The 101,957-nt window shown below is 53.0% G+C and overlaps 3 protein-coding genes across 4 annotated transcripts; 1 reads left to right on the top strand and 2 right to left on the bottom strand.

Moving 5' to 3' along the window:
• Positions 1-829: 829 nt before the first annotated feature.
• GFOD2 (Gfo/Idh/MocA-like oxidoreductase domain containing 2) lies at positions 830-34,597 on the top strand. Its single transcript, XM_061571913.1, has 3 exons — positions 830-1,761; positions 18,625-19,286; positions 26,471-34,597. The coding sequence occupies exons 1-3, from the start codon at positions 1,509-1,511 to the stop codon at positions 26,819-26,821; spliced, it is 1,266 nt and encodes a 421-aa protein (XP_061427897.1). The 5' UTR covers positions 830-1,508; the 3' UTR covers positions 26,822-34,597.
• A 4,360-nt stretch (positions 34,598-38,957) lies between these two features.
• On the bottom strand, positions 38,958-49,499 carry LOC133354892 (uncharacterized). Its single transcript, XM_061572052.1, has 3 exons — positions 49,018-49,499; positions 46,734-46,841; positions 38,958-43,665 (listed from the first exon to the last, which is right to left on the bottom strand). Exons 1-3 carry the CDS (start codon positions 49,477-49,479, stop codon positions 43,147-43,149), a joined length of 1,089 nt encoding a protein of 362 aa, XP_061428036.1. The 5' UTR covers positions 49,480-49,499; the 3' UTR covers positions 38,958-43,146.
• A 145-nt stretch (positions 49,500-49,644) lies between these two features.
• On the bottom strand, positions 49,645-77,159 carry LOC133354893 (embryonal Fyn-associated substrate-like). Of its 2 annotated transcripts, none has more exons than XM_061572053.1 (5): positions 76,948-77,159; positions 52,430-52,882; positions 51,621-51,761; positions 50,912-51,287; positions 49,645-49,797 (listed from the first exon to the last, which is right to left on the bottom strand). In XM_061572053.1, the coding sequence occupies exons 1-5, from the start codon at positions 76,960-76,962 to the stop codon at positions 49,772-49,774; spliced, it is 1,011 nt and encodes a 336-aa protein (XP_061428037.1). In that variant the 5' UTR covers positions 76,963-77,159; the 3' UTR covers positions 49,645-49,771. The 2 variants fall into 2 exon arrangements, with proteins under 2 accessions (XP_061428037.1, XP_061428038.1); XM_061572054.1 differs by lacking the exon at positions 76,948-77,159 and adding an exon at positions 63,043-63,168.
• Positions 77,160-101,957: the final 24,798 nt, after the last annotated feature.

Genomic DNA, 101,957 nt, shown 5'->3' with positions numbered 1-101,957 from the left:
AATGATTATTAATAAGGGGGGCTGTTCGATGTGGAGTGACGTCACCTGCTCATGATTATTAATGAGGGGGGGGGGGGGGTTTCTCCATGCGGAGTTACGTCACCCGATCATGATTATTAATGAGGGGGGTCCATTTGGAGAACGTAACAACCTATTCGTGGTTCTTTCGGTAAAGTCACGTAGAAGGGAAATAGTAAAATGATAAAAAATACAATTTATATATTTTTAATAAAAATAAGCATTAAATTGAATTATTATTTTATTATTTCCCTTATACGTGACTTTACCGAAAGAACCAAGAATATGAATCCCTGCAGTCACGAAAGCTTTAAATCGAAATAGAACGTAACCTGTTCATGATTATTAATGAGGGGGGCTGGTCGACGTGGAGTGACGTCACGGGCGGGGCAGACATTCTTGGCTTAATTTATATTTACGCGATCTAACCCAAAATAACTTTTACTATGAATAACATGGGTCGCGAAAGCCTACGTGTTAAAATATATTATGGAGTTAACATTAGTAGGTGTTGGTCATGCCCGAGGAACCTGTATGACTACTTACAGACTGACTCAACACAATTAAATGATGCAACTGTAGACAATGATCCTCGCCTCGCGATTGGCAGAGCCGCCTTCTTGTGGCCCCGCCCCTCGGCCGGTGGCGCGCGCTCGTCTCTGCTCTCGCGCCTCTGATTGGCAGCAGCCGCGGGACGGCTCCGCCCCCCCCACCCCAGTGACCAATGGACGCGCGTGTTGGCCCGAGCGTGGTGGGGGTGGGGTGGGGGTGGGGTGGGGGGAGGAGCGCGGCGCTGCTGCTGCTGGACGCGCGCACCTGGACACGGGCAGCAGGGGAGGAGGTCGCTGCTCTTACTGCTGCTCCTACAGCTGCTCCTACTGCTGCTGCCCCGCGTGTTGGCTCCAGGACTCGGGGAGTGTTTTGCTCGGCTGCTGGGGCTTTCATGGGGGGGTTTATCCCTGCAGCAGCAGCAACAGCAGCAGCAGCGCGACATGAACTTGCAGCCGAGGCCTAGCGCGGAGGCGGCGAGGCGCGGGGGTGACGCCGCTCGCCTAGCGGCCCCGCCGCGCGGGGCGCCTGCCGCTCGTTAGAGCAGCGCCGAGCCGCCCGAAGGCCGACAGACTAACACGGGGGTGGTGCTGAGGGAGTCGGCCGCCTGCTGCTGCTGCTGCTGCGGTGGTGGTGTCGGGGTCGCAGTGCGTGGCCGAGGGGAACGGGGAGGCACCGCGGGAGTGGCGAGAGAGGAGACGCGGCCACGGGATAGACGGAGCCGAGGGCAGACGCGGCCTGCGGAGATTGGGAGTTGAGCCGCGGCGAGCCGCGAGCGAGCGCCTGGTGGCGGTGGAGTCGTCCCGAGCCGAAGGGGGCGAGCCGCCGGAGAAGTGAGCCGGGCAGATTGCGGTAAGCCCCTGCTCATGGCTGGGCGCTTCCTCGCGAGAAGTCGCCCCGCGTGAGACGTCGCCTTGCCGAGGGAAGCGAGGGCAGTCGTCATGCTGCCCGGCGTGGGGGTGTTCGGCACGGGGCTCACGGCCCGCGTGCTCGTGCCGCTTCTGCGCGCCGAGGGCTTCAGCGTGGAGGCGCTGTGGGGCCGCACGCGCGACGAGGCCGAGCAGCTGGCGGCCGAGATGCGCATCCCCTTCTCCAGCAGCAGCATGGACGACGTGCTGCTCCACCATCTGGTGGACCTCGTGTGCATCTTCATCCCGCCGGCGCTCACCCGCCAGATCGCCGTCAAGACCCTGGGTGAGCAGCGGCGCAGTTGCACCACCTGCGCACCCAAGTAGCTGCGTTGTCTCTGTGCTGTTCGCCTTGTCTAACACTGCTTGAGACGAGGCTCTATAGAAAGCTGTCCCTGGTGTGGACCATCTTATACCACCAGAGCATGGTTTTTGTTTGCATGTTCGCCGCACAAGTGTGGGTAATGCAGACAGGATTCCTTGCAAACGGTTTCAGTTTGGTATTTTAACATCTTAACACAACTGTTTTATTGCCAGAAAAGGTAAAACATTCTCATAGCTTCTTGTTGTTCATGTTGTTTCGGCTGAGCCGGTGGAGGATGTCGTGAGTAGTCGTAGTGGGAGCAGTCCCGTCGGTGAATCTCTGGAAACGTCTGCGGCTGAGAGACGCGGGCACCTCCCATTCACACGGTTGTCTACGCACGGTGCGAAAGAAGTTCACACACTGTATATACACACACACTGTACATACACACACAATGTACCAGAGGTGGGACAAATTCATTGTTATGCAAGTCCAAGTCGAGTCTGAAGTCATCAAATTCATGACTCGAGTCTGACTCGAGTCCAAGTCACATGACTCGAGTCCACACCTCTGCAATGTACATACACACAATATGCATGCATACACACTATACATGCATACACACTATACATGCATACACACTATACATGCATACACACTATACATGCATACACACTGTACATGCATACACACTGTACATGCACACACACTGTACATGCACACACACTATACATACATACACACTATACATGCACACACACTATACATGCATACACACTATACATGCATACACACTATACATGCATACACACTATACATGCATACACACTATACATGCATACACACTGTACATGCACACACACTGTACATGCACACACACTATACATACATACACACTATACATGCATACACACTATACATGCATACACACTATACATGCATACACACTATACATGCATACACACTATACATGCATACACACTATACATGCATACACACTGTACATGCACACACACTGTACATGCACACACACTATACATACATACACACTATACATGCATACACACTATACATGCATACACACTATACATGCATACACACTATACATGCATACACACTATACATGCATACACACTATACATGCATACACACTGTACATGCACACACACTGTACATGCACACACACTATACATACATACACACTATACATGCACACACACTATACATGCATACACACTATACATGCATACACACTATACATGCATACACACTATACATGCATACACACTGTACATGCACACACACTGTACATGCACACACACTATACATGCACACACACTATACATACACACACACTATACATGCATACACACTATACATGCATACACACTATACATGCATACACACTATACATGCATACACACTATACATGCATACACACTATACATGCATACACACTATACATGCATACACACTATACATGCATACACACTGTACATGCATACACACTGTACATGCACACACACTATACATGCATACACACTATACATACATACACACTATACATGCATACACACTGTACACACACACACTATACATGCATACACACTGTACATGCATACACATGCGGTCCATGGTTTGAGATGTGCGACTGTAGGCATGCTGTCGGCTGATTATCAATTCGGGCGCCACGGTGGCCAGGAGATGTTAACTCCCTCGCCTGGTGGTCAGGAGGTCGCCGATCCGCACGCCTGCTGTATATTTCGAATTTGCGTCTCTCTCTCATCATCATCATCACGGTGGCTAGGGAATGTTAGCTACCTCGCCTGGTGTACAGGAGGTCGTGGGTTTTAACCCGACCCTGACGCCTGCTGCTGTATATTTAGAGTTTGCGTCTCTCTCATCATCATCACGGTGGCTAGGGAATGTTAACTACCTCGCCTGGTATGAAGGAGGTAGTGGGTTCGACGCTTGCTGCTCTAGATTTGCAGTTTGCGTGTTGCCTCTCTCTTTCTCTCCCCGTGGTCGTGTGGGTTTTTATCCGGGTCCGGTTTTTCCCTCCACATTTTGAATCGACATGTGTTTGGAGAATGCGGCTGCTATTATTGTCCACATTTATAGCTCGTAGTCATAGCCCCGATGACTACTAACTCAGTGGGCCTTACCTGGTAAAATAAAAAATAAAAGTTTAGTTTGATTTAATTTTATTGTCCATCAGTGTCAATTGTATAACAGCGGCACGGCGTGAAGATCGTCGTTTTTCCAGCAGCTCGACTGATTTATCAGCGAGCAATCACCATCATTGTCAGCTTGGTTCTTCATCAGATCATCAGCACCACAGCATTGCCAACAAGAGTATACCAGCGGTCATTGGCAGCAGTCCTGTCAGAATCAATATGATATGTAAAGCCACTGTCAACAACATATTAGAATCAATATTACCGGCGTCATCATCAGCAGTACAAATGTCTTCAACCTGAGACGCAGTATTATGACCAGCAGAATACGTACTGCAGTGCTATTGACATCATGACAGAGATCAGCATTGGCATGAGTAACATCGGTGTGGACTGAGTATTATATTTGTATGGGTTTAAGACGTCATCATGATGGTTCACAGCAGCAACATCAGCGCGATGGCAGATATCATCAGCAGTCACCATTAGCATCAACGTTATCATCAACATTAGCATCAACATTATCCTCATCAGCGGCATTGGCAGCATACTGTGAGTGCATAGTGGCAGCGAGATTGTGGTATTGACGTGAGAGCTCGACTGCTGTGGGTCGCGCCAGTGCTGCTTGGTGCCTTGTGATGTCGTCAGCAACTGAGTGCCGTCGTTAAGCGGCACTAAATCCCTCGGCTGTGTTCGTGCTATCGGCCGGTGCCATGGGGAGGAGGATGGCTGGCGGTGGCGTGCTCTGTCGAGAGGCGCCTCCGCTCACGTTGAGGAGTGCTCATTGTGTTTCAGGAAGGAAGGAAGTGTTTTTGTCGTGGCCACCAGCGGACATTGTCGTTGGCATCTGTGCGCTTGAGAGGGGGCAGCTACTGCCAAAGGCGACAAGGAAACTCCATAATAAAGGTTATTTGGGTTAAATTGTGTAAATATAAATGCGTCTACACTATGGGGACCTCATTTGCCAGTAAAAATATGATAATTGGTTCTTTACCCTTCTATCTGGCAACAAAACTGACACCTTTTTGCAAGGAGTCATGTTTGCATAGACCGCAATACCTGCAGTCATAATACAAACAAAAGAACATAACTCTGATAATGTGCACTGTCCCTGAAGTTGATTGGTCCACACCCGAGACAGCTTTCCTTCGAGCCTAGTCTCATATGGGTTGGACCAGATGACGCCAAAAGGCGCACAACTCAAGGACAATGCACCATCAGAGTATGAGAGCTCGGGGCAAGCATCTACACTATGGGGACCTCATTTGCCAGTAAAAATATGATAATTGGTTCTTTACCCTTCTATCTGGCAACAAAACTGACACCTTTTTGCAAGGAGTCATGTTTGCATAGACCGCAATACCTGCAGTCATAATACAAACAAAAGAACATAACTCTGATAATGTGCACTGTCCCTGAAGTTGATTGGTCCACACCCGAGACAGCTTTCCTTCGAGCCTAGTCTCATATGGGTTGGACCAGATGACGCCAAAAGGCGTGCACATTATCAGAGTTATGTTCTTTTGTTTGTATTATGACTGCAGGTATTGCGGTCTATGCAAACATGACTCCTTGCAAAAAGGTGTCAGTTTTGTTGCCAGATAGAAGGGTAAAGAACCAATTATCATATTTTTACTGGCAAATGAGGTCCCCATAGTGTAGATGCTTGCCCCGAGCTCTCATACTCTGATGGTGCATTGTCCTTGAGTTGTGCGCCTTTTGGCGTCATCTGGTCCAACCCATATGAGACTAGGCTCGAAGGAAAGCTGTCTCGGGTGTGGACCAATCAACTTCAGGGACAGTGCACATTATCAGAGTTATGTTCTTTTGTTTGTATTATGACTGCAGGTATTGCGGTCTATGCAAACATGACTCCTTGCAAAAAGGTGTCAGTTTTGTTGCCAGATAGAAGGGTAAAGAACCAATTATTATAAATGCGTCGTTTATATTTATGCGATCTAACCCAAAACCATCTTTATTGCGGATAATATTGACCGGGAAAGCCTACATATTAACTGACAAGGAAATGAATGAATTTGTGACTTTGACATTGTGAAGCCAACCATCATAGATTGGGCAGACTGGGCCCCAGCGTGAGGACGTCAACCCCCATGGATGGCTCAGGCCCTGAGTGCCTCGCCCGCTGTTGAGCAGGAAGTCACTGAATTTGAAATTCCGTCGCGCACTCGTTAAAGGAACACTTAAGATGCAGTGCTTAATCATTGTAATTCCTACATGCATCTTTTTTATGTTTCCACGTCAAGTACAAATTGTCCATCCATCACCTTACGCGAGGTCACCGATGTCAGCGAGCGATTGCGCTCGGTGCATGACACGAATGAGTCCGGGTCATGCAAGGCCGAGTGAGCCTGGATGTGCCGGGGTGCACTGCAGGGCACGCGAGGTCAAGAGGCTGGTCCGTGGAATTTCACGGGCAAAGTCCGCCCGTAGGGAGGGAGGGAGGAGGCGTTCGTTGTGGTTGAGGCGGTGGCGAGTGGACTGCGAAAGATGACTGTCAAAGGCTTGTCGTTGAAGGTCTTCAAAATGGGCTCCAAACTGCACTGAAATTAACACCTACATTTAAAAAGCAAGGCAGGGGGTGGGGTGGGCTTGAATAGTGAACACCTTGGAAAGTGGGATGAGAGTGAAACATTTGTTTTTGGCAATCTTTGGAACCGTACGTGTATAGTGCACTGCAACTTTACTTTAATGGGGAGCGTATTATCAGGCTAAAAACATCTCTGCGTTCATAAGTTGGCAGGGCATTGCTCATGGAAGTAAGAGGTTTGGAGTATAGATTGAAACAACAAAAATACATATTAACACGTAGGCTTTCGCGGCCAATATTATTAATACCATTTTTTGGGTTAGATCGCGTAAGTATAAATGTGTCGTAACCTTCCACCACCCGACACAGCCAATAAGATTTGTAACGTAAACAAAACGCGCCAATTAGTTACTAATTCATCGCACCTGTGTGTTGGAGAGTAAACCCACAACATTTACAATTCGAGTACGACGTTTCGCTGGTAATTACAACCAGCTTCATCAAGCGATTTCTGTCTTAAATAGAGGGGTTAAGATGAAGTAATTCACTGTAAGTCTACTTTTTACTATTAGGTAAGGCCCATTGAGCTATATAGATGTTTTTAAGAAGCAACCAGGCTACACCATGATTCCTGAACGAAGTGGCTTATCACGTGGAAATTTAAAGCAGCCAAATAATCTGAACGCATAAATTTTGATTTAAAGTTTTCGTGACTGCAGGGATTCATCTTCTTGGTTCTTTCGGTAAAGTCACGTAGAAGGGAAGTAATAAAATAATAAAAATAAAACATAATAAAATTATTCTCACGATGTTTCGGCTGCTTGCGTTGTGGCCGAAACGTCGTGAGAATAATTTTATTATGTTTTATTTTTATTATTTTATTACTTCCCTTCTACGTGACTTTACCGAAAGAACCAAGAAGATGAATCTGAACGCATGTTTATAAATGTGGAGAGAGGACCTGGAGAAAATGCACGCGACCACGGGCAGAACATGCAGGGAAAGAAAGCAGCTTCTATCAGGGTGAAACTACGACAAAGACACACACCGTGCGTGTATCAGCAGGGTACCGTGGAGGGGAGAGATCTAACCCAATCGGCCTTGAGCTGAAGGCGAGAAGGAAGAGAGAGGGGACTTTAGACCGCGAGGGAGCCACGGGGAGGCAGCGGAGGAAAATGAGCCACTGCCATGGAAGTGAAGATCCTTCAAAGCAGTATTCAGAGCCACCTTAGTAGGAGACAAGCCAATAGCACAGAGGTGCAAAAGAGAGAGAGCAATGAGCAGAGCTATACATGAAAGATAGAGATACTTAGTTGCCTGTGGTTATACTTGTATATGTTTGTGGGAATCTCTTTATTATTTTGTCATGTTTATGGATGTATGTATGTTGTATTCTATCAGTGTGTTTTTTTTATGTATGCACGTGCTGTAAGCCATCTCAGTTTAGTTTCCACTTTCATATTTAATTTCCACTCGCTGAAATTCGACCGCGCTCTTTGTAGTTTGTTATGGAGCTGTTAAATGTCTTGGGTGACCACTCTGGTGTTTTGACAACACGTTATGGAAGTAAATTGCGGTGTTCATGTTGTTGGGTTTTTTTTCTCACCGGCAGATGCCACTGTGTGCCCATATATCTCTCGATAGCCTCCTTCAACGTCAGCTCGGATGCTCGGTTAAAGGTCTCGTGAACTCAGCCCATCGTATTTTCGCACTTTGTAAAACGGGGTACCACTTTGTAGTCGGTAGTGATCAGCGGTTGTACTCGGGAGATGTTTTGCCCTCGCCGTGTAAATGTCTGCGATTGTGGAATCCCCTTCCTCGGCCCATTAGGGATTCCGAGTCTGTGTCACTTTGTAAATCACTGTCTTAAAACTCACCTATTTGTACTGCAGGCTTTCCCTGTCACTAAATATTTTAAAACCAATTCTGTTATCTGATTGGTTTACCCTGCAATTATTATGATTTGCTTTTATCATACTTCATTTTATTGGAATTTCGAGAGTGATTGATATTGTTATTATCAGCTTTCTATTTCGCTTAGATTTGATCTTTATTTGTGAGCGTAGATTTAGTTTTATGTTTCAGCGCTACCCGGCAGCAGCGGCCTCCGCCAGTCGCCACGTCAAAGCGCTTGCCACATGAACCGCAATCACCTCGTTGCTGATCGCGTCAAGGAGCATAAACCATCATCACGCAAACTCCCGTCATCCTCGCAGCAGCAGCAGCAGCGGCGGCTTTTGGCTAACCGTCAAACAAAGATGGTCACCTCATTGCCTGCTTTCAGATGCGCTTCTGCGGCCGTCTGGAGAGCTCTCCCTTACATTAGGAAGCCACTGGAGGTATGCACGTTTAAATCATCTTCGAACTGCTTTTTGTGTTTAGTCTGTTGTCCTTCCCCTGTACACTCTGATTAGCACGGTTGGCTAAATACGGGCTAAAGAAGTTCAACATCCACTACATACTTATGTCACCGTGAAAACGAGGCGTCTACCTGGTGACATCACTCACCTCTCTCAAGCAGAAAAGTTTGTCTCAGTGTCGTGCCTCACTTGTCCATATCTCAGGTAGGTTCCTTGCGCAGCAGGGATAATCATGATGATGATCTCTTCCCAGGTCGGTTTGCCAGGCTGCGATGGGTTGCCTAAGGGGTGGGGGGGGGGGGTGTGGCTTGTGGAGAAGGAATGGGTGGAGGGGACTGAGTGGCAGAGGCTCGGGCTATGGATCTGCATTTGCACAGGGGGTGTGTCCGGCACGGAAAGGTCACATCCCCAAGGATTCTCGGACATTGCTGATGGAGAAACGTTCCATTGCAGCTGCGTGTTGCAGCTTCACTTGAACCCTCGTCACCATGATCCAACTCCATACACAGCGCAGGGGGTTTTAAGTTCCGTGATGGAGTGCACTGTTGTGACTTCTTCCACGCGTTTGTCCCACTCACGTGGCGTCTGCTGCCCTTGCCAACCTTCTCCATGCTGCCCTGTCCTGCGCCATCTCTCTTTCCGCTCCTCGGGCCACCATGTCCGATCACGCCACATCGCCCCCCCCCCTCTTCTGCCTATCCCTTGATCTCTTACCTTCCAATTGCATTACTTGCACCTTCTGACTCACGTAATGTTCCTGTTTCCTCTCAACATGACCGAACCACACCAGCCTTTTCTCTCTCATCTTCTCTGTTGTGAATCTTAATCGTTATAAGCATTTCCCTTTATAAATCGATTAAAACAAAAGCGTGTGGGCACAGTGGTCCGTATTTGACTGCAAAGCTGTGTCGCAATAAACGCCTACAGATATCCATTCCAGAATTCCTTCCAGAATCTTCCTGCATTGTCCAAACACCAGGCCCTGAAGCCAGGTTTCTCGGAACAAAGTTGAGTGGCAAAGTTTCTTTGTGGTTCCCATACATTTTCAGAATCATGATCAGAATCTTTATTTACACTGGAGAAATCCGATGAGCTATGAAGCTCTTTTTTACCAGCGCAGACTGTGAACTTTGGCAAGGACACTATTCACGGGCCAGGAAATCAAATAGCCATGCCCGGCCACGCATCCCCTGTTGCTCATTCCATGAGCCCCGTGACGCTAAACCCAAGCTGCGTTTTGGCCAGGAATAGATGTCAATTACGGAGAACTGTTTCCAAACAACGTAAATGGGCAACCGAGTGATATTATCCCCGTCCCTTAACAAGGACGATGCGTTGCACACGGGGTGAGCAAGGAACCCTGTTGGTTCAGTCACGGCCGGTGGTGCGCAGGTGGCCGTGGTTGGTCGTGAGCTGACCTGGTGCCGCTCCGTGTCTGCGGTGGCTCACTCGCAATGCCGCGTTAGCGTCTTCATCGCTTTGCGAGTGGCACAGGTATTGTCAAACGTTCATGAACATTTCTTTCCCCGTGGTCACGTAGATTTTTTTTCTCCAGGTCCTCCGGCTTTGCCCTCTAGAAACATGCATTGAGATCATTTTGATGATTTTGCTGCTGTAAATTTCCACGTGATAAGCCACTTTGTCGAGCTGTCGTTTGCGGCCAGGTTGCTTCTGAAAAAATAAGCTAATACCTCAATGCGCTTTACCTGGTAAGATGAAAATAATTTAGTTTTATTTATATATTTTTAAGTGATTTTTTTTACCTTACCTAAAATTAGCACTCCGATCGTGTTTTTATAGTTTGTTGTTGGAGCGTTCTTACCTGTCCCGACTGGACAATTGCGAAAAAGAGCCTTAGAGCTCATTGGACTTCTCCTGCAGTATAAATACAGATTCCGATTCTGAACATTGTTGTCCAGAAAATACTCGCGGACTTTAAATACTTCCAGAATGGTTCCACCTGTTTGCCTAATTAGTTTTGAATGCTTTTAAATGTGGGAAGAAAATTGAGCACTTTAGAAAGTGACACATATGGCAAGAGGGGAATCCTCCTGCTTTATTTTCCCCAATACTGACAAGAAGTTGTAGTAAAGTTATAAAACAGTCCAGTGTTGTTGTGGAGGATTAGCCACATTCGTGAGAGATTCCATTCACGACTGTCACACCGGTTGAATCCAGCCGGATGTGCGCATTCAATGGGGGGGACCCTCTGCTGCCTTAATAATAAACTCATTGGCAATTTTTCAGACCCCATTTCAGATCTCTCTTAACCGGTCACAAGCCGATTAAACTAAGCTATGAACGAAAACTAAACAATTTAAATTTTACCAGGTAAGGCCCACAGAGTTATATCGCTCTTTTTCAGAAGCGACATGGCCACAAATCATAGCTCAACGAAGTGGCTCATCACGTGGCAATTTATAGCAGCCAAATACCCTAAACGCATGCTTCTAAATGTGGAGGGAAAAACCGGAGGACCCAGCGAAAAATCCACGCAACCACGGGGAGAACATGGAAACTCCAAATATATAGCAGGCGTCAGGGTCGGGATCGAACCCACGACCTCCTGTAGACCAGGCGAGGTCGTTAACATCTCCTGGCCACCGTGGCGAAAATGATACCCCCAGACTGTAAAGGGCCTGCAGACTCGTAATTCAGAAGCCCAGCGTGAGATGAACGACAGCACCTGAATGGAATGGTTCATACGCGTTCAAAACAAATACCGGTTTTGTTGTTGTTGTTGCTAAATGGCAGCTGTGGGGTGGAGGTATCAGAATCTGTATTTAGACTGGAGGAGGAATACCGATAAGTTGCGAAACTCTTTTTCACAGATGTCCAGTATGGGCGGGTCCGTATGTAATCGAGTCTTCACCTCCTCACCGCTAAATTGCTGAATTTGAAAGACCGGGTTTTCTGGTTAATGCCCGGCGTGGCTGTTTGAGCAGATACCCGAAAGTTGAGAAATCTGCATAGTTTACCGAACTTGTCTGATGCTGGTGAAGAACACGGAACTGAATGCAGGGGCACCACGGTGGCTCGGTGATGTTAACTACCTCGCCTGGTATACAGGAGGTCGTGGATTTGATCCCAATCCTGACGCCTCATATATTTGGAGTTTGTGTGTCTTTCTCCCCGTGTAGGGCATGGATTTTTCTCTGGGTTCTACGGTTTATCCCTCCACATTTACAATCAACATCACGCGTTTAGAGTATTTTGTTACTATACATTTCCACGTGATAAGCCACTTCGTTGGGCTATCATTTGTGGCCAGGTCGCTTCTGAAAAAGAGCTACATAGCTCAGTGGCCCTTACCTGGTAAAATAAAAACATAGTTTATAGTTTAAATAGTTTATAACATTGGCTACTTTAAAATAATAAGACAACTTTAGTTTACCTCAGGATACTGCGATGCAGCAATTGGTTTGCAGCATCGACATTATTAGATACAGGAGCCACTCATCCACCTCCATCTGATGCACGACATTCGATGCAAAAAAAGCAAGTCTATCTATGGGACCTCTTTGCTACTATCAAAAATGACGAAAAATAAGAATAGATTTCAAACATTATGCATACATTATATCTATCCGAGGGTGTTAGTTTGCATGTTTTGCCACAAGTACGTGTGGATAATGCAGACTTGATGCCTTGCAAAAGGTACCCATGTGGTGTTTGAACATCTTAAGACTTGTTTTATTGCCAGAAAGGGTAAAACCTATTCTTAATTTTCATCAAGAAGTTCTGTGTTTAGTTTGTTGTCCTTTACAAGAAGGGTACTGTTTCCTGGTGTAGTTCAGCAGTGGCTGACGAATTCAAGGAATCCAGCCCAAAGGTAGTCTGGCCAGAGTAGGAATTCAGCAAGTAAAGAGACTTTCCAGTTCTCTTCTTCAGCATGGCAGTGTGTTCGGGAGCTACATGCCAATGTCGACGTCTGCTCGCACCCCTGATTTGCACGGTCGACTTCGTACGGTCGACACACACGCGATTGAGAGGACCTCAGGAGACAGTTCGTGTCATTTGCGATTCCTCTTCAGTGGAAGGAGCACAGTCCCTCGGTTCGGTTGCATGGCCACAATCGCGCTACTATGGCCTCTGCCATTCGTTGTCCATTCATGAAAGAGGTGCGGTGCATCGGCCTGTTGGTGTTCTGGTGTGGTTGCCCGGGGTTCCACCGGTGTCTTTGAGGGGGAGGAATGTCAAAGTCACGTGCGATGTTTGGGTTTCGAACGAGGTGTTTTTTCTGGACGTTCATGTGAGTTCCAGTCTGTTCACAGTGATTCACTTTGTAGTCATAGGTAAATATTCAGTTGCGAACGAGGTACACAGTAGCAGGCACACACCAAGACTCAGGGAATTTGGGTGTGGGCACCGAGTTGGCAAAGAGCATATCTTCGGCTTGTAACGATTAATTGTTTATTCAAGTAAAGTCGGGTTCACACGCTCACAATATTTTCATTTGATCACGCACGTGAGAACCCAGTTGATGTAAATGAATGAACTTGATGATGATGTTTTGTTTGTTTAACACGTAGGCTTTTGCGACCAATATTATCCATAATATAGTCCTTTTCGCGATCTAACCCAAACACCTCTATTATGGATGTACTGTTTGTTGTTGTAATGATCTTACCCTGTGCCCCTACTGGACATCTGTGAACAAGAGCTCATCGGATTCCTCCTCCTGCAGTATAAATAAATATTCTGATTGTGATGAATCCTTCAAAGTCAGTGGTGTCACAGTGCCAGCGGTGCCACTTGGTAATGTTTCTGTGCCGAGTTAAAACTCACGATCCCGGTCGCGCGCGGCGACCTCGAGGTCTCGCCCCACGGCACAACCACCGTGTAGAAACTCAATCTCTCCCGGATGAGAACAAACAATGTCCTTGTCATTGAGGGCGGCCAGTGCATTCGCGGGGAGAGGGCTGTGTTCTGTTGCAGCATCGCTGTAAGCGCGGCCAAAACCCTGCTGGTGTTCCTATCACCGAGAATAAATCTCAGTAGGCTGTCGTTTATTCGCTTGCGTGAGAAGCGAAAGGCTTTAGCTCTTCAACTCGGTCCCTCTATTAAACTGCGTTTTGTGTTTAGTTTGTTGTCCTTTCCCCGATCCTCAGATTAGCACGGTTGGCTACGTACGACTCAAAAGAAGTTCTACATAAATACAATGCCTGGGATCGGCCAGAATTGCTTTTCTGGCCATCTAGAATCATGAATGCTTTTTGTTAAGCTCAATTCACAACAGGTTCTCGGTGGAATCCAATTTTCTTGTACAAATCCCGGTTCGGTTCCTATTCACATGAAAGTCGATTTTTAATGTGGGAATCGCCCACAGAGAAATTGTGATTCGTGCAGGAATCGTCACGGGAAACCCCCAGCTCTTGTGTAGCCCCGATTATCATGGTTGGCTACGTACGGTGCGAAAAGAAGTTCAACGTACGTACATTGAGCCACTGCCGTGTGTGCGCTGTGTGTGCACTGTGTGTGCGCTGTGTGTGCGCTGTGTGTGCACTGTGTGTGCGCTGTGTGTGCGCTGTGTGTTGGAGTGCCCGACGGGTTTTGCACCGCTTACACCCCCCCCCCCCCCCCCCCCGTGTTTGGCTTTCGCGGTAGCAAGAGTTGCCTTTTCCCAGCCATAATAACAGGGCCATTGTGTTTTAACAGCATTGTAAAACTGCCGTAAAATGTAACCACAAGGGGTGGGAGTTGAGCATATGGTTCGTGTGGCGACGACAATGAGGATAACGACGATGATGATGATGATAATAACGACGACAATGATAACGACGACGGTGACGTGGACTCGCATGTCGAGGCCATCGCACTGTCCAGGATACCCAGAATGCAACTCTTGTTTTGTCGGAAGAGCGACCGCACAGCCCAAAAATCGGCACGTGTGCCACTGATTCATCCCCGCTGATCAAGGTGGAACTGTGAACCCGCGTCGTCATGTTTCATTCCTATTCTAGTTCAGCAGAGTCATTGGAGACTCTCTGTTCCATGCCAGCCAACCTCAGGCACATTCTTACAGGGTGTAAAACAAGCCTCACCCAAGGACGCTACACTTGGCGTCACAACCAAGTCCTTAAAAACCTTGCGTCCGCCCTGGAGGACAAGCGAGCTGCCACCAACTCCCTACCACCCCCAGCAGCATCACACCCCTTACGGACGACCTTTGTCCGCGAAGGGGCTAAACCACCGAAGAGCGGCTCTACACCAATAGAGCGAGACCAGCTGCGCTTGGCCCGCGACTGGAAAATGCTAGCTGACATTGGCCGGCAACTTGTGTTTCCTCCGGAGATCGCAACCACCACCCTAAGACCTGACATGGTGCTCTGGTCCCGTTCGCTCAAGAAGGTCTTCATCATTGAGCTCACAGTACCCTGGGAGGACTCAGTAGATGAGGCTTATGAGCGAAAACATCTGCGCTATGCCGATCTAGCTGCCGAAGCACGGCATCATGGCTGGAACACAGAAGTCCGACCAGTGGAGGTGGGCTGCAGAGGTTTTGTGGCAACATCTACAACCAGACTGCTTAGAGACCTGGGAATTAAGGGCCAGAGCCAGCGTTCGGCAATCAAAGCTGTATCGGAGGCGGCAGAAGGCAGCAGTCAGTGGCTCTGGATGAAGAGGAAAGACCCCAGCTGGGCCCCAAAGTGAGAGGGCCAGGAGGTATGCAGTCAACAATGCTTGACTCAGGGAGGAGGACGCCCCTGCCATGCATAGTCCCATGGGATGTTGGCTACCAACAACAAGGCAACTCCTATGACTAATTGGGAATGGGACGCAAGCGTAGGATTGATCACCCTGTCGCTGGCCGCCTTTGGGGAGGGTGTATAGTATGAAAGGCCGAAACACCCTAGGACCCAAAGGTTCACTACTGACGATGCGCTCCCCAAATTTCACCAGGCTCACTGTTCATGAACTCTTGGAAGTGCTTGCACAAAGGATAATAACATCTCATCCTGTGTTCTTTGGAATCTGATACGGTGTTCTTCACTCATTTTCAGAGGGGGGCCACTTTTGCTGATAATTCATCATCATTGCAAGGGCAGCCACACATTTAAAACCATTGGGGTTTGACAGCAGCACGATGATGATGATGGGGGGGAGGGGTTCACTATCTGTGTATTGTCGGGGGCCGCCAGTGACCCACGGGCCTTTAATTGAAGAGCAAGTGATCGCCAGGCTGCTGTAGACACAATTGAGATTCAATTTCATTTAAACGCCCTATAACTTGAAGTCCACTTGGTGAACCACCGTAGTCTGTGCTCCGACAATGGAGGAGGAACAGCAAAACTACGCAAACCCTCTCCTGAAGCCCTCTCTGACAGCGCACAGGCCTCGACATTGGCATCTAGCTCCCGAGCATAACTTGAATTTGTGATTGTTTGTTTCCCTGTCAAAGTTACACCCGTAAGCGCTGTTCATCCTGCGAGTGGAGTAAGATCCACTCGTCAAGGACTCCCAGCAAAGTGACTCAGTCCTGAGTTCACCGGCTACTAGGGGACATTCAGCCGACTGAGCCGGTGCCATTTTTAGCTCCGTGAAGTTGGTACCGAATGGCAACGAATCCGTTATCGAAATATCTCGGGCTACGCAACACAAATACGCACTGCATAGTAGCGTGCAAGCGTGTGTTTGCGCAAGTGTTGTGAGGGTGTGTGTGTGTGTTTGAGTGCTGTACAGGGCACACTTTATCAGCACCGTGCACGGCTCAGGAAGCGTGTGCAGTTTTGGAATCCCTGTGGTCAGCGCTGGGGAAATGTCAGCACTACTTGCCTTCCAGATAAGAGAGGCAGCAGAGTGTTTTCGCAGTGATAAGTTAAACGGGCAGCGTCAGGCATATTAACTCCACGTGTTTTAAATATGTTTACGCCCAGACAAATCTGGAGCAACGCATGATTGTAAATCGATAGCCGTTATTGGAGATTTGTGCCTGGCAAGGTGTTTGGTGGCCGTTGCATCGGCTGATAAGCCCCATGGCCCAACAGCGGTCGGTATTTGTTCGTGCCAAATGCGGTCACAAATGTGTCACCGAAACGCTGAGCATAAATAAAATGACCTAATCCGGTGTGGTTTTAAGTAGCATTGAAAACAGCCTCGCTTAATGGCTTGGCTCGGCAGCTTGTTGGATATCTTAATGAGGATGGAGGTGGATCTCAATTCAAGCCGTCTTCCACGTTTCGAACGAGAGTAATGCTTTTAAATACACATAGGAGCTCAGTGCAGCTGCCTCACCGTGTGTTGATGTATAGTCTGTTGTGCAGCTGTATATACTCAGTTATTAACATTACGATGAATATAGTCTCTTTTATGAATGCACTGATGGATGAAGGCCTCCACACGACTGTGTCAGTATGTTTGACCATACTTCACCACGTGGGGTCAGTGCCAGTTGGTAGAGAGGGTGGACCTAGGACCCATTCAGATGTCACTGTGCCCATAGATGGTGATGAGATGTTAACTACCTCCCCTGGTATACAGGAGGTCATGGGTTCGACCCAAACCCGGACGCCTGCTGTATTTTTGGAATTTGCGCATTCTCCCCGTGGTCGGGTGGATTTTTTTCCCGGGTCCTCTGGTTTTTTCCCTCTGTATTTAGAATTGACGTCACGCATTTAGAGTGCTGTATTTGACCGCGATAAATGTCCACGTGATGAACCATTTCGTTTTGGCCAGGTCGCTTCAGAAAAAGAGCTACGTAGCTCAGTGTGCCTTACGTGGAAAAATGTAAAGTTTAGTTTAGAATTTAATAGTTTAAGATGTTAACCATGGCCGGGAATTTAACTCAGGCCTCCAGCTTCATAGTGCACTATGCTAATCTCTCCACCCCGAAAATAACAAGAATAATAATGTCAGGGTGTAACTTTGGAAGCTTGTCTCCGGGCAGGAACAGAACGACACGCTGGCAGAGAGCAAAGTCTCCTCGCAGTCCGTGTCAAATCCACAAAGCTCGCCCCAAGAGCAACAGACATTCTGGGAAACCGATCAAACATCTCTGAAAGAGAGACGCTTTCAGCTTCACACAGCGACAGTTGCTTGTCCCCGTTGGGGGCTGGTTACTCCATTCCAGCAACAGCGTAGCAACCATGCTAATCGCACCTCCGATTAGCACGGTTGGCTATGTACGGTGCGAAAGAAGTTCAACGTACGTACCTACAGCGTCCATGGTAAAGCTGTCGGGCCGAGCCTGCACAGTCACGATGTTTGCTCGGCCAAGGGAAACGTGCACACCATGCAGCAGGAGACGTCTTGGGCCGTGCAAGATGTTAACTCCCTCGCCTGGTATACAGGAGCTCCAGGGTTCGATCCCGACCCTGACGCCTTCTGTATATTTGGAGTTTGCGTGTCTCTCTCTCCCCCATGGTCGTGTGAAGTTTTCTCTGAGTCTTCCATTTTTTTCCCTCCGCATTTAGGATTGACATCCGTTTAGAGTATTTGGCTGCTATAAATTTCCACGTGATGACAAGGCACTTTGTCGAGCTATAGTTTGTGGCCAGGCTCCTTCAGAAAAAGAAGTATATAGCTCAGTGGGCCTTACCCAGTAAAATAAAAATAGTTTAGTTTATATTTTAGTTTTATGTATCTTGAACTTCTTTCGCACCGTACGTAGCCAACCTGCTAATCGGACAACTTCGACACACGATGCTCAAATGTGGTTTAACCGGAGGACACATCTTAATTACAGTCCAAATCGGTTAATACATATATATACTGCACCCAACTAAATAACCCGAACCCCCTTCCCCGCTTCCGCCTACAGGAATCGGCAAGAACGTTCTGTGCGAGAAGGCGGTGACGGCGGAGGCGGCGCTGGAGATGGTTCTGGCGGCGCGCTACTACCCGCAGCTGCTGAGCCTCATGGGCACCGCGCTGCGCATGCTGCCCGCCTTCCAGCGCATGCGAGAGCTCATCGCCGCGGGCCGTGTCGGCCGCGTCATGGTGTGCGAGGCGCGCGTGCACTCGGGCAGCGTGCTGGGCCGCCGCTACAGCTGGCTGTGCGACGAGCTCATGGGCGGCGGCGGCCTGCACGCCTCGGGCGGCTACATCGTCGACCTGGTGACCTTTCTGACGGGCCAGCGGGCCGAGCGCGCGCACGGCCTGCTGCGCACGTTCGTGCGCCAGACGGACGACATCCGCGGCGTGCGCCGCGTCACCAGCGACGACTTCTGCGCCTTCCAGCTGCTGCTGAGCGGCGGCGCCTGCGCCACCGTCACGCTCAACTTCAACCTGCCCGGCACCTTCGCGCACGAGGTGACGGTGGTGGGCTCGCTGGGCCGACTGACGGCGCGCGGCGCCGACCTGTACCTACGGCTCAACGCGGAGGGCTCGGAGGAGGAGCTCATACTCCGGGATAGCACGGCCGTGCCCACCTCGGAGCTGCCGGAGCGAGCGCTGCAAGACATTCCCTCCCTCTACCTCAAGGTACGCGACTAACGACGACGACAGAGCTTGCTTGATGCTCACGTGACCATTCAAAGGCGATGTTGTTCAGTGTGATCCCAATTGAGTAATTTGCAGGTAATGTTTTATCGTTTTGCTAATTTGGACCGCGACGCCGGAACGCCATGGGCCGAGTCGTTTCGAATGCCCCTCCGTCGCGAAGCAGACGGCACGTAGTGCATTGTAGTTGATACACACAGCAATAATAACCATTGCGCCCTCTCTCTTTCGAAAGTCGATGAAGATATGAACCGCAGACATTTATGTTCCTGCATTGCGGAGTGACTGCCGGTCTCCTGCCTGCGGTTGAACCAGCGCTTGCTGTCGTCCACGCCGAGTTGCCCGGCCACTCTGACGGCGTGAGCTCACACTGGAGCCGTGTTTGCGTTTTGGCTGTTGTGCGCGGTGGCGTGTCGTTGGCAGTGGTTGTTTTGCGAATTTTTTTCTCCAGAATGCGGGGAAAGTATTGTGCGTTGATTCAGGGGCGACTAGGCTCGTAATGGGCCTCATGAATTCCCTGTCCTGGGTCTCGTCATCGGTAACACGTAGCCTCCAGCACGTGCAGGAATCTTCAGCAGTGCGTAGCCTCCAGTGTGCGGGGACTCGTCAGTGCCACGTAGCCTCCAGCACGTGGGGACTCGTCAGTGCCACGTAGCCTCCAGCACGTGGGGACTCGTCAGTGCCACGTAGCCTCCAGCACGTGGGGACTTGTCAGTGCCACGTAGCCTCCAGCACGTGGGGACTCGTCAGTGCCATGTAGCCTCCAGTGTGCGGGGACTCGTCAGTGCCACGTAGCCTCCAGCACGTGGGGACTCGTCAGTGCCACGTAGCCTCCAGTGTGCGGGGACTCGTCAGTACCACGTAGCCTCCAGCACGCGGGGACTCGTCAGTGCCACGTAGCCTCCAGCACGTGGGGACTCGTCAGTGCCACGTAGCTTCCAGCACGTGGGGACTCGTCAGTGCCACGTAGCCTCCAGCACGTGGGGACTCGTCAGTGCCACAGCCTCCAGCACGTGGGGACTCGTCAGTGCCACGTAGCCTCCAGCACGTGGGGACTCGTCAGTGCCACGTAGCCTCCAGCACGTGGGGACTCGTCAGTGCCACGTAGCCTCCAGCACGTGGGGACTCGTCAGTGCCACGTAGCTTCCAGCACGTGGGGACTCGTCAGTGCCACGTAGCCTCCAGCACGTGGGGACTCGTCAGTGCCACGTAGCCTCCAGCACGTGGGGACTCGTCAGTGCCACGTAGCCTCCAGCACGTGGGGACTCGTCAGTGCCACGTAGCCTCCAGCACGTGGGGACTCGTCAGTGCCACGTAGTCTCCAGCACGTGGGGACTCATCAGTGCCACGTAGCCTCCAGCACGTGGGGACTCGTCAGTCCACGTAGCCTCCAGCACGTGGGGACTCGTCGGCGGCGCGGAGCCTTTAGCACGTGGGGTTTTCTCAGGGCTCGGTCACCCGGGATTTTCAGACATCTCGACGCCACCCTGAGATAAATGCAGACTCATTCCCAGCGATGTTGACACGACGACGGCTCACGTTTAGTGTTTTTGTCGAGTGCCTACCAAAACAAAGATCCCTGACAGAGCCTATACAGACTGATGGGTGCAAGTGCTGTTAGCGAGCACCAATGAGAGGGGGTGGTTTGACCAGCACCGTGCCTGCTCGCCTTTGTCTCCCCGGCGCTGATATTTTATCACCACGCCAGATATTAATTTAAGACTCAATCGACCTCGGTCAAGGATCAGAACCGGTTCAGTGAATTGAACCCAGGTAGCCATCTTCGTAGCACAGTATTATTAGCTATAACCACTGGGTTTTTTTTACCAGGTAAATGATAGCTCAACCAAGTGTATCGCAGCCAAATACCAGAGGACCCGGAGAAAAATCCACGCAACCACAGGCACCCGGGTTGGGATCGAATCCACGACCTCCTGCATACCAGGCGAGACGGTTAACATCTCGCAACCGTGGCCAACCAGTATGCCGCCACTGGCCACACGCATCAACACCTACCCCCTCCACGCAAGAATGCGTCTTGCGCACAGCAGCAGTAGCGCCCGGCGCCTGCAGCTTTCTCATCCCCCCCTCCCTGCGCCCCATTGCCTCTCCCACCCACCTTCCCCATGTACGAAGCGGCTGGGGGCTGTGTACGGTGCGTGACTGGACGTGGTGGATCCTGGTCAGGGAGCAGGATCCGTTGCATTCCTACGTTGAAGCTTCCTCCCTTCTGCCACTGTAAAAGGGACTTGTGGTCTAAATAGGGTCTTAGCCGCCTATAGCTGAAGGTCATCTGTCTGTTTGGGTGGCTGAGAGGCCTAGGAGTTGGTGTGCTTGCCGCTAAGCTACTGCATTTGGAGTTTAACTCTCACTACTGCCATGTTGTGGGTTTACTCTCCAACACACCGGTGTGCTGTACTTGTAACGAATTGGCATGTTTTGTTTACGTGACAAACCTTACTTATTGGCTGTGTTGGACGGTGGCGGGTTTAACGACACAATTATATTTACGCAATCTAACCCAAAAACCTCTATTATGGATATTGGTCGTGAAAGTGTACATGTTAAACTCACTACTCTCCACAGTACTTTTGCTGTACGTATGTATGTTTAACTTCTTTCACACCATATGTAAGCCAACCATGCTCAACGGACGTCTTGGAAACCACCACCAAAGACCTTTGGTTAGGTGGATGTCAAAGACCCTGTGATATACCAATGTCAAGGATCAGGCTATTGTGAGCGAGTGTTCTGGCAGCATCTCTACAATCTCCCACCATTACAACTGCGAAAGTGCCCTGCGTAACGCCGTTTCCTTCGCGTAGATTGTTCGTGGAAGTCTCGCGTAGTTTCAAGGATCCTTCGTCGGAATGGTTTTGGGCAGAGTCGCTTTGAGTGTGCCTTGTTTTGCGAGTGCCTGGAGAAACCTCAGCGCATTCCAGGGGATGATGCTGAAAGGCGAACCCGGATCCAGGGTTTTTTTTATTGGAATAACCCCAATGCTGCTGAAATAATTCACTCCCAGAAGGCCGTGTCACCGATGACAGGCTATGTGCACTGGCGGAGCCAGTGGTGGGGGGGGGGGGTGGCACGTGCCCCCCCAGTGATCCGATCGAAATCCCTCATTTTTATCGGATCATTGGGGTTTATTAGTAATACAGCGGCATTTTGTGACCCCCACTGCCACTGTGTAGCATATTATTAAGTGCCAGGTCCATAATTGGCAATAAGTAACGGCAAATCAGTTATAAGTGACTCACAGAATTGTGCGCAGTTGCGTATACAGTTCACGACTTCCCTAAAGACAATTATCTTCAGCGAGCGCGAGGCCGATCACACTCGGTTTGAATTCGACCCTCGATGGCTGCATTATCGCCGCACACGCGTGGAATAAAAAGCAAGGGACAAGTCCAGCCATTGGTTGTGTGTAAAAACAAATGAAAATAATTGTATATCTCACCCGGAGGGACAGAGATACGGCGAGAGGCGTATGTTCCTCTTATTTTATTTTATTCCTCATTCTCTCCACGACAATGCAAATGGTCATTAAAGGTCCACCGCACGAGTGCGTTTCACGCACTCACTTGCAGTACTGCCATCTCCTGGCCAACGTGAACCCAGTGGGTTTAGAAGTTCCATGGGGTTTGCGTGATCCTTGGGCCCTCGCCTCCAAAGCGGTGGCTGCCAGGCGAACGTCATCGCACCTCGCTTGTAGCAAGACTTTGTTGTCACACGACCGTGGCTGCTCGAGCAGTGTGTGTGTGTTAGTTTATCTGTGTGTGTGTTAGTTTATCTGTGTGTGTGTGTTAGTTTATCTGTGTGTGTGTGTGTCTGTCTGTGTATGTGGGAGCGGTAGTGTAGCGGTTAGCACTGCGCTACGAACCTGGCGACCCGAGTTCGATTCCCGCTCATGGCCAAAATCAGTGACGATTATTTGAACCAGTCCTAGGCCTCCTCTAGGTCGACTCAGCCTCGAGTACCTGGTGCAGTGTGTAAACATCACCACGAGGGAGACAAAGGCGGTTGGTTAGGCGTGGTCCTGGCCACCCATCCACATCGTGTGCTGTGACGGCCTTCATGAGTGCTCGCTAACAGCACTTGCCCTAACATTATGTTAAGGCAATACGGGATCTTTGTCTATTTGTCTTGTGTAGCACAGTAGGGGGCACAGCTGGTGTATCTGGCAGTAAGCTCAGTTGGTCAACTCATGGCACCTGCAGGACCTGTCCCGTGACCTCCTGTCAGCGAGCCTTCGACACTTCAAGTGGCCTCAAAGTGCACCTGGCCTGGCACAGGCACCGTGGTGACGTCATCGTTGCTTAGTGGCGAATGGTGGCTGTTGGTATTGGTGGTTTAATGTTGTACCGGTGAGGCGATGCGTGCATCGTAATTGACAGCTTGTGGCCAGGCATCTGTGTGTCACGAGGCATCTTGAAGCAGTATTTACAAGAAAGGATGTGGTGTGTGATTTACACCGCAACTCCCGTTAGATGTTGCGGGGGGGGGGGGGGGGGTGTATTGATTAACGTGGCTCTAATGCGTTAGCTCCGCTCTTGCTGTTGGGTTTGTTAAGTTGCCCCACTTAAAGGAGATGTTATCAAGTTTTTGCTTCGGTGAATGTATCAGTATCTTAGAGGGTTAATTAAATATAATAGCGTTTTAAGACTGTCGGGCACATAATGAGAACTCCTCAATGCAATTTGTTCAGTCGAAGTCCACATTCACTCCGTGCCTAACCCCACCTAACGAGACGGCTCAATCCAACACTGGTGTGTGTCGCTGTATCGTAATAATTTGGTACAGGCACTCCTCGACTTACGGACGAGTGAGGTGGTTCCAGAGGTCTGTTCATAATCTTAATTTTGGAGCTTTCGTGACTGCAGGAATTATTCTTTGGTTCTTTCGGTTAAGTCACGTCTAATGATAAAATAATAAATTAAATAATAGCATATTACGACGTTTCGATTGCAACACAAGCAATCATCATCAGGCATTAAAGAAATAGCAACAAAAATCTAACTAGAAAACTATAGACAGACATACAAGCAGACAGACATCACAAGGACACACAGAGAGAGAACACATATCGGCACAAAGAGAGAGGTCGTTTCTGTGACGGGGCCTTAAATAAGCTTATCTTTTTTCTCTCTCTCTGGCTATTTGTTCTCTCTGCCTGTGTTCTTTCTTTGGAATTTTCACACTTAAATTCTAACTTAGAAATCTTTGAAATACGTAATCAACCGGGCTATGCGTTAATTGTGTGTTGACCGACTCTCTGTGTTGCATTACATTACATTTCGATATTTTACTAGGTTATTTAATTTTAGTGTGTCTTTCTCCTGATTTTCAAGCTTGCGTGCCGTGCCGCGTCGTCATCTTACTTGCAGCATCACGTTGTCGTCCACTCATTGATATGCTAATTTTTTATCTGCCCCCTACCTCTCTCCGCCCCCGCCCCCCTCTCTATATTTAAGGCCCCGTCACAGAAACGACCTCTCTCTTTGTGCCGATATGTGTTCTCTCTCTGTGTGTCCTTGTGATGTCTGTCTGCTTGTATGTCTGTCTATAGTTTTCTAGTTAGATTTTTGTTGCTATTTCTTTTATGCCTGATGATGATTGCTTGTGTTGCAATCGAAACGTAATATTCGCTATTATTTAATTTATTATTTTATCTTTAGACGTGACGTAACCGAAAGAACCAAAGAATAGTCTTCATAAGTCGATTTGTTCGTTTGTCCAACTTTACTTCTGTCAATTCCAAACATGTTCTACGGCATGTACAATAAACACGGGGAATGGCTTTAAAAGTTGTACAATCTCGTGTAGATGTAGATGCCACCGGTTCTTCATGTTCTGTAGACGTAGATGCCACTGGTTCTTCACGTTCTGCAGACGTAGATGCCACTGGGTCTTCACGTTCTGCAGACGTAGCCACTTGTTCTTCATATTCTGTAGATGTAGATGCCACAGGTTCTTCACATTTTATAGATGTCGATGCCACTGGTTATTTACGTTCTGCAGACGTAGATGCCACTGGTTCTTCACATTCTGCAGACGTAGATGCCACTGGTTCTTCACGTTCTGTAGATGTAGATGCCACTGGTTCTTCACGTTCTGTAGCTGTAGATGCCACTGGTTCTTCACGTTCTGCAGACGTAGATGCCACTGGTTCTTCACATTCTGCAGACGTAGATGCCACTGGTTCTTCACGTTCTGTAGCTGTAGATGCCACTGGTTCTTCACGTTCTGCAGATGTAGATACCACTGGTTCTTCACGTTCTGCAGACGTAGATGTCACTGGTTCTTCACGTTCTGCAGCAGTAGATGCCACCGGTTCTTCACGTTCTGCAGATGTAGATGCCACCACAGCCGTCTATTGCGCGGCGGTTGAACGGGCAACTTGACGTGCTGACCAGGTTTGTCCGTATCTGTGAAAGTTCAGAAGTCGAATGTTCGTAAGTAGAAGAGTACCTGTACAGGCCTACCTCTTTTCGTGCTGCCTCTTATAGCGCTGTTTCGTTATGACGCTCTTTGTCCTGCAGGAAAATTCCTGCGCGGATCAGCCCCCATATACAGAAGGAAGTAGACGTGGCATTGCCTGTAGGGGCGGGTCTCTGCCCATCGTGGTCTTGTGGAACCTGAATGGAGGTGTCTGTTGTATCGATTCTACTCACAGTTGATCCGATTGCCACGTTAGAGTATCGATTCATCGAGGGTTAATCGCTGCTTTTATCAATTGGCGATCAATGGATCGAGTAATCCCATGAGTATAGCTTCCCGCAGATCGTGTGTTTATGGCCGATGTCGTCATTAAAAGCAATTTTTTTTTTAAATGCTTTAATACATTTATCACGTGTATAGTATCATTATGAAGGCTATCACCGACATCCCATATAGATATTGCTCATAGGTAAAAAAAATAGTGCTCTTGGTAACGCATCTCCATTGGAACCACGTTATAGTGGCCTCCTAGAGCGCTGTCTCGCACAGTGCTCCGGTTACCAACAATGTATCCTGAGCACTATAAGAGGGGTACGCCTACACCGTATTGTGCCGTATTGTGTTGTATTGCAGCGTATCACGCCGTATTGCGCCGTGTCGTATTGTGCCGTATTGCCCTGTACCGTATCGTGCCTGTACCTTATCGTGCCGTGTGTGCGGTGCAGGGCCTGGTACAGACGGTGCGGGCGCTGCGCGCCTCGTTCGAGGTGCGCGCCGAGCGGCGGGCGTGGGAGCGCGGCCCCCTGCACTCGGCCGCCACCTTCGAGGACGGCCTCTACATGGCCAGCGTGGTGGAGGCCGTGCGCCAGTCCAGCCGCCTCGGCGAGTGGGTCGCCGTGCCGCCCACGCCGGGCCTGGAGGGCGGCGCGGCGCCGGCGGAGGCTTCTGCGGCTTCGACGGCTTCGGGGGCGCTTGCGCCCACGTCGACGTGCGCGAGCTGCGACGGGGGAGTGAGTGTGAGCGACGGAGGAGGAGGAGTGGGCGATGCGGAGTCCGAGAGGGACGGCCTCCCTTGAACGACTTTTCGAGCGGCCGGAAAATTCACCTTTGGAACCCATTGGTGTCGATCTGATGGCTGAGCAATGGCGGTTCACGTGACTCGTTCAAGAATATTCAAGTTTACGTAATTTAAACACGATAGTTCCCATCTTGAATTTGTTATTTTATAAAGAGGACGTGGATAGCCGTACTTACCGATGGCCGATTTTTTTTTGCCTTTGTAAGTTTCAAGGTAAGCGTCTTGGGTTGTGACTCAAGCAGACGGACCTGCGTTTATTTGTGAACGATCTCACAGGGTGTTTAACGTCAACTTTACAACAGAATATTTTTGTCTTGCGAACAAAAACTTCCCGAATCTGTTTCGCATTTAGCTGAGTGTGGGCAGCCACTCACCAGTCGGATCCTCGTTAACCGCCCAGTAATTTATGCACGGAATTACCAATACGTGACTTCTGTTGCCAGATTGGCTTTTAAGATGCCCTTGACATCACTCTCAAGAGGTGTGGATATTGTGTACTGGTGTCATGGCCACCAGCTCAAAATCTATTTTTTTTAACAACTATTCAGAATTTAAAAACTCCTTATGCCGGCGCTAGATATCCACTCACACGAGACATTGTGTCCAGTTCACTCTCCCAGTGTATAATACGTTTAGTAACTAATGGTGTCGGAGACGAGAGGCGAGGAGGCGCCGCTGCAGCCGGTGTGACGTCGCGCCGCGGCTTACATCTGCGAAACCGAACGTCCGACGCGGTCTCGGCACCCCAACTTCTCGCGTCGACCCGCGTTCTCCTCCTAGCCCACGCGGCTCGACCTCACCCCTCCTCACCCCTCCCCCCGGCCCCCCCCCCGCCCTCCCGTGTGGAGCGTGCCGCGCGGGAATCCGGGGAGCTGCCGACGGAGAGAAACGTTTTTGTCTTTTTTGGTGACAGTGGCAACAGAAGGAAGTGTCCTCACCTGCTGGCTTGGGGTTTGGGGTGGCCTTTCCAACTACTGAACTGCATGGGGGGGGGGGGGGAGTAGGACAATGAATAGAAATATGCGAAAGCTTTACTTATATTTAATAAAATATATGAATTTTTCTTTTTTTTCGGCTAACAGGTTTTAACTACTGTAATGTGAAGAGAGTGCAGGTGCTGCCCTCTCTGCCTGCGTGATTGTGATTGGTTGTCAACGCTTCAAAGGTCAGCGCTTGCTGCTCCCTGATTTGCTGCAGGCGATTCGGTGACCGCGCAATGTTTTGTACGTTTCGCGGGTGAACTATTTTTTACTTTTTTCTTTTTGCACGTTTCAGCTGGGGTGGGGGGGGCTGCCGATTGTAACACGATGCTGGCACGTTGGTCAACGGCACGGAATCAAAATTGCCCCCTACGCTTAATGTATGTGATGTCACGAGTGTGTAGTGGGGAGCGGTGGTGTAGCGGTTAGCGTGCCGTGCTACGAACCCGGCGACCCGCGTTCCATCCTCATTCACGGCCAACACCAGTGACGATAATCTGTAGCGATCCTGGGCCTCCCCTAAGTCGACTCAGCCTCAAATGAGTACCTGGTGCGGTGTGTAAACATCGCCACTTGGGAGACAAAATCCGCTGGGCGTGGTGCTGGCCACCCACCCCCTCGTGCGCCGTGCCAGCCTTCATAAGTGCTCACTAACAGTACTTGCTCTAACAGTCTGTGAAGGCTAACGGGGGTTCTTTGTCTTTGTAATGCAAGCTGGAGCTCTCAATTCCGAGCCTGAAGTCATTATTCTTCTCTCAGAAATCGGATACAGTTCCCAACAGCATCGTGGGCTCAGCGTGATAATGGGATTGTGTGGGTGCCGAGCTGGGCAAAGCCTGGTGTGCGTGGTAAAGAGAGGGAGGGTGGCTTGCCTGGGGGTGGAATCGCCTTTGAAACACGCGGCCGATGTCTGCGTGATTCATTTCAACGGCGATTCTGGTCGGGCTGTGCGAGCTCCGGCCTTCACTCGCCCATGCAGCCCTCAAGGACCTTCTGTTTTTTCTTTTGTCAGCGCCAGAATTGGGGTGAGAGCGAAGCGATCTGGCACGGTCGTGTTATGTAGGTACGTATGTTGAACTTCTTTTTCGCACCGTTACGTAGCCAACCCTGCTAATCAGAGGTGCGGGGCTAACTGTATTGCCATTGTAATTAATTGCAATGGCAATACTAATTTCTTTAGAACTGCTTTTTGTGTTTAGTTTGTTGTCCTTCCCCCGCACCTCTGATTAGCACGGTTGGCTACGTACGTCGCGAAAGTAGGTCGCGACGTACATACGTACAATGGCGATTCTAACCCTGCCTACAATTGACAATAATTTATTTTCTGGCCGTCTGGAATCATCGATGTTTTTTGCTCAGCTCAATTCACAACAGGATCTCGGTGGAATCCAATTATATTGCACAAATTCCAGGTCGGTTCCCATTCACATGAATGTCGATTTTTAACATGGGAATCGCCCACAGAGGAATTGTAATTCGTGCAGAAATCGTCACGGGAATCACCCAGCTCTTGAGCAGCCCCTATAGACGTGCTGTCGATTACAGTCCTACTTGAGTCGTTGTACAGATGCGGATACAACAAAAGACAACTGGATTATTTAAACTATTAACTAAACATTTTTGTATTTTACCAGGTAAGGCCCACTGAGCTATGTAGCTCTTTTTCAGAATAGACCTCGCCACACAAATGGTAGCTCAACGAAGTGGCTTATCATGTATAAATTCATAGCAGCCAAATACTCTAAAAGCATGTTGATTCTAAATGTGGAGGGAAAAACCGGAGGATCCGGAGAAAAATCCACGCGACCACGGCAAGAGAGACATGCAAACTCCAAATATACAGCAGGTGTCAGGTTTGGGATCGAACCCACGACCTCCTGCGTACCAGACAAGGTAGTTAACATCTCGCCACTACGGTGCCCTAACTGTTACTCTAATTATTTTATTTCATTCACCTCATTTTGTAAATAAAACCCTCACTGTTTCCTCGCTGTGGTGACGCGGGTGACGTGACTGTGTATACTTCCTGCACTGATGGGCATTAGTCGTGTATCCAGGGCATAACTCCACACTCGGACACGCTGCTGGCAGTCGACCTCAAGTTAACTCCAGGCATCATCTCCTCTGCGCACAAGGACATGGTTATGAAAGAAACTGGTATCCGCGTGTGTTCACGCAATTGTAAAATCATCGTCTTGGGGTTACAGACGGAGATGTGCGTTCTCAATCACCCGGGACAGTCGTGCCGTGTCCTGACACATGGTCCAGGAGATGGCCGATTGTGACGTTGGACCGATTTTTTCAGAGTCTCTCTGCACTCAGAAACTGGAGGGCCTACAGGAAACTGCGTATAAGCTCTGCACGCATATGCATGTATGTATGTATGGGTGAACTTCTTTCTTACCATACGTAGCCAACCGTGCTAATCTGAGGTGCGTGAGGACGTAAGAGATGCGGCTGAAAGCTACCTGCTGGACTACTGCCCATGGGCGCAATACTTCCCAGCATGCCTCTCTCTTTCGCCCAATCGCGCACATGTCACAATCTCACGTGATCGACAAATGTTCTCGGTGTTTCAATTTAGCATCGGGAACTTTACAATGTCGGTGACATTTGTCACCTCAGGAAATCATTTAAAGCTACCCTCATGTCACTATTGGCATGCCGCGTAAACAAGAGAGTGTATATGTGTGTGTATGTATATATAGTCTGTATGTCTGTATAAATATTGTACAGGTGTTCAATTCAAAGTAAGAGGTCAGGGGACTGCATTGGCATTGGTTTATAAGCACAGACTGGAAATCCTTTACCACCGTCGTCGTGAACACTTCTTCTTAGCTATCATGAAAATAATATCTATTATAAAGATAATAGCCCACTGAAATAATATGCAGCACAATCCCTTTCGAGAGCCCACTGTAATCATTGGTAGTAATTAAAACGATTTAAAAGTTAACTTTTTATTTTAGCAAGTAAAGCCCACTGAGCTATATAGATATTTTTCAGAAGCTACCTGGCCACAAATGATAGGTCAACGAAGTGGCTTATCACGTGGACATTTATAGCAGCCAAATGCTGTACTCGAAACGCGTGTTTGTGATTCTAAATGCGGAGGGAAAAAACGGAGGACCTGAGAACATGCAGACTCCAAATATACAGCAGGTGTCAGGGTCGGGATCGAACCCACGACCTCCTGTAGACCAGGCGAGGTAGTTAACATCTCGCCACCGTGGCACCCACAATTAGAAGATGATTTAAATTTAAAAAATCTCGATGTCTAACCACCATTTTGAAACATTTTAACTCCCTCCTTGTAGGCAGGGAAGCCGTAGCTTCCACGATGCTCACTCAACCCGTTGACAAGGTGGGCAAAGGTGCTCATTAGACATAGGCGAGTTCTCCATAAATGGGTCACCTGGTGTAATAATACAAACGGGGGGGCGGGGGGAGGGCTTTTTTGTCTGCTGTGGGCATCGTCTAAAGCGCAAGTTAATTTGGATTTTTGGTGATCGGGGGGGGGGGGGGTGTTAATGTCAACGGTGGTAATGCGTTTACAGCGTGTAGCGGAGGTGGTTTGACACTGGCTCGCTCGCTCGCGGGCACCTACACCGGCTGTTGCTGCACACAGCTGGCATGTGTACTGCGGCGCTATCGTCTATATTATTTACACTAAAGTTCCGTAACTGTGGCCCCCCCCCCCCCGTGCCCCGAGAGTCCCGCTCCCGAGTTATTCGAAGGGGCGTAGGCCCCGTGCTAAAAAACAGGCGGACGGCACGTCTCCTTTGCGCGTTCCGTGGGCCGCAAAGGCCGGAGTGCGTCGTTTCGGCAGCGTTGATTCAATGCAAACAAAAGTCTGGACTCCTTTTGGACGTCCGGTGTCTTTCCTCATCTGGGACGGTGGCACGACGCAGCGGTTCGCCGCTTGTTCGCAGGGGTTCACGGTTTGTCACTCCGGTGGCCGGCCCTGGGAGTGACCACACGCACAGTGTCCGCCGCCATCCTACTTCACAGTGGACGTTCAAGGTCCCATGGCATCATTCACAAGCACAGGCCGCTGTGTTCCAGCATCGTGCTCCAATTTTTGCCGAATTTGAAAACATTACACCGCAAAAATACTCAGTCGGAAAATTCTGTAATCGATTACTTCAAATAAGTAACATAAATAAACAATAGCTCCACGTTAAAGTTTCTACCTGGCAAATTGCTTTACATCGTGATGTTTGGAGTCATGGGACACTGGCCATTCAGCGCAGCTCCTCATGTTAGATAATAGTGTGCTGAAGCATATCCCACAGAACTACTGAGATAACTTCGAAGTGACTTTTATTCACGCCAGTGTGAGTGCCCTTTTCCACGCGTCCTTCTAAAGAGGGATTTTTGTCACGTGGCGATAAAACCAATATATATTTATTCTCTTAAAATGTTGCCAAATTCAGTCGACAACCAAATTTTACGTGATAGGTTTTATTTTTTTGTGACGTTGGTGACCAGGCTGAGACCATCACCTCGCGACACTTGAACCCAGTTTAATCACGAGCAGCTAAAACCTGGATTTGAACCGAGGACCTCGGCAGTGCTGGCTCGTTGCTCTGACTTTGCGAGCCACCCGACCAGGTCACTTGTGTGTTCCACCACACATCCCATTAGCCAGTGATAAACTATAACAATTTGTTTGGATTGGAAGCCAGGATCTTAAAATTAGCCATGTATCTTAAAAGGCCGATGCTCGCCCAGTGCCCTGACGTGGGCATTAACATCAGCCCATTAAGCCAATTTTTTAATCGGTTAATCCCAGATACGTTTTACCAATTTATATTTTCCTCCCCCAGAATTGCAGTTAACTGTTTATTTGTGTGGCGTTTCTAAATGTTTTATTTCGATCACCCGGTAACTAGCTACTGTATTTACAAGTTGCTTTAAAACGACTGTAATGTTTTCCTGTCTGAGCCCGTCGCGGCACTGGTGGTGATTGGTGTTCGCGACACTTCAGGGATTGGTAGTCGAGTGAATGGTGCCCTGTGCGATGTTCTGTGCTTTCGTGGCGTTGGGTGCGCGCTGGCGGCACTGGCTGAGGAGCGCATGGTGCGTGCGCGGCCTCTCGTGACTCACGTTATTAACATTGTGGCGTGCACTTTATTGCTTGAATGAAAAATCGTATTGGTCGCGTGTTGTTTTTATTAATTAAAACGGAAGCGCATTTTAATATACATTCCTGTGGCCCTTTAAAACCATGCACTGACTCCATAGTTTATGCGGGTGCCGTGATAGTCGGCTCGCAATTGATGTGGCAATTCGTTGTGCATAAAGCATGCGCTACGCTGTCGGGTAGCGAACGGTGCTGTCGTAGTGGGCGCGAGTCGTGGTATCGTAGTGGTAGAGTATCAGCGGTGGCGACGAGGCTGTGCAGTAATTCATGGCGACTGTAAGTACGCCACGCTCGCCACAGCGGCGCTGCGACACTCACTGCCAGAGTAATATATTAGGGCTGCGCGCGTTGTTGTTGTTGTCGTTGTCGTGCTCACATTGTTCATTAACGCGGGGTTTTGCCGTCGGCCGTAGAGCCGAGTGCAAGTCGGACTCGTGAGGTTGTCGTCCCCGCGCTCGCTTCGTGCCCAGGTCACGTTCCCGTGCTACCAGTCCTCCCTGCGTCGGCGCCGTCGACTCAACGCAGCTCGTCACGTTGAGGGCATCAGGATGCTCATCGTCTGCATTTGCCTCCAGAAATGGTTTCTGTTCTTCGAACTGCTGCTTGAATCTAAGCCGCCACTGTTCATGTTCTTGGTCACGTGGAAGGGAAATAGTGAAATAATAAAAATACAACTATACAATTCTCGCGACGATTCGATTGCAACACAAGCAATCATCATCAGGTGTGAAACCCACAGGTTACCAAGACGCATCATTGGATGTACTTTGGGCTTGCGACCAAATTCTTCGCATTCTTAAGCGGACAACGTAAACAACTCTTAACAGGAATGTTTATCTATTTACTTTTAACAACAAGGTAACTGTTCCAACTGGTTTAGTCCGACTGGTAGCAGTCCGCAGTCTGGTTTGCTTGGGCAGTGTGTTGTGTAAATCAATGCATTTGCTAGTTTGCAGCAGGCAAACACTCATCTGGCATCAAATACACAGAAGGCATGCCTCCGAATATTCACGAATCTATTGACATAAGTTTTCCCCGTTAGTCCTTTGGGTAATAATGCGCAGCAAGTAGGATGCAAATGCGGCATGCAGCATGTTTGTTGTTGTTGTTGTGTGTGTGTGTATGTGTGCGTCTCCAGTCTCGTAAACTGTGGTGTAACAGTTTCGTTTTTTTTAATCCAACCGAGTGGTGTTTGCTGTAAGGTAAAATAAGGGCGGCAGTGTTTGCGCGCCCATTTTGTTTATTAATTATCAATTCTAGGTGTGGACCGATGTTTTACAACAAAGAGTTCCCAATTATTCACGCAGCACGCTCATCACCCACGCAGCCCAGTCGGGTGCAGGGTTTGGCTCGAGGATGTTAATTCTGTCCCCCCCCCCCCCCCCCCCGAGTCACTTTGTTATTCTGCACCGTCATCGCTGGCAATGAAAGGCGCTCGGATGTCATTTGCAAGATATTTACTCAGACTACACAGATCAGTTCCAAAATAGAAATTGTCTACAAATAATAATAAAAATATCTATTGTACACTTCTTGGACTTCCCAGGTCTTTCTTGCAATAAAGGAATCTCAAACAGGCTGTCACCTGGTTAAATACAGGACTGTGAATAGATCTGTTATTGGTAATAAATAAATTGCATAGCAGCCTGTGCTGTTTGTGAGTCTGTGTGCGTGTGTAGTGACAAGCGTCTTTCTGTGGTCTTTTGGAGATGATGTGATTCCGCATGCTTACAGGACGGTGAATGCGCTCAGTACAATTGCAATGCGCACAGCATTCGCTCGCTCGAAGATGAAACAACTCACAAGTGTGAGGAGCCACAGAGAACAGGACTGACAATTTCCCAAGTTCTGCAGTCCTCTATTTCAGGGGTGGCCAACCTGCAGACCAAGAGCCAAAATTGACCCATGTGTTCTGCAAAGACTCAAGTGTATATTTGTTGACAGTTTTCGGCACAGCACGGGAAACATTAATTATTCTGTGCTCCTACTGTGATGGTGTGTTCTACGTTGTGCCCCTTCGGTAGAGCTGCATGCGGCTGAGAAGACGCCAATTGGCCACCGCTGCTCCATCAAGGTGTGAGATGTCAATGAGTGTTTCCATGTGGAAGGAAACCCACGTGTGCAAGAGGGCAACACTTTTCCATTCAGATGGAACAGGTGGGGTCACAGTTTGCTGAATTGCATTCTCCTTGCGAGCCAGGGTATGGCACCTCGCCACCCGCAGGAGAAGCGAGTTTCTCTTCTGCGCATTATCCACCAACCCCCACTGCTGCCTCCATGCGTGCCGGATTACAGGCCACGTGCACCGCCGCCACCACCACCACCGCCGCCACCACCGCCACCACCACCGCCACCACCACCGCCACCACCACCGCCGCCACCACCGCCACCACCACCACCGCCGCCACCACCGCCGCCGCCGCCACCACCGCCGCCACCGCCGCCGCCACCGCCGCCACCACCGCCGCCGCCGCCGCCACCGCCGCCACCGCCGCCGCCACCGCCACCGCTGCCGCCGCTGCCACCACCACCACCACCCGGCTCTGCTTAGGATGTGTCTCCAACTGATCTGCACGTCGTCACACCACTGCTGAATGACGGCGCCTACCCCCCCCCCCCCGTAACGATGACCACCGCGCCAGCCCGTGTCATCCACACTAAATGTGCATCACTGGCACATGTGTTGGGCCTGCTGCCAGTAACAATGTATATGGCTAACGAGTGGCGAGAGGCGCCAAGGGGAATCCTCCCGTTTGACCAGCGAAGCGATGACACGGCAGGGACGAGTCAGGTTCCAGGTGGTACTGGCAAAAACAGTCGTGCTGCCGCCGCCGTGCTTACAGATACTTGTGCCGCTGACATTCGGAACGCCAATGGTGACCCCGAAGGGAGACACCCCTGCTGAGCTCACCCAGGGGGTGGGTGGTGTGGGGGAGCAGGACCAGGGGGGGGGGGGGCAGGGCGAGTGGGACCCCAACGTCGCCGGTGTAGCCGGCGTGAGCTCACCCGTAATTAATCGCACCTATAATTATAATTATTATAAAGTCACTCGAGGCGCGTGACTTTATAATAAGTGAATGCAAATGGTAATTAGCGATTGGACAGCGAAGGCACGCCGACTTGGTGTTGACTCGGTCGCCCTCCGCTCGCTGTCGCAGATACGCCACTGTCCTCCGAAGAAGACCCTGAAACGAAGCGTCGCCCCCCCCCCCCCCCCCCTGGTGCTCAGCTGTTGTGGAGTCGCCCCACTTCTCCGGAGGACAGAACACAACGCGGAGTCTCTCGGAGCGTCATTATTGTTTCTCGTCGTCGTCGTCGTTGTTGTTGCCTATTGAGCCGACCAAGAGGGTCACAGCGAACCGGATACACAGGGGCGCACTCAAGCACTGTGTCCACGCCTGTGCTCATGTGTCATGAAGATACGTGCCGTTGAAGAGTGCCGTACAAGATATACCTATTGCCTGAAGATACCTGCCATTGCAGAGCGCTGTACGAGCTCGCTCTGCATTAAGAGGTTATTGGCGATACCGTTGGGGAGCGCTGTACGAGCTGGCGCCGTGATTCTTGAGAATCATTGACAGGTTAATCGCTGAAGAGGACTGACCTGGTCAGCGCTGGTTGAGTGGTCGCGTGTTGGAGCGGTTCCCGGGTTAGCGAAATTCGAGGTGCAATTACGAGGCAATAGAACAAAGCGCTGAGCTCCAAGCGCCTTTGTCTCGGCCTGGGTCGCTACTCGTGGACTCCATCGCTACTCCCGCTGATGCTGTTTATCGGCCTGGTAGCTACTGCTGCCTGCCTGCTCCCTGCCTAACTGCTGCCTGCAGCCAGGCAGGCAACATCAGGCAGCAGCAGCAGCAGCAGCGCCACTGTGCTCCAGTAGCCCTGGCAATGGAGCAGCGCAGCGGAATGCATTATTTATGGAGCTGTCTGGAGACCAACGCTTCACCTGCGTGGAATGCTGATGAATAGAGAGAGGGGGGGGGGGGTCCATTAACGTGGCTTTTCCTTGGCAAAACCGGCGATAAATAATGCACGCGCGGCACGTGAGTCAGACAGGAGGCGTTTAGGCTGCAGGGAATCATGGCAATTGCACACTAATCATTTTCAATCCTTCTAGTTTCCCTCTCTACACAATAACTCTGTCATACAGCCACATGGATGGGATGGCTGGGTGATTGGTTGGGTGAGTGACTGAGTATCAGGGTGAGGGGCAGGAGGATGGCTGAATGGGTGACAGTGTGTGTGGGTGGATAAAGAGCAGGGCGGCTGGGGTGGCATTGATGGCGAAGTGGCAGTCGGGCTGAGCAGGGCGCCTGGGCGCCATGCAGCGGGGTATCGGGGCGGCTGGGTGGTTGGATGTCTTCGTGGGTAGACGAGTCGGGTGGCTGCTGGCTGCGTTGATGAATGGGGTGCGTCAGTGGCAGCAGGAAGGGCCAAGCTTCCCGAGGTACCGGAGACCTCCTGGCATCGACATTGCCCCCGGGCGCTTCAATCTGCAGGAAGCAGCCGTCGGTGGCCGTGCAGGCAGCAACAGGCGGGCAGCAGCGGCCCCGCTGCCTTGGCACCACGTGGGAATAGCGACACGTGTGAGAAGAGACTGCACAGTATACACATTGTGCATACACACACACCCGCACCGTGCCTGTACCTACAGCAGTGTGCATGGGGGTGCCTCCGTACGCGTATACGCACATTTTTTATGTGTTTATATAATATGGTATGTGTGTGTGCAGCCGTGTCTGGTATGATGCTGCATAGCGTGCATACTATGCACGTCTGGTTTATGTCCGTGTGAGTATGTGTATATCTGTGTCAATGACTGCGTGTATTGCAGGGGAGCGGTAGTGTAGTGGTTAGCGCGCTGCGCTCACGGGCAACAGCAGTGAAGATTATCCTAACCGGTCGTGGGCCTCCGCTAGGTCGACTTAGCCTCAAATGAGTACCTGGTGCGCTGTGTAAAACTTCGCCAGTAGGGAGACAAAGGCGGTCGGGCGTGGTATTGGCCACCCACCCCTCGTGCCATATCGGCCTGCATAGGTATATTTAATATTATATCAGACAACTTTCATTAATTATTCTTTGCCACTTACTGTGGCAGTTTGTCCCCTTCGAGAGCTGCATGCGGCTCGCGAGACCACGGTCTGTCATTGTCATGAGGTGCAACTCGCTAACAGCACTTTCCAAACTGGCCCCAACAGTCTGTTCAAGGCGATACGAGGGGGATGTTTGTGGTTTGTATGCACAGAACATCGTCGTACACAAGTGTGTGAACGATGTGCGTGTTTGTTGTACACAGAGGTGAAGAAGCGTCAACCCGCTCTCGCAACTGCTGGCGGAAGGGGTCTAAACCAGGAGGAGCAAGGCAGGGGTCTTGGAATAAGTACGAATACCCCCACATTTAGCCTCACATTCGTACTGCTGAGGTTGATGGAGGCGGCGGTGCAGAGGAAATTCACGAAATGTGCCAATGTCTCAACTGCCGCACCGGGAGATGCTTCACCCGAGGTGCGGTTTGGAAGTCCATGCAGTTTTCTGGCCTTGAGCGACCTCAAGGTTGCCTCAATGGAGGCAAAGTAACACTGACATTTGGCCAATTTTCGCGAACAAAAAACAACGTACGGTTAAGCATGTACATTTTTTTTCCACGTGAATTTTTTCGTGTGAAATGTCTCAGTTTGTATTTCATACATAGCGTACTAAGCCTCAAGGCAACGGGAGAGATTTCCCTTTTCGTTGAAAAATAACACTTTGGAAATTTGTCCGATATTCGCAAAAAACGACAAAGGTTGTTGTTAGTTGTCGATTTTTTCCCACGCGAAACAAAGTACGTAAAATTTCCTTTTTTTAATTAACGTATATCGCAGTAAGACTAAAGGCAATGGAGGTAATTCCCTTTCTGTAGACATTTTTTTACTTAAAATGTAATAAATTTTCACACAAAAAACAGGTTAGGTATGTAGATTTTTTTCCCCACACGATAATACAAATTATACCTTGAACAAGTTTGGCATTGACAGAAACTGTACATCATCAAAACAACCATCAACTCCCAACCCTGCTGGCCGCTATGAATAAAAAAAGCCACCTCGGGGCTTCTGGTTAATATCTGCAATGAAATCAGGGTGAGACAGGGTCCTGTGTGCGAGTGTGTGGGGAGCGGTTGTGCAGTGGTGAGCACACTTCACCGTGGACTCGGCGACCCGAGGTCGATTCGCATGCCACTGCTCAGAGTGGCGATATCTGAATGGATTCCTGGCCGAGCCTCCTCTAGGACAACTCAGCCTTAAAAGGAATACTTGACCATGTGATGTGTAAAGACGTGGCCAGCCATGGCACTGGCCACACCACCCACTCATGCGCCGTGGCGGCCTTCATAGGTGCTCGCTAACAGTATTCGCCTCAATAGAAGGTTATCATCGAGGGTATTTGTTTTTTGGTTTGGTGTGTGTTGTGGAGTTCAAAAAAAGGGATTTTATTTTATTTTTTATTTTTCTACAATTGTAAAACATTTTACAAGCATCATCCTGTGCGCGTGCGTGCACACTAAGCGTCTGCATGTTGGTCTGGTCCACGATACTCGTCCCCTGGGGCGTGCGTGCGTGTGCCACCGGCACCATCGCGCGCTCTGCACGGGGTTGAGATGCTCCGATGTTGGCGAGATGCTCGTGGTAGAAGCGGCCGATACGCACCCCTTGGCAACTTCCACTCGGGTGGCAGTGAAGACTGCCACCGTCTCCCCCTCCCCCCCGCCATGCACACCACAGAGACATGTGCCCCGGTTTGCAATTCGCCCCCACCGCACGTGCGCGCGTCTTTGCTCCGCGTGCATAAGGTGCTCGCGAACTCCACTCGGCCCACACGGCCCGTGCAGGCTATGATGCAGGGGTCGTCTTTGTTACACGGCGCAACTTGCAAATACTCGTTGCGATGCAGCACACGCAGGCTGGGAGGTGAAGGTCGCGAGGCTAACGAGCTCGTCGACCCTTCAGCGTGCTCCGATTGCGACTGCCGTCCCCTGGGGCCCACGGGGGCCCTCGCTCTAGAGAAGGTGCCGGAGGTGGATCTATAAACTTCCCAGGGGACGCGGAGCTGAGAGTTCATGCTTGTTAAATAGGGCCCTGTACTAATATTAAAACTCAACGTACGTTCCAGTGAATATCAATAAAATACCTCTTTTGGGAATCTCAAGGGAGAAGGAGGGAGGGCAATTGTCCACATCGGGAGACACCAAAGTGGCACTCGGATTTTCTTCGTTGACCCCGTGACATCCAGACATCAAGATCCAGACATCTAGACATCAAGATCCAGACATCAAGATCCAGACATCAAGGTCAGTCACGAGGGTGGCTTGGGTGAGTGTCGCCTCCTGTGGCCAGCCGAGAGGGAGCCACGTGCCCCGCTAACAGGTCACGTGTCCCGCTAAGGCCACCATGGAAACGATCTCGATAAGCCCATTTGCCTGGATGCTAAACTGGGCCGTCCCGGTGTGGTTTTCACAGGCCTGGGGAATGACCACTTTGAATCCAGCACAATTACTTACATGACACGATTTGCTATTTACGGTGGACTGTATATGACGGCAATTTTTCCTTTACGACACTTTTTTTATTGTTAATGATTAAGAGCGTAGTTCTTCTACGGAACGGTTCCACACCTGGTGGGATCCAATCAGCGGAGAATGATGCGATTTGACCCCAATCAGAGCACATCTCATCCCAAGCACAGTGGAGACGAAACTAACAATGCCACCCTTAATAAGTAGAAAAATACTCTATTACATATATACATACACAGTACATATGCCTGCACGATTACAATAACGTTCCATCCTTCACAGGAAACACAACACACATTACGTTTCAATAAAAAAAATATTAATAATGCCGCTTACATTATTATGTGAAAAACACATGACTGTATCGGACCTGAAAACGCAAATATTGAACATTGACACCGTTCTAGAAAAAACATAACTTAAAAAAATAAAAAATCTATAACTTAAAACAATGAAATGCCATTGCGGGCATCATTGCAGCCTGGACGAAACCTACGCAGGAGACCCGCTGAAAGGCACAGGGGGTGAAGCGGGGTTTGAACCCAGGATACAGAGGTGCAGGCTTGGCTCTCAAGATTTGGGCGTCAAACGCCAGAGCCAAGAGGCCCCGAGGCTCACGGTGGCCAATCCGCTTCCAGAGAGAAGCGAGCCGGCAGTACCGAGAATCCCAGACTCAGAGCCGGGCTTCAGCCGCCCGAGATTGTCACTTCTTTTAACTTATTCCTGCTTCGAGGCCTAAAAATGTCGGTGTGTTATGACGTCGCCATTTCCTGCAGCAGGCAATATAAAAATCTGTGCCACCTAAAATGGGGCAGCCATCACCTTCTGAGGGATGTCTATTTGACTCGGGCTGGTGCAATTGCCCTGCTACGCGAGTTGCGGAGAGTTCCGTCGTATTGCGACGCCGATGGGGGCACTGCTATCAACGTCGACACAGAACGACGAGTTGATCCAAATTCGGAGTCCCCTGCAGGTGGCAGGGGCGGCGTGGCAACCCGTCACGCCATGCGGTGGCCCGGGGAGGGAGACCTCAGGACTTTGGCCTGGCACCACCCACGCTGGGCCGCCTGCTCTGTCCCGCTGCAAGCGGATCGCTCGGTGTGTCTGCCACGCGGCGACCTGTAGCTCGCCCGGATCCAATTAGAGACGAGTGCCAAACAAACACAACAACAAGATCAGCAGCAATGCGGCGGTTTACTTTAGTTTCTTTAAATAAGGAGACTGCCGAATCGCAGGACTTGCTTTTGAATTCCCCACTCTCTGTGGAGAGACCGCCACGGTGCGGTTCCCACCGCGCACCGGCCTCGCCATGACCACCCAGAGAGAAACACCGCACGTGGGGGCCACTTTCCAATCGTCCCTTGCTATTGACTACAAGCTTCAAGCCTGCCACAGATGGCCTGCGACGCACAGCCTAGGTATAAAGACTAACAACAGCGACGTGTTTTGTTCGGGCTGAAGATTTCTGTGGCGTGTTTGCTGCACCGCAATGGGCGGCTGCGGCAAGAAGTGCTGACGCGAGCGCTGAGCGAGCGAGTGGTGGGACGTCTCCACCGGGAGCTCCGTCAATGGCCCGACCTTGTCACGCTCGCTCCGCTGGTCTTGAGTTGACGCTTGCATATTATATATTATTTTCGTGCGATTTGCATAAATTGCATATTCTTGCACGCACGATTCAGTGCGAGTAGCGCGAGCGTGAGAATCACCTTGTAATTATAGAATTGATCCACTGTCGCGTGATTTACTCTGTCGCGTTTTGAGAAACCACGGTGCACTCTTATGCGCCCTACAGAAGTTAATAAATGTCATCGCGACGTTTTACCAAACGTTGCACACGTTAGACTCGATAACCGATTGGCTCTCAACTGTGCGACGGGAGCCACGGCGTGGGGGTCCACGCCACGAGCGGAGAAACACCCCCAAGCAGGACCCTCCTCCTCAAGGAGTCTTGAGACTCAGGTTTTCAAAGTGTCCGCTTGAACTGACCCTAACGAGCCACTAATCTCCGACGATGTGACCCGGCGCCAGAGAATTAGACCGAGTCGCACACCCATAGCCAGAATTCGAATTCACATCCCGCTACACCGACGAATAAATACAACCCGATTTCAGTGCCGGTATATTCCTCTTTAGGGCCGGCTGGCATAGCATTGCATTCCGAGACAGCCACTGTTAACTTTCTTGTAGGTGGTGCTCACCTCAATGACACCGGAGGGATGATGAATGACGCTTACTGAGAGTGGTGGTGGTGCTTGTGGTGATGCTAGAGGGGTGTTGGTGCTGGTGCTTCGTCGACTCGAGCTGTGATGTGAATGCACAATCCCACCACTAGGCGCGCTACTGCTCTACCACGCGAGCGACATTCCATGCAAAACTACTGGGACGAGCAATCGAGGCGCAGCGGGGGGGGGGGGGGGGGCACTCAACTCTCTTCGTTGCCCCGAGCAGGTGGTGGAAATTCACCATTCCCATGGTGGGGGTCCAATCTCTCCCACAACTGTTGACCGTCCACACAAAGTTTTACCAACTTTATCAACCGAGCAGAGATGGGTTTTTTCCCCCCCCCCCACCACTTGTCTCCCCGACATTCAAGAAACACCAAACGTCCCGTTAACCCCCCCCGGGGCGCGAGCCGCACGTCCTCACGCCGTCACCAGCGCGCTCATCATGCTCTCGAACAGCAGCACCTGCTCGGAGAGCCGCACGAGGCTGCGCTCGAGCCGCGCCACCGCGAGCCGGGGCGGCGGCGATGGCGCCGCGCCGGCGACGCCGCCCGCGCCGGCGACGCCGCCCGCGCCGGCGACGCCGCCCGCGCCGGCCGTGGCGGCGTCGCGCGTCGCCTCCACGAGGTCGCGCAGCGCGTCGCACAGCGGGGCGCCGAACGACGCGAAGGGGGCGAGCGGGCGCTCGACGCCGCCCCTGGCCACGGCGTCGCTGGCGTAGGCGAGGCGGTGGCCCGCGATGACGGCCGCCTTGCTGTGCGTCACCAGCTCCTGCGGCGCCCAGCGGCCGCGCCGCACGCACCCCGCCAGCGCCGCCAGCGCGTTCGCCATGCCCGACACGAGCTCGCAGCGGCCGCGCTTCGACAGGAAGCGCGCCAGCTCCGACTTTGCGCTGGCCGGCTCCGGTGCCTCCTGCTGCTGCTTCTTGATGTCGGCACCCTGCAACAGAGGAGGTGACGGTTTAAAACGATCAGAATGGTTCGGTGCACGTTTCACTCCGGTATTCAACTGGCGATCCATATCTACGTCTCGCATGAAGGACAGGTGATTGTTTTACTTGAATAACTTCATGTACCTGTTCGTGTGATATCTAAAAGCTGCAAATTAAAATCTGTCCACGTAAGCTTATTTCAACCTTCCCAGTTTGTTTCGAAGCACCGCACTGCCATGGTGCAGCAGCTCGACCTCTGCCCTGAGCGAGGACGCCTGGTGGCACAGAACGCTGCGACGCGGTCCTCGTGCCCGGCGGGGTTTGCGACGAGCGTGCCGGGTCTGGTCAGTTTCACGTATTTCCAGCGAGCGTTTCTCCAACGCAAAGAAAAGACGCATTTATGGCAATCTGCAGGTCACAGCGAGCTCGAGGGTTACAACAAGCGTCACATGGTCGGAATTCCGATGACAAAAAACTAACTATTAAAAACTAATTTTTATTTTACCAGGGAAGGCACATGGAGCTACGGAGCTTTTTTTGGTTGTGACCTGGCCACAAATGAAAGCTCAACGAAGTGGCTTATCACGTGGAAATATATAGCAGCCAAATAATTTAAATGCGTGATGTTGACGCGGAGAACAATCCACGTGACCACGGGGAGAGCACACAGACTCCAAATATACAGCAGGCGTCAGGGATTGGGATCGAACCCACGAGCTCCTATATACCAAGGGAGGTAGTTAACATCTCACCACCGTGGCGCCCTTGCTTAGAAGGTAAGCAGCGGCCGCCTTTGCCAGAAAAATTGCCGCCCTCCCGCAATGGGCTCTCAAGCCACAAGCGATTGGAAACCTGCAGGAGGGGAGGTTTCCGATTCCCTGCACTCTTCCCAAGCCCCGTCGCCATCAACACTGCGACCGGCAAGCGAGCGCATGCATGCAGCCGCTTGTCTGGGCGTGTTGTAGCTCAAGTTCAACATTTTTTATTTCTGACAGAATTTATTTAGGCAGCCGAACGGCAACGAAGGCGTGACACCGGGTTACTCACGGCAACCCGGCTGCGACTTATTTTGAGTCTCGTCAGCGGGGTGTGTAGCCCCGCGAAACGCCGCCGCTACGCCTCACGTCAAAAGGCACGCCCTGCGGTGGCTGCTACGCTGGACGTGGCCCGCACCCCAGAGCTGTGGAGGCGGCAGCAGCAGCAGCAGCGAGGGTCGGTGGATTGGACACAAACTGCTGAATTCCCTTCCCGTGGGTGTCGTGGAGCAGCCCTGCCCCGGCTTGCCACAGGGCGGAACGGTGGTCACAGTTGGAAAACGGTCACGTTTGGTTAGACCACAGGTTTTGTCAGCGTAGAAAACACTCATTTCCATTTCCGTGTACCTCTGTTACTTATTAAGGACCGCTCAAGTGGAAACATTTTACTGCCGATTTAAACAAATATCAGTCAGACCTCAGGTGCCTCAAATGATCGCCCAACGTAAAGTCACGTTCCAGAGAGCCGCTTGTTCAATGCCGGTCCAGGACGACCGCGGTGCGCAAACAACAGCAGGGCAGAGGGCAGACCGCGGAGACCGCTGCCACGCACGGCAGGAGGCGGTGCCTCTTCGGTTGCTATCGTCCAGGTGGGAGCGGTGGCGCACAAACCGCCGCTCGGCGATTTGTCATCGAGACCGGCGGTGGGCACGCTGCAACTCTTGTTCGGTCTTCTTCGTACGGCTCAAGTTGATGTCGAGCAACAACTGTAATAATGTTACGTGGAGGTGGTCAAGCCAGACGATTGCGTCGGGAGCAGCGGAGCGTCGCTGTGATGGCGCCTCCTCCTTCGTGTTTGTGAAATCGGGCAGCGAATCGTTTTATTTTCTTTGCCACCGAGACATTTCGTCATCCGAGGCCTGCCTGACAACCGACTCGGGGCTCGTTCGGCGTTGGATTAGAAGCTCTGGCCTTGGCTATTGCTGGGAATGCAAACTGTATGACGCTATACCCAGCAATGTACAGTAACACAACACCTTATCAGAGATCTCCAGGGAGAACGAGACGGCGATGGACGAGAGACACGACGCCGAGCGGACCGGGGGTGCAGATGAACAGTGCCGAGAGGACGCAGCGGAGGGAGGAGGGGTGCAAGCCGGTGTCACGGAGTGAGCCGGCTAGTGTCCTCGAGTGAGCGGAGGAATCACGTCATGCCAACAGACGGATCCCAGAATATGACTTCACAGAACTGCTTCTGGGTTTTGGACGTTGCCAGTGAGAGCGCAAGTTACCGGCACCAATGTTCCCGAATGTAATCACTGGCATGTGTCTGGTTGGATGCCGTTGTTTTCCATGGAACCATTTGAGGGTTTGATTAACAGGAAGAGTGGACAATAGGCATCTAGTTGCACATTGGAATTATGGGATACGGCACGAGTAACAAACAATTGGTGGGAAGAAATATGAAATAAAAATGACAAAATGTGTGGCATTAAAACTATTTTTTACTTTACCAGGTAAGGCCCACTGAGCTATGTAGCTGTTTTTCAGAAGAGACCTGGCCACAAATGATAGCTCAACGAAATGGCTGGACATGTGGAAATTTATAGCATCCAAATACTCCAAACGCACGTGGATTCTAAATGTTGGGCGAAAAACCGGAGGACCCGGAGAAAAAAAATCCACGGGGAGAACATTCAAACTGCAAATATACAGCAGGCGTCAGGGTTGAGATCGAACCCACGACCTCCTGTGTACCAGGCGAGGTAGTTAGCATCTAGCCACCGTGGTGCCCCTTGCCGTCCTCAGCCACGGTCAATCCACTGCTTTATGAGGGCCTCACCAGGCCACGGCCATCTTCCCACCACCATGCGATATTTAATTATAACCCTCTACCTAGCATCTGCACACGAGCTGATTTCGACATTGCAGGGGTGCGTGGTCTGCAGGTGAACAGATCCTCCGTGGGGAGAGTCCCCGGGCTTGAACCCCGCGGTCGCCCGCTGGTTAGTGGAATGAGGATCCTCGCCGTGCGTATGCGGAAGGCTCCCCACACGTCATGGTTGCCGCGCGCTGGGAGCGGAGCGGCGGGCCCGCAGTACCTGATCTGTCACGGAGGGAGAAGTGGAGGCCTCGTATGGACTCCACCCGCCCTTCTCCTCCTCCTCCTGCCGCCGCAGTAGCCACGGCTTCTCCAAGTCGGCCTGGCCCTGCGGCACGACACACGGGCCCCCGCACGCCCCAGCCATGGGTGAGCCGGCGTCACCTGGTCACGACGGGGCGGCAACGTGCGGACCGGAGAAGCCCCCGCGAGACGAACCGTGCGTGCGCGATGCACGCACGCATCGTCCTGCCTTCCTGCAGGACGATGCGGGACGATGCGATGCACGAGGCTGCGGTACAGCGGGTAGCTTTGCGGCCGGCTATTCGGGCAGAACTGGCAGAGTCAGCCCTTCCGCCCTCTGACGTTAACACGGCGGTCAACGCGAAGCGAGATCCGCCACCGTGCCACAGAAATGTGGAATTTACAACGAAGGCTTAGGGCCAGAGACGGAGGGGATCACCACCCGACACGCTGCCTGTGCTGCAGATCGTTATCTCCTCTTGCCACGCAAGGGATTCTCCGGGCATATGCTCCGACGAGTTCCTGATTGGTGCTTTTGCATGCGCGAGGGGGAAGCCAGAACACACAAACCGCCCGGAACTCGGCGCAGCATCCGAGTTGACAAGCTTGTACTGTACAAGCAGTGCGATTGTTATCTACATGTTGTGTTGTATCAAACAGAGAAGGTCCTGGCTTAGGAATCTCTGGCACTTGACACCGAATGTCAAAACCGGTCCAGAGTGTGCTCCGGTTGCATCAGACGGCCGTGCGGCTGATGGGATTCGTAGAAAATAAATGGTTTCTTCATGTGGAGGGACAGACGTGAAAAGGAGGCGAATTCTCCGCTTGTTCAATTTGCCTCACGCATTATTCGTAATTTAAATAGGGGAGAGAACTCATAAAAATTCGGAACGTGATTTCAAATGGAAGTCGTGGTTTTCCTCCGAACGGACACCGCTTCATCATTTTCCCCACTCGTGCCAGGACTCGGGCGGCACCTTACGAGCCACGTTCCAGGGAACGTTGAGCGTGCACACGGGCTCAGCGGCGGTGAGGGAATAGACCTCTAACCCTCACTCAGCTGCCCGGGATGGAGCGTCACAGTCCGTGCACGGAGTGCGACCCACGCCACCGCGACCCCCTGTGGCGATCGCGACCACCGCTGTGCCTGTGCTGACAACCCCGGACCGGCCACCGACATTCCACCGACATTCTGCGTCGCTACAGCAGAGACAACGGCGTCTCCTCCCACTCTCGTAATCAGGAGCTCCACTGCTCCTGATGCACCGCAGTAGGGCGCTGCCTTGCCGAGGTGCCGAGGTGTTAACAACCTCGCCTGGTATGGAGGAGGAAGAGGTGGGTTCAATCCCGACCCTGACGCCTGCTGTATATTTGCAGTTTGCGTGTCTCTCTCTCCCCGTGGTTGTGTGGAATTTTTTACAGGTCCTCCAGTTTTTCCCACCACATTTAGAAATATGCGTTTGGAGTATTTGGCTGCAATAAATTTCTACGCTTCGGAAAAAGAGCTACATAGCTCAGTGGGCCTTACGCACGCCTAAAATGGCGAAATCAGCTTGTGTGCAGGTGCTAGGTGGAGTATTATTATTGAATCTCGTAAAGTTATGGGGAGACGACAGTGACCTGGGGATGTCCTCATGAAGCAGTGGATTGACTGCGGCTGAGGATGACAAGGGGCACCATGGTGGTGAGATGCCAACTACCTCGCCTGGTATGCAGGAGGTCGTGGGTTCCATCCTGACCCTGACGCCTGCTGCTGCTGCTGTAGATTTGGAGTTTGCATGTACTCCCTGTGGATTTTTCTCCGGGTCCTCCAGTTTTTCCCTCTAAATTTAGAAACTTGCGTTTAGAGTATATGACTACTATAAAATGCCACGTTATAAGCCACTTCGTTGAGCTATCATTTGTGGCCAGGTCACACTGAAAAGAGCTATACAGTAGTGTTCAGGCCATGTAAATAATAATCTGACCAAATTTGTGTTGTGAGACCCTCCACCACTCGACAAATTGAACAGTGGCACGGTGTACGAGTGTTTGACAACGCGACAATTGTTATCGTCTCACGGCGAAGAAGAATAATTCTCACAACGCGACGAATCGAGCACATTCAGGAGAGAACCCAGGAGGTCAAGGGCACCGTTGACATTTCTTTTCCATTTTTCCACCTGTGCCACGTGCCGAGCCGCCCCTAATCCAGCCACATTTATTTTGTTGGACCCGGCCGAGGACTCGAGAGACCAGGACGAGCAAGAGTGACTGCTCACCTGCAGCTGCGCATAGTTGCAGTCGCTGCCGGCGCTCGGCGCCACGGCGGGCACCACGGTTGGCGCCACGCACGTGAGCGGCGGCACCTCCCTGCGGCGCGGCGAGGTGGGCCCCGCGTCCGCCCGGGCCCGCGGCTCGGCCGCCGCGAGCCGCAGGGTGCGGTGCACGGCGTCCAGCACGGCGCGCGCCGTCTCCGCGATCCGCTCCTCCCCGGCGGCGCCGCTGCCGCCGCCGCCGGAGTCGGCGTCGCCCGCTCGTGGGCGGCCGTGCGAGGCCCTCGCCGCCAGCATGACGCGACCGGCTCGCTCGAGCGACACGCACGAGTCGTCCAGACCCCGGAGCAGAGCCCGCAGCTCCGCGGCACCGGTGCCGCCGCCGCCGCCGCAGGCCCCGCGAGCGAAGTCGACGAACTCCCGCAGGCAGCTGGCGGCCATGCGCACCGCGTCGGGGGAACCCGCCATCTCGCCGCCTGCCAGCGGTGTCACGGCGCTCTCCACGGACTCGCAGAGACGCGAGAGCGCGCCCAGCGGACCCTCGGCGGAGTGGGGATAGGGGGGCGACGACGAGGACGACGACGAGGAGGATGACGAGGATGAGGAGGTGGCTGCCGGGGATGAGGAAGACGAGCCGAGGCCAGAGTCGCGGCCCGAACTTGCGGTGATCGTGGGGCTGGCGGTGGTGCCGATCGCGCTGGTGGCGGTGGTGGTGGCGACCGGGAGAGAGAGCCGAGAGATTTCCGTGCAGGGGAAGCGGTCACGTGCCGGGCCGTCTCTGCTCACCTGCGACGTGGTCAGAGGGGCAGACCGTCATCGCGGTGGCCGCAGATGGCGACGCCGCCGCACGTGGTCATCGCTTCCTTCCCTCTGGAACATTTCACAACTGTGGCCAAGTGATGCAATGCCACCAGACCTCAAAACATGGCGTTAATGCAACCCTGGCGTTGGTGATGGGTTAGGGAGGCCTTCAACCAGCAGTGGATGGATCGTGGCTGATGATGATGAAGGTCAGCAGTTCGGTCCTTAATTTTAGAGCCCACAAAGAGTTTTTTTCTGTATTAAAAAAAACAAGTCTCCGTGACAAAACACACAACATAAACATTAGGCACACAAAACCCGCAGCCGATAGTTAAACATCAACACTTGGAGACGTCGAATGTCGCGGATAAAAGCACTGGAAACTTCTTTCAGACACGCGTTCCTTCCTTCACTCACTCGCACCGTGCTTTATAAAGGAATCGCTTTGCATTCCTTTATAAATGGCCCCCAACTTTAAATCCACAACAACGCCTCCCCCCCCCCCCCCCACATTCCTCGTCCTGTCCCAACACCACCCCAGCCATCGCAGCGACGTACCACGCGGGCGTGCCGCTGTAGACGGAGCGTCGCTGGCGTGCCCGCTGTGGTTGTACCCGCGCCACCGGCGCTCGCGAGCTAAAGAAACATTTGGCTTGCGTGTTGTACACAAGTTGAACTTCTTTCGCACCGTACGTATCCAACGCGTGTTAAAATCGGAGGTGCGGGATCCTTGACAATAACGCTGCAGCACAGAGTCCGTACGGCTGAGCAAGTGTGCCAGGCTGTGTCTTAGCAAGAAAAGCAATTGTGTTATAACCATTATTATGCTGCTCGTTTACCCAGGAAAGCCCCACCGGGTCTCCAGACTCTTTGTGGGGAGGGTCCTGCCAAGCTTCCACAGTGAGGGAGTGGGGGTGGGGGCGATGTTACTGTGGCTCAATCGAGTACATTTGCAAGAAATTGTCCAGCATTGGGATGTGGGGTTGAGCCAACAGCGGTCACACCGGGACGTGGCTGGTTTTTTGCTTTTGGAGGAAGAAACCGGAGGAACCGGAGGAGACCCACACCAGCAGCAGCAGCATCTTCATCGTGATCGTACCTGGGGCGGAATGTCGTACACGTAGCCCGCAGCCGCCCTGCCGCCACCGCCGCCCGCGCCGTGCCCGTTCTCGAAGCCGCCCGCGCCGGGGCACCGTCGCCCGGCCCTGGGGCTGTCGTAGAGCCCGCCGGAGAAGCGGCACGGAGGCGGCGGCGGCGCACGTCCCCGCCGCGGCCACGCGCGCCGCCCCGTCGGGCCAGCGGCTCGGCACGGGGACGTCGTAGTCGGCGTCCGGCCGGCAGCAGCAGCCGCCGGCGCCGCCGTGGTTCCCTGCCGCCGCCATCATCGCCGCCACGGCCGCGGCGGGCTTGGGGACGTCGTACTCGGCGCGGTCGCCGCACGCCGCCGTCCTCGCGGACTTGGGCACGTCGTAGTCCTGGGACGGAGGGAGCGGGGGGAGAGGGACAGGAGGGAGTGGGGGGAGAGGGACCTCGGTACTGCCGCTCAGAGAGGCCGCGGGATTGCAGCCAACCTGCGGTCGGATATTGCACGGCCGAGGCACAAGCGAATGTGCAGAGTGAGTGTGAGGGAGTGTGTGCAGAGTGAGTGTGAGTGAGTGTGAGTGAGAGTGAGTGAGTGTGAGTGAAGGAGTGTGAGCGAGTTTGAGGAGTGAGTGTTTGTGTGCGAGAAGAGTGAGTGTGAGGGAGTGTGTGCAGCGCGAGTGTGAGCGAGTGTGCGGTGCGGGTGCGTGCTGATGCCTTCCACTCACACTCTCGGCAGGGCAGTGGTGCGTCCAGTGCAGCGCTGACGAGGGGACGTCATACATGCGTGACGAGGCGACGTCGTACATGTGTGACGAGGCGAGGCTCTGCGCTCGCACGGCGCCTGGGGGCACCTCATAGTGCGAGTGCTGTAGAGGGGAAACAGAGACATCACCATCACCGCCATCACCGCCATCACCGCCATCACCGCCATCACCGCCATCACCGCCATCACCGCCATCACCGCCTCCGTTAACATTAACAGCACCACTGAATCCACTTGTCATCATCATTGCCACCAGCACCACCACTAGAAGACCACGTAAACACTCATTAACTGGCCGATGACACTTTAATAGAGGACCGCAGAGCTTGGGCAATTATTTGTTGGCCGCACCGACTCCTCACTGCATCGCGGTTGCCGTTCCCGCTTGTCCGGAGTTCCTCCCCCCGGCGTGCCTCGAGTCGTCATCTCTCGCTCTCTCGCTCTCTCGCTCTCTCGCTCTCTCTCCGTGCGCGTTACCAGTTATTATTATTACTACCGACCTGGCCGGATCGTTGCGCATGACCTCTGTGCGGACACGTCGCCCCGAAAGCTACTTTGGCATTTGGCGTCCGTGGTACGGGGGGGGGGGGGGGGGGGGCTCTCGCTCTCTCCCGCCGACCCAACCGGCGCGGTGGGCCGGCACGCTCGTCCGCAGCCAACAACAGCGGCGGACGACAACGACCGGACGCCGAGTTCGCATCGCAGCTCGCACCGTCGCTTCCGCGGCTCCCCCGTCTGTCGAGCGGCGTCGTCCCCCGGCACACGGCGTACCTTCCCGGCGAGGCGAGCGAAGCCGGCGCCGTCGTTCCACGCGGCGGGCGTCCCCAGGCCGGCGTCGCCGTGCGGCCGCGGGCTCGGGGAGTTGTTGCCCCGGGCCCCGAGGCCCGAGCCCCGGACCGGCGCGGGGCCGGCGCCGAGACAACCGCATGGCGAGCGCGGCGAGCGCGACGGCGACGAGCGCGACGGCGACGACGCGCAGGGCGCCGCGATGGCGGCGGACGCGGGGAAGCTCGGGCCGGGCGGGGACGAGCCGCCGCAGGACGGGGCCAGCAGGGCGAGGCGGTTGGCCGGCACGAGTCCCCGGTGGCCGTGCAGCGAGCAGAGCCACCAGCCGGGCAGGGCGGCGCCGTCGCGCGCCACCACCTCCAGCACGTCGCCCTTCCGGAAGTGCAGCTCGTCGGGAGACTCCGCCTCGTTGTCGTAGAGCGCGCACGCCAACACGCGCTGCCGGGGGCGGGGCCACGGTCATCATCAGCACCATCATGATCAGCAGCACCATCATCATCAGCAGCACCATCATCATCAGCAGCATCATCATCATCACCATCATCATCAGCACCAGCACCAGCACCATCATCAGTAACAGCACCATCAGCAGCACCATCAGCAGCAGCACCATCATCATCAGCAGCACCATCATCATCAGCAGCACCATCATCATCAGCAGCACCATCATCAGTAACAGCACCATCAGCAGCACCATCATCATGTTATTGAAGATCAGCGGGAACGCCGTCATCATTGTTTTTACTTCAATCGTCATCATCATGACACTGCTGCAAAGTTCTCTGCCAAGTGCACTCGGCTGCAGCTCCCTCCTGTGGCACCCCCCCGCCTCCTGTGCCCCCCCCCCCCGCCTCCATGGGACTACAAAACCCCGCTCGCAATCCCCGCTCAGTGGGGCTGCAGCGAGCCGAGCCTCTGCGTCCGGGACTTCTCCCCGAGGAGTTTCTGTAGCCCCCCCCCCCACTCCCTATGTCGCGGTTGGTGCTCTGTAATGGAGTAAAAAAATTATTAAAAGATTTTGTGACGTAATTCGCAAGAGGAGGCCGTTCGTTGCGTGCCGACGTCTTGGTTCCAAATTTTTTTTAATAAAATGACTCACGGGGCACTCAGTTGGCCCGTGTGTGGAATTCACTGCCCGCCTCTCTCAGGACCCGAAGGAATCACGACACTCCGAGAGGCTTTCCTGGCGAAACAAGCACGCTACTAGTAGTAGTGGTGGCTATCGTTAGTAATCGTTAGTAATTGTTAGTAATAGTTAGTTATAGTTAGTAATAGTTAACAACAATCTCACTCGAACCTCTCGACTTCTCCATGGTTGTTATACTGAGTGCAGTAACCCCCCCCCCCCCCCCGCCGTGACCACCCCAGCGATGCTGTGCGAGAGTCTATTCACCGCTGCTCGTAACGACTACGGGAAAGACGAAACATCGGAAAACACAACACATCGAAGGCATCACAACAAGCAATGGGAGCTATGAAAGCAGCAACAGAGGAAGTCGATGATTGAGTGAATCACCGAGATGTACGGCCATCAACGTGCGATAAGAGACCGATCATACAACCAGTGGTGGAGTTCACACGTCTACGGAGCCAAACAATTCAAGGCCCTGAGAAAGAGAGCCAAAGTGAAAAGCACATCTCTGTTATCTCATCACGCGAGAGGCAAGAGGGCAAATCACTTGGCACAAGCGACGCCACTTCTCGCTGTGATGTTAGACGGGCATCGTAGGGTGTTGGACGGCTTCCGCGAGTGCTCGCTCCTCCTGCCCGCAACGGTGAACCGGGATGTGGGTGGGCGACTCGGGAGGAATCCTGACCACAACACGGTGCCGGCACGGCCGAGTTACCCCGGGTTCGCGACGGGGTCGCGGCCGAGTTACCCCGGGTTCGCGCCGGGGTCACGGCCGAGACCCGTGCTGACGCGAGCCGATACTCCCCTCCCAGCCCCAGAGCCGGTGGGGTCATTTGTCCGCTCGTCATGCTTAGCGAGGGACCGCTGTGTCAAACGTGCGACCTCTTGTGACAGCATTCCAAAAAACTGCTCTTGATGCCGTACACCGGCGTCTCCAGTGATTTGTTTGATCCACGGATCATGGGGGGGGGGGGGGGGGGGGGGGGGCGACCATGTGGCGGCGCTATTCCGTTGAGAGCCGCAGTTCCACTTCTAACCTCGACCGCCAACTCAAGTGCGCAAAGTGCTGGAGTTTGCGCATCAAGACAGGGTGACGTGTCCACAAAGTGACAGCCGTCTCCCTCGAGCTCTCGATCGCTCGCAGACCCGTCGCAGATGCAACGGTGACATTTCTGGCGAAGTCGAACCATCGCATGCCAAGAAGGCGCCTTTGGGCATTGTCGATGGCTGCACAGAAACTATCACCACATTGGAGTCGGGTTTTCACTTGCTTCGGAAAATTTCCATCTCTGAGATTACGAATTTCGAGGCTCGACTGCTAAGTGACGCACACGTCAACTGACGGATAACCTGGGCTCGTTTACAATCGTAAACGCGTACTTTTCAGCTCACGATGCTGCTTTAATTCTAATTCTAGTTTGGCGTCGGTCTGACGGAAGGTTGGTGCAAGTGCGGACGGCGGGAAATCGAAGCGAGCTCAGAAGTAGCTATATGACGTCATCTTTCACCGCTGAGTGCGAGGAGTTCTAGATGGAAATCCATATTCTTGTAACATCACACACCAACAGCACAACCAGGGTAGAATTTTTTCCAAATAAGACTCTTATTCAAGATTTTTTATATTCTAAATATTCACATGGTGCTCTGAGATCTAAAGGGTGCCTTATAAATTATATATTTTAGTCGAACAAATTTAGATGAGGTCACAGGTTTCGGTTGTAAGGAGTTGTGTCGCTATTCCTCACGGCCACTCGCGTACGACAGCGAGGGCACCCACGCGTTCACCACGACAAGAGGTCCCCACGCGTTCACCACGACAAGAGGGCCCCACGCGTTCACCACGACAAGAGGGCCCCCACGCGTTCACCAGCGAGGGCCCCCACGCGTTCACCACGACAAGAGGTCCCCCACGCGTTCACCACGACAAGAGGGCCCCCCCCCCCCCCCACTTGCCAGAATGTCATTTCCCTGAACGGACGCACGAGCCAAGCGCGCGCGCACGCACGCCGGAGGGCTCTGTGTATACATGCTGATGATGCTGCTGATGCTGCTGATGCTGCTGATGCTGCTGATGCTGCTCAATGCTCCGTGCGCGTATTCCAGATCGGTTTGAATCCGCACTTTTTTTTCGACACGGGCCACGCCGACCCAGCAACTATTTTACGGAGCGTTGTCTCGGTATGCCCCAGATTGGCTCGTGCCACAACATCCGGACACACCTTAAAAAGGAAACTGGACGAGTGTATAACAACGATAATAACGGAGTCGATTTCGTGTTCGCCCCGTTCCTGTAGCACAAGGCTGTCACGAACGAAGGCGCTGTGCTTCAAGGATACGGTCGGCCGTAGTTTTACAGGAGGGGGGACGATGTTACGATGTCCCCGTGCGTAATCCCAATGGAGGAATTTGTAGGCCATCAATCAAATTTGGAAACTTTGGACCATGCCTCCTTAATCCTGGAAGCCCACGTGTCCCACTGCTCCATGTAGCATCTTGGAGACGCGATGGCATTTAGACTCTATTCGAAATCAAAATTGTAAGGGGTCATTGTGCGACGTTCATAAAGTGTCTAAACGCAACCGTATTTCTCAGGAAGAGGTACACGCACGGAGGACACGTGCATCGATGCAGCTCGGGGACGAGAACATTCGAATGTCTTTTTAGGCGAGGAAAAAGAGCATGGAAAAGTTTCGTGCTGGGCAGAGGGGGGAAACGACGGTGGTCGAGTTGCCCAACTTGGCAGAGAGAGAGAAAGTGACCGAGCGGCGTTCGGAAAGAATGCCGCTCGGATTGCTGGGCAGCGGTAATGGGAACTCGACAGCCCACGCTGCACCAAGCGGATTAAGTGGCCCACGCGCCACTGCCAACTCGCCCGGCTACCCGAACGTTAAACTTTCAAGCCTGCAGACACCGGCGCCGCCATCACGTCGCGTTACGGCCAAAATGAGCGATGCCGGTTGGGGACCCGAGAACCCGGGAGCGTTGCCGGGACAACCGGGGAAGAGGGGGGGGGGGGCGGTCGCGGCCGTGAACCATTCCTGCTGCCCGACGTCGCTCGGCCTCCCCTGGCCGGCCCCCCCCCCCCACGGCGGCCCAGCCCGGCCTGGCCTGGCCCAGGCCGCAACACCCGACCCAGCATGCAGCAGCCTAAGTGGCTTTAGACTAAACTATGTGGCCGCACAGCTTAAGAAGAATAACAACAACAACTATGAGGCATTCATCCACTGCCGGATGAATGCCTCCCCCAAGCCACGGCCACTTCTCGTGATCCTGCGCTGTAACAATCCACCCAGCGCCTGAACCGATTTCATCGCTCCATCTCCACAGTAGATGACACTCCGTGGGTGCCGCTATGGCGAGATGTTAACTACCTCGCCTGATATGCAGGAGGTCGTGGGTTCGATCCCGACCCGGACACCTGCTGTCTATTTGGAGTTTGCGTATTCTCCCTGTGGTCACGGGGATTTTTCTCCAGGTCCTCCGACATGTCCCTCCACATTTAGAATGAACGGGTGTTTAGAGTATTTGGCTGCTATAAGTTCCACGTGATAAGCCACTTTCCTTGGAGCTATCGTTTGTGGTAGTCAGGTGGCTTCTGAAAATCAGAGCTATTTACCGTAGTTCATTCGGCCTTACCTGGTAAAATAAAAAGAGAGTTTAGTTTAGTCACCAACCTTAACCAATCGGTCCCGTTGTCCCGGCGCGGCACTTCAAACGCTTTTCTAACAATCCACCCCCCCCCCGACCTTCTCTATCCGCCCAGCAATATTGACGGGGGGAAGGGGGGGTCACCACAGTGAGTCGATTGGCGGGTGGGGTAAAGAGTGGGTACCCCCACCTCTTCCAATGCATCCTAACGCGAGGTCAAGGGCAGGTTACCGCTGGTTAACCGCTTGCCGTGGCTGTGAATTGAACTCGGGATGTGGTACGTGCAGCACAGTGTGCTAACCACAGTGCCACAACTTGCCACGCTATAAACAGTAAACAAAGACAGAGATCCCCCGTGCACCCTGAACAGACTGTGGGAGCAAGTGCTGTTAGCGAGCACCTATGAATGGCTGGCACGGCACACGAGGGGGTGGGTGGCCAAAACCACGCCCGGCCGCCTTTGTCTCCCCAGTGGCGATATTTCCACACCGCACCAGGTACTCATTTGAGGCTGAGTCGACCTAGGGGATGCCCAGGACCGGTTCAGGAAATCGTCACCAGTGTTGGCCGTGAACGGGAATCGAACTTGGGTCGCCGGGTTCGTAGCGCAGTGCGCTGACCGCTACGCCGCCGCTCCCCACTATGTATGGAGTAAACACACACACACTGGCACGCGCGTGTACACATTTGCAGCTGTCATTTAAACATAGCAGCGTGACAACCGTGCGGTTTTATCTGGCGAGAGAGAGAGAAGCATTGCAGATGCATTGCGGTTCCGGCGTTCCCCCTTTGCGCAGAATCTTCCCCCGGCCGTGGCTCTGGTTGCAGCCTCCACTCCCCCCTGGGCTGCAGCATGCCAAGTCCCCCCCCCCCCAACCCAATGGCAGAGTGGTGGATTCTCCGATACGGGGCTCGCAATCCGACGCAAATCATTCTCGCTCCTTTTTTCTCTCTCTCCCCCCCTCGTTTGCACCCCCCTCCCCCTGCCTCGCACGTTCCGTCTCCTTCGTTCGTTCGGCTCGGCAAGCGATGAAAAAAAGGGTTCCTTAGCACGGGGACGCTGCCGGGGTCTAACGGTCCGCGCCCGATGCACGCACACGCGACGTTCAAAGTTTGATGGGAGGGGAAGAGACAACTTGGATGGAGACGGCCAAGTGGGAGGCTGCCCTATGGGCAGGCCGCAAGCCGCACGGTGGAGGCGACTTTAAGAGCAGACCTTGAGGCTTGGGCGTGAACGGTGCCACAGCCGATTAAGCTGGCAGCAGGAAGGAAGCGATGGCAAGGCATGGTGGCATCGGCTCTGGTGACCTCTTGATCTCGCATAGGAATGAGGTGACTGATGATGTATTCGTCCACCTTGATGGAAGACGCCAATTGTGGTTTTCCACGATCTGTTTGTGTCAGAATCATAATATGTATTTATACTGGAGGAATCCGATAAGCTATAGAGCTCTTTCTCACAGATGCCCAGTAGGGGGCACGGGGTAAGAATCTTACATCAACAAACAGTATAAAAACATGAATTACAAAGTACAAGAAAGGTAAACAAATCACCCAAACACATACAACACTAATCCATCGCCATCTTACCAGACAAAGCCAACGGAGATATTACCTTATTTTTGAGAAGCGACCTGGCCACAAATGATAGCTCAACAAAGTGGCCCATCAATTAGACATTTATAGCAGCAAAATCATCTGAATAATATCAATCCACGAATTCTAAAGGAGACGAGTGTAATGAGATTAGGAAGAACACTCGGGTTACACGAGATCACGTACAACAATGCAGATGAGAATTTGGCTCGCGATCTTGTGGCAAATGATGAGGAGCATATCACAGGATCCCAATCCGGTCTGCGCCGGATAGCACGCTGGGCCGGCGAGCACATCGCTCTAAATATTTACAGCAATGCAGTGGCAGATAAATTATTTAAACGCCACGACATTCAGTCCAGTTCTAAACAGTGCACTCTGTTGGAAAATATTTAGACGGGGCACGGAATGCAAATTCAGTAATTCACAATTGACGATGGAATGTGACGGCGATTCTAAACAAAACGTGGCAGCATTTTGTAAATGTGGTTTTGTTTTGGTAAATAAAAAAAATAAAAAATCGGGCCGCGAGTTTGTCGAGTCGGCGCGCCGAGCCGAGCGGCGCGCTCAGCGAGCGCCTGCGCAATCGGCGAGGCTGCCGAGTCGGCAGCGGTTCCCCTCCGGAGAGATCCGTCGCTCTTGGGCGTGCAACGGCTAAGCGGCCCCCGAGATGAACAGCAATTCTCACGCTTTCAATGTCAAAATTGACCATCGAGACGTGAACGAATTTCCTGTACGCATGCGTACAATTACGCGCCAATGTTAGGGTAACGGAAGGAACGAGATGAAACTAAACTATTAAGCAATGTTTATTTTACCAGGCGAGGCCCACTGAGCTGTGTAGCTTCTTGTTCAGAAGCGACCTGGCCACGAATGATAACTTATCGAAGTGGCTCATCACGTGGAGATGTGCAGCAGCCAGATACTCTCAATGAATGTTTCTGAATGTGGATGGAAAACCCAGAGGGGACCCAGAGAAAAATCCACACGAGCATGGGGAGAACATGCAAAGTCCAAATATACAGCAGGCGTCAGGGTCGGGATCGAACCCACGTTCTCTTGTATACCTTGGCGTCGTAATCTGTGGGGTTACACTGCCCATTCAGGCAAAAGCCCAGTATAACTGTAAGAATTGTCACGGGCAGAGTAGGACGTATGTACACCTTTCTGGGGGGGATGGATAAGAGAAACATCGCAGGCATAATCAAGTGTTCACTGGAAATATATTAGGTGTGTGTATAGAAGATATGCAACAAACTATTAGTGGCTGATGGTCAACAATAATCAAAGTGGCATCCAAGGAATGGAAGGAGTCTGAGAGGACGTCCGCCGGTGAGATGGATCGATGAAATCGGCTCGTGTAGGGGCAGTTGCTGGATGGATCGTGGAAAGTGGCTTGGGTAGGCTTTCATCCAGCAGTGGATCAACCACGGCCAGCGAGGCCGTTGAACGTTGAAGCGGATCTCACAGTCGTTGCCCCACGGCGGCGGCCACTGGGCGCCAGCTGCGCTCACCATCGCGAATTCCCGAGGTCGGCGAGGCGGTCGACGCCGATTACCGGTAACTTTCTCACCCCGAATCGGGTGGACGGCCGTGCTCGCCACAGGCCCCGGGGCGCCGAGCCGGAACGTTCGGGCTACGAAAGCCCCCCCCTGCCCCCCCCCCCCCCCCCCGTGAGTCTGCCCAGCTGCGAGCGAGACGGGCATGCTTGGCACGAGGACCGATCGAGGTGGCAGGCAATGGCGAGAGGGCTTTGGCAGCAGCAGCAGCAGCAGCCTTATGGCGAGAGTCGATTAGGGAGCGGAGGGCAGGGAGGACGGAGCGGGCCGTGCCAACAGAGCGCCACGTCCGTCAATAACATTTAACTATCGATATATGGGTGAGAATCAAAGTTATATTCGTCACTGGTGTCGGTCGTGAGCGGGAGCCTGAACTCGGCACGCCGCGCGAGCAGCAGACCACGGCTGCTGCTCGGAGCACTTTTCATTTTGATGTCTGCACCGTCAGTCATGAAATTGGTTAATGGCCGCGAAATTTCCCGTGACCGCGAAAATGTTCATCGGGGGGTGTGGAGAAAGTGGGGGGGGGGGGGGTTGCTCTTTACCACAGCAACAACAATCCGTGTTAGCAGAGGGCGCCGTCTGTCACGACGTTCCGCGCGTCCGACCAAAGTCGCCGTGGTGTCATTTCTTCAGCGCTACCCGAGCCTCGCCAGCGTTGCGCCGAGTTTCCGCTTGCAGGCAACGCGCCCGACGCCTCGGAGCGCTCACGCACGCGCGCCTGCACCGCTTACCCGGCACCCCACGGGACACCTGCAGGCACAGAGACCCTCCCGTGCGAGCCATCACTGCCTCTCCTAAGCAGAGACACCCCCCCCCCCCCCCGTACGCGGCGTCCCTGCGGCACCGTGGCGAGCGCACCGATCCCCACGTCTGTAGCGACGTTGCCACGGGCACGGAGATCTGTGCCCCAGATGGAGCGATGGAGCATCGCGTCACGGCTGGACGAACACGAGCACACGGGCCGCCCTCCCTCCCCCCGCTCTCCCTCCCGCTCCTCGCACGATGTTCTATCTGCTGCTGTGCAATGTCACTAAGTGCGCTTGCAGTTCTGGCGAGATCAGCCGGATGTACAAAATTACCTCATTTGGGCAGCAGTGGGCAGCGCAGCAAAGCCCACTGTTGCGTGTATATCTATGCCCCCCTTCCTCCCCCACATCTATGTTCGTCCCCAGCCCTCACGAACACTCACGGATCAGCGTGGTGAGGCATGGCCAAACGATCCCTACGGACCGCGCGGTGTGGACAGGACCTCATCCAGCGGTGGACTGAGCGTGTGCACGTTGGGCTAGCGGGGGAGGGGTGCTCGAATCAGAATTTCATGAGAAAAACGAATCGCGATATACACCACGCGTCTCCGATGAGCACGGTTGGCAACGTACGGTGCGAAATGACTTTAACGTACGTACACACGGTGCAGAAACTAGGCCCCGTGGCGTCGGAGGAACGCCACGGGGGCCGCCGCGTGCGCAGAGCGGCATGGCGCGCGAGCGGGGTTCTAAAGCGAGCTGCCGTGGGGGGCTTTCCTGCCGTGGGGGGCTTTCCTGCCGTGCGGTGCCACTGCCGTGCGTGCCGCGTGCGGTCCATTTCCGCCCAGGACACGCCGCTTGAAGTTTCATCTCGCCGTGAGCAGACAGAGAGGCATCATCCATTATTAAAAGAAACACAATTAGACAGCAGCTTTGAGGTGGGTCGATAAATCCGCACACACTCACAAGACAAAGACCCCCACCCTCCTATCGCCTTAACAGATCTTTGGGGCGAGTGCTGTTAAGCGAGCACCTATGAAGAGCCCGCTCGGCACACGAGGGGGTGGGTGGCCAGCACCACGTCCGGCCGCCCCCCGTCTCCTCTCGTGGCGATGTTTACACGAGTCACTCTCAAAATACATTCTCAGGTTGGTCACGTTCACTCGCATTAATTGTGACGGTGACCTAAGGCAAGAGGCCCACAATGCAGTCGTTTTTCTTCACGACGCATCGTGGCCGTGCGCTTTTGACGCGAGTCGTTGGATGTGGCCGTGCTGCTGGACAACTCTCTTCAGGACGCGACCGCAGCGGATGGACTGTGTGACCGAGGGGGTGGACTGTGTGACCGAGGGGGGGTGGACTGTTTGACTAAGTGGGTGACTGGTAGGCCATACACCCAGCTCAAGCAATGGGTGCAGTTGTTTTTTAAAATCACAGTCGCCGTGCGTGGCACCCAAAGGCCCTAAAACGCCAAGCAGCGAACAACAAACGGCACTCGTCAAGTAAAGTTTTTTTCTCTTTTACGGAGCAAGGTCGTAAAGAGACGATGGGAGGTCCCACGGCAGGGCAGTGCTACGAGCGAAATGGAAAGAGAAGCGGTTGAACGTTGAGGCACTGGGTAGGAGGCGAGGCTTGTTCCGAGCGGTGAGCCAGAATGTTGAAGAACCGTGAGGTGGCCGCGGAGATGATGGCTCGGGACAGGAGGACTGAGTGGTGGAGAAGGAGGAGCAGGAAGGAAGTCCGCACACGAGTGGGAAGAATGCCAGGAAGGAGATGGCAATGTTAGGGGCATAAACTACTCAACCTCACTGCCATTCATTTAGTCAACAGCCGACTGCCCATTGAAATTCATAACCTATTTAAAGGAGAGAGAGAGAGATCCGAGACGTGAAATTCAGTACAAAAGGTTATTACCATTCTGTGACATTTGCAGGTAATTGTAAACGGTGTGCGGTGGAGGAGGAGATCGTATAGTTGGAAGCGAGGCTGTGAAGCTCGCTGGGGTCGAGGCGGCTCCCTCTCCCTGTGTCCCCGCGGCGTCAACGGGAGCCGAATGTCACCGCCGCCGCCTCCGGCCGCCCACGCACCCGCCGTGCGCGCCGATTTCCACCGCACTCGCCTCTCACTCTCGATTTCCTGGAATATCAGCAGCAGATCGCAGTGCCGTGACCACGATGCGATGGAATGTGCCGTGCGGCTCTGTCGTGTGTATAGAAAAAAAAATCCCTGCCCGCCACCAAAAATACTTTTTTTTAAATTACGTTTTACCGCGATGCGTCTGGGCCACCGCCGCAGAGTAGCAGTCGGCACGCCGGACTGGCGATCCAAATGACGCCGGTTCGTTTACAATTACCTGCAAATGTCACAGAATGGTAATAACCTTTTGTACTGAATTTCACGTCTCGGATCTCTCTCTCTCTCCTTTAAATAGGTTATGAATTTCAATGGGCAGTCGGCTGTTGACTAAATGAATGGACAACAATGCAGAGGTCTCTTCGAGCCCTCCCACCACCGCCGCCGCCGCCTCTGTCCCACCCAGCAGTGCGAATCGGTTTGGGGGGCCGCAGCTCGTCGACCGGCAGGTTGCGTGCGTGGTGGGGTGAGGCGCGAGGTGCTGCCATGCCTCTTCAAATAGATCTGGCCAGAATGGCGCTGGCAAACAATTGCAGGGGCTGCGCCTTTACTTTGTGTCACCTCTGCAGAGTTACAGGTGGCAATGTACGCAAAGAACATTGCGGGTCCTGGGCTTGTTGTTTTACCGCGTGCTGTAATTGTATTTAAGTTCACGACTTTTTTTGTCGCCAATTGTTTTCCCAGTCGGGACGGCTGCCGCTGTGTGGCTGGGTTTCGCAATCGGCCGCTACAGTTCAAATTCCAGCTGGGCGTTGGACAAAGTCATAAAATATATGAACCACTTTGTGGAACGTCCTCCACTGTTGCTGTTTGCAAAAACCGGACCATGCCATGGGAATGTGGAATTTCCTATCCCGGCTCAATGCCTCCAAAAACGAGAACGAGCCCAGCCCCCGCAATCTGAGGGGTCCCTGAGTAACGGTGGAAATTCCACATTCCCATGGCAGGGTCAGCGCGTAGCGAGTCCCACCTGGTGAGGGAACACTGCATGCTGGAAAGGAAAGTGCCTCAGGGGTGGGCCTGTCATAGGAACGTGGAATATTCACCAAGGGATCAGGGTACACGTTAGAGACGAGCAAAATTGTATCATTTGACCGATTAACATTTCTTATCTATGGGACCTTTATTCCCAGTCTCGAAAATTATGAAAACATTTGTTTAGGTTTTACCCTTTCTGGCAATAAAACGGGAGGTGTTCAGATCTATTTTGGTGTTTGAACATCTGAACACCTCCTGTTCTATTGCCAGCAAGGGTAAAACCTACTCTCATTTCTTTTCATCATTTAACATTTCTTAACTTATTCTTTGGGTCTTTCGGTAAAGTCACGTAGATAGGTTCAAAGAAAATAACAAAATATTTTCTTTTAACCTATCTACGTGACTTTACCGAAAGACCCAAAGACTATGAATTCCTGCAGCCACGAGTCAAGCTTCAAGTCAAGATGTCTCAACGCTCGGTGAAGTCGGTGGAGTTCTCTGCCCTCGCGTTTGCCTCCGACGCGCCTCTCGCAACCAACAGCACTTGGGGAGTTCTGCCGACTAGGGGTGACATTTCCACGTGGAGCATGAACTTTGCACTTTGGACATAAACGAGCGTGGTTAATTTATTTTGCATTTCTCGTTGCTCTGCTTGCAAGGTTGTTGGGGCCTCGTGGCATCACGAACACGGAGCCGCGCGGGCCCTGCTGCGACCTGCTCTCTCATTCGCCCTCCTCCGCTCACTCGCCTCTGCTCGGATCGCTCGCCTCGACCCGTCTCCCGCGGTCGTCACAATGGCTCCTCCAACAAAACGCCGCTCAGATAAGAGAGCCACAAAGCCACCCGGTGACCTCGGTCACCATTTCGCTAAAGTATGTTTTTGTTCGTGGTTTATGCGGATTTTTTTCTACTACATTATTCTTTTTAGAGGAGTAAAAGGAGAAGCAACAACCACTTGCGGGTGGACGGCGGTGGTGGCGTTCGTGACGAGCGAGGCGACCGGGCCCCCTTGAACTCCCAGGCCCCCCCCCCTCGCTCTCGATGCTGGAAGTCGCCCCGTGTCCGTCACGCGCTCCCTGCCAGTGGCGCGCGGGAGATCCACGAGATCCTCTCGGGAAGATTGCCTCGTTTGCGACGACACCAGCCGAGTTTGCCACGTGCTTGGATGTGCCGTCACGATGGCGTGAAGAAAATATTAAATATTGTTGCGCGTCGTCTGTTATAGGACACGTTGAAGCAAATATGAGGAAGAAAAAAAACTGAAAGAAAACGCGTGTCGCTTACAGCCAGGCAAGCGGACAGAGGCTCGGCGATTGCTGCACTGTGAACCTGCAAATCTCAGTTCGATCCCTGGCCACGGCTAACACGACCGGCGAGTGGTATTTGAACCGGTCTTGGGCATCGCCCCCCTCTAAACTAACCCGCAATGACCAGCGGGGTGAAGTATGGTCAAAATGTCATGATCAACACTATCTAGGGAGACTTGCATCCAACAGCGGACTAACAAGGGGCTATACATTAAAACTAAACTATAAACGAAGTAATTTATTGTACCAGGTAAGGACCGCTGAGCTATGTAGCTCTTTTTCAGAAGCGACCTGCCCACAATTGATAGCTCAGTGAAGTGGCTTATCGTGTGGAAAGTTATAGCAGACAAATACTCTAAACGCGTGTTTCTAAATATGGAGGGAAAACCGGAGGACCCGGAGAAAAATCCACTCGACCATTTGGAGAGAGAGACGTGCAAACTCCAAAATACAGGCGTCAGGGTCAGGATTGAACCCACGACCTCCTGTATACCGGGCGAGGTAGTTAACATCTCACCACCGTGGCGCCCCGACACTCGGATTGGAGACAACAGGTCCCCACTGCCGTCAAGACTGCAATCGTCTCCGCTCGCCATTCTCGGCCATTTTCTAGCTACTGCTGCGTCAAGGCACGGAGTGACAGGGTCACATTCTTTGCTGCCCCAGACGTGCCAGTTCACACACACACACACGAGCCGATACCGCGAAGTTGAGTTCACACACAAGGGGCTTTCATGTCGGTTTTGGCCCAGAGCCCGAGTTTCTGTGAAGTTGTAACTCGCGGGGGGGGGGGGGGGAGAGGTGTGTTCAGAGTGCCACCCCCACCCATCCGGCACCGAGCCTTTACTCATCCCGCTCGCTTGCCACGGGGCCCCGTTGTTGCCCCGTTAGCCGCCGCTGGGAGGTAACTCTCCGCTGGGAGGTAACTCTCCGCTGGGAGGTAACTCTCCGCTGGGAGGTAACTCTCCGCTGGGAGGTAACTCTCCGGTGGCAGGCAACGTATCGGCGTCGAGCGCGAGCGCCCACGATCTCGCGGTTAACTCGGAGTGAGGCCACAGAGACTCCCTGCTCTGACGAGCAACGGCATCTCCGGTGGCAGTCACGGCCAGAAGTGGACACTCTACATGCCGATGGCAGCGGACAGACTTTGCACAGGAGGCTTGCTGCCGACTTCGCACGAAGGGGCCCTCGCGTTACAGACCCCACGGCGGACCATTGGGTTGCTGTTTAAACACGAGGCCTTCTGGTTGGGATTCAAGCGGCACAGCTTGGCGAGAGCTAAGAGCCTGCCGACAGGCAGTGCCGGGTTAAGCTAGTGCGGGGCCTGTAGCATATGTTATAAAGGGGCCCTAAGTAAAATAAAAAACATAAATATTTAAACACACATTTTTTACTTGCATAGTAAAGTAATTGTATTTTTTCATTTGCTATACAGCCGGATAATACGACAAATCGCTAACCTTAAACACCCAGTCGTTCATAAAAGTTGAAGGCAGTATAGTACTATAATAATAGAGCAAGTGCAGAATCACTGAACCGGAATGTATAGCTTGAAAGCATTTATCGCGGGGCCCTTGAAAGTGGGGTCCTGTATAGCACACGTAGCTACTCGTGCTACGAGGATCATCCGGCACTGCCGACGGGTCGTGCGAGTGCGCTCGGTGATGAGGCAGCGTGGTCAGCCTCGAGCCAGCAAATAAAATCCCGGCCGAGCCGCCCGGTCGTTCGTGCGGGGATTCACCGGAGCGTGCCGCCTGGCTGCACGGCGGATATATCAGGGACCCGGCGGCACCGCCATTTGCAAGAGTCGTCCCCGTTCGAGGGCCAGCGTCGCGGCCCAAATATCACGCAGTGGTCGAAACCTGCTCGGCAAGCTGACAAGCCAGTCCATTGAGAGAGCCGTCATTTTGTGGGCAAGGGAGTGGCAACGGTGCAGAGGAACGTGCCGAGGGGGGTGGGGGGGGGGCGAGTGCTGGGTGCGCACGGAAGCACGCTCGTATGCAGCACAACCTTACATTTCCTTTACGTAAAACAAATTACGTATATAATATATCTTGAAATTACTTTTTTCCGCAAATGCTACAGGTTCGGTAATTGGGAGTGGCAAGCTGTGTGTTGTGACCAAATCGCCCGCAGTGCGCACGGCCTCGTCACATCTCATCAGATCCAGACTGCCGGCGGGCCGGCTTTGCGCCCCGAGTTGTGCACGAATGGGCAATGAGCGCGGGTCCCAGGTGTTCGGGGCTGCGTGGCGACGCGGTGGGCAGCAGACGAGCAGTGCAGCATCGTCCATCGCTGTGCCGAAACGTCGTCGGTCCCACGGCCACGCTCCCTCCTCCCTCCCCGAAGCGCGTCACTGACCGACGTGGTGAAATACGGTGGAAATAAACAGCGTGCAAACGGTCTTCACCGCACACACACCACCCTGCAGCTGTTACTCAAGTGCAGCGATCGGACGTTGGTGTAGGAATCTCTTTCTAGTAGCGCGTTGCGGAAAGCAGATAAAGCGGTGTGCCGCTTTCATGGTATTCAACCGACGTGGGCCGTTTCGCGGTGCCGCACGTTTACTGGAAAGGAGGAAAAATGACGCGGCAGAGCAGAAGGGCAAGTGAGGGGCGGAGCGCGGCCGCTTGGTGCCTTGAGGACACAAAACAAAGCGCGGCCACGCAAGGACGCGTCCGCCGGCCTACCGGTGGCGTCCTTCCCGCCGTCCTACCGGTGGCGTCCTTCCCGCCGTCGCGTGCCCCGAGCGGCAAGACGCGTCCGCGTGCAATCATCGCTGCCTTCGTTGCCCATTCCCGGACCAGTTACGAGATCGCCTTCCCCGTCTTCAAGGTCCTCGCGGACTCGACCCCAAACCCACCGAGCGCGTCGTCACGGTCGTGCTACTGTGCAGCACCGCCGACGTGCTTCGGGGATGCGAAACGTCGGACGCCGTGCGGAGAAACACGCAGCAACAACCCCGCCGCGCATCGGAGAGCGAAGGCCTTCTCCTCGCCACGCCGCGTCGACTGTCGCTCGATGGGAGGTCGCTCCTTCTCCGCTGCTGCACCTGGTTGACGGAATTCCCTCACCAGAGTCGTCTGCACTGCCAATTCATCCTCACGGTCAAGTTCACCGAGCTCCTGACCGACTGCTTATCCCGACAAAAATATCTTCTTTGTCATCCAGACGTCACCACAGCCCTCTCTACCCTATCTGCCACAGACCTCCCTATCCTGCCCCTCTTGAGATGAGGTAGCATTAAGACACCTTACAAATCCGATTGTCAATATAACATCCCATGTGATTTAAAGAAGGCCGTGTGGGTGTGAAGCCTCCGCACAGTGCAAGAGCCAAGACGCTGGCGCGTTGGAACAGGAGGCCGAGTGGCCTAGAGGTCAGCATGCCCAGCCACTGACTGAGCCAGCGAGGGCAAAGTGGACTACTCACAAAAACAACCTTTCGCTAATTTGTTAAACAAAAGTCAAAGGGTTTTCCCCACCGAATGCGACCAATCAAAGGAGTAGGAATAATCTCTGATGGCAGCCTCGAGTTAGCGGTGGAAATTCCACTTTCCTATGCTGACCAGTGTTGACCATCAAGCGGCACTCATTTTATTCACCCACGAAAGATGATGATGATGGGTTGAGTAAAACCCCAACCGGGATTTGAACACGCAACCACCATCAGATGAGACCAGGCGCACCACCGCACGGCAGGTACCCCCCTCAGGTCGCAGGCAGCGGAGCAATGACTCAGCTGGCAAAATACCCACAGCCGGAGCACAGAGCGACTGCCGCAGAAAACCACCAACTCGCATCACATGGGAAATGCCCCCGTGGCATACATTCATTGCAGGAGCGGATTTCCCCCTCCCCCCCAATATTTCTTGGCCCACATTTAACATTTTAAAATGTTCTGCAATTACAGCACGGCACAATAAAATGCCCGATGGGTTAAACACCTTCGCTTGCTCATTTCTGCCGCTCTCCCTGGGGTCTGGAATTCCCTCCCCAGTCGACCGTTCTGCAGACCCCCCCCCCCGCCCCTGTTTGAGTACAGACACTCAGTCTCTAGACACTCCGTCTCTAGTGAGCCTGCAGGCCAATGGTGGAATCATTCACCCATCTCCCGCAATTACATAGGTCATGGTGCCACACATGAGTCCGTGTTATTTGTCTCGTCTGTAGAGTCTCGCGAACCGAAGGGTGCCACAGTGGCGAGATGTTAACTACCTCGCCTGGTACACAGGAGGTCATGGGCTCGATTCCAACTCTGATGCCTGCTGTATATTTGGAGTTTACATGTTCTCCACGTGGTAGTGTGGATTTTTCTCCGGGTTCTCTGATTTTCCCTCCACATTTATAAACACGCGTTTAGGGTATATGGCTGCTATACATTTCCACTTGATAAGCCACTTCGTTGAGCTATCATTTGTGGCCATGTTGCTTCTGAAAAAGAGCTACATAGCTCAGTAGGCCTTACCTGGTGAAATAAACTAAAAACAGTTAAGTTTAGATTCCAAACGCACCGATACTCGGTTTACCAGTCGTCGTCGTGGTGTAACAACCCAACCAGAGACCCCGTGCGTCTCTGCCGGACCGTGCGTGAAGTCACCAACCTAAAGGCAGTATATGTCAGTAGGAGGCAGTACACCAGCGGAGCGCACATATAGCCTGTCACACCCCAAGCAGGCCTCCTCTGAAAAACATCTTTTGAACCCAGGGAGGTGGTCGAGTAAAAAAGAAAATCCGTCAAACTTTACCGCAGAGTGAAAAAACGTTCTAACGCACGGTCGCATTTCTCAGACACAGCCGGCATCTGACTACCACCCTTCACATATTGTTTGCTCAAGGGGCGAATATTTTATAGGTCGGAGCACCACTGGAACCCCGTGCGCAAATGCCCCCCCCCCCGACCCGTGATTAAAACGCCAACAGGGTCCCTCACCACGCGATGGGGAAGCGATGACCTCAGCCAGGTCAACAATGACTGCACGAAAACACCACCCAGAGCCCTTTTGTACTCGGCTCTGTCCAACCCGGGCTTGGGCAGCTTTACTCAACGGACAGCCACGGCTCGTCTCCTCCCCCCTCTTGTCCGCGAGGCGGAGGAGTGCGCAGTCTCGTCTCCGGGAGACATGTGCGAAAAAGAGCTTCACGGCTCATCGGATTCCTCCACTATAAATATTTCGATTCGGACATTGGTCGACCAGTGGCCACAAAACGTCTCTTCCCGCAAAGGTTTTGCAACGCGGCGTGTGGTCGTGGTTGTATGCGTGCCCTTCCTGAGAAGGCTGATAAAGACAGAAAAGCAGAAGCCTATTTAAATAACTCGCGCTGGTCATGAAATTTGTGCCAATTGCACCCCAACGTGCAAATGAACCTCCCACGTGTGAGCGTTGGCAATTTTCGCCGAAATGGCACGAGCGAGTGTGGGCGGACGGGTGCAGCCCGACTCCCGGAGCGTGGGCGGGGGGCGATGGGGGTGCGCGTGGCCCCCTGTGGGTGCGTGGCGCCGCGGTTGACACCGCCACAAACCCGGCCCCGCCCCTGCGGGCGCGCGTGCGGAAATCTCGCGGCCACCGCCGACAAAGCACTGGGCACCCAGGCATGGGCCCTGTCCCCACGGATAACAGTCACAGTTCAACAACAGCAGTCACGGTTCAACAAGGGCACTGCGCTCGCGACCAAGGGAGGGGAGCAGGGGGGCAATGCATAGCACATATGAACCCGCCCACGTGACCTTGATTCCTGGCCACGGCTAACATCAGTGGCGAGCGATATCCGAGTCAGTCTCGCGCCACCTCTCCTCCTTCATCGTCCCACGCCCACCGGTGCGATCGGGGTGGCCGATCCTTGCTCCGGGACCTACCTGGCTCTTCCCCGAGCCCAGGCTCGGGGCTGTTGCTCCCGAGTGCGGAGACTGGTCGCCCAGATGGGATCCTTGAATGCAACGACGACTCCATACCCGGGTCACCAATACGAAGGGAGAGTCAATGTCAGGCTACTCACGACGGAATCGTCTGACTCGTTAACCACCTCAATGTAAAATTATAGTTTGCTGCTCGACATCCATATCGGCCATGTAAAGAACTTGTGTGGTGAAGTATGTTTTTATTTCACCAGGTAAGGCCCACTAAGCTATGTAGCTGTTTTTCAGACGCGACCTGGCCACAAATGCTAGCTCAACGAAGTGGCTTATCACGTGTAAATTTATAGCAGCCAAATACTCTAAATGCGTGACGTTGATTCTAAATGTACAGGGAAAAACTGGAGGACCCGGAAAAAATCCACGCCATCTCACGGGGAGAGAGAGAGAGACGCAAACTCGAAATATACAGCAGGCGTCAGGGTCGGGATCAAACCCACGACCACCTGTATACCAGGCGAGGTAGTTAACATCTCCTAGCCACCGTGGCGCTCAACTCGCCATGTGCCGCCCATGTAATGGGCCAATGGCTGCGAACGGGCGGCGACAACGACGGACTCGAACCTGGCCCCGACGAGCGAGCCGGGCACGCAGCTCGCGGCACGGAGCGGCGTGTGGCGGCAGCGCCGCGGTGAGACCGACACAGCGAGAGAGCCGCACGCTGGGCTCGTCGGGAACGGACGCGCACCTCCGATTAGCACGGTTGGCTACGTACGGTGCGTAAGAAGTCCAACGTACGTACATACGAAGCAGAGAGGTGACTCCTCCCGCTGGCTAAAGACCGTGGCACTGGAAGGACAAAAGCTCGATTGTTGTTTCCTCTAAAGTTGCTAGAAACCGTTCTTGTAACGTTATGTCATCCAGGAGGTTTAAGGTCAAAGCATCAAACACGTGACCTTGTGTTGATGCGGTTTTTTAAGAGATTGACGTCAAAGCCAAGGGAAAGCGGGTGAACGCCACTCGGCGTACGGAATGCGCTGCGCACAACATCGTCGTCGTTCGTTTACCGTGGGCACGGTGCGGCAGCCCAACAGGAGTGGAGCGTGCGATTCCAAAGTTCAAGTCACCCCGCACTCTCATCTCAGAGGGCTTGGCTAATCGATCGGCAGGTCTCGTGCGGCGGCGTGGCGTGTGGGTGGGTGCCTCTTGAAGGACTGAAGAGGCGGCCACGAAATCCCCTATAGGATCTCCCCTCTAGCCCCCTCGTGTGCAGGCCCCCTCCGCCAGCAGTGGGGCGAGTGAGCGGTTGCAAGGCTGCGCCTCTACCCCATTTGACAATCACTCCGCGATACACAACCACGCGCGTGTAATCACGTGCACAGCCCAGTGTCAATCCACTGCTGGATGAACGTCCCCCCCCACCCCCAGTCCGTGCTGGTCATGGGGGTCCCAAAACATATTCAGATATCCAGAGCCGTCCCGAGGGTAAACAGCGAATGGGGGCGACCGCCTCGGGCCCCGCGCTTTGGGGGGAGGGAGGTGGGCACGCTTCGACGTCACGGTGTCAGATGCCATGCTTCTCTCGGTTTAGTTTGAAGGCGTTGGGGGGCCGCCCACGCAGTGGGGTTTACCCCGGGCCCCGCGGGGTAGAATTCCCATCGCTGGGTGGAAAACACAAAAACCCCGTCCCGTGATGGACGGCCCTGCAGACATCCCTCTGACGCTAGCGATCGAACGCGGGGAGCCGTCTCGAGTTCGTAGCGAAGTGAGGGGACCATAACTCCGCAACCGCTCCACACACCACACAACTCCTACAGCCATAGGCTCGTACACACAACAACAACAACCGCCATTCGCCACTAAGTGGCGGTGACGTCACCACGACGCCTGTGCCAGGCTAGGTGCACCTTGAGGCCACGTGAAGTGTCGAACGCCCGCTGGCAGGAGGTCACGGGGCAGTCCCAGGTGCCACGGGTCGACTGAGAAGACTGAGATGAGTGGCTGATGCACCACCTGTGCCCCCTACTGTGCCAACTTGCTGTGCTTTACACACACGCACTCTCACAAAGATCCCCCGTATAGCCTGAACCGACTGTTGGGACAAGTGCCGTCAGCGAGTAGCACCTATGAAGGCCGGCACGGCACACGAGGGAGCGGGTGATCAACAACCACGCCCGGTAGCATGTCTCCCCAGTGGCGATGTTTACACACCGCACCAGGTACTCGTTTGAGGCTGAGTCGATCTAGCGGAGGCCCGTGACCGGTTCGGATAATCGTCACCGGTGTTGGCCGTGAGCGGGAATCGAACTTGGGTCGCCGGGTTCGTAGTGCAGCGTAGCGCTAACCGCTCCACTGCCGCTCCCCACACTCACACACATAGACACACACAGACACACACACACAGACACACACACAGAGACGCACACACACACAGACAAACACACAGACACACGCACACACACAGGGCTGTTGGACACCGATGTGGCACGGCAATCTGCGAACCCCAACGTATGAGACCTTGCTACTCAAACATCGACCGTTGCACGTATACCATTACACATTTCATATATATAGCGCACATGACTGTAGCGATTGCTATAGAAGCAGTGGTCAGGGCAACCGTGACAACACTGGATGGGTTTATTGGAGCGTGAAGGCATCAGGAGTTCTACATTCAGCGGCACCAGGTGCAGCCCGTGTCTGCGTGAGGGCTACGATGGTGGTGGTGGTGACGGTGACCCGCGGCGGAGGGAGTCGATCAGGGCGAGAAACACGGCCCCGACCCGGGGCAGGGCCAAGGTCACGCGCATCGACCAGGGGTCGAGAGGGGAGAGGGGACGGGGTGAGGTTGGTGGTGACGGGGGCGGTGATGAGGCGGGTGTCGCTGTGGGAGGGTGGAGATAGCGGAGGGATGCAGCCGGGAGGTGCAAGGGATGCGAGAGTAAAGAGAGAGTGGAGCAGGGGGAGTGAGTGGAGCAGGGGGAGTGGGTGGAGCAGGGGGAGTGAGTGGAGCAGGGGGAGTGGGTGGAGCAGGGGGAGTGGGTGGAGCAGGGGGAGTGGGTGGAGCAGGGGGAGTGGGTGGAGCAGGAGGAGTGGGTGGAGCAGGGGGAGTGGGTGGAGCAGGGGGAGTGGGTGGAGCAGGGGGAGTGGGTGGAGCAGGGGGAGTGGGTGGAGCAGGGGGAGTGGGTGGAGCAGGGGGAGTGAGTGGAGCAGGGGGAGTGGGTGGAGCAGGGGGAGTGGGTGGAGCAGGGGGAGTGGGTGGAGCAGGGGGAGTGGGTGGAGCAGGGGGAGTGGGTGGAGCAGGGGGAGTGAGTGGAGCAGGGGGAGTGGGTGGAGCAGGGGGAGTGGGTGGAGCAGGGGGAGTGGGTGGAGCAGGGGGAGTGGGTGGAGCAGGGGGAGTGGGTGGAGCAGGGGAGTGGGTGGAGCAGGGGGAGTGGGTGGAGCAGGGGGAGTGGGTGGAGCAGGGGGAGTGGGTGGAGCAGGGGGAGTGGGTGGAGCAGGAGGAGTGAGTGGAGCAGGGGGAGTGAGTGGAGCAGGGGGAGTGAGTGGAGCAGGGGGAGTGGGTGGAGCAGGGGGAGTGGGTGGAGCAGGGGGAGTGGGTGGAGCAGGGGGAGTGGGTGGAGCAGGGGGAGTGGGTGGAGCAGGGGGAGTGGGTGGAGCAGGGGGAGTGGGTGGAGCAGGGGGAGTGGGTGGAGCAGGGGGAGTGGAGTGGAGCAGGGGGAGTGGGTGGAGCAGGGGGAGTGGGTGGAGCAGGGGGAGTGGGTGGAGCAGGGGGAGTGGGTGGAGCAGGGGGAGTGAGTGGAGCAGGGGGAGTGGGTGGAGCAGGGGGAGTGAGTGGAGCAGGGGGAGTGGTGGAGCAGGGGAGTGGGTGGAGCAGGGGGAGTGGGTGGAGCAGGGGGGAGTGGGTGGAGCAGGGGGAGTGGGTGGAGCAGGGGGAGTGGGTGGAGCAGGGGGAGTGGGTGGAGCAGGGGGAGTGGGTGGAGCAGGGGGAGTGGGTGGAGCAGGGGGAGTGGGTGGAGCAGGGGGAGTGGGTGGAGCAGGGGGAGTGGGAGTGGGTGGAGCAGGGGGAGTGGGTGGAGCAGGGGGAGTGGGTGGAGCAGGGAGAGTGGAGCAGGGAGAGTGGAGCAGGGAGAGTGAGTGGAGCAGGGGGAGTGGGTGGAGCAGGGGGAGGGGGTGGAGCAGGGGGAGTGGGTGGAGCAGGGGGAGTGGGTGGAGCAGGGGGAGTGGGTGGAGCAGGGGGAGTGGGTGGAGCAGGGGGAGTGAGTGGAGCAGGGGGAGTGGGTGGAGCAGGGGGAGTGGGTGGAGCAGGGGGAGTGGGTGGAGCAGGGGGAGTGGTTGGAGCAGGGGGAGTGGGTGGAGCAGGGGGAGTGAGTGGAGCAGGGGGAGTGGGTGGAGCAGGGGGAGTGGGTGGAGCAGGGGGAGTGGGTGGAGCAGGGAGAGTGGGTGGAGCAGGGGGAGTGGGTGGAGCAGGGGGAGTGGGTGGAGCAGGAGGAGTGGGTGGAGCAAGGGGAGTGGGTGGAGCAGGGGAGTGGGTGGAGCAGGGGAGTGGGTGGAGCAGGGGGAGTGGGTGGAGCAGGGGGAGTGGTGGAGCAGGGGGAGTGAGTGGAGCAGGGGGAGTGGGTGGAGCAGGGGGAGTGGGTGGAGCAGGGGGAGTGGGTGGAGCAGGGGAGTGGGTGGAGCAGGGGGAGTGAGTGGAGCAGGGGGAGTGGGTGGAGCAGGGGGAGTGGGTGGAGCAGGAGGAGTGGGTGGAGCAGGGGAGTGGGTGGAGCAGGGGGAGTGGGTGGAGCAGGGGGAGTGGGTGGAGCAGGGAGTGTGGAGCAGGGAGAGTGGGTGGAGCAGGGGGAGTGGGTGGAGCAGGGGGAGTGGGTGGAGCAGGGGAGTGGGTGGAGCAGGGGGAGTGGGTGGAGCAGGAGGAGTGGGTGGAGCAGGAGGAGTGGGTGGAGCAGGGGGAGTGGGTGGAGCAGGGGGAGTGGGTGGAGCAGGGGGAGTGGGTGGAGCAGGGGGAGTGGGTGGAGCAGGGGGAGTGGGTGGAGCAGGGGGAGTGGGTGGAGCAGGGGGAGTGGGTGGAGCAGGGGGAGTGGGTGGAGCAGGGGGAGTGGGTGGAGCAGGGGGAGTGGGTGGAGCAGGGGGAGTGGGTGGAGCAGGGGGAGTGGGTGGAGCAGGGGGAGTGGGTGGAGCAGGGAGAGTGGGTGGAGCAGGGGGAGTGGGTGGAGCAGGGGGAGTGGGTGGAGCAGGGGGAGTGGGTGGAGCAGGGGGAGTGGGTGGAGCAGGAGGAGTGGGTGGAGCAGGGGGAGTGGGTGGAGCAGGGAGAGTGGGTGGAGCAGGGGGAGTGGGTGGAGCAGGGGGAGTGGGTGGAGCAGGGGGAGTGGGTGGAGCAGGGGGAGTGGGTGGAGCAGGGGGAGTGGGTGGAGCAGGGGGAGTGGGTGGAGCAGGGGGAGTGGGTGGAGCAGGGGGAGTGAGTGGAGCAGGGGAATGACAGGAGATGTGAATGAATGCTGCAGTGAGGGAGGGTGACTACGGTGGTGAGGGTGCTCGCTCCGCCACTCACCCCGCACGCCATCATCCTCGCGCGCAAAAACTTTCTCTCCTCTTCTGACGTCAAACAAAACCCCCAGAATACTGAAATAAAAACTCGGCGACGCAAAGTGCCTCTAAGATCCCGGGCGCCTGGCTGGAATGCCGAGATCCCTTTAAATCTCTGAGCAGCACGTGGAGGGTGAGGACGAGGAAGGGGCGTCAGCTGCTCTGCGGCCACGGCGCGCGGCGATCCCCGCGTGTGGAGGCCGCGCGTGCCCGGCGCGGCTTTTATAAGCGCGGCCCCGCCCCGACGTGGGGCTGGCCCCGCCCCGAGGCGCACAGCGGCGGCTCTTCATTGGCTACTGCCTTGCGAAGAGGCGGGGCCAGCGGTGGGATATTGTGATGTGTGTCTGTACCGTGTGTGTCTATGCTGTGTGTGTGTCTATGCTGTGTTGTGTATATGCTGTGCGTGTCTATGCTGTGTGTGTGTCTATGCTGTGTGTATGCTGTGTCTATGGTGTGTGTATGCTGTGTGTGCTGTGTGTGTCTATGCTGTGTGTATGCTGTGTGTCCCTGCTGTGTGTGTGCTGTCTATGCTGTGCGTGTATGCTGTGTGTCTCTGATGTGTGTATGCTGTGTGTCTATGCTATCTGCTGTACGCATGCGAGCGGAGCAGTGTAGCGGTTCGCGCTACGCTGCGCCTACGAACCCGGCGACCCGAGTTCGATTACCGCTCACGGAAACCAACACCAGTGACGATTATCTGAATCGGTCCTGGGCCTGCTCGAGGTCGACTCAGCCTCAAACGAGTACCTGGTGCTGTGTGTAAACATTGCCACTGGGGATACAAAGGCGGTCGGGCGTGGTGTTGGCCACCCACCCCCTCGTGTGCCGTGCCGTCCTTCATAGGTGCTCGCTAACAGCACTTGCCTCAATAGTCTGTTAAGGCTATAGGGGAGATCTGTGTCGTTGTGAGTGCGTGGTGTGTGTGGGAGTGCGTGATGTGTGTGTGGGAGTGCGTGGTGTGTGTGTGGGAGTGCGTGGTGTGTGTGGGAGTGCGTGGTGTGTGTGGGAGTGCGTGGTGTGTGTGGGAGTGCGTGGTGTGTGTGTGGGAGTGCGTGGTGTGTGTGTGGGAGTGCGTGGTGTGTGTGTGGGAGTGCGTGGTGTGTGTGGGAGTGCGTGGTGTGTGTGGGAGTGCGTGGTGTGTGTGTGGGAGTGCGTGGTGTGTGTGTGGGAGTGCGTGGTGTGTGTGTGGGAGTGCGTGGTGTGTGTGGGAGTGCGTGGTGTGTGTGGGAGTGCGTGGTGTGTGTGGGAGTGCGTGGTGTGTGTGTGGGAGTGCGTGATGTGTGTGTGGGAGTGCGTGGTGTGCGTGGGAGTGCGTGGTGTGTGTGGGAGTGCGTGGTGTGTGTGGGAGTGCGTGGTGTGTGTGTGGGAGTGCGTGGTGTGTGGGGTGGGAGTGCGTGGTGTGTGTGGGGGAGTGCGTGGTGTGTGTGTGGGAGTGCGGGGTGTGTGTGTGAGAGTGCGTGGTGTGTGTGGGGAGTGCGTGGTGTGTGTGAGAGTGCGTGGTGTGTGTGTGGGAGTGCGTGGGGTGTGTGGGAGTGCGTGGTGTGTGGGGTGGGAAGTGCGTGTTGTGTGTGGGAGGTGCGTGGTGTGTGTGGGAGTGCGTGGTGTGTGTGTGGGGAGTGCGTGGTGTGTGTGGGAGTGCGTGGTGTGTGTGGGAGTGCGTGGTGTGTGTGTGGGAGTGCGTGGTGTGTGTGGGAGTGCGTGGTGTGTGTGGGAGTGCGTGTTGTGTGTGGGAGTGCGTGGTGTGTGGTGGGAGTGCGTGGGTGTGTGTGGGGAGGTGCGTGGTGTGTGTGGGAGTGCGTGGTGTGTGTGGGAGTGCGTGGTGTGTGTGTGGGAGTGCGTGGTTGTGTGTGGGAGTGCGTGGTGTGTGTGGGAGTGCGTGTTGTGTGTGGGAGTGCGTGGGTGTGGGAGTGCGTGGTGTGTGGGAGTGCGTGGTGTGTGTGGGAGTGCGTGGTGTGTGTGGGGAGTGCGTGGTGTGTGTGGGAGTGCGTGTTGTTGTGGGAGTGCGTGGTGTGTGTGGGAGAGCGTGGTGTGTGGGTGGGAGTGCGTGGTGTGTGTTGGGAGTGCGGTGTGTGTGGGTGGGAGTGCGTGGTGTGTGTGGTGGGAGTGCGTGGTGTGTGTGGAGTGCGTGGTGTGTGTGGGTGGGAGTGCGTGGTGTGTGTGGGAGTGCGTGGTGTGTGTGGTGAGTGGTGTGTGTGGGAGTGCGTGGGGTGTGTGTGGGAGAGCGTGGTGTGTGTGTGTGAGTGCATGGTGTGTGTGGGAGTGCGTGGTGTGTGTGGGAGTGCGTGGTGTGTGTGTGGGAGTGCGTGGGTGTGTGGGAGAGCGTGGTGTGTGGTGGGAGTGAGTGGTGTGTGTGTGGGGGAGTGCGTGTGTGTGTGGGAGTCCGTGGTGTGTGTGTGGGAGAGCGTGGTGTGTGTGTGTGGGAGTGCGTGGTGTGTGTGGGAGTGCGTGTGGGAGTGCGTGGTGTGTGTGTGGGAGTGCGTGTGTGTGTGTGGGAGTGCGTGGTGTGTGTGGGAGTGCGTGGTGTGTGTGTGTGGGAGTGCGTGGTGTGTGTGTGGGAGAGCGTGGTGTGTGTGTGTGGGAGTGCGTGGTGTGTGTGGGAGTGCGTGGTGTGTGTGTGGGAGTGCGTGGTGTGTGTGGGAATGCGTGGTGTGCGTGGGAGTGCGTGGTGTGTGGGTGGGAGTGCGTGGTGTGTGTGGGAGTGCGTGGTGTGTGGGTGGAGTGCGTGGTGTGTGTGGGAGTGCGTGGTGTGTGTGTGTGGGAGTGCGTGGTGTGTGTGTGGGAGTGCGTGGTGTGTGTGTGAGAGTGCGTGGTGTGTGTGGGAGTGCGTGGGTGTGTGTGAGAGTGCGTGGTGTGTGTGTGGGAGTGCGTGGGGTGTGTGGGAGTGCGTGGTGTGTGGGTGGGAGTGCGTGTTGTGTGTGGGAGAGCGTGGTGTGTGTGGGAGTGCGTGGTGTGTGTGTGGGAGTGCGTGGTGTGTGTGGGAGTGCGTGGTGTGTGTGGGAGTGCGTGGTGTGTGTGTGGGAGTGCGTGGTGTGTGTGGGAGTGCGTGGTGTGTGGTGGGAGTGCGTGTTGTGTGTGGGAGTGCCTGGTGTGTGTGGGAGTGCGTGGTGTGTGTGGGAGTGCGTGGTGTGTGTGGGAGTGCGTGGTGTGTGTGGGAGTGCGTGTTGTGTGTGGGAGTGCGTGGTGTGTGTGGGAGTGCGTGTTGTGTGTGGGAGTGCGTGGTGTGTGTGGGAGTGCGTGGTGTGTGTGGGAGTGCGTGGTGTGTGTGGGAGTGCGTGGTGTGTGTGGGAGTGCGTGGTGTGTGTGGGAGTGCGTGTTGTGTGTGGGAGTGCGTGGTGTGTGTGGGAGAGCGTGGTGTGTGGGTGGGAGTGCGTGGTGTGTGTGGGAGTGCGTGGTGTGTGTGGGAGTGCGTGGTGTGTGTGGGAGTGCGTGGTGTGTGTGTGGGAGTGCGTGGTGTGTGTGTGTGGGAGTGCGTGGTGTGTGTGGGAGTGCGTGGTGTGTGTGTGGAGAGCGTGGTGTGTGGTGTGTGTGGGAGTGCATGGTGTGTGTGGATGTGCGTGGTGTGTGTGGGAGTTGCTGGTGGTGTGGTGTGGGATGTGCGTTGGTGTGTGTGGGAGAGCGTGGTGTGTGTGTGTGGGAGTGCGTGGTGTGTGTGGGAGTGCGTGTGGGAGTGCGTGGTGGTGTGTGTGGTGGGATGTGCTGGTGTGTGTGTGGGAGTGCGTGGTGTGTGTGGGAGTGCGTGGTGTGTGTGTGGGAGTGCGTTGTGTGTGTGGGAGTGCGTGGTGTGTGTGGGAGTGCGTGGTGTGGTGTGTGGGGAGTGCGTGGGGTGTGTGGGAGTGCGTGGTGTGTGGGTGGGAAGTGCGTGTTGTGTGTGGGAGTGGCGTGGTGTGTGTGGGAGTGCGTGGTGTGTGTGTGGGAGTGCGTGGTGTTGTGTGGAGTGAGTGGTGTGTGTGGAGTGGGAGTGCGTGGTGTGTGTGTGGGAGTGCGTGGTGTGTGTTGGGAGTGCGTGTTGTGTGTGGGAGTGCGTGTTGTGTGTTGGGACGTGCGTGGTGGGTTGGGATTGCTGTGGTAGTGCTGGTGGGAGTGCGTGTGTGTGTGGGAAGTGCGTGGTGTGTGTGGGAGTGCGTGGTGTGTGTGGGAGTGCGTGTTGTGTGTGGAGTGCGTGGTGTGTGTGGGAGTGCGTGTTGTGTGTGGGAGTGCGTGGTGTGTGGGAGTGCGTGGTGTGTGTGGGAGTGCGTGGTGTGTGTGGGAGTGCGTGGGGTGTGTGGGAGTGCGTGGTGTGTGTGGAGTGCGTGTTGTGTGTGGGAGTGCGTGGTGTGTGTGGGAGAGCGTGGTGTGTGGGTGGGAGTGCGTGGTGTGTGTGTGGGAGTGCGTGGTGTGTGTGGGTGGGAGTGCGTGGTGTGTGTGGGAGTGCGTGGTGTGTGTGGGAGTGCGTGGTGTGTGGGTGGGAGTGCGTGGTGTGTGTGGGAGTGCGTGGTGTGTGTGGGAGTGCGTGGTGTGTGTGGGAGTGCGTGGGGTGTGTGTGGGAGAGCGTGGTGTGTGTGTGTGTGGGAGTGCATGGTGTGTGTGGGAGTGCGTGGTGTGTGTGGGAGTGCGTGGTGTGTGTGTGGGAGTGCGTGGTGTGTGTGGGAGAGCGTGGTGTGTGGGTGGGAGTGCGTGGTGTGTGTGTGTGGGAGTGCGTGGTGTGTGTGGGAGTCCGTGGTGTGTGTGTGGGAGAGCGTGGTGTGTGTGTGTGGGAGTGCGTGGTGTGTGTGGGAGTGCGTGTGGGAGTGCGTGGTGTGTGTGTGGGAGTGCGTGTGTGTGTGTGGGAGTGCGTGGTGTGTGTGGGAGTGCGTGGTGTGTGTGTGTGGGAGTGCGTGGTGTGTGTGTGGGAGAGCGTGGTGTGTGTGTGTGGGAGTGCGTGGTGTGTGTGGGAGTGCGTGGTGTGTGTGTGGGAGTGCGTGGTGTGTGTGGGAATGCGTGGTGTGCGTGGGAGTGCGTGGTGTGTGGGTGGGAGTGCGTGGTGTGTGTGGGAGTGCGTGGTGTGTGGGTGGGAGTGCGTGGTGTGTGTGGGAGTGCGTGGTGTGTGTGTGTGGGAGTGCGTGGTGTGTGTGTGGGAGTGCGTGGTGTGTGTGTGAGAGTGCGTGGTGTGTGTGGGAGTGCGTGGTGTGTGTGAGAGTGCGTGGTGTGTGTGTGGGAGTGCGTGGGGTGTGTGGGAGTGCGTGGTGTGTGGGTGGGAGTGCGTGTTGTGTGTGGGAGAGCGTGGTGTGTGTGGGAGTGCGTGGTGTGTGTGTGGGAGTGCGTGGTGTGTGTGGGAGTGCGTGGTGTGTGTGGGAGTGCGTGGTGTGTGTGTGGGAGTGCGTGGTGTGTGTGGGAGTGCGTGGTGTGTGTGGGAGTGCGTGTTGTGTGTGGGAGTGCCTGGTGTGTGTGGGAGTGCGTGGTGTGTGGGAGTGCGTGGTGTGTGTGGGAGTGCGTGGTGTGTGTGGAGTGCGTGTTGTGTGTGGGATGGTGGTGTGTGGGAGTGCGTGGTGTGTGTGGGAAGTGCGTGTGTGTGTGGGTGCGTGGTGTGTGGGAGTGCGTGGTGTGTGTGGGAGTGCGTGGTGTGTGTGGGAGTGCGTGGTGTGTGTGGGAGTGCGTGGTGTGTGTGGGAGTGCGTGTTGTGTGTGGGAGTGCGTGGTGTGTGTGGGAGAGCGTGGTGTGTGGGTGGGAGTGCGTGGTGTGTGTGGGAGTGCGTGGTGTGTGTGGGAGTGCGTGGTGTGTGTGGGAGTGCGTGGTGTGTGTGTGGGAGTGCGTGGTGTGTGTGTGTGTGGGAGTGCGTGGTGTGTGTGGGAGTGCGTGGTGTGTGTGTGGGAGAGCGTGGTGTGTGTGTGTGTGGGAGTGCATGGTGTGTGTGGGAGTGCGTGGTGTGTGTGGGAGTGCGTGGTGTGTGTGTGGGAGTGCGTGGTGTGTGTGGGAGAGCGTGGTGTGTGTGTGTGGGAGTGCGTGGTGTGTGTGGGAGTGCGTGTGGGAGTGCGTGGTGTGTGTGTGGGAGTGCGTGTGTGTTGTGTGGTGTGTGGGAGTGCGTGGTGTGTGTGTGTGGGAGTGCGTGGTGTGTGTGTGGGAGAGCGTGGTGTGTGTGTGGGAGTGCGTGGTGTGTGTGGGAGTGCGTGGTGTGTGTGTGGGAGTGCGTGGTGTGTGTGGGATGCGTGGTGTGCGGGGAGTGCGTGGTGTGTGCGTGGGAGTGCCGTGGTGTGTGTGGGAGTGCGTGGTGTGTGGGTGGGATTGCGTGGTGTGTGTGGGAGTGCGTGGTGTGTGTGGGTGGGAGTGCGTGGTGTGTGTGGGTGGGAGTGCATGGTGTGTGGGTGGGAGTGCGTGGTGTGTGTGGGAGAGCGTGGTGTGTGTGGGAGTGCGTGGTGTGTGTGTGGGAGAGCGTGGTGTGTGTGGGAGTGCGTGGGGTGTGTGGGTGGGAGTGCGTGGTGTGTGTGGGTGGGAGTGAGTGGTGTGTGTGTGGGAGTGCGTGGTGTGTGTGTGGGAGTGCGTGGTGTGTGGGTGGGAGCGCGTGTTATGTGTGGGAGTGCGTGGTGTGTGTGTGTGGGAGTGCGTGGTGTGTGTGTGTGGGAGTGCGTGGCGTGTGTGGGAGAGCGTGGTGTGTGTGGGAGTGCGTGGTGTGTGGGTGGGAGTGTGTGGTGTGTGTGGGAGAGCGTGGTGTGTGTGGGAGAGCGTGGTGTGTGTGGGTGGGAGTGCATGGTGTGTGGGTGGGAGTGCGTGGTGTGTGTGGGAGAGCGTGGTGTGTGTGGGAGTGCGTGGTGTGTGTGTGGGAGAGCGTGGTGTGTGTGGGAGTGCGTGGGGTGTGTGGGTGGGAGTGCGTGGTGTGTGTGTGGGAGTGCGTGGTGTGTGTGTGGGAGTGCGTGGTGTGTGGGTGGGAGCGCGTGTTATGTGTGGGAGTGCGTGGTGTGTGTGGGTGGGAGTGCGTGGTGTGTGTGTGGGAGTGCGTGGTGTGTGTGTGGGAGTGCGTGGTGTGTGGGTGGGAGCGCGTGTTATGTGTGGGAGTGCGTGGTGTGTGTGTGGGAGTGCGTGGTGTGTGTGTGTGGGAGTGCGTGGCGTGTGTGGGAGAGCGTGGTGTGTGTGGGAGTGCGTGGTGTGTGGGTGGGAGTGTGTGGTGTGTGTGGGAGAGCGTGGTGTGTGTGGGAGTGCGTGGTGTGTGTGGGTGGGAGTGCATGGTGTGTGGGTGGGAGTGCGTGGTGTGTGTGGGAGAGCGTGGTGTGTGTGGGAGTGCGTGGTGTGTGTGTGGGAGAGCGTGGTGTGTGTGGGAGTGCGTGGGGTGTGTGGGTGGGAGTGCGTGGTGTGTGTGGGTGGGAGTGCGTGGTGTGTGTGTGGGAGTGCGTGGTGTGTGTGTGGGAGTGCGTGGTGTGTGGGTGGGAGCGCGTGTTATGTGTGGGAGTGCGTGGTGTGTGTGTGTGGGAGTGCGTGGTGTGTGTGTGTGGGAGTGCGTGGCGTGTGTGGGAGAGCGTGGTGTGTGTGGGAGTGCGTGGTGTGTGGGTGGGAGTGTGTGGTGTGTGTGGGAGAGCGTGGTGTGTGTGTGAGTGCGTGGTGTGTGTGGGAGAGTGTGGTGTGTGTGGGAGTGCGTGGGGTGTGTGGGTGGGAGTGCGTGGTGTGTGTGGGACCACAGCTCGTGTGACGCAGCACACAACCCACATGAACTCTCACCCCTCCCCGGCACGTTCGCGCAGACCTTCAAAACACGATACAACGGCAAAGATCCCCAGTGTAGCCTACACAGGCGATTGGGGCAAGTGCTGTTAAGCGAACACCTATGAAGGCCGGCATCGCTGGTGCGACCAGAACCACACCCGACCGTATTTGTCTCCCCAGTGCTAATATATTTGTTTTTCTCAACACACCGCACCAGGTACTGGTTTAAGGCTGAGTCGACCCCGGGGCACGCCCCTAGAACCGTGTTCAGATATTCGTAAGAAAAATCTTGGCCGCGAGCGGGGGGAATCCAACTCGTAGTCGACGGGTTCGTAGCACAGTGCGCTAACCGCTGCGCCACCGCTCCGCCAGAGTCACAGCACGCGCAGAGCGGGGAGCCAGACGGCCGCGTGGCCGCCACGGGGCGATGCTCACGGCGCCAATCAAGGGCCCTGATTGTGGCCGAGGAGGGAGGGGGCTGCACGCCCGGTGTGTTCAAGGGCTGCATCGCGGGGCCTCGGAGTTTGAGGCCAGCCCCCTCCCCTCCCCCAGAAATGATAAAGACTAGGTGGTAATTTTGTAATTAAAGCCACAAAGTGTATTACTGCCAGTTCTGTACTCAAATGAAACCTAGTTTTTTTTAGTTTTGAACTTTGCTCTTTTGCAATCGTAATATATCACGTTGGGAAACGTGAACTGAAATTACCCGGTTGAATCACTATGGAGTGTTTGGCATTTGGGCACGGGCTTGCGCTCAACGGAGTGCAGGGAAGGGGAAATGCAATTCACAAACTCCGGGTCTCGTTTTGTTCACTACGCTTCCACGCGTGCGCAATCGCTTCTCTTCGCGCCTGAAATCAGTGCTTGGATGAGAAACACAAAGCGACCGTGTTGCACAAGCGCTCACTCAAAACAAAACCTCACCACGTTTACATCTCGACTGCCTTGACAGTAAAATGAACACAGCACATTCTACAGGTTGGTCCAGATGACCGAGGAACGGACCTGTCGAGGACGGCAAAAGATTGGGCGGCGCAGTGCGATGCCGATTCAAACTCCGTGTCGTCAGACCGCACCGAGGAGGGGGCTGCAAGGGGCTTGAGAGCGGCGCACGGAACACTCACACAGCTGATGGGATTTGCATGCGACGATGTTGAACGGGCGCCGCCGGAGTCGGTAAAACGTGAATCTGCCAACAGCGGTGCTACGTTGGGCGATCTCTGTGCCATCACTCTGAAGCCACTGCCGAAATTGGCAGCCCTATTGTGCGCGCTTCTGTCCTGGAAGAGAATACAAGAGCGTTAATGAGGAATGTGGCCAGTTTTATTTGATTATTTCCTCGCGATTTGCATTTGAATAGAGTGCAGACCCTGGCGGATCGTGTGAACTTCAGTTGGGATTACCCAGCAATTGCTCAGTCTTGAGAGAGGTTTTTTTTTACCAAAACGGTAATACAGTTTTAAATGCCTTCCTGTTCAAATTAGCAGTCATAGCCATTGGTGGAAATTCCACATTCCCATGGGTGTGGACTGTACATAGGAATACCACCGGGGACTTCCCACAATGTGGTAATCATTTTATATAGCCGAGTCGACCCGCAATCACGAAGTGAACTTATAACCTTCCGTGTGTGAGTCAAACAGTCTGCTAACAACACAATTTATGCACCGTATACAGGGGCATCTCGCTCAACGACCGTTTTTCTACGATAATTTTATATTACGAGCAATTTGAATTGAGACCAATTTGTTCGCAAAACGAGCAAAATGTTCGCACAGCGAGCAGAGAATCCGTTCCGTGGCGGCAGGGGCGCTGAGCGGCTCGCAGCTGTTTGGTTACCAGCTGTGCTGCGCGCGTGCGTCGTAGTGTGGGGGAGGGGGGCTCGTAGTGGCACTGTAATGGGCGGGTGGCAGCGTTAATTAATTGCAGACGTTGAGGCCATGCACCTGCAAGCACTCTGGTTCTTCATGTGTGGTAAGTGTTAAGTTTAATCGCTTAATAAAAAAAATATCATTTGTATTTCTCACGTATAAAAAAGTTGTTTGGAGGCTTAAACGTAGCTCAGCTTTTAACATGGGGGGAGGGAGTCGATGGGAACACGAAGTTCGTTTAACGAGTTTTTCGCTCACCGAACAATTTTCGTGGAATCTCGTTCGTTAAGCGAGACGCCTGTAATCCATACACGCATGTCACAAAGTAATGTACACATTGGGCACTATTGATGTTTTGGCTCGTATGCTAACTTGCCCGATTTCTTTGGATACAAAACGTCTCCGATACGATTCATTGAGCAAATCATCGAGCCGGTGAATGATAGACATTTCATCAACATATTATTGTGGCCCAATTGGTTTGTCTCCATTACACCCCACTAAACCAACTTGACACAATACAAGCGTCAGGAGGCCTTCATCCAGCAGTGGATTGCCACGTGGCTGTATATTATGACTACCACAGAACACACGACCCTGGTGCGAGAAAGGCTTGCGGTGAACCAACCTCTCACTGTGACTGCAGTGAGCGGTGCAAGTTCAAAGGTAGAACATAGCGGCGCAACCCTGCAAGTGCTTGCTCACGCCGCTGCTGGTGGAAGAGCCTCCACTCGCGGGTAGTTGGTCTACTCTTCCACGCTGGTCCAGATGTCATGGGATCAGAATATGTTTTTCTACTGGAGGAATCCGATGAGCTATAAAGCTCTTTGTCACAGACGTCACAGGTGGAAGTACCCCCATGTTGCACCACCACATGTTGCACCACCACACGTGACCAGCTGATCGATGAACTGCGGTGTCCAAGTTGTGCTGCTGAGTGGACAAAACCGAGGAGGTTTCAGATACTTGCACAATTGTTTTAACTGCCACGCCGGGCGATCGAACCAGGGACACCTCTGGATTGCCAGTCCAGTGTGGTAACCACGACTCCCTAGCAGCATGTTTCATATCATGTACGTATGTATGTTGAACTTCTTTCGCACCGTGCATAGCCAACGGTGCGAATCGAAGGTGCCGGGGGGAAGGACAACAAACCAACCACATTAAAGGAATGAAAGATGATGAATTGTTGTGCCCTCTGAGGCCGTGTCCTGATATGGTGTCGAGAGGCTCTGCTGCTTGTAGCAGAGTTTCATCTGTGAGGCAAATCATATTCCACTTGCTTTAACCCCTCGCCTGCTATGGAGGAGGTCGGGGGTTCGATCCCGACCCTGACGCCTGCTGTATATTTTAGTTTGCGTGTCTCTCTCTCTCGTCATCATCATCACGGTGGCTAGGAGATGTTAACTCCCTCGCCTGGTACGCAGGAGGTCGTGGGTTCCACCCCGACCCTGCTGTATCATTGCAGTTTGCATGTTCTCCCCGTGGTCGCGTGGATTTTTTTCATCCGGGTCCTCCGGGTTTTCCCTCCATATTTAGAAGCATCCATTCAGATCATTTAAGAGTATTTTGCGGCGATAAATCTCCAAACGATGAGACACTTTGTTGAGCTATCATTTGTGGCCAGGTCGCTTCTGGAAAGTAAGTTAATACCTTAGTGGGCTTTGCCTGGTAGGATGGGGATGGTTTCGTGTTGTATTTGTTTTGGGTGATGTTTTTACCTTTCTTGCACTTTGCACATCTGTCGTATTTTCATAGTGTCTGTTGTTGTAACGTTCTTACCCGCCCCTACTGGGTATCTGTGACAAAGAGCTTTATAGCTCGTCGGATTCCTCCTGCAGTATAAATACAGACTGTACTCTGACTCTGACTGTGAGAACTCAACGGGCGAGTTGGTGATTGGGAAAGCAACACGTGCTGCACAGCAATACCCACACAAATCCGTGGGCCTGTGATGTTTTTTTTTTTACCAGAGTCAATAAATACAAAACGCGCTATTCAACTTCGCTAAGAGCCCATTGACATTGGCTCTTTGGCAAGGGAGGTGCGCGTCAATACGGCTACGCGGGGACCGGCGCGTGTATCCGTGGTGATGTTAATGGTCACACGCGGAGCAGGCTGGGTTGACATCACCATACTCTGACCCACTCTTGTGAATAACAACCAACAACGCGCTCTGCGGCGCACTGCGCCACGCGTCTTCTTGTCTGAGCGCAATCATTGATGGGCACTTAGACTTTGGACAACTCAATCTGGCCATCGTCTGGCGCATGGGTCGGCAAACTTGCAAGGAAGGAGATGCGTCGTCGTCGTCGTTGTTGTTTTTGTCTTTGACCAAAACATTGTTGGAGAGCCGCATCACACACAAAGCCACTTGTACACAAACACAGACATAGCAGGTACACAGCAAGATGACAACAATAACACACATTCTAACTTCAATAAACAAAACAGGTGATGTAATAAACTGCGTCTCTTTCGTGTTTTTTCCACCTTCAGTTATTATTTAACAGTACAGTTTGACTGTTGTACATTTTGTCGTCACCAAGACATTCCATAATGACCCATTCCCTGTCACAAGTAAGACTTTTTGTTCACGTTTAATGATGTTTTAAGATTTAAGTGTTTTGTTTAACGGTTGCCGACAAGGGGGGCAGCCAAAGAGCCACCGCACGCGGCCCCCCGGCCTGTTGACTTAGCTGACTTGCGTGGTCTGCCGCTGCTGCTGTTGTTGTTGTTGTTGTCTTGCCCAAGCTTACATTGCGTGTTGAGAAATGAGCAGGCATTCATGTCCTTGTGCCATTCGTACTTAGAAACGGTATTATTTATTTAGTTTATAGCGACTTGCTTTACCATTTCTCAACTTGTTTTGCAACTGTTTGTTGTTGTGACCTACTGAACCCCCCCCCCCTCCCCCCAACTGGACATCTGTGAAAAAGAGTTTCGTGCCTTATCGGATTCCTCCTCCAGTCGAAATAAAGATTCTGATTCCGATAGCTGATTAGCTGAGAGCAAAATGAATCATCCGGATGTTTTGACTTAGGATGACACTGAACCTGGACAGCTGAGTGCGTCTCTCTGCTGCGGTGTCTTCAGTAAGGCACGAATCGCATGCCCGCCTCATCCTTGACACCCAGTGTGGTCCGTGAAAATAAGGTTCGACCAATCTGTGGTCATTTTAGTAAAACAGTGAAATGTAATACTGTAATACTGTACTGTGTTACGCTCCTGCATGGGCGAGAAGTCGCTGTGTGATGATCTCGTGAACTCGGAGCGCACAGCGAGAAGGCCACGAGTCAAATTCCCAGTTAGGGACCAACTTAAGCGCTTCGCCTCTCCGAGGCTGATATTAGTCGTATCGCCTTGTGGGAAGTCGACTACTGTCATCCCATAGATAGACTTGCTCCTGCCACAGTAACGTGGAATTTTAACAATGGTATCGGGATTGTAAAGAAAGCCCAGCACTGCTCTGCGTCTTTTGAGTGGGGAACCACTCTGATACGTCGTGATTTGATTTATTTGTTTTCTTTTTTAACCTACGTGACTTTACCGAAAAAACCCAAAGAGTAACCACTCTGTGATCCAATATCAGGTCGATCGAAAACAGTCCGATCGATTGGTCCACTGGTCATCGTCGATCTATATGACTGAGTGGCCGAGGTGTTACTGGAATCATTATTTATCCTGAATAAATCGGATGAGCCGTGAAGCTCTTTTCCCACAGATGTCCAGTAGGAGCGCGTCACAAAAATTGACAATTGCCCCATCAACACATTCCGTGATGCATTTGCCAAACTTGAGTGCTGGGGGTGGGCTGTTCGCTGAGATCCTGCAATGCAGAAACACAGCGGCAGCTTGGAGAGACCTCTATTTTTTATTTTATTTTACCAGGTAAGGCCCACTGAGCTATCTAGTTATTTTTCAGATACGACCTGGACACAAATGACAGCTGAACGAAGTGGTTTATGTGGAAATGTATAGCAGCCAAATACTCTAAACGCACGTTGACTATAAATGTGGAGGCAAAAACCGGAGGACCCGAAGAAAATCCACACGACCACGGGGAGAGAGACACGCAAACTCCAAATCATACAGCAGGCGTGAGGGTCGGGATCGAAGCCACGACTTTCTGCATACCAGGCGAGGTAGTTAACATCTCGCCACCGTGGCGGCCCTTCAGATTGCAGACAACACTCCCGATGATCTGTCTGCAGGTGTCCGGGGAGCTCGAGAGTGAAGAGCGCACACGCGACGAGCTGCCGGCTCCTGCTGCCCAGGCTGCCCTCCTCCCTCCCTCCCTGACCCGCTGTGTGCGCACCGCCCCGAGCCACACTCGCAGGGCGAGGGGGCAGTGCGTCCGAATCGCGGTGAGAAACGTTTCGTCGATAGCCTTGTTGACTCTACCACACGCTGCTCACGTTAGCCCGAGTGACTTTGTGAGCCCGAGGACTTTGAGATTAGCTGTGCGCGTATCAACCGATCGTCCTTTATTTAACCAGGCGAGAATGCATTGAGATTACATTACTATTGTATTGTTACCAGGTAAGGCCCAGTGAGCTATACAGCTCTTTTTAGAAGCGACCTGGTCACAAATGATCGCTCGACGCAGAGGCTTATCATGTGGAAATGTATAGCAGCCAAATACTCTAAACGCGTGGTGATGTTGATTCTAAATGTGGAGGGAAAAAACGGAGGATTCAGAGAAAAATCCACGCGACCACGGGGAGAGAGACACGCAAACACCAAATATACAGCAGCAGGCGTCATTGTCGGGATCGAACCCACGACCACCTGTAAACCAGGGGAGGCATCAATCTTAATTTTAGAACTTTCGTGACTGCAGGAATTATTATTTGGTTCTTTCGATTAAGTCACGTCTAAAGATAAAATAATAAATTAAATTAAATAATAGCATACGACGTTTCGATTGCAACGCAAGCAATCATCATCAGGTATAATGAAACAGCGACATAAAATCTAACCAGATGATGATTGCTTGTGTTGCAATCGAAACGTCGTATGCTATTATTTAATTTAATTTATTATTTTATCTTTAGACGTGACTTAACCGAAAGAACCAAATAATAATTCCTGCAGTCACAAAAGTTCTAAAATTAAGATTGAACCACTTCTACGGGGAATTTTTAAGCTTATCCTTTTTCTCTCTCTCTTCTCTCTGCCTGTGTCCTCTCTTTGGAATGTTCACACTTAAATTCTAACTTAGCAATCTTTGAAATACGCAATCAACCAGGCTATGCGTTAATTGTGTGTTGACCGACCCTCTGTGTTGTATTACATTACATTTCGATATTTTACTAGGTTATTGAATTTTAGTTTGTCCTTCTCCTGATTTTCATGCTTGCTTGCCGTGTCATCGCACTTGCAGCACCTTGTTTTGTTGTCCACTCATTGATATGCAAATGTTTTCTCTAACCCCTCCCTCTCTCCGCCTCCTCCCCCTCTGTCTATTTAAGGCCACCCCACAGAGACGATCACCCCTCTCTGTTACCTGTGTTGCTCCCTCTATGTATCTTGGTGATATTTGTCTGCTAATATGTCTGTCTATAGTTTTCTGGTTAGATTTTATGTCGCTGTTTCATTATACCTGATGATGATTGCTTGTGTTGCAATCGAAACGTCGTATGCTATTATTTAATTTAATTTATTATTTTATCCAGGGGAGGTAGTTAACATCTCCTAGCCACTGTGGTGCCTCTTGTCATCCTCAGCCGCGGGCAATCCACTGTTTCACGAGGGCCTCACCAGGCCACCACCATTTCCCCACAACCGTATTCGATATTCGATAATACTCCACCTGGCACCTGCACACGAGCTGATTTCATCGTTCCATCTCCTCGGTGGTCCCCCTCTGAGATGAGTCCCATCCCTCCTCAACGTGACTCTTGACCATTGGCCATCCACACTTCGGGCGACGTGTCCCAAGCCCCACTCACCTTCCTTTAGATGTATCATTATGTATTTAATGTGCATGTTGCTCTTAACCGGGGGTACGCGGACTCCTGGGGGTACGTGAGGTCGTTTATAAACGTGTGAAATTATGTCATATATGAGAGTCATTGGCGAAGAATCACGCGTGAATCTGCCAATGTAAAATAATGACGATAAAATATAAATTGATATGGTAACCTCGAATTATATAAAATACATTTCTAAAGTCATTGATCTTAAACAATATGGGAACTCCAAGAGTAACCAGCGAGCACGAACTAATTTCGTCACACGTGCAGATCCTCTTTTGAATATATTTTTTTGCATTCGCTTGCAGTTACTTAGCCAGTTAGGATACCTCACAGAATGGACAATTGGTGAACATTGATGTTCATTATTCATATTTTTATTTTATTTCTCAGAGCCATGTCGAGTTAGGCGATACACTCGGTTGAAACAAAATTCACCAATGGGTACACAGTCACCAACAATGTTGAAAACCTCTGCTCTACAGCGCGCCTTCCTCCGCCTGTCTCTCTGTAATCGGAATTACATTGAGATGTGCTGTCTGGATAAATAACATCGACAGCACATCAACCAGGAAAGGCCACGTCTTGATGTATCATTATTTATATTTTATTATTAATTTCCTGGGAAACCGAAGTGTGGTGGAGTTTGAGCGGCGATGCTGGGGAAGCGTTCTGCACTTGTGAATAATAATGACGATGCCGCAGTGTCTGTAAAGTCCTCTCACATCACCGGAGTAACTGTGTCCAACTCTTATCCGAATGAAGGTTGCAGCATTCGTGACGCTGACATACTCACAACGTTTGCCAGCCAGCGTTGTGGGAGCTTAAATCCACTGTAAGAACATTGATGCCAACATCAGATCTCCGGCTATACTCAGGGCAGCCACCCACGAGTCAAAATGTAATGTGAGGCACGGGAAGTCGTATGTCCTCAGCCCGGTCGTGAATAGCTACCGAAGAGCATCAACATATTGGACGATTGAGAGTCAGGCACTCTCGACAGAGCATCCACGAGGCCTGTCTGGTGTTGGGGGAGTGTTGAAGCCAACTGAAGAGGCTTAAAAAAATACTTCAACAAAGTCTCCTCATAGGGCCTCCTCTCACCGGCTCGATGAGCGTGCGGTGACTGACGGGGTCCAGAGAGATGCTTGGTCTCATCACGATGTGACCACGGTATTAATAATATGTAATTGCATTTACCCACAGCCCCTTGTGAGCGTGTGTTGCACACAGAAGAAGGCCCGATGAGAAGGAAATTGGCACTATTTGGACACACGTGTAGGATGGACAACAACAGGGAAATGAAAAGTGCTGTTGTTTGGAAACATGTAAGGAACCGGAAATAGAGGAAGACCTCACAGAGCACGGCTTGACGATGATATAAGAAGAGATTGGTGCCAGAAAGATGTGGCCACTACTTGAGCATATTGGCACTTCAAGACAGTGAGGAAAGTGGAAACGAATTACGAAATGTGCAGTGGACAACTACGGGATATTTGCTCATGGATCGTGATGATGATGATGACAGCCCTTTGTCAATCCACTGCTGGATGAAAGCCTTCCCATGCCTTGTCAGTTGTGGGGATTGTTTGACCATACTTTACCATGCTGGTCAGTGCGGGTTGATAAAGATTAATAATACATCAATTAATCTATGACACATTTAATGCATGTCGTTAATTATTAGTGCGTGTATATGCAAATGTAGTTTCAAAATAAATCATCGTTATGCAAGTAACCATGCTTGCGTATTTTCAGCCCATCACCCTCACGAGGTTGATATAAAATAGGTACCGCTTTGTGGGAAGCAACAGTGGCTGTCCTCTGGGAATGTGGAATTTAGAGGACGGCCACCAGGAGTGGCCTCCTGGGACCAATACCAACGGCCGCCACGAAGTCACGAAGTCACGGCGACGTCACAACGGCGCCTGTGCCAGGCCCGGTGCACTTTGAGGCCACGTGAAGTGTCGACGGCTCGCTGACGGGTCACGGGACAGACCATGGGATGCCAACGGTTGGCTGAGTGAGATAACCGGTAGATGCACCACTCACTCGCACGGCGACATTGCTCACTTTGATTTCAAAAACTCAGTCGGGACACAGGCAGGCAGCAGCTCGACTCAGGCAACAGGCATCTCAAGTGTTGTTCGTGGCCTTCATTAAATCTGTAATATCGAAAAGACAAAGATTCCCCCCCCCCCCCCCCACAGATCTTTAACAGACTGTTGGGGCAAGTGCTGTTAGCGAGCACCTATAAAGGCCGGAACGGCGCATGAGGAGGTGGGTGGCCAGTACCACGCCTGGCCGCCATTGTCTCCCCAGTGGCGATCTTTACACATCGCACCAGGTACTAATTTGAGGCTGAGTCGACCTAAGGGAGGCCCGGGACAGGTTCAGATGATCGTCACTGGTGTTGACTTGAGCGGGAATCGAATTCTAAAAAAACAACTATTTTTTATTGTACCAGGCAAGGCCCACTGAGCTACGCAGCTCTTTTTGAGAAACGACTTTGCCACAAATGAGAGCTCAACGAAGTGGCTTATCACGTGGAAATGAAAATCAGCAGTCAAATACTCTCAACGCATGTTTATTAATGTGGAGGAAAAACCCAGAGGACCCGGAGAAAAATCAACACGACCACTGGGAGAACATGCAAACTACAATTATACATATTCCTTGGGTCTTTCGGTAAAGTTACGTAGATAGGTTAAAAGAAAATAACAAAATAACAAAAAACTACGACGTTTCGATCGCAACACAAGAGGTCGTCATCAGGAAAAGTGGGGTTGGCTTCTAAAGACGACTGCTAAGAAAGGTTTGAAATGGGCGTAGCCCAAATGTCAGCAGCCAATGCCAATGCAGGTGGTGGGCAGCGACCACGGCGGTGGTGTTGGGCTTTCCACCAATCACAGGGCTACCAGGCGGAAATTAGCATGTCAATGCAAAATCGCCGAGCATCCTCCACGGCGAGTGCGCCAAGGTGGCTATGTTAATGTGAGAGATGAGCGTGTTAATGTGAGAGATTAGCATGTTAATGTGAGAGATTAACATGTTAATGTGAGAGATTAGCATGTTAATGTGAGAGATGCGCATGTTAATGTGAGAGATTAGCATGTTCATGTGAGAGATTAGCGTGTTAATGTGAGAGATTAGCATGTTAATGTGAGAGATTAGCATGTTAATGTGAGAGATTAGCATGTTAATGTGAGAGATTAGCATGTTAATGTGAGAGATTAGCATGTTAATGTGAGAGATTAGCATGTTAATGTGATAGATTAGCGTGTTAATGTGAGAGATTAGCGTGTTAATGTGAGAGATTAGCATTTTAATGTGAGAGATTAGCATGTTAATGTGAGAGATTAGCATGTTAATGTGAGAGATTAGCATGTTAATGTGAGAGATTAGCATGTTAATGTGAGAGATTAGCACGTTAATTGTGAGAGATGAGCATGTTAATGTGAGAGAGTGGCATGTTAATGTGAGAGATTGGCATGTTAATTTGAAAGATTAGCATGTTAATGTGAGAGATTACCATGTTAATGTGAGAGATTAGCATGTTCATGTGAGAGATTCGCATATTCATGTGAGAAAATAGCATGTTAATGTGAGCATTGAGCATGTTAATGTGAGAGATTAGCATGTTAATGTTAGAGATTAGCATATTCATGTGAGAGATTAGCATGTTAATGTGAGCATTGAGCATGTTAATGTGAGAGATTAGCATGTTAATGTGAGAGATTAGCATGTTAATGTAGGAGATTAGCATGTTAATGTGAGAGATGAGCATGTTAATGCGAGAGATTAGCGTGTTAATGTGAGAGATTAGCATGTTAATGTAGGAGATTAGCATGTTAATGTGAGAGATGAGCATGTTAATGCGAGAGATTAGCATGCTAATGTGAGAGATTAGCATGTTAATGTAGGAGATTAGCATGTTAATGGGAGATCGTGAAGCATTCAATAATACAGCAGGCGTCAGGGTCGGGGTCGTGCTCACGACCTCCTGCACGCCAGGCGAGGGAGTTAACGTCTCCTAGCCACGCGGCGCCCCTCGGGTGCAACTCGGGTGGCCGGGTTAGTATCGCGGCGCGGAGACCGCTATACACTGCCGCTCCTCTAATGTCGGAAGGACACACAAACACACTCACACACACAGAAACACACACACGCACACACACACGCACACACAGAAATACACACACGCACACGCATCACAAACACACACAGAAACACACACGCACACACACAGAAACACGCACACGCACGCACACACACAGAAACACACACACGCACACACAGAAACACACACACACAGAGAAACACACACACGCACACACACACAGAAACACACACACGCACACAAACACACACGCCTGTGGGTCGGCACCAACCGCGGCGTGGAGTTATTCACGCGGCAGCGAGCACGGCCCTCTTCTGTGGCGCGAGGTGCAGCAGCCGTCATTGTGGGAGACGAGACACCCACTACCACCACCACCACCACACACCACCACCACCACACACTCCACCACCACACACACCACCACCACTACCACCACCACCACACACTCCACCACCACACACACCACCACCACTACCACCACCACCACACACACCACCACCACACACATGCCACCACACACACACTACCACCACCACCACACACACCACCCCCACCACCACACACTACCACCACTACACACACCACCACCACTACACACACCACCACATACACTACCACCACCACACACATCCACCACCACACACACCACCCCCACCACCACACACTACCACCACCACACACTACCACCACTACACACACCACCACATACACTACCACCACCACACACATCCACCACCACACACTACCACCACCACACACTACCACCACTACACACACCACCACATACACTACCACCACCACCACACACATCCACCACCACCACCACACCACCACCCCTTGTCACTTCAAACCTCAGCGTGGGCACACATACAGTGCTGCAAGGGAGCGCCCGCCCGGCACACAAACCAGACCTGCCGGTTCCAGCATAAAGAGAGCTCCTGTCAAAGGCTCCCTCACCACTGGCGATTTCCCCAAGCCTCTCTCCCTCTCACTTTTGTACTTTCATGTTGAGAAAACACGCGGCCACGTCAGTGCGAGTGCGTGCGTGCCGTGCTGGGCAGCGGGCAGCGCTACGAGCCTGGCGACCCAAGTTACACTCCTGCTCACCACCATCATCAGCGGCGAAAATATGAACCGGTCCTGGGTACCTTGTGCTATGTGCACAAACCAGCAATGGGGAAACAGAGGCGGCCACCCATTTCTATATTGTGGCGTGCGGGCTTTCATAGGCGCTCGCTAACAGCACTTGCCCCAACACCAATCTGTTAAAGACTATACAGGGGATCTTTGTCTGTGGCAGGGAGCAATGTACACAGTGAGCAGCCCTCCTCCTCGTCACGGTCACGACGCTACATCAACAGGACCAGGACCGGTATTGAACCTGCTCTGGGCCTTTCCTAGGTCGACTCAGCCTTAAGGGAATGCCTTTCGTGAGATCAAGGCAGCTGGGAGGACGACAACCGCCGTTGATGTTTTCGATTGGGAAACGCTCGCTCCGCCGTCGAGACACCTGGGATACCGTCCATACCCTCGGAGTACAGTTAAAGACAAAGATCCCCCGTGTAGCCTGAACAGGGTGTTGGGGCAAGTGCTGTTAACGAGCACCTATGAAGACGGGCACGGCACACGAGGGGGTGGGTGGCCAATACCACGCCCGGCCGCCTTTGTCTCCCTAGTGGCGATATATACACACCGCACCAAGTACTCATTTGAGGCTGAGTCGACCTAGGGGATGCCCAGGACCGGTTAAAATAATCATCACTGGTGTTGTTGGCCGTGAGTGGGAATCGAATTTGGGTCGCCGGCTTCATAGCGCAGCGCGCCGAAACGGCTCCACTACCGCTCCCCCCCCGTGCAGTTCGCGTGTGTGCACGTGCAGCTTTCATGCAGCGGTAGCTGCCTACAGACACACACACACGGCGCCATGGAAACCCGCACGGGCTCATCTCTACACAGACACTCAACCCTGTCGCCCCACAGCGCCGGGTGGCTGCGTCACAGGCGTCATCGTGCACCACGGCGCCACCGGGGACCGAGCTCCGCTGCCCGTTCTACTGCCCAACCTCCGCGCCCTCCATCGCTTCTGTACCAGTGACGTGGTGACGACATCAGTGGTGTAGTAACTACATTATCAGTGGTGTAGTAACTACATTATCAGTGGTGTAGTAACTACATTTTCAGTGGTGTAGTAACTACATTATCAGTGGTGTAGTAACTACATTTTCAGTGGTGTAGTAACTACATTATCAGTGGTGTAGTAACTACATTATCAGTGGTGTAGTAACTACATTTTCAGTGGTGTAGTAACTACATTATCAGTGGTGTAGTAACTACATTATCAGTGGTGTAGTAACTACATTATCAGTGGTGTAGTAACTACATTATCAGTGGTGTAGTAACTACATTATCAGTGGTGTAGTAACTACATTATCAGTGGTGTAGTAACTACATTATCAGTGGTGTAGTAACTACATTATCAGTGGTGTAGTAACTACATTATCAGTGGTGTAGTAACTACATTATCAGTGGTGTAGTAACTACATTATCAGTGGTGTAGTAACTACATTATCAGTGGTGTCTGTTGCACACTCGAAATGAAGGACGTGGGCAGGTGCTCCAAATCGAGGGCAAGCACATTTATTTATTGTGGTTAATATTAATCTTGGGAAGAACAGCACCGTCACTTTGTAAAATGCAACAACACGTGTGTTACACGCAGCAATTCTTCCGAGACGCCATTAACCATATGATTGGTTTACACGTGCGGTTATTCATTAACCCTTTCTCTTAAACCCAATTCTACTACTGATAAACCATCCTTGTCTTTGACAATCACATTTGCACATTACTATTCGACTATTACTTTAATCCTAAGCTGTATGTCTATCTATACCATCCACTTATATCGGTATATTACACCCATTATATGTACTGTATGTGTACAGTATACGTACTGTATCTCACCATTGTACAGCTTACTACTTTACATGTGTTCTATTCTCAATAGCATTGCAAGTAGTCATACTCTGGGTACATGGGCATGGTTATAGACTAAACAGTATTAGAGTTAGAGAATTACAATGACAGTAACTAATTAGTGCGTCGTCCCTTTACAATGCACAGTGCTAAAACGCCTCTAATTGCATATATCACAAACGAACAATTCAAAGCCAAGCTTAAAGTTTAGAACAAGTCTAGAACATTTATATAACGATCAAAAACAACCTTTGGGTCCTTTACCTGTAAAATGCAACACCACGTGTGTTACACGCAGCAATTCTTCCGAGACGCCATTAACCATGTGGCTGGTTTACACGTGCGGTTATTCATTAACCCTGCCAGCCACATACAGGCCCGACTCAGTCATCACATGCTGCTGTACACACGTGCTGCTGTACACACGTGCTGCTGTACACACGTGCTGCTGTACACACGTGCTGCTGTACACACGTGCTGCTGTACACACGTGCTGCTGTACACACGTGCTGCTGTACACACGTGCGTTGATGCACTGCACAGCACATCAGGACCTTCACAGAACCACACTTTACTCCCTTGCTGCACAAGGACATACTTAAAAGAGTGATCCATTCCCAATGTGCCACATGTAGTAACTACATCATCAGTGGTGTAGTAACTACATTATAAGTGGTGTAGTAACTATATTATCAGTGGCGTAGTAACTACATTATCAGTGGTGTAGTAATTACATTATCAGTGGCATAGTAACTACATTATCAGTGGTGTAGTAAACTACATTATCAGTGGTGTAGTGACTACATTATCAGTGGTGTAGTAACTACATTATTAGTGGTGTAGTAACTACATTATCAGTGGTGTAGTAACTACGTTATCAGTGGCGTATTAACTACATTATCAGTGGTGTAGTAACTACATTATCAGTGGCGTAGTAACTACATTATCAGTGGTGTAGTAACTACATTATCAGTGACGTAGTAACTACATTATCAGTGGTGTAGTAACTACATTATCAGTGGTGTAGTAATCTACATTATCAGTGGCGTAGTAATCTACATTATCAGTGGTGTAGTAACTACATCAGTGGTGTAGTAACTACATTAACAGTGGTGTAGTGACTACATTATCAGTGGCGTATTAACTACATTATCAGTGGTGTAGTAACTACATTATCAATGGTGTAATAACTGCATTATCAGTGGCGTAGTAACTATATTATCAGTGGTGTAATGACTACATTATCAGTGGTGTAGTGACTACATTATCAGTGGTGTAGTAACTACATTATCAGTGGTGTAGTGACTACATTATCAGTGGTGTAGTAACTACATTATCAGTGGTGTAGTAACTACATTATCAGTGGTGTAGTAACTACATTATCAGTGGCGTAGTAACTACATTATCAGTGGTGTAGTAAGTACATTATCAGTGGTGTAGTAACTACATTATCAGTGGTGTAGTAACTACATTACCAGTGGCGTAGTAACTACATTATCAGTGGTGTAGTAACCACATTATCAGTGGTGTAGTAACTACATTATCAGTGGCGTAGTAACTACATTATCAGTGGCGTAGTAACTACATTATTAGTGGTGTAGTAACTACATTATCAGTGGCATAGTAACTACATTATCAGTGGTGTAGTAAACTACATTATCAGTGGTGTAGTAACTACATTATTAGTGGTGTAGTAACTACATTATCAGTGGTGTAGTAACTACATTATCAGTGGTGTAGTAACTACATTATCAGTGGTGTAGTAACTACATTATTAGTGGTGTAGTAACTACGTTATCAGTAGCGTAGTAACTACATTATCAGTGGTGTAGTAACTACATTATCAGTGGCGTAGTAACTACATTATCAGTGGTGTAGTAACTACATTATCAGTGGTGTAGTAATCTACATTATCAGTGGTGTAGTGACTAGATTATCAGTGGTGTAGTGATTACATTATCAGTGGCAAATTAACTACATTATCAGTGGTGTAGTAACTACATTATCAATGGTGTAGTAATTGCATTATCAGTGGTGTAGTAACTACATTATCAGTGGTGTAGTAACTACATTATCAGTGGCATATTAACTACATTATCAGTGGTGTAGTAACTACATTATCAATGGTGTAGTAACTACATTATCAGTGGTGTAGTAACTACATTATCAATGGCGTAGTAACTATATTATCAGTGGTGTAGTGACTAGATTATCAGTGGTGTAGTAACTACATGATTAGCTCAGGGTGTGTGGCAATCTGTCAGGAGTGGTCCCACTATTTGATTCGTCTTGCACGGTCGCACCGCAGCTATTCTATATCGCGGCCTCCTCTTGCCTAATCACATCGTTAAGCATTTTCATGAAAACAATTCAAACCGCGTTT

Source organism: Lethenteron reissneri, chromosome 49 (assembly GCF_015708825.2).
Source record: "Lethenteron reissneri isolate LAM-NWPU_2019-01 chromosome 49, ASM1570882v1, whole genome shotgun sequence".
Classification (NCBI taxonomy): Eukaryota; Metazoa; Chordata; class Hyperoartia; order Petromyzontiformes; family Petromyzontidae; genus Lethenteron; species Lethenteron reissneri.
Note: the sequence above shows the minus strand (reverse complement) of the source record. Positions and strands in the feature narration are given on the sequence as shown.

Excerpts from the sequence above, each read along its gene's own strand:
- GFOD2 (XM_061571913.1), top strand. The coding sequence starts at position 1,509 with ATGCTGCCCGGCGTGGGGGTGTTCGGCACGGGGCTCACGGCCCGCGTG. Across the intron at positions 1,762-18,624 it reads GATCGCCGTCAAGACCCTGG|GAATCGGCAAGAACGTTCTG; the intron begins GTGAGCAGCGGC and ends TTCCGCCTACAG. Across the intron at positions 19,287-26,470 it reads TTCCCTCCCTCTACCTCAAG|GGCCTGGTACAGACGGTGCG; the intron begins GTACGCGACTAA and ends TGTGCGGTGCAG.
- LOC133354892 (XM_061572052.1), bottom strand. The coding sequence starts at position 49,479 with ATGGCGGGTTCCCCCGACGCGGTGCGCATGGCCGCCAGCTGCCTGCGG. Across the intron at positions 46,842-49,017 it reads GCAACTATGCGCAGCTGCAG|GGCCAGGCCGACTTGGAGAA; the intron begins GTGAGCAGTCAC and ends GTCGTGCCGCAG. Across the intron at positions 43,666-46,733 it reads CTCCCTCCGTGACAGATCAG|GGTGCCGACATCAAGAAGCA; the intron begins GTACTGCGGGCC and ends CCTCTGTTGCAG.
- LOC133354893 (XM_061572053.1), bottom strand. Across the intron at positions 51,762-52,429 it reads TCGCTCGCCTCGCCGGGAAG|CACTCGCACTATGAGGTGCC; the intron begins GTACGCCGTGTG and ends TCCCCTCTACAG. Across the intron at positions 49,798-50,911 it reads TGTACGACATTCCGCCCCAG|GTGAGCAGAGACGGCCCGGC; the intron begins GTACGATCACGA and ends ACCACGTCGCAG.